At 43.4% G+C, this 129,342-nt stretch overlaps 4 protein-coding genes across 5 annotated transcripts in view; 3 read left to right on the forward strand and 1 right to left on the reverse strand.

The window, feature by feature from the left end:
* LOC137379123 (immunoglobulin lambda-1 light chain-like) overlaps positions 1 to 14,322 on the forward strand; it is a 14,942-nt gene extending 620 nt beyond the window's left edge. The window contains exons 3-6 of the mRNA XM_068049836.1: positions 954 to 1,262; positions 2,963 to 3,073; positions 4,220 to 4,263; positions 12,451 to 14,322. Coding sequence (XP_067905937.1) covers positions 954 to 1,262; positions 2,963 to 3,073; positions 4,220 to 4,263; positions 12,451 to 12,618 — 632 coding nt within the window. The 3' untranslated portion in view covers positions 12,619 to 14,322. The remainder of the gene's footprint in view (positions 1 to 953; positions 1,263 to 2,962; positions 3,074 to 4,219; positions 4,264 to 12,450) is intronic.
* Positions 14,323 to 31,188: 16,866 nt separating this feature from the next.
* LOC137378618 (tapasin-related protein-like) lies at positions 31,189 to 48,292 on the reverse strand. The gene is made up of 8 exons (XM_068048914.1): positions 48,142 to 48,292; positions 47,945 to 48,019; positions 43,069 to 43,212; positions 41,547 to 41,678; positions 41,100 to 41,420; positions 38,405 to 38,737; positions 37,832 to 37,919; positions 31,189 to 32,159 (listed from the first exon to the last, which is right to left on the reverse strand). The coding sequence occupies exons 1-8, from the start codon at positions 48,290 to 48,292 to the stop codon at positions 32,132 to 32,134; spliced, it is 1,272 nt and encodes a 423-aa protein (XP_067905015.1). The 3' UTR covers positions 31,189 to 32,131.
* Positions 48,293 to 58,999: 10,707 nt separating this feature from the next.
* On the forward strand, positions 59,000 to 95,103 carry LOC137379263 (immunoglobulin lambda-1 light chain-like). 2 transcript variants are annotated; one of them, XM_068049980.1, is made up of 7 exons: positions 59,000 to 59,085; positions 59,246 to 59,566; positions 60,568 to 60,879; positions 62,600 to 62,710; positions 64,494 to 64,534; positions 68,943 to 69,056; positions 94,946 to 95,103. In XM_068049980.1, the coding sequence occupies exons 1-7, from the start codon at positions 59,031 to 59,033 to the stop codon at positions 94,970 to 94,972; spliced, it is 981 nt and encodes a 326-aa protein (XP_067906081.1). In that variant the 5' UTR covers positions 59,000 to 59,030; the 3' UTR covers positions 94,973 to 95,103. The 2 variants fall into 2 exon arrangements, with proteins under 2 accessions (XP_067906081.1, XP_067906080.1); XM_068049979.1 differs by lacking the exon at positions 94,946 to 95,103 and adding an exon at positions 69,735 to 70,883.
* A 6,487-nt stretch (positions 95,104 to 101,590) lies between these two features.
* LOC137379264 (immunoglobulin lambda-1 light chain-like) lies at positions 101,591 to 111,759 on the forward strand. Its single transcript, XM_068049981.1, has 5 exons — positions 101,591 to 101,753; positions 101,944 to 102,255; positions 105,840 to 106,148; positions 106,843 to 106,956; positions 111,697 to 111,759. Exons 1-5 carry the CDS (start codon positions 101,708 to 101,710, stop codon positions 111,714 to 111,716), a joined length of 801 nt encoding a protein of 266 aa, XP_067906082.1. The 5' UTR covers positions 101,591 to 101,707; the 3' UTR covers positions 111,717 to 111,759.
* Positions 111,760 to 129,342: the final 17,583 nt, after the last annotated feature.

Raw genomic sequence — 129,342 nt, forward strand, 5'->3', positions numbered from 1 at the left:
ACATTTCTTGACTGTGCTTCGAAGGATTCACATCGCAAATTAAATTCCATTGTTTTAGCATGCATACATTCAAATTGCACCTGTGACGGCTGCAATTATTTTTTGATATGCTTCAGAATATTTCAGCAATATTGATCAAGCCAAGCATTATCTCTTAGTTGCTTGATTCCCAAAATACACAGTAAACGGCATACAGAAAACTATTGAAGTTAAAATTGCAGTATCATTTACGGAGGTGTATATCTCGACAGTGTTAGATACTAGCGCGGATCTGCCGCTCTGAGCACAGATATTGCCCTATTTGAGATTTATTTTGTCTCCGTTACGAGCGACTGACTGTTTCTATCTGGATTCAGATTTCCGTAGCTCTAATTTAATAATCTATATGTCAGGATCTTTGAAAGGGCATATTACTGACAGTTAAATTTCACATTCTGTAGCTTGATCCTCCCGTCCCATTTTTCTTCATGATTTTCACCTGTAAATAAGGTATCATACTGGACCTTGGCACCAGTGTCCCTCTAGTTTGGTAAATTATATTTTCTCATCAGTTCTTATGTTCAACAGAGTTCGCAGCGGTACCGCGAAACAGGGGAGCAACGCAAATTACATCCCGTTCAATTTTCTTTCCCATTTGAATCGAAAATTGGGAGAGCTGTAAAACGGACGACCCACTCGCTATCATCCGTTTTTTTTTGCCCGGCGGTAACATTGCAATTACCGCCGAAATAATGGCGACACTCGTGAAAATCTGTTTGCGATGCAAATACTGACAGCGCAAAGTGTCACATCTCCTCACCGCACCCTCCACCCCCAGCCCCGACTCCCCTCCGCCTACCGACCCACCCGCGACCTCCTCCAGTGTAAAGTTCGAAATGGGCTGAAACAAAACCTCCGGTTGTTCACCTTGATTGATGTCCCATTAACGTTATTTTCCTTCATTTGTTTTTTAGCTCCGCCAACTCCACTGAAAATTAAATCTCAGCAATCTGAGGATTCATCTGTTTCTCTGACTGTTGTGTGCGTGACATCTCCCTTTTATCCAGAGAGTATCAGCTTCACTTGGTATAAGGATGGCAACAAAACTACAACAGGGATAAATAACGTTATTGAACCTAATACCGACGGACTATATGAAGCCTCCAGCCGCTTGCAAGAGACGCAGTTTGTCCCGCCCGGAACTGTTTATACCTGCCTGGTCTCTCACAGTACCCTCCAAATATCAGCCATTGCCACTTACACTGTCACCTATCCCAGCACAGGTGAGATTTCAGATAAAATCGGAGAATCGTACAGCATCGAAAGAGGTCATTTGGCCCAGCGTGTCTGTACGGCGTCTTTGAAAGAGCTGTCCAGTTTAGTCCCTATAACTCTGCAAATTAGACCCCTTCAAGCAACATGTCCAATTGCCTTTTGAAAATTCTTGTATAAATTGCTTCCAACAACCTTTCAGTTAATGTATTCGGCATCTCAACAACCCCCGTGAGAAAAGAATTTGCCTCAAAACCCCTCCAGTCTTTTTGCCAATAGTTTTAAACCTATGATTGCCGGCTATCCACCCATTCCTTCAGAAGAATGTTGCTTCCTCCTTCATTCATTAAAACCCTTCATAATTTTGAATATTTCTCTTCGATGTCCCTTTAATTTTCTCTGTTCCAATGAGAGCAATCCTCGCTTCGCCAATATCTCCACGTAGCTGAAGGTCCTCCTCTCTGTTAAAGCCGGTAAATCTCGTCCTTGACATTCTTTTAAAATGCGGTGCCCAGCATTGTGCACAATAATCTAACTGAGAACTAACCAGAGATGTGCAAAATTTAGCATGGCTTCCATGTTTTTGTATCCAATACCTCTATTCGCAAAACTAATTGTCGCACAAGCTTCCTTAACCCTACTTATTAACTTGCTCTGCCACCTTTAAAGATTTGTAAATATGCACCCCTATCTTCTCCTGATTTAGTATGCCCCTCAAAATAGCACCATTTCCATTATACTACCTCTCCATGTTGTTTCACCCAAAGTGCACACTTCAGACTTATCCACATTGAATTGCACTTACCATTCGTCTGCCCATTTCCTCACTGTATTTTCTCCTATAGTCTGCTACTACCTTCTCACCATTTACTACGTTACCAATTTTGCATCATTAACAATTTTCAAATTGTGCTCCCTATATCAAGTCCAGATCATTTACGCATATCAGGTAAAGTATTAGTCCTGATACTGATCCCTGAGGGAATCCCACTGCATATTTCTCTCCTTTCAAAAAATCCACTCTCTGCCACCTATCACTTAGCAAATTGCATACCCAAGGTACCTCGGTGCATCAAATCCAATATGTCATAGCTCAACATTCTTTTGTTTAATAAAACAGCACTGTTTACTAAATGATTTTAAAAATGCATTTATATAACGATTTTTACGACCACTGGACATCTCAAAATGCTTTACAGCCAATGAAGTACTTCTGAAGTATATTCATGGTTGTAATGTAAAAAACGCGATAGCCAATTTGTACACGGCAAGCTCCCACAAACAGCAATGTGATAATGACCAGATAATTTGTTTTGTGATGTTGATTGTGGGATAAATATTGGCGAGCACACCAAGGATAACTGCCCTGCTCTTCTTTGAAATAGTACCATGAGCGTTTTTATATCCCCTTGAGAAGGCAGATAGGGGCTTGATTTAATATCACATCGATAAATCAGCACCTCCAGCAGTGCAGCACTCCCTCAGTACTACATTGGAGTGTCAGCCTTAATTTTGCTGCTCAAGCCCTAAAGTAGAACTTAAACCCAAACTTTATGACTCAGAGGCAAGAGTGCTACCAATTCATCCATGGCTGATGTCAACTGCAATAACTGACTGAAAAGATTTCGAATTCTCTATCTTTCAGGGTATTGTCATATTGAATTGAACAGCATACAGGTTCGGATTAATTTTTTTAATTTACATCTTTTAGGTGGAGAAAACAACCATTACTTGCTGATTGCTGCATCTGCAGGGGGCGTGGTGGTATTATTGGTGATAGGTCTCATTATTGCCAAGCGATGTGTGGCAAAGAAAAACAATGGTAAGAAATAATTCAGTTTTCTTTTACTAAAGTTAACACAGCTTTCAAAGCGACATTAGTTAGCCTGTCCCACAGGAACACAGGTGATTTCTGAACACAAACGTTTTACTGGGATTTAAAATATATGGGACCCTACACAGGCACTCCAGGGTACCAGTGTAGGGGTGCATTCAAATTTCTGAAGTGGAGTAGAATTTTCGAAGGTCTTCAGTCACTGATAGAGCTTCGGGGTGGATTTCTCTGAGCCCCCTAGTGACTGGAACTGAGGCGGTGGCCATAAGATATCGAAGGAAGTCAGCGGATGGACTGCCCTGCACCTTCCGTCGCCATGTGTTTGTTCTGGGACACGAAAGGCCATCCTACCCAGAGGCTAATTGGGAAGATCCCAATTCAACAAGGTGACTCCCTGCAGTCTTGGGGCGGGGCTCCTCTGTGGGCGAAGTGTGGTCCACAGAGGGCCCCCAGTGGCAAAGGCCACCATGAACAGCCCCTCTCATCCTCAATGCCCTACGTCCTTCCTCCCCCTCGGCAGGGCCTGCCGGACTAGTCCTGCTGACCCCCGCCACTTTTCCGGGCGTGTGGGGCTCCAGCGAACGTCCACTTGTAGTACCAGCAATGCTCATGGCTCCCAGTGGCCACTAATCTGCTAGCCGTTTGATTGGCTGATAGTTCTTTGGGGTGGGATCCCCGTTCTGAAAAGGACCGAAACCACAGCCCAGGCAGTTACTTGCCCGACTGTCATTAAATAGAGACGGAGTTGGGGGTGGGGGGTTCTCCAAAGGTCGAAGGCGAGGTTGCCCTCTTAGGCCCAGCGTCAGGACCCCTGCTCTTTCCACGAAATTCAGCGCTCAGACTTAGTGGGTGCTTTTTTGAAAAATCTCCTTTCATTGCCTGTGATTTAACGCCATTCCGGTAATGAACATAAAAACTTATGTTGTATCCATGCGATTTTTCAATCAGACTCTCACTACTTCACTGGAATTTGAACGATCTTAATCCTATTGTCAAATGTGATCATAAACCAAGCAATTCTGAATAACAAATGTGATATCTAGGTCATATTATAATTTACATTGAATCTACTAGAAGTGTCTTGATAAGCCGAGTAAATATTAAGGTAAAGTCTTAAACTTCATTCATTACCAGGAGTGAAGAACGACGGTGAAAGATCCAGCTCTCCCGAACAGCAGGTAGGTTTTGATAATTCGTGCTAATGTATTTCAAATGTAAATATAAATGTAACAAAGTTGTACTCTATTTAATGCAATAATCTGCGCGTTTAATTCCCTACTGCACAAATTCAGACAAAATAGCACAGGCTGAATTCAGTGCTTATGCAACAGACAATCTTGTATAAGCGCATAACTAGTAAAAGGCTGGTAAAAAGGACGAGTGGGGCCGATTAGGGCCCTAAAAGGGAATTTAAGCATGGAGGCAGAGGGCATCACTGAGGCACAAAATGTGTACTTTGCCTCAGTCTTTACCAAGGAAGAAGATGCTGCCAAAGTCATAGGGAAAGGGAGGTAGTTGAGACACTGGATGGGCTAAAATGGGCAAAGAAGAAGTATTAGATCAATTGGCTGTACTTAAAGTTGATAAGTCACCAGGTCTGGATGAGATGCATCCAATGATATGTAAGGGTAGAAATTGCAGATGCATTGGCTATAATCTTCTAATCCTCCTTAGATATAGGTGTGGTTCCAGGGGACTGGAGAATAGGAAATAGAACAAAGAACAAAGAAAATTACAGCACTGGCAATGCGTTCCAGGCACCCACCACCCTCTGCGTAAAGAACTTTCCACGCACATCCCCCCTAACCTTTTCCCCTCTCACTTTGAACTCGTGGCCCCTAGTATTTAAATCCCCCACTCTGGGAAAAAACTTCTTGCTATCCACCCTGTCTATACCTCTCATGATTTTGTACACCTCAATCAGATCCCCCCTCAACCTCCGTCTTTCTAATGAAAATAATCCTAATCTACTCAACCTCTCTTCATAGCTAGCGCCCTCCATACCAGGCAACATCCTGGTGAACCTTCTCTGCACCCTCTCCAAAGCATCTACATCCTTTTGGTAATGTGGCGACCAGAACTGCACGCAGTATTCCAAATGTGGCCGAACCAAAGTCCTATACAACTGTAACATGACCTGCCAACTCTTGTACTCAATACCCCGTCCGATGAAGGAAAGCATGCCGTATGCCTTCTTGACCACTCTATTGACCTGCGTTGCCACCTTCAGGGAACAATGGACCTGAACACCCAAATCTCTCTGTACATCAAATTTCCCCAGGACTTTTCCATTTATTGTATAGTTCACTCTTGAATTGGATCTTCAAAAATGCATCACCTCGCATTTGCCCGGATTGAACTCCATCTGCCATTTCTCTGCCCAACTCTCCAGTCCATCTATATTCTGCTGTATTCTCTGACAGTCCCCTTCACTATCTGCTACTCCACCAATCTCAGTGTCGTCTGCAAACTTGCTAATCAGACCACCTATACTTTCCTCCAAATCATTAATGTATATCACAAACAATAGTGGTCCCAGCACGGATCCCTGTGGAACAGCACTGGTCACATGTCTCCATTTTGAGAAACTCCTTTCCACTGCTACTCTCTGTCTCCTGTTGCCCAGCCAGTTCTTTATCCATCTAGCTAGTACACCTTGGACGGCATGCGACTTCACTTTCTCCATCAGCCTGCCATGGGGAACCTTATCAAACGCCTTACTGAAGTCCATGTATATGACATCTACAGCCCTTCCCTCATCAATCAACTTTGTCACTTCCTCAAAGAATTCTATTAAGTTGGTAAGACATGACCTTCCCTGCACAACACCATGTTGCCTATCACTGATAAGCCCATGTTCTTCCAAATGGGAATAGATCCTATCCCTCAGTATCTTCTCCAGCAGTTTCCCTACTGGTCTATAATTACCTGGATTATCCCTGCTACCCTTCTTAAACAAGGGGACAACATTAGCAATTCTCCAGTCCTCCGGGACCTCACCCGTGTTTAAGGATGCTGCAAAGATATCTGTTAAGGCCCCAGCTATTTCCTCTCTCGTTTCCCTCAGTAACCTGGGATAGATCCCATCTGGACCTGGGGACTTGTTCACCTTAATGCCTTTTAGAATACCCAACACTTCCTCCCTCCTTATGCCGACTTGACCTAGAGTAATCAAACATCTGTCCCTAACCTCAACATCCGTCATGTCCCTCTCCTCGGTGAATACTGATGCAAAGTACTCGTTTAGAATCTCACCCATTTTCTCTGACTCCACGCATAACTTTCCTCCTTTGTCCTTGAGTGGGCCAATCCTTTCTCTAGTTACCCTCTTGCTCCTTATATATGAATAAAAGGCTTTGGTATTTTCCTTAACCCTGTTTGCGAAAGATATTTCATGACCCCTTTTAGTCCTCTTAATTCCTCGTTTCAGATTGGTCCTACATTCCCGATATTCTTTCAAAGCTTCGTCTTTCTTCAGCCGCCTAGACCTTATGTATGCTTCCTTTTTCCTCTTAGCTAGTCTCACAATTTGATCTGTCATCCATGGTTCCCTAATCTTGCCATTTCTATACCTCATTTTCACAGGAACATGTCTCTCCTGCACGCTAATCAACCTCTCTTTAAAAGCCTCCCACATATCAAATGTGGATTTACCTTCAAACAGCTGCTCCCAATCTACATTCCCCAGCTCCTGCCGAATTTTGGTAGAGTTGGCCTTCCCCCAATTTAGCACTCTTCCTTTAGGACCACTCTCGTCTTTGTCCAAATGTTACACTATTGTTCAAAAATGTATGTCAGGACAAGTCCAGCAACTGCAGGCCAGTCAGTTTAACTTCGGCAGCAGGAATGCTTTTAGAAACGATGATTCAGGACGAAATTAATAGTGACTTAGTCAAGTGTGGTGTAAGTAAGGAAAGTCAGCACGGATTTGTTAAGGGCAAATCGTGTATCACTAACTTGGTTGAGGTTTTTTTTTGATGAGGTAACAGGCAAGGTTGATGAGGGTAATGCAACTGACGTGCTGTACATGGACTTCCAAAAGGCCTTTGATATTGTGCCATATAACAAAGTTAGATCCATGGAATAAACGGGACAGTAGCAACATGGATACGAAAATAGCTGAGTGACAGAAAGCAGAGAACAGCTGTGAACAGTTTCTTTTGGACTGGAGAAAGACTGGATTCCCAAGGGTTGGTGTTGGGACCTCTGCTTTTCTTGACACATATTACAGAGCTAGACTTGGTTGTACAAGGAGCAATTTCAAACTTTTCAGTGACATAAAACTTGGAATGATTGTGAACTGTGAGGGGGATAGTGATAAACTTCAAGAGGACACAGGCAAACTGATGGATTGGGTGGACAAGCGGCAGATAAAATTTAATGAATAAAGTGTGAAGTGATTTGTTTTGGTAGGAAGAACGAGGACAGACAATATAAATTAAATGTTACAATTCTAAAATGGGTGCAGGCTTAGAGGAACCTGGGGGTGCAAGCACAAATCATGGAAGTTGCAGGGCAGGTTGAGAAATAGGTTAATAAAGCATATGAGATCCTGGGCTTCATAAATAGGGGCATAGAGTACAAACACAAGGAAGTTATGATAAACCTGTATAAAACACTGGTGCGGCATCAACTGAAGTATTGTGTCGAGTTCTGGGCACGACACATTCGGAAGGATATGAAGGCATTGGAGATGGTGCAGAAAAAATCACGAGAATGGTTCCAGGGGTGAGGAACTTCGGTTACGTAGATCGGATAGCGAAGCTGGGACTGTTCTCTGGCAGAAGAGAAGACTAAGAGAAATTTGATAGGGGAGTATAAAATCATGAGGCGTCTGGACAGAGTAGGTAAGGCGAAACTGTTCCCGTTGGCTGAGGATCGAGAACCAGAGGACACCGATTTAAGGCGATTGGCAAAAAAAAAAGCAGCAGTGACAGCGAGTGGTTCGGAGTTGGAATGTACTGCCCGGGGGTGTGGTGATGTCAGATTCAGTTAAGGCCTTCATAAGAAAGCTGCATAATTATCTGAAGATAAACAAAGAAGTGCAGGGTTACATGGAAAAGGCAGGGAAGCAGGGATAGGTGAGCTGCCCTTGCAGTGATCCGTCACGGATACGATGGGCTGAATGACCTGCTCTGTGCTGTAGACATTCCATGATTCTATATGGAAACAATCTTGGTCAATGGATCCGAGGCACGTGAATTGTAACTGTCATTAGATGACTTATCATCCACTGTAACGAATAGTAAAAAAAAACTGCTTTAACCTCCTGGTTACAGGGAGGTACCAGAGGATTCTATAGTGGCAAATGTGACACTCTTATTCAAGAAAGGGTGTAAGGACAGTCCTAGCAACTACAGGCCAGTTAATTTAACATCAGTAAGGTTTTAGAAAGAATAATCAACATACATATCAACGGACACTTGGAGAGGTTCGAGTTACTAAAGAATAGTCAGCATGGATTTGTAAAAGGGAGATCATGCTTGACTAATCTAGTTGTATTTTTTGATGAAATAACAGAGAAGGTTGGTGAAGGGAATGCGACGGAAGTACTTGAATAAAGTACTTGATAAAGTACCACATAAAAGGCTGGTAAAGAAAATTGAGGCTCATGGAATAGGAGGTTCAGTGTACAATTGGATAATAGAAGTTAGCTTCAAGACAAAAACAGTGAGTTATAGTACATAGTTGCTTTTTGGACTGGAAGATGGTAGACAGTGATGTTCCCCAAGGTCCTGTGATGGGACCACTGTTTATTGCTATATAGAAATGACTTGGATCTTTACATACTGAGCAGAATCTCAAAATTTCTGATGACACCAAAGTTGGAGAAGCAGCAAACAGTGAGCATGACATGAATCACCTGCAACAGGAGTGGCGCAGTGGTTAGCACCGCAGCCTCACAGCTCCAGCGACCCGGGTTCAATTCTGGGTACTGCCTGTGTGGAGTTTGCAAGTTCTCCCTGTGTCTGCGTGGGTTTCCTCCGGGTGCTCCGGTTTCCTCCCACATGCCAAAGACTAGGCTAATTGGCCTTTATAAATTGCCCCTAGTATAGGTAGGTGGTAGGGAAATATAGGGACAGGTGGGGATGTGGTAGGAATATGGAATTAGTGTCAGATTAGTATAAATGGGTGGTTGATGGTCGGCACAGACTCAGTGGGCCGAAGGGCCTGTTTCAGTGCTGTATCTCTAGACTAGACTAGACTAGACAATTTCAAAATAAGGGAGAAGCCAGGACGTAGATGGGCTAGAGGAGTAGGCAGAAAGGTGACAGATGGAATTTAATACTGACAAGCAAGAGGTGATGCATTTTGGGAGAAGGAGTAGGGAAAGATAATATATGCTTAATAGCACTGTTCTAAAGAGTGTGCAGGAACCGAGGGACTGGGGGTGCATGTGCATGGATCTATGAAGGTGGCAGGACATGTTGAGAAAGTGGTTAGTAAGCATATGGAATTTTGGGAGTTCATAAATGGAGGCATTGAGTACAAAAGCAGGTATATTATGCTGAACCTTTGTTAAGCTCTGGTTAGTCCTCAACTGGAGTATTGCGTCCAGTTCTGATTACCACACTTCAGGAAGGACGTGAGAGTCCTTGAGATGGTGCAGAGGAGATTTACCGGAATGGTTCCAGGGATGGGAGATTTTAATTACAAGGTTAGGTTTGGAAAAACTGTTTTTGTTCCCCTTAAAACAAAAGAGATTGAGGAGAGATTTAATAAAAGTGTACACGATTATAACAGGCCTCAGATTAGTTATAGATGAGCAATTAACGCCATAGCATACAAGGCTACGGGGAAAATGGGATTAGAATGGTTAGGTGCTTGATGGCCTGCACGGACACCATGGGCCGAAGGGCCTGTTTCTGTGCTGTATAACTCTGTGATTCTATGAATCTCTAAAATATTGTTCCTATTACGAATGGTACAAGGACTAGGAGACACACATAGAAAATATTGGGCAAGAGATGCAGTGGGAATGTAAGGAAGCAACTTTTTTTTGAAGCGGGTGCTAAGGACCGGGAACTCGCTGCCCACAAGGGTGGTGGAAGTGGAGACAATCAATGACTTCAAGAGGAAGTTGGATGGCTTGAAGGAAATGGACTTGCAGGGTACGGAGATCGAGCCGGTGAGTTGGACTGATGCATAGCTCCGTGGAGCGCCGGCATGGACTCTATGAACTGAATAGCCTCCTTTTGTGCCGTAAATGATTCAATGACTATGGCTGTCTAATGTCCATTTGCCAAATCTAGTAATTTGACATTTTCAATTCAGTTTTCAAAAATCTGGAAATAAAATATGGTAATAGCCAAAGTGACCATGAATTTGTCGTGTTCCCCTGAAACCCCAATTGGTTCAATAATGTTTGTCATAGAAGGGCATCTGTCATCCTTAACCGCTCTGTCCGTAACTCCAGTCCACATCAACGTGGTTGGCTCTTAACTTTCAACTGAAGTCTCCTGACAAGCCCACCATCACCTTTTAAGGTCAAGCAGGGATAAACAATAAGTACCGGCCTTGCCAGCAATGCCCACAGCTCCAAAATTAATACAAAATCCTGCAGAATGTCACGAGCTGAAGATACAAGTTTTACTATTTATTGTTCACGCGTGTGCACAGACCACGGAAGCGGAACTTCGGATGCATTTGCTGTAATGTGAAAAAAAAATTCGAGGAGACAGGTGACAAGAAATCAGCATTCTTTTCAGTCGCCTCATTGGCATATCAGATTATCATTGGGTGGAATTTGTTTCTTCGCTGCACAGGCTGCGAAACCGAGCAAGCACTGAGAACCTTATGGAAAATTATGTGTTATTGTCCTGCATGTCCCATAGATTGAAATCAATGGACAGAAATGTGTTGGCATTTACTCGAGGTTTTCCCACATATACCGTCTGCTGCATGAAATTATGGATGCCGAGAAGCGAACAAAAGCTCCAACACATCAAGAGAGGCATTCCAACCATAGCTGAATCTTTCAGCAAATCTTTTCCCTTAGATACGTTTGTCATTTGATTTCCATTTGTATCCCGGGTTCTAATTCTTCTCCACATTTAAGTCGTCAAAGTCTACCTTACAGTGAAAGAAAGAGATGGATATTGATATAGATGGAAAATATATAGATATATAATTGCATACATATTGTATAGATGTAGATATATTTTTTGATATTCTGGATGAATTAAAGACTAAACGTAGGATTCTAAGTGTAGTGCAGAGGTGACTGCCAACTTCAAATAATCTCCTGTGTTCCACGTTCTAATAATTGTTTGCAGAATTCTATTCTCTATTTACTTGTTTGAACATTGAAAGTGACCTGACTACAGTTGTCCCAGACTCCCCTCTGTCACCCTGTGCTAATTCAATTCCATCCATTCTATAATTGCAACACAGATTTTCCAATTATGCCCAATTTCATAACATGATCTAAATGGTTTTTCCTATTTTTGCTGCAACAAATGTGTAGCTTCCAGGTTTTTTCAAACAGCGAGTCAGGTCAATGGACTGCAGGGATGAACTTTGCTCTTCCGTTTTTCTTGATATTCTTCACCTCGAAATTTCATGGGATTTCCATAACCTCAGTGGAATATTCGCGGAAATCTCAGAGAACCGACTTAAAGAGCGTTTTCAGCCATTTCCCCCATTTCTCCGGGGTTTCTCGTAATCACGAAGCCAAGTAAGAGACGGGTTGTAGCCGAACAAAGAGAAACGGAATGCCTGTAATTAACAAGTAAAACGGTGAAGCGTAAGAAATGTCTTAATAGTGCTTTTATAGTGCGGTTGCACTTAACATTAATTCTGCCAAGCTTTGGCAATGGTCGTTATGACAGCTGTCGCTCAGTTGGTAGCAACCTGTCATCGAACTCACAAGGTTGTGGGTTCATCATCGCATCCTGGAGAGTTGAGCACACTATGTATGTTGACATTTCGGTGCAGTACTGAGGGAAATCTGCACTGTTGAGGGTGCCGTCTTTCGAATGAGACGTTGGATTGAGGCCTCGGTTTCTTTCTAAGGTGAATCCCGTGACACTATTTGAAGCGGAACAGGGGAATTACCCCTCGTGTCCTAGTCAATATTTATCCTTCAATCAACATCACCAGAACAGATTATCTGCTCACTAACATGCAGTCGGCGGGAGCTTGCTGTGAGAAAATCGGCAGGCACGTTTCCCACAGTACAACAGTTACTGCACTTCAAAAAGTATTTCTTTGGCTGTTAAAATGCTTTGGGGTGTCTTGAGGTCGCAAAAGGCGCTATATAAATGCAAGCTTTTTCATTGTTTTTCTATTTAAATTACAGAGCCTAACTTTACATTGCCGTTAACATATCGAACTGATTATATTCCCAAATATTGATTTTACAGACCAAGCAAAGGACACCTGATAATAAGCTGACTTACGCTGCTGTATCTATGGCAGGGTCAAAGAAAACAGCAAAGCCTAATTATAAGGATAAGAGCACGGAGTATGCTCAGCTACGGATTGAAAAACGAAGAGCAGACGTGATTTACACCGAACCGAAAGTCACGTGATATTTGTGTCCAATGCGGAACCCGTTTTTTATGTGTGTAGATCTAACTGCAGCAACATTATCCGAACAACAACATGAGAAATTAATAACAAGGATTTGAGGGGAAGGGTGAAGATTGCCAGTTTAATAGCAGTCGATAATTAATAACTAGCATCTATTTAGAAGCAGTCGCTCCTGTATGATTGTTTCCTTCACCTCATTCAAGACGTTGTGAATGAAACAGATTGTAGAAATTCACTGACACGATGGTCAAATTATGCTCCAAAAGGTCCCAAACGTCCAAGGCCAGTGAACTGATTCGTCTTCACAGTTGTATTGAGTATTTACTGTCAATGGTGTTTGAATTTTACGCATCTTTTGAAAGGGTTGGGTTTACAGTTGTTTCCCGATTGACAAATAAACCCTAAATCAGAGCACTGTGATCGGTCAGGTACCAATTACCGAGTTATATGAAAATTAACAGAAACGGGGATATAATTTTCCGGGGTATAAATTCGACTTGGACGGTAGTACAAAACGGACGGTAAGGGATAGGTCACAGGTTTTGCGTTCCGTTTGATTTTCTTTTATATTGAACTTTGGCATTAGCGATTGCATTGGGGTGAAACAAAATTAGTAGCAATGAACAATGAATACGCTGTAAAGAAACAGATAATGAAACAACATTTATATTACAATTTCTGCGAATTCAGCTCCTCCGAAACCATTTCATAGTCACTGATGGACTTTTCAAGGGTAGTCACCATTATCAGGGAGGATAATTGGAACAGGCAGCAACAACACAGCATGTTCCCACAAACAATAATTAAAATGGATGATTAGATAACTGTTTCAGTGTTGATGGTTCAGGGATAACTATGGCCAGGACACCAGGAGAAATTTGCTGTTCTTCTGCAAATAGTACCATGGGTTCTTTTACCATGAGTGGCCAGACGGGAATTTGATTTAATGCCTCCTCCCAAAGACGGAACCTCTGACAGTGCAACATCCCACAGTGCTGCATCAACATGTCTGCCTAGATTATTAGCTCAAGTCTTCAAAGCGCTAACCTTATGACTCAGACAGGAGAGTGGTACTGCTGAGCCAAGAGGGCCACTGGTGGAGGAAGTCAAGCCCAGCTACACAAGTGGAAAGTCGTTAATTTATGAACTTACTGTGATCTATAAAACATTATACAATACTGAAAAGATGTATACAGAATTTAAAGTAAATCCACAAAGTAGCACTGGAGAACAAACGATTTTACTTGCTTAATTCTTTTTTTTTCCAGTCGTACTACTTCCTGGATTTGCTCTTCAATTCTGCATTCAACTGAACAGTGCTACTTAATATTCTGCATATAGATTGAAAAGTAAATCCAGGAAGTAGTACCAGAGGGCAAAACATCACAATAGAAGGAAAGCTAGTTCCCTTAAAAACAGGTATTGTAAAGTTGTTTGTTGTTACTCAGAAGTTGCAATAATTCTTCAAAAGAGACTGCAGAATCTAAACTGTTTGGTGCATTGTAAATGTGTCAGGATTCTTGAATGGGGGATTGTGGTATTGGGATGAAGAGCTTCAGTGGGCAATTGTTTTTTTTTTACCAGTCCTTGACTTTTGTTATGTTGTTATCATCCATCTAGCTGTAACCTAATTTCCGTGTATTACCTTTATTCGAGTGTTAATGTCCAGGTTTGAAAAAAAAACAATAACACGATTGAATATGGTTATAGACGGTTGTCTTTCTTATTTTCCTTCCTCTTTCCTTTCCTTCCTTTTGGCCTCCTTGTCTCGAGAAACAATGGGTAAGCGCCTAGAGGTGGCCAGTGGTTTGTGGAGCTGCACCGACAATGGCCAATTCCAGAGTGAAAAACTCTTCCACAGGCGCTGCAGGTAAAGTTGGTTGTCGGGGCTGTTACACAGTTGGCTGTCTCCTTACACTGATGTCTCTTTTCCTGCCAACTGCTGATCTCTTTGACTCGCCTCTATTCAGCTCCGCCTTTATAGCTGTCCACCAGCTCTGGCGATTGCTCGCAACTGGCTCCCACGACTTGTGGTCAATATCACAAGACTTCATTAAAATAAAAGCAAAATACTGCGGATGCTGGAAATCTGAAATAAAAACAAGAAATGTGGCTGGGGGATGGGAACCAAATGAGGAGGTCAGTGGACAGTAAGGAGGTAGTAAGTAAAGCCTGTAAGGAACTAGATAATGAAGTCAGCATGACGAAAGGAAAGAGTCGGCAGGGAGCAGATGATGAAAGCAAAGGGACTGGTGGTCTGAGGTGCATTTGTTTAGATTAGATTTTTTTTAGATTAGAGATACAGCACTGAAACAGGCCCTTCGGCCCACCGAGTCTGTGCCGACCATCAACCACCCATTTATACTAATCCTACAGTAATCCCAAATTCCTAACAAACATCCCCAACTGCCCCTATACTTCCCGACCACCGACCTATACTAGTGAAAATTTATAATGGTCAATTTACCTACCAACCTGCAAGTCTTTTGGCTTGTGGGAGGAAACCGGAGCACCCGGAGAAAATCCACGCAGACACAGGGAGAACTTGCAAACTCCACACAGGCAGTACCCAGAATCGAACCCAGGTTTCTGGAGCTGTGAGGCTGCAGTGCTAACCACTGCGCCACTGTGCCGCCCAAATGCACGAAGTGTAGTAGGTAAAGCAGATTAATTTAGGGCTTGGGTTAGTACCTGGGAGTATGATGTTATTGCTATTACTGAGACTTGGTTAAGGGAAGGGCATGATTGGCAACTAAATATCCCAGGATATCGATGCTTCAGGTGGGATAGAGAGGGAGGTAAAAGGGGTGGAGGAGTTGCATTACTGGTCAAAGAGGATATCACAGCTGTGCTGAAGGAAGGCACTATGGAGGACTCGAGCTGTGAGGCAATATGGGCAGAACTCAGAAATAGGAAGGGTGCGGTAACAATGTTGGGGCTGTACTACAGGCCTCCCAACAGCGAGCGTGAGATAGAGGTACAAATATGTAAACAGACTATGGAAAGATGTAGGAGCAACAGGGTGGTGGTGATAGGAGATTTTAATTTTCCCAACATTGACTGGGATTCACTTAGTGTTAGAGGTCGAGATGGAGCAGAATTTGTATGGAGCATCCAGGAGGGTTTTCTAGAGCAGTATGTAAATAGTCCAACTCGGGAAGGGGCCATACTGGACCTGGTGTTGGGGAATGAGCCCGGCCAGGTGGTTGAAGTTTCAGTAGGGGACGACTTTGGGAATAGTGATCACAATTCCGTAAGTTTTAGAATACTCATGGACAAAGACGAGAGTGGTCCGAAAGGAAGAGTGCTAAATTGGGGGAAGGCCACCTATACCAAAATTCGGCAGGAGCTGGGCAATGTAGATTGGGAGCAGCTATTTGAAGGTAAATCCACATTTGATATGTGGGAGGCTTTTAAAGAGAGGTTGATTAGCGTGCAGGAGAGACATGTTCCTGTGAAAATGAGGGATAGAAATGGCAAGATTAGGGAACCATGGATGACAGGTGAAATTGTGAGACTAGCTAAGAGGAAAAAGGAAGCATACATAATGTTTAGGCGGCTGAAGAAAGACGAAGCTTTGAAAGAATATCGGGAATGTAGGACCAATCTGAAACGAGGAATTAAGAGGACAAAAGGGGTCATGAAATATCTTTCGCAAACAGGGTTAAGGAAAATCCCAAAGCCTTTTATTCATATATAAGGAGCAAGAGGGTAACTAGGGAAAGGATTGGCCCACTGAAGGACAAAGGAGGAAAGTTATGCGTGGAGTCAGAGAAAATGGGTGAGATTCTAAACGTGTACTTTGCATCAGTATTCACCGTGGAGAGGGACATGACGGATGTTGAGGTTAGGGACAGATGTTTGATTACTCTTGGTCAAGTCGGCATAAGGAGGGAGGAAGTGTTCGGTATTCTAAAAGGCATTAAGGTGGACAAGTCCCCAGGTCCGGATGGGATCTCTCCCAGGTTACTGTGGGAAGCGAGAGAGGAAATAGATGGGGCCTTAACAGATATCTTTGCAGCATCCTTAAACACGGGTGAGATCCCGGAGGACTGGAGAATTGCTAATGTTGTCCCCTTGTTTAAGAAGGGTAGCAGGGATAATCCAGGTAATTATAGACCGGTGAGCCTGACGTCAGTGGTAGGGAAGCTGGTGGAGAAGATACTGAGGGATAGGATCTATTCCCATTTGGAAGAAAATGGGCTTATCAGTGATAGGCAACATGGTTTTGTGCAGGGAAGGTCATGTCTTACCAACTTAATAGAATTCTTTGAGGAAGTGACAAAGTTGATTGATGAGGGAAGGGCTGTAGACGTCATATACATGGACTTCAGTAAGGCGTTTGATAAGGTTCCCCATGGTAGGCTGATGGAGAAAGTGAAGTAGCATGGGATCCAGGGTGTGCAAGCTGGATGGATAAAGAACTGGCTGGGCAACAGGAGACAGAGAGTAGCAGTGGAAGGGAGTTTCTCAAAATGGAGACATGTGACCAGTGGTGTTCCACAGGGATCCGTGCTGGGACCACTGTTGTTTGTGATATACATAAATGATTTGGAGGAAAGTATAGGTGGTCTGATTAGCAAGTTTGCAGACGACACTAAGATTGGTGGAGTAGCAGATAGTGAAGGGGACTGTCAGAGAATACAGCAGAATATAGATAGATTGGAGAGTTGGGCAGAGAAATGGCAGATGGAGTTCAATCCGGGCAAATGCGAGGTGATGCATTTTTGAAGATCCAATTCAAGAGTGAACTATACAGTAAATGGAAAAGTCCTGGGGAGAATTGATGTACAGAGAGATTTGGGTGTTCAGGTACATTGTTCCCTGAAGGTGGCAACGCAGGTCAATAGCGTGGTCAAGAAGGCATACGGCATGCTTTCCGTCATCGGACGGGGTATTGAGTACAAGAGTTGGCAGGTCATGTTACAGTTGTATAGGACTTTGGTTCGGCCACATTTGGAATACTGCGTGCAGTTCTGGTCGCCACATTACCAAAAGGATGTAGATGCTTTGGAGAGGGTGCAGAGGAGGTTCACCAGGATGTTGCCTGGTATGGAGGGCGCTAGCTATGAAGAGATGTTGAGTAGATTAGGATTATTTTCATTAGAAAGATGGAGGTTTAGGGGGGATCTGATTGAGGTGTACAAAATCATGAGAGGTATAGACAGGGTGGATAGCAAGATGCTTTTTCCCAGAGTGGAGGATTCAAATACTAGGGGCCACGAGTTCAAAATGAGAGGGGAAAAGTTTAGGGGGGATGTGCGTGGAAAGTTCTTTACGCAGAGGGTGGTGGGTGCCTGGAACGCGTTGCCAGCGGAGGTGGTCGATGCAAACACGATAGCGTCGTTTAAGATGTATCTAGACAGATACATGAATGGGCAGGAAGCAAAGAGATACAGACCCTTAGAAAATAGGCGACATGTTTAGATAGGGGATCTTGATCGGCGCAGGCTTGGAGGGCCGAAGGGCCTGTTCCTGTGCTGTAAGTTTCTTTCTTATTTGTTCTTTGTTCACTCAGCAGGTTTGGCAGCATCTGTGGAAAGAGAAGCAGAGTTAAAGTTTCGGGTCAGTGACCCTTCTTCGTAACTAGCAAATATTAGAAATGTCAAAGGTTATAAGCAAGTGAGGCGGGGATGGGGCAAGAGATAACAAAGGAGAAGGTGTAGATTCGACAAGGCCACATTGCTGACCAAGAGGTCATGGACCAAAGGCAAACAATATGTTAGTGGTGTGTTGAAAGACAAAGCATTCGTACAGATTGGGTGTTAACGAACTGAAGATTGAACAGCAGCAAGTACAAAGATGAAAATAAAAACAGTGGGTAAGCAAACTGAACAAACTACAATGAAGTGAAATAAACAAAAGAAAAAAATTGTAAAAAATAAAAAATAACTAAAAATGAAAATAAAATGGGGGGCCCGTCACGCTCTGAAATTATTGAACTCAATGTTCAGTCCGGCAGGCTGTAGTGTGCCGAATCGGAAAATGAGATGCTGTTCCTCGAGCTTGCGTTGATGTTTAGTGGAACACTGCAGCAATCCCAGGATAGAGATGTGAGCATGAGAGCAGGGGGAATGTTGAAATGGCAAGCAACTGGAAGCTCAGGGTCCTGCTTGCGAACTGAGCGGAGGTGTTCCGCAAAGCAGTCACCCAGTCTGCGTTTGGTCTCCCCATTGCAGAGGAGGCCACATAGTGAGCAGCGAATACAGTATACTACATTGAAAGAAGTACAAATAAATCGCTGCTTCACCTGAAAGGAGTGTTTGGGGCCTGGTATAGTGAGGAGAGAGGAGGTAAATGGGCAGGTATTACACCTCCTGCAATTGCAGGGGAAGGTGCCATGGAACGGGGATGAGGTGGTGGGGGTAATGGCGGAGTGGACCAGGGTGTCGCGGAGGGAATGATCCTCCACCATTTCTGCTGCCTCCAACGTGATGCCACTACCAAACGCATCTTCCCCTCCCTTCCCCTGTCAGCACTCTGAAGGGATCGTTCCCTCCGCGACACCCTGGTCCACTCCTCCATTACCCCCACCAACCCGTCCCCGTCCCATGGCACCTTACCCTGCAATCGCAGGAGGTGTAATACCTGCCCATTTACCTCCTCTCTCCTCACTATCCCAGGCCCCAAACACTCCTTTCAGGTGAAGCAGCGATTTACTTGTACTTCTTTCAATGTAGTATACTGTATTCGCTGCTCACTATGTGGTCTCCTCTACATTGGGGAGACCAAACGCAGACTGGGTGACCACTTTGCGGAACACATCCGCTCAGTTCGCAAGCAGGACCCTGAGCTTCCGGTTGCTTGCCATTTCAATACTTTCCCCTGCTCTCATGCTCACATCTCTCTCCTGGGCTTGCTGCAGTGTTCCAGTGAACATCAATGCAAGCTCGAGAAACAGCATCTCATTTTCCGATTCGGCACACTACAGCCTGCCGGGCTGAACATTGAGTTCAATAACTTCAGAGCGTGACGGGCCCCCCATTTTACTTTTATTTTTAGTTATTTTTTATTTTTTATTATTTACATTTTTTACAATTTTTTTTCTTTTGTTTATTCAATTTCATTGTAGTTTGTTCAGTTTGCTTACCCACTTTTTTCATGTTTGCACTTGCTGCTGTTCAATCTTCAGTTCGTAACACCCTATCTCTCCTAATGCTTTGTCTTTCAACACATCATTACATATTCTTTGACTTTGCTCCATGACCTGTTGGTCAGCTGTGTGGCCTTGTCCAATCTACCCTTCTCCTTTGTTATCTCTCACCCCACTCCCGCCTCACTTGCTTATAACCTTTGACATTTCTAATATTTGCTAGTTCCGAAGAAGGGTCACTGACCCAAAACGTTAACTCTGCTTCTCTTTCCACAGATGCTGCCAGACCTGCTGAGTGGTTCCAGCATTTCTTGTGTAATGGAATACTCCCCACTTGCCTGGATGCGTGCAGCTCCAACAACACTCAATAAGTTCGACACCATCCAGGACAAAGCAGCCCGCTTGATTGACACGCCAACCATTTCCTCCACTACTGACGCACAGTGGCAGCAGTGTGAACCATCTCCAAGATGCACGACAGCAATGCACTAAGCCTCCTGAGATAGTACTTCTAAACCCGCGACCTCTAACAACTAGAAGGACCAGGGCAACAAATGCATGGGAACACCGACCACCTGCAACATCCCCTTCCAGTCACACACCATCCTGACTTGGAACTATATCATCATTTCTTCACTGTCGCTGGGTCAAAATCCTGGAACTTCCTTCCTAACAGCACTGTGTGTGCACCTATCTCACATGGACTGCACCAGTCCAAGAAGGCAATTAGCGATGGGCAATAAATGCTGGCCTAGCCAGCGATGCCCACATCCCATGAATGAACAATAAAACAAAAAAAATCTGTGGAGGGACGAAAACAGGGTGAAGGTGATCTTTCATCAGAACAGCCAAACGTTAAAGATGAAACAGATTCTAACATTTGAATGTAAATCAGTTTGTGAGCAGTGGCAGGTATTTAAGGAGGAGAGAGTGGATTCAGAATAAATAATTTCAGAGGGAAAAAAGGCGGTACTCTCAAATCTAGAACCGCCACCCCTTCTCTCCACCCCTGCTTTCCCGTATGTTAATGAGCAGAGAGGGTAGGATAATATAAAAATGTAAGCTCCTGTCAGTTACAGAGAGCTCAATACTGCAAAAGCCTCGAGGAGGCTAGAAAGTGCAGGGGCGAAATTAAAAAGGAAATTCGGAAAGTAAAGCAGGATCACGAAAAATCATTTGTAAGTAAAATCAAGGATAACCCAAAAATCTTTCATAAATGCATAATGAGCAACAGAATAACTGAAGAAAGACGAGGGCTGATTACAAACCAAAAGAGTAACGTGTGTGGAGGTGGGACTCGTGGGCATGCTTCTTATTGAGTACTGTACGTCAGTTTTTCCGAAAAGTGGGGCAATGCAATCCTTGTATTTAAGGAGGAGAAGTGTGAAATATTCGATGGCCTATTGAATGGTTCAGCATCTCTGAAAGAGGATAAATTACCAGTCCCGAATGAAATGTATCCCAGGTTATCAAGAGGAAAACTAAATTGTCTGAAGACTTGCATCATTGACGCTGGGGACCTCCGGTGGTCTCCGACATAACCATCCACCCAGCACTGCTGGCTGAAAGCTTCAGTCATCTCAATTGCAGCGATGTGCTGGGCTCCTCCATCACTCAGGATAGGAATGCTTTAACAGCCTCTTTCCCACGTTAGTTGTTTAACTGTCCAGTACCATTCAAGAATCGATGTGGAAGGCTTGCAGAGCTTTCTCCAGATCCGTTGGTTGTGAGATCACTTAGCTCTGCCCATCACATGTTAATTTTGCTATTTAGCACGCAAGTAGTTCTATGTTTTAGCTTCACCAGGTTGGCACTTTATTTTAAGGTATAGCTGGTAAAGCTCCTTGCATGCTGTCCTACACACCTCATTAAACCAGGATTGATCCCCAGGCTTGATGCACATGTTAAAGTAAGAGATATGCAAGGCTTTGAGGCTACAGATTGTGATTGAATATAATTTTTCTAGGGCTGATGGTGCATAGATCCTAATGGATGCCCAGTCTTGAACTGCTAGATATGTTTATTTTTATTTTATTTAATTAGAGATACAGCACTGAAACAGGCCCTTCGGCCCACCGAGTCTGTGCCGACCATCAACCACCCATTTATACTAACCCCATATTCCTACCACATCCCCACCTGTCCCTATATTTTCCTACCACCGGCCTATACTGGGGGCAATTTATAATGGCCAATTTACTTATCAACCTGCAAGTCTTTTGGTGGTGGGAGGAAACCGGAGTACTCGGCAAAAACCCACGCAGACACAGGGAGAACTTGCAAACTCCACACAGACAGTACCCAGAATTGAACCTGTGTCGCTGGAGTTGTGAGGTTGCGGTGCTAACCACTGCGCCACTGTGCCGCCCTAGGTAGCACCACACAAAATGTTGGAGAGTATTCTCAGTATAAAGACGGGACTTCATCTGTACAGGCTTTCTGTGCTGGTCATTCCTATCAACACTGTCATGGATAGAAGCATCTGTGACAGGTAGATTGGTGTATGATGAGGCCAAGCAGGTTTCTCCCTTCTGTTGATTCAATCATCACCTGCTGCACGCTCAGTCTCATGATATGTCCTTCAGGAATCAGCCACCTCTGTCAGTAATGGTGCTACTGAGCACACCTGGTGATAGACATTGAAAACCCCCACCCAGAGCAATTTCTATGTCCTTGCTCCCACCAATGCTTCTTCCAAGTTCAAAATGGAGGAACACTGATTTATTAGCTAAGGGAGAGTTTTTTTTAAAGTTCTGTTTTGGGACGTGAACATTGTTTAAAAGACCAGCATTTATTGCCCATTCCTAATTGCCCTGAGAAGATTGTTGTCAGCTTCCTTCGTGAACTTCTGCAGTTCATGTGATGTGGGCACACAAAGAGTGGTGATAAGGATGCATTCCAGGATTTTAACCCAGCAACAACGAAGGAACACTGATATAGTTCCAAGTCAAGATGGTGTCTCACTTGGAGTGGAACTTGCAAATAATGGTTTTTCCGCGTGTCTGTTGTCCTTGTTCTTCTAGGTGATAGAGTTCACGAGTTCGTAAGGTGCTGTCAAAGGAGCCTAGGCGAGTTGCTGCTGTGCATTTTGTAGGTACACTCTGCTGAAATTGTGTGCCAGTGATGGAGTAAGTGAATGTTTAAGGTGGTGGATTGGGTGCTGATCAAGGAGGATTCTTTGTTTTGGATGATGTCGAGCTTCCTGAGTGTTGGTGGAACTGCACTCATCCAGGAAAGTGGAGAGTATTCCCCACACTTCTGACTTGTGCCTTATAGATGTTGGACATGCTTTGTGGAATCTGAAGGTGAATTACTCGCCACAGAATTCTCACCCTTTTATTGATTTCACAGTATTTATATGGCTTCTCCAGTTAAATTTCTAGTGAATGCTAACCACCAGGATGTTGATGGTGGGGGATTCAGTGACGGTAATACCATTGAATATCAAGGGAAGATGGTTAGATTCACATTTGTTGGAGAAGGTCATTGTCTGATACGTATGTGGTGCGAATGTTATATGAAACTTCAGAGCCCAAGCCTGAATATTGTCCAGGTCTTGCTGAATGTGGGCACTGACTGCTTCAGATCTTTAGTTGCAAATGGTACAGAGCATCGTGCAATCATCAGTGAACATCCTCACCTCGGAACTTATATTGGAGGGAAGACTATTGATGAAGAATTTGAAGATGGTTGGGCCTAGGGCCCTAATTTGGAAACTTCTGCTGAGATGTCCCGGGGCTGGTAATTAGCAGGAGGTTTCGTTGCCCGTGTTTGAACTGGCGCCATGAGACTTCAAGCTGCCTGCAGTCAATGTTGAGGACTCCCACTGGACAGTATTCTCAGTATGAAGACGGACTTGGTCTCCACAGGGACTATGTGATGGTCATTCCTAACACCACTGTTATGGATAGATGTATCTGCGACAGGTAGATTGGTGAGGATGAGGCCTAGCAGCTTTCCCCCTTGTGTTGGTTCACTCTTCACCTGCTGCAGGCCCAGTCTCGAGATATGTCCTTCAGCAATCAGCCAGCTCGGTCAGTAATGGTGTTACCAAGCACTCTTGGTGATGGACATTGAAAGCTCCCACCCAGAGCACATTCTGTGCCCTTGTTACCCTCAGTGTTTCTTCCATGTTCAACATGAAGGAGCACTGATTCATTAGTTGAGGGAGGGTGTTTTCTTTTAATTCATTCTTAGAATGTGAACGTTGCTGGCAAGGCCAACACTTATTGCCCATTCCTAATTGCCCTTGAGGCGATCGTGTTCAGCTGCCTTAGTGAACCTCTGCTGTCATGTTGTGCAGGTACACAAAGAGTGAAGTTAGAGAGGGAGTTTCAGGATTTTGACCCAGCAGCAGTGAAGGAGTAGCGATATAATTCCAAATCAGGTTTGTGTATGACTTGGAGGGGAACTTGCAGGTAGCGGTGTTCCCGTGTGTCTGTTGTCCATGTTCTTCGAGGTGATAGAGGTCATGTGTTCGGAAGGTGCTGTCAAAAGAGCCTAGGCGAGTTGCTGCTGTGCATTTTGAAGATGGTATACGCTGCTGACACTGTGTGTGGGTGGTGGAAATAGTGAATGTTTAAAATTCTGGATTGGGCGTCGACGAAGGCGGCTCCTTTCTCTTGGATGGTGTTACAGCCAAGTGAGAAATTTGTTTAGGAGTCTTTTGCTGTCTTCACCTGGTCTTAGTGTAATAGGGTTTAATCTTAAATGCACTGTGCTGTGAGCTCCCTTTTTTGTTCACAGATTCCAATTATAAGGCAAATAAATGAGCACACCAGGTTTTCTCAGGTTTAAAGAAGTAAACCTGAAATGTAGTAATCCTAACATCAACTCTGATAAGGTTCACACCTACGGATATACAACGCACCCACGCTAGCATGCAAATGCAATATATACATGCAGTTAGCAACAGAAAAGAGAATTAAAGAAAAGGTGGAGCAGTTTGAGGCAATATCTTGTTTGGTGCTTCGAGCTCACCGTTTAATCCTTTTGTAAGTAGTCTTGCTTTCATCATGGCCCAGTGTTCTACTTAAATTTTGTTCATGTAGGAGACTTTTCTCTCTTTGAGTTTCACATGTTTTCACAAGATTCAGCTCCGTGGGAAGGAAATGGAGCAGGTAGACAGGAGAAGCGGTAATTCTTGCTTCAGTGCCAGGAGCACATGGCGTTCTGAGTTCAAGTCCTTTGTTGGAAATTCAAATTCACAGACACTCCAGCCAGCTATTCAGGCATGATCCCATATTTCTCACCCTTAAACTGAATGTGAAATTCGATCATGTTATAATCGCTTCTGCCTATAGGATGCTTTACTGTGAGGTCTTTAATTAATCCTTTCTCATTACAAAATACCAGGTCCAAAATAGCCTGGTCCTTGGTAGGTTCTCGAATATGTTTTACGAAGTAACTGTCCCGAATATGAACTCATCCTCCAGGCTACCTTTGCCAATTTAATTTGTCCAATCGATGTGAAGATTGCAATCACCCAAAAGTTTTGCCGTACCTTGCTTGAAATCTCCCAATATTTCTTGATGTATACTATGTCCTACTTTGTAGCTACTGTTAGGGGGCTTATAGACTACTCCCACCAGTGACTTCTTTCCTTTGCTTCTTCTTATCTCCACCCAAACTGATTCTACTCCATGACCTTCTGAACCAAGATCATTTTTCACTGTTGTACTGATAGCATCATTTATTAACAGACCTTTGCCAACTCTTATTTCCTTTCCCCTGTCCTTTCGAAATGTTAAATACCCTTGAATATTCAGGTGCCCTGCTAATATATGAGCCCCAACACCATGAGTTCATATCTTGTGTAGTAACCTTTTATGTAGCACCTTATCAAATGCCTTTTTGAAATCCAAATACATTATGTCTACTAGTTTCCGTTTATCCACCCTGCTTTATACATCCTCAAAGAACTCTAATAAATTTGTCAAACACGACTCAAGGCCCAAACTTAGTCACTTTACAACTATGTCTCTGTAATTGCTATCATATCATACTCAGTTTTTTTTTCCATTCGTGATATCAAATCATCCATGTTGTTATGAATGCTGCGAACATTCAGATAAGGAGCTTTAATTATGTATTCATACCATTTTCCCTACTCTGACCTGATTTGCTGTTGTGTTTGTACATTATGTCCCTTCCTGTCACACTCTGTTTCTCATAACATGTATCATTGCCTTGCACTGTTTCCTTCTCCTTTCTCTTTAACTTTCCAAATCTCCCCTCTAGAGAACCCTCTCCCCCCAACTTATTCCTTTAAAACCCTCTCCCCTGCCCTAGTTATATGGTTCTCCAAGACACTGGTCCCAGCATGGTTCAGGTGAAGACTATCCCAGTGGTACAGCTCCCTCTTTCCCCAGTACCAGTGCTCATGAATCAAAACCAACTTCTCCCACACTAATCTTTGAGCCTAATTGTATTGTGACTTTCTAGATGTTCTGCTACTACCTCTTTAATAATGGATTCTAGCATTTTTCCAATGACAGATGTTAGGCTAACTGGCCTACAGTTTCCAATTTTCTGACTTCCTCCTTTATTGGTCAGAAATGTTACAGTTATTTGCCCGATGCCAATTTGCTCATGGCTCAGGTAGTAACCAAAAGAAACATTTCCTTCGTGATTCTGCTCATAATCCCTCAGCAGAACCTCTTTCTGAGCCCTACCTATGTCACTGGTATCCACGTAGACCACGGCAACTAGATTCTTTCCTTCCCACTCCAAGTTCCTCTCCAGCCCCCAGAAGATGTCCTTAACCCTGGCGCTGGCAGGCAACACAATCTTTGGGACTCATGCTTTCAACTGCAGAGAACCAGAGAACCATATCTATGCCACTAACTATATTGTCCATTACTACAACTACATTCCTTTTAACCCCCCCCCCCCCCCCCCCCCCACTTGAATGGCCCTTGCACCATGATGCTATGGTCAGTTTGCTCATCCTTCCTGCTCTCATCCACACAAGATGCAAGAACATAGAACCTGTTGGACAATTGCTTCTCCAATACTACCTTCTGAATGCCCATCTCTTGTAGTCACATCGTCCTGTACCTGACCACATACCAAATCAGAAGTACCTAGACCAAGGGATGTGTCTGCCTCCTAGAACAAAGTATACCTTTCCCCCTCCCTGATGCATCGCAGCGTCTGAAACTCGGACTCCAGCTCATAAACGCTGAGATGGAGTTCCTCAAGCTGCAGACACTTATTGCAGATATTTTTGTTATATATCACATAGGCGTCCACCAGTTCCCACATACTACAGCTGCAGTACATCACCTGCCCTACTATCTTTACTGTGTTTAAATTAACAAATTAGATTTAGAAGTATCACTCAACAATTATCTGTAGTTATATCAATTGGTTTAAGTAGTTAAACTATACATTTAATGCAATGCTTATATCGCCCCAGTACCCGTTAAACTACTACCATATTTAGGGAGAGAAAAAAATACTGAAAGCTCACCAACCACTCACCTGCCTTCTCACCTAATTAATGCTTCCGGGCTTCAGTTCTCTCGTCTCGCTGCTGGGCTCCAATTCCCTTTATCAACCTACTGCTTTTTTGTAAAAAGTCAGACAGCACCGACCCCCCCCCCCCACCCCCCCCCCCCCCCCCACCACACCGTATTGCCACACTTACGAAAACAGGAAATTCAGGAGTAACGTTTTCAACTAAAACCTTTAACAACATGGAATAGATCATTGAGATAGAAGGTGGAACAAACAACTTTAATCGAATTCAGGGGTTGTCAGAAACTTGGCTAGGTGAGTTAAATGGACTGAAGATTGTTACCTTCTCAAACCTGTTAATAAGTAATAGGGTGGATAACTTGCTTAGTGTACTATGTGTGATGAGATATTGAACCTAATTATAATGGAGTGATAATACTTTGCACCAAGAGCAGAGAGGAAATATTTGTTAATATTCTTTTTTTTTAAAAAAATCATTCATGGGTTGTGGGCATCGCGGGAATGGCTAGAATTTATTGTCCATCCTTAATTGCCCTTGAAAAGCTGCTGATGATCCACCTTCTTGAACCTCTGCAGTTCGTGGGGCGGTGCTACACCAATAGTGTTGTTGGGAAGGGAGTTCCAGGATTTTGACCCAGCGACAGTGAAGGAACTGCAATATAATTCCAAATGCGGATGGTGTGTGGCTTGGAGGGGAACTTGCTGCTGGTGATGGTTGTGATCCCACGCATCTGCTGACCCTGTCCTACTAGGGTATAGAGGTCGAGGGTTTGGAAGGTGCTGTTAAAGGAGCCTTGGTGAGTTGCTGCATTGCATCTTGTCGATAGTACAGACTACTGCTACTGCACATCAGTGATGGAGGGAGTGGATGTTGGTGGTGGTGGATGGGGTGCCAATCAAACGTACTGAATTTTCCTGGATATTGTCGAGCTTCTTGAGTGTTGTTGGAGCTGCACTCATCCAAGCAAGTGGAGAGTATTCCATGATATCCCTCACTTGTGCCTTGTAGATAGTGGACAGGTATTGGGAAGACAGGAGGTGAGTTACTTGCGGCAGAATAACCAGCCTCTGATTTGTTCTTGTAACCACAGTATTTATGTAGCTTGCCCAGTTCAGTTTCTGGTCAACGGTAACACACAGGATGTTGATAGTGGCGGAATTCAGCGATGGTAATGCTATTGAACAGCAAGAGGAGATGATTCGATACTCTCTTGTTTGAGATGGTCATTGCCTCGCAGTTGTGTGGCACGACTGTTACTTGCCACTTATCAGTCCAAACCTGGATGTTGTCTAGGTCTTTCTGCATATGGACATGGAGTGCTTCAGTATCTGAGAAGTCTCTTATAGTCCTGACCATTGTACAATCATCAGTGAACATCTCCACTTCTGACCTTATGATTGAAGGAAGGTAATTGATGAAGCAGCTGAAGAAGGTTGGGCCTAGGACACTAACCCAAGGAACTCCTGCAGCGATGTCCAGAGACCGAGATGATTAAGGTCTACCAGCCACAACCACCTTACTTTGTGCTGGGTGTGACTCCAACCAGTGAAGATCTTGCCCCTTGATTCCCATTGATTCCAGTTTTGCTAGCGCTCCTTGATGCCATACTTGGTCAAATGCTGCGTTGATATCAAAGGCAGTAACTCGCAATTCACCTCTGGAATTCAGCTCCTTTGTCCATGTTTGGACCAAGGTTGTAATGAGCTCACGGGCTGAATGGCACTGGCGGAATCCAAACTGAGCGCCAGTGAGCAAGCTATGGCTGTTCAAATGCTACTTGATAGCACAGTCAATGACCCCTTACATCACTTTACTGAAGATCAAAAATAGACCGATTGGGCAGTAATTGGACGGGTTGAATTTGTTCTGATTTTTGTGCTCAGGACATGCCTGAACAATTTTCCGCATTGCCAGGTAGATGCCAGTGTTGTAGTTGTACTGGAACAGCTTGGTGAGAGGCGTGGCTCATTTTGGAGCACAATGCCAGAATGTTATCAGGGCCCATAGCCTTTGCAGCATCCAGTGCCTTCAGACATTTCTTAGTATCACGTGGAATGAAACGGATTGGCTGAAGACTGGCACCTGTCATGATGGGGACTTCAGGAGGAGGCCGGGATGGATCAACCACTAGGCACTTCTGGTTAAAGTTGGATGCAAATGATTCAGCCTTGTCTTCACAATCCATATAAATAATTTGGATGTGGGAACGAAATGTAATATTTCCAAGTTTGCTGATCACACAAAATGGCATCACTGTGGGTATTCCTCAGGGTACTGTCCTATTTCATCTTCAGCTGTTTCGTCAATGACCCTCCTTCCATCATAAAGTCAGAAGAGATAATAAAAGCAAAATACTGCGGATGCTGGAAATCTGAAATAAAAACAAGAAATGCTGGAACCACTCAGCAGGTCGGCAGCATCTGTGGAAAGAGAAGCAAAGTTAACGTTTCGGGTCAGTCACCCTTCTTCCAAGAAGAAGGGTTCCAAAGAAGGGTCACTGACCCGAAACGTCTCCCCCCGCCATTTCAGCCCACAACAGGAGCCCTGCATCCTCCACAAAATCAAACCGCTCATCTTCACAATTCGTCTGTTTTGTTTATATTTCAACCAAGGTGTTTATTTTAATTTTAGAAATGCAGCACTGAAACAGGCCCTTCGGCCCACTGAGTCTGTGCCGACCAACAACCACCTATTTATACTAACCCTAAAGTAATCCCATATTCCCTACCGCCTACCTACACTAGGGGCAATTTACAATGGCCAATTTACCTATCAACCTGCAAGTCTTTGGCAGTGGGATGAAACTGGAGCACCCGGCGAAAACTCACGCAGTCCAGGGAGAACTTGCAAACTCTGCACAGGCAGTACCCAGAATCGAACCCGGGTCCCAGGAGCCGTGAGGCTGCGGTGCTAACCACTGCGCCACTGTGCTGCCCTTACAATGAAGTCTGGAATCAAACAGCTGCGGCAGAACCCAAACTGAACTTTAGTGAGCTGGTTATTAGTTAGTAATGCTGCTTGATGACACAGTAGATGCTAACTTCCATCACTTTGGGGATGATTGAGATTAAATTGATGGAATGATAATTTGCTGAATTGAATTTGTCCTGGGACAGGCATACCTAGGCAATTTTGTGCAGTGGATGCTAGTGTTGCAGCTATACTGGAATAGATTGGCTAAGGGCACTACTACGTATGGAAGGCAAAATCTTCAGCACCACAGCCAGGATATTGTTGGACCTTTATTCAGTGTGCTCAGCTGATTCTTGATATCACATGGTATTGGCTTAAGACTGATCTGTGATGGTGAGAAATGTGGGGTGGTCACTCCCACCAATCATGTCAGCAACAGATGCATCGGCAACAGCTGCATTGGTGAGGATGAGGACAATAGTTCCCCCCCCCCCCCCCCCCACCTTCATGTTACTTCTCTCACCACATGTCACAGGCCCAGTCTATCAGTTATGTCCTTAAGGACTTGGCCAGAATGGTGATAATCATTAAAAGCTCTCCCCATCCCCACCCAGACGATATTCTGTGCCCTTGCTGCCCTCTGTGTTTCTTGCAAGTGGTGTTCAACATGGAGGTGTACTGATTCATCAGCTGAGGGAGGTCGGTAGGTAGTGATCAACAGAAGCCTTTGCTTGACCTGATGCCATGAGAATTCATGGAGTCTAAAGTCAACGTTGAGGACTCCCACTACCACTCGCTCCCGACTGCATACCACTGTGCCAGCCACAGTGCTGGGTCTGTCCTACCGGTGGGACAGGACATACACAGCGATGGTGATGGAGGAGCCTGGGGACAATAGTTGATGAATCTATGCGTATGACTATTTCTAGCTTTTGCTTGAACGGTCTGTGGGACAGCTATCCCAATGTTGGCACAATTACCAAGAACGTTGTGAGGAGCACATTTCAGGAACGATTCGCCGGATGTTGGAGAAAATCCAGATTGTGCCCAATTGTTGAACAAATTCTCCGGACTCAGACGTTGAGAATCAAACCCTTTATTGCATGATATCATGGGGGAGCACACCTTACCTAAATGCGGTCCAGCGCTACTCCCAAAGAGCTACAGATCGCCGTGGATTTATATAGTATAAAAAAGGTAGAGCTAACAGTTTCACAATTAGATAAGCACCCACAAGACTGCCAACGTAACGGTGCACCATGCAGGGTCCGAGGTCAGCGAAACATCAGTTTCAACAATAACAAGCTAGTTCCTTAATTCAATGCCCACTCCAGACACCATATCTGGCCGTAATGTCTGATTGTGGTTAGCTGCTCTGTCTACAATTTATGACCGTTGGTTGTGGTTAGATTAGCTACAAGCTGTGTCCTGTTTTTCTGCTTCTACAAAGTTACGTAATAATTAGCAAAGCTAAGAAAATTTCTCCAACACCGGGTGTGCTTTTTTTTTGCCGTGTCCAAATCCTTCGATGTTGGCTGTCCAGCCGTTTTTATTCTTATTATACTTTCATGTAGTGATGCAATTGTTTTTGTAACTCTGAAGTTGTACCATCGTTAATAGTCATTATAATAATATCCCATATCAGAATAAACGCAGAGGTGAAAATATTTCGCGAATGGGTGTTACAGATATCACACAAACACTTTGGAGAGATGCAATTAAAGACAAGTTCTCAATTGAAAGGTTTGTATTAGTTTCGCTTCCAAAGCAGCTCTTGTTTTAATGGAGCACACCTAACAGCAGAAGTAACTGGATTGCATCGCCATACAATGCATAATTATTGGCACAAAATGACCTCAGTTTTCTTGCATAACTCCAGAAGCTTTCCTCGATAAAATATATCTATAATCATTCACAAGGCTTGATTGCATTTTGGCCATTTATGGCATTCTCAAACTCATCTTCACTCCACTCTTTAAGAATTTGCAGTTTTGGTCCAACCAGTACAACGCTACACCACAGGTCAGTCCGCATCCCAACAATTAATGCATCTGTGCAACGAAATTGAGATCAATACAATTTTTAACTTTAGCAATCCTTACATTTATTGATTACTTTTACAAGCCGTCACTTTCCACAACCAAGAAGCCGCGGTTATGGCTAGATGATGAAATTGGATGAGTTGCATTTAAAACTGTTCATTTATTTTCCTCCTGTTTGATAAGATATTCCTGTGATTATCAATTGAACCTTATTATGATGCAGCCTTAATCAATTCCAAACTTTCAACACATAATAATTGATCTTTTAGCAATGCACTGTTTTAGCACGAAATTGAATTCTGCCACCTGCGTACCACTATGAATTAGATAGGAAACTAAAAACGAACAGTTTTTAAGCCCCTCTAGAATTACCTATTATACACACAATAATATGTGCAGTTTCATTTATTGAGTTGTATGACGAGTTGTACAAACATTTATGAATTTGTGGTTAAAATACTTTCAAAAACGAATAATATTCAGTTCAGTGAGCGAGAATTTCTTTCTAAAGGCAGCAAAAAGATTGCGAAAGTATTTCCAGAAGCCTTTCACCACTGCGGTTTTCCTCGCGTTCATGTCTGGGTCTGTTGTAATCTAATTGATAGAGATTCATTGCCATGCTTAATCAACAACGTTACTATCATTACATGATGCGAAGAACAAGATAGTAGAAGGAGCATTAGATGGGCCAGTGATTGGTTCCTAAACCACCTTTGCAACGTATCCAGTATCTGGGTGCCTTCGATTAGTTTTCTTTCCGAATGTGTCTAATATAAAACCACCTAGATTTGAATAACATGATGCAAGTTGTTTAGAAATTGGTGGCAGGAAAATTTCGGACTCTATAGGATTTTGTTTGAATAGGCGCATTAGAGTTACTAATCATGAGTGAAGGGTTCGGTTTTGTAACTCCTGAAGTTTTCCAACAATCAATAGACGTCATTGCAATTTAGATCGGCTCTAAAGTAGAGGTACATATAAAATGTCCTGGTTGTTAGTTTTGAAATAGATCGTAAGCATCACGCCACTGTAACGATAGAGTTTGCTGTGTTCGGTGTTTAAGGATTCAAAACGATACTAGAAGAATGTCCCATTTTGGTGTATGCAAATTAGCATATGAGTGAAATGTTAGACCGAGCGAAACGGGTTAAATTACTCATTCAGTCCAATGTATTAATAGGTTCTAAGACATCTTAACTACGAACAAAGTGTCGTTTATACCTAATTTATTAACTGTATTAAATGTACTCAGTAACTTTATGTAAAAATGATCTGAATTCATATACATAGTAGAATGGGGTCACGTTTCACTTCTATCTTCAGACGTTGTCGGTCAGGTAAGGGCCTCATAACGAGGTCAGTGGCCTTGGCACCCTGTTCAGACAACAGAGGCCCAGGCATGTTGAAAAGGACCGACCGCAATGTGCCCGAAGTGCCTCCTGCTTCAGTTGGTAACCCCGTTTAATATGCAAAAGGAGCCGTAGGATCCACATTTTCATTTTAGGTCAGGACTAGTCGAATGCTTTGTTCTGCAAACTCTGACGAGCTCCGCAGGCCAAAGAGCGAGAGAGGCCTAGACACGTTAAGTGTTGAATTTTATGTTTTCGGTCCCTAAGGAGCAGCCGTACGCTGGGAACATGGGCCACGTGGAAACTCCGGGAAGCGTCTCGTGGGACCCGAAAGGTTGAGTGATTCTTGGCTAGCATCTTTATAGATGTGGTCACCCAGCATGTATGCAGGTAGAGAGGGAATGGGTGACCGCCAGGTAGTCCAAGAAGATACAGGCAGGTAGTGCAGACGACCTGTGAGTGCGTCTCACTCTCCAATCAGTATTCAGTTCTGAATACTGAGGAAAGTAATGGTCCACCCGGGGAGTGCAGCCAAAGCCAAGGCCATGGCATCACAGCTGGCTCAGCTGCACAGAGGGGTACAAAGAATACAAGAAGAGTGATAGTGATAGGAGATTTTATACTCCGGTGAACAGTCAGGCATTCCTGTGGCCGCAGATGTGAAACCAGGATGGTATGTTGCCACGCTGGTGCTATTGGGGAGGGTTTAAACTAACTTGGCAGGGGTGGAGGACCAGGCGGAAGTATGAGAGAGGAATACAAATGTGTACAGAATATTTCGAGAGATAGATAACACTAGAGTAGAGAATAGTCTTATTAGGTAGGGTCAGAGTAAGGGAGAAAGTAATGAACTCTAAATCAGGGTTAAAGTACATATTTGTTAATGCAGAGTATTGTTAATAAGATTAGTGAGCTACAGGTGCAGAGTGATATGTGGAAATATGATGATTTGGCTGTAACAGAGATCTGGCTCAAAGAACGGCAGGATTGGGTGTTAAATTTACCAGGATATAAGGTATACAGGAAAGATAGAAAAAGAAGAATAGGAGGAGGAATGATAGTATTGATTAAGGAGAGCATTGCACTGCCGGAGAGGGTTTCCCCGAGGGGTCAAGGATGGAATCTATTTGGCTAGCGCTAAGGAACAAAAAAGGTGCAATTGCATTGCTCGCTGTAGTCTATAGGCCACCAACTAGTGGGAAAGATGTAGAGGAACAAATTTGCAAGGAAATTACAGAGATATACAAGAATTGTTGAGATATAATGGGGGACTTCAATTATCCGAATATAGACTGGGATAGTAGTAGTGTAAAGGGCCGTGAGGGCAAGAGTTCCTAGAGTGTGTTCAGGAAAAAAAATCTACAGCATTATGCTTCCAGTTCAATGAGAGGGAAGGCATTGATCGGTCTTGGGAATGGGGTGAGCCAAGTGGATCAAATATCAATAGAACATTTAAATGACAGTGATCGCTGAATCATAAGGTTTAGGTTGGTTATGGAAAAGGACAAAGAATAATCCAAACTATGAATTATTAACTGGGAAAAGCCATATGTGATTGGTTACACTGGATCTGGGCTGAATAAATTGGAATCAAAGGTTGGATGGAAAAACGGTAGCTAAACAATGGGCTGTCTTCAAATAAGAGATACTTCTGGCACAGATCAGATATATTTCCTCGAAGGGGAAAGGTAGAGCAAAGAAATCCAGAGCCAGGATGACAAAAGAGATAGAGATGAAGATGAAGAAGAAAAACTGTGCTTATGACAGATGTCAGGTATATAATACAATGGAGGACCAGGCTGAAATAAAAGGCTCAGAGGGGAAGTGAAAAGGCAAATAAGAGAAGCAAAGAGACAATATGAAAAGAGACTGAGAGCTAATATAAATGGAAATCCCAACGTTTTATATCGGCATATAAATAGAAAAAAGGGGTGGTAAAAGGTGGAGTAGGGGCGATTAGGGAACCAAGAAGGGGATTTACGCATGGAGGCAAGGAGAATAGCTGAGGTATTAAATGAATACTTTGCATCTGTCTTTACCAAGAAAGAAGATGCTACCCAGGCAACAGTGAAAGAGGAGGTAAATAATACACTAGAATGATTTAAAATTGATAAGGAGGAAGTATTAGGTAGGTGGTCTATACTTACAGTTGATAAAAACTAGGGCCAAATGAGATGCATCCAAGGATACTGTGGAAAGTGAGAGTGGGAAATGTAGAAGTACTGGCCATAATTTTCCAGTCTTCTTTTGACTCGGAGTGGTGCCAGATGACTGCAGAATTACAAATGTTACACCCTTGTTCAAAACAGGATGTCAACATAAGCCCAGCAACTACAGGTCAGTCAGTTTAACTTTGGTGGTGGGGAAAAAGCTGCAAACAATAATTCTGGACCAAATTAACAGTCACATGGACAAATATGGGTTACTAAAGGAAAGCCAACACAGACTCATTAAGGGAAAATCATGTTTAACTAACTTGCTAGAGTTTTTTGAAGAGGTAACAGAAAGGGTTGATGATGGCAATGCTGTTGATGTAGTGTACATTGACTTCCAAAAGGTATTTAATATAGTGCAACACAACAGATTTGTGAGTAAAGTTATAGCTCATGGAATAAACAGGACAGTAAAAACATGGATATGATATTGGCTGAGTGTTAGGAAACAAAGAGTAGTGGTTAATGGATGTTCTTTGAGCTGGTGGAAGGTTTGTAGTGGAGTTCCCCAGTGATCAGTGTTGAACTCTTGCTCTTCCTGATACATTAATGATCCAGACCTTGGTGTGCAGGACATAATTTCACATTTCACACTTGGAACAATTGAGAACTGTGAGGAGGATGGCATAGAACTTCAAAAGGACATAGACAAGTTGGTGGAATGGACAGACAAGTGGCAGACGAAGTTTAATGCGGAGAAATGTGAAGTCATTCATTTTGGTAGCAAGAACATGGGGAGACAATATAACATAAAGGTTACAACTCTAAAGGGGTTGCAGGAGCAGAGGGACCTTGAGGCATATGTGATAAGCCATTGAAATTGGCAGAACAGGTTGTGAGAGTGGTTAATAAAGCATACAGTATCCTGAGCTTTATTAATAAGCGCATAGAGTACAAGAGCAATGAAGTTATATTAAACTTGTATAAAACACTAGTTTGGCCATAGCTGGAGTATTATGTCCAGTTCTGGGTGCCGCACTTTAGGAAGGATGTGAAGGCATTGGACAGAGGACAGAAAAGATTCACAAGAATGCTACCAGGGATGAGAAACTTCAGGTATAAAGACAGATTGGAGAAGTTGGGACTGTTTTCATTGGAGAAGAGAAGGTTGAGAGGAAATCGAGGTGTTCAAAATCATGAGGGGTCTGGACAGAGTGGATAGGGTAAAAGTTTTCCCACTTCTAAAAGGATCAAGAATGAAAGGGCACATATTTAAATTGATTTGCAGAAGAAGCAATGGCGACACGAGGAAAACCTTGTTCATGCAGACAGTGATTAGGATCTAGAATGCACTGCCTGAGAGTGTGGTGGAGGCAGATTCAATTAGAGCATTCAAAAGGGAATTAGGTTGTTATATAAAAGGGGATAATGTGTAGGGTTAACTCGAGAAGGCGGGGGAATGGCATTAGGTGAATTGCTCGTTCAGAGGTCCGGTGAAGACACGATTTGCCGTATGGCATCCTTCTCCGCTGTAACAATTCTGTGATTCCTGACCACACAAAAGGAAAATGATTTGGGCTGCTGCCGCCTCGGAACCTCCACACCGGCCATCGCAAGGGCCTGGCTGGCGAGTGAAGAGGCCGTCATAGCAATGAGCTGAATCGGGAAGTGCGTTAGATGCCTGGTCGCTAAACTGCCCAATATAAATAAAGACAGGGCCATGGCTACGGGTGAACGTGTAACGCGCTATGCCTGTCAGTCGCCTGCCCTAAAGAATGAATCCTCTGTACGGATTCAAGCCATTCGCCCGTGAAGTCTGTGTCAGTGGTTTACACTGTAGCAGATAGATTGGGAGTTATTTCAACCCCTGCCAATGGTGGGAAACGGGCGATACTGGATCCATGGCCCTTTATCAATCAGCCACAATTTTCCATTCGGTGGAGTCATTGGAAAGGAAAATCAGGCGGAGTTTATAATGTGCGGCCAATTCCGTATTGCTCTTTTTTATTAATTTATTCCCGGGATGTAGGTGTCGCTGGCAAGACCAGCATTAATTGCCCATCCGTAATTGTCCTTCAGAAATTACAATGATCTTGACATCTTTTATTCTTTTCAGTTCCTGTTTGCTCTCTGTCCTGTCCTTAAGCTATCGCCCGTCCGTGATAAATTAATGTCTTACCTTTCAAAGCAGTTGTTCAAAAAATGATCCATAATAATTATCGTCAGCAGCAAAAGGACCAATACGCTCAATATAAATCGAGGGAAAACTAGGAAATATGCAAAGAAAAATTAAAATCGGGCGGTTTATATAACGCGCAGCCGAGCTCAAACGCGGGATTTATTCTCGGATGCCAAAAAGAAACTCTACCCCATTGTATTCCTGACCCTACATTCCAACAATGTAGTAGAGAGATTTTGAATTTTCTTTATGAAACAATAAAGATCTTCAGTTCAAAGTGTTAGTGAAATTGCGTTAATAATGTGTCGCAAAACGTTCTTTAGAGAGTGGATATGGCATGTCCTTGATAGGCGCTTTTATTTAGATAATATCGGTATTTTAACCACGTTTAAAAAAATAATGTTGAATAATCAGCTTAACATGGGCTGAGACCAGAAGTATCAGATTGTCTCGTTTTGGCTTGTTGGTTGAGAGGTCCTGATTCCAGATTTACAGACTACATTTTGCTCTGGTGCTAAGCTAACTGGCTTCCCGCCGACGCTACATTTGCTCTGTAAATGCATATTCGTTTACCTCTAACTGTTTGTGAGAAATTCGGCACATTAGAAATCGCAACAGTGAATGTCACGTAAGTTGGAGCCGGTAGGGTGAGATGAGACACTTGACAAGTATAAACAGCCCCGCTCCGGACGGACTGTGTCTCCATTAATAGGCTGGAAACTTCATACAGTCCGTCTATGTTCAAACTTTTGGTTGTCTCTATGTCGATTGTAATCTCAATCCCATCTTTATACCAAGTAAGGTTGAGAGCCTCCGGGTAAAACTCATCCGTTTTGCACACAAGATCCAGAAGAGATGAGTTTAATTCAGGTACTTTGGGGAAAATCCGCAGCGGAGTTGGCGGAACTGTAAGGGGAAAAATATAGGTAAAAATTTGGGTTATTTTGTTCTTGTGTGTACCAATTGTATTCTTTATCAGCTGTACTTAAATAGGATGCAATTAATGTATCTTAGTGTTGAAGGGACATCACGATATTTTATTCATTACATAAAAAAGCAAGCGCAGTTTAACTAGATAACATGAATTGACATAAATGCCTGTTCAAATTTTGCTTGTATGTTAGTATAATTTGACAGTGTCAGCAATGGTTCTGTTATAAATTTCAAAATTAGCATTTTGTTGCTTTTGAAATATTCGTCAAAGTTGCCATACATTTTTCATCTGTATAATCTGAAGAAATAGCACATCTGTTACGATATTAATGGTGAATGTGTTAAAAAAGAAATACTAATTATACTGTTAAAAGCATGTGATAACACTATCCATCTTAATTACAGTATGGTACCATCCATTCAATGTTATCATTTGATATTAAATAATGTGTGAAGTCTGTCACAGCATTAAATAGTAAATATGTTTTAGTATTAAACAGAAAATGTGTTGCAACATAAAACGCTAAATATTTTGTGGTATTAAATAATATGTTAGTCTAAAATGGTAAAAAAAAATACAGGATAATATAAACATTTTAACCATACCAAATAGCAAATTATTGCCGCCTGGAATTGAAGATGTGTGACGTTAAATAGCAAATATGCTTCAAAATAAAATAGCAAATGTAATGCCTTATAAAACTGCATACATTGCAGTATGAAATAGAAAATATATTGCTGTATTAAGTAGAGAATATGTTGTATTATAAAATAACAAACAAGCTACAGTATAAAGTAGCGAATATGATGCATTACTAAATAGTAAATATGTTGCAGCATTAGATAGCTAATTTGTTCCAGTTCGAATTCTCCAATATGTTGCCGCATAAAATAGCCAATCTGTTACAGTATAACATAATAAATATTTAGCAGTATAAAGCATCAAATTTGTTTCTGTATAAAATAGCAAATATGATTGCAATACAAAATACTGAATGTACTGGGTTGCGAAATAGCAAATAAGTTGCTGTATACAATTCTAAATACTTTTAATATAATGAGATAACCCGTACGCGCAGAGGTTTTATCAACAGCTTGGAATTAATGCGCAAAATGACCAGCGCCTTTATTAAATAGCGTATCGCTTTATTCAGCTTGGAAATTGACAACAGAAATCGCTCTTGTGTGGGAACATACTATCCCTGCAAATCCAACATTTACTTACAAATGTTATTGAGCCCAGCCCCAGTGACCTGGGTGACATGTTATTGCGGGACATGTGTGTTTTTTGCGTTCGGCATCGCCAGAGTTGAAGGTGGACTATCCGATTTCACCTGGTTTTATGCTGTTGGCTACAGATTGGGGTTGCCGGGAGGGAAGCATCAGCTCATACAACTTGGAGCACTTGTACGTTTCTAGAGGGTGAATAGTTTTAAATAGACATCCAGCGCAAGTTATATTAAAAATCATCTTGTTCCCTTTATCGTGCCTGATAAAGTTGTTTTTTTCACCGTGAGAATTCACATTGAACAATGAACAACATCGTCATGTTGTAATTTCAGCTTGTATTATGTTAACGGAGAGGAACAGCGGTACAGAATCAATTGAGAAGTACTTTAATCTGCACTTAGTGCATACGAAATATTTTTACACGACCATATCGGGCATTTAAATATTTTGAACTTTAGGGCTCATATTCCAGATGTGTGAAACAAAAATGTTCCTTCTATTTTAACACAAATAATATGCAACGCAACTAAGGATATTTTTTAAAAAACGAATAAGGAATTGTCAGCTGCATGTGGCTAGTCTGGATACTAGCCGGTGCGCTCTTGATGCTTGTAAAACATTCCACAGTTTAATGACATAGGTGTTAAATAAAAACAAGAAATGCTGGATTCACTCAGCAGGTCTGGCAGCATCTGTGGAAAGAAAAGCAGAGTTAACGTTTCGGGTCAGTGACCCTTCTTCGGTGTTAACCTGCTTATTTTAAAATGGAAGGTAGATTTTCAACTTGCCGCACGGGCGTTACACTAATATTCAGGATGATCCACCTGATATCGTCACACATACCGGGCTGTTTCTGCAATGCAGGGGTGATCGCAACAATTTTTACCTAATTTGAAATTAGACGCCAATACATCCCAGGGTCGATTTTCCATTCAATGGAAATAAACATCGAGCGCAGTTTATAAATGGAGAGTGCATTCAATAACGCTGCTGAGCGGAACGTTGAAGATTAGTCCGAGTATATTTTTGACCAAATATTCAGCAGCCATAATTATTTGAAAGTACCCAACATTTGCGGTTGCTTTCTCCACCTATTACCACCTACCGGCGACGCTGATGGTTGAGCCTGTTCCATTTACAATCCTGCTTCGCAGCGTTCTGACTCCGCAGTAATAGACCCCAGAATCCTGCGCACTGATATTCAGGAGATGAAAGGAGGCTCCGCCTTGTTTAAAACGGAGAATTTTTTTCCTGCTGTCGGAAGCTGTTTGCAGAAAGTTACTTTCGCCAAGTTTCCACCAATAAACTTCCACATCTGAGTTATCTTGAAAAATGGGAAATGTGCAATAAAACGTGACGTTTGAACCTACGAGGGCGCTCGTGCTTTCAGGAGCTTGGAAGACTTGGAACTGAGCGTCAATAGCAACTGTCAGAAAACAATGATGTTAATTATATAACTATCTATAAGACACGAAATGTCAATGCAAAGGCAAATTATAGATTCAAAAAGAGAGAGGAGAGGGAAGAAAGGAAAAGAAGCAGCAGAAGATACCTGTGCACATAATCCCCAGGACTCTTATAGACTGAAGCGCATTAGCAATAAACATGTTTAACAAGGGACGTTTACCGCTTGCTGGGAGGAAGTACAAAGCTCTGGCGATAATCTGTGGACTGATGCATCCACCTGAAATGGCAGAGCCAATGAATGAGTTGCTCTTAAATTGTGATTCTGTGCGGGTAATTGAACGCCCAACGTCACTTTGAAGTGCTCAAAACGTTAGTAATGTCCCACAAAATCTAGGTCACAGCCGGATAAACCTGGTAGAAAATATCCACTGGAAATAGGAAGCTTTGAATTAGCTTAGTTACATGACGGTCACTCAACAATGTTTAAAATTATTGATTACATGTGATGAAGAGGTATTCATAGGGTCTGCGCAGTGGCATCTCCAGGACATGTTACGGCACTGGTTTGCAGATATATCTGAGAAAGTAAAACCCAGGAAATGCTAGAAGGTCCAACAGGTCATTCAGCATCTGACGAGAAATGCAATGAGTTGCCTTTAAGGCCATAACCATTCGTCAGAAACGGGAAAAAAAAAAACAAATTTAAATAGCATCGGAACAAAGAGGAGGAAATAAAATCATATCACGGAAACAGGAAGCATAGAGCTGTAATATCCTGGAATAAAATGTAATAGCTGAAGTGATGTTAGTATTGAATTCAATGAGTAGCAAAATCTGGTGAAGTGTGAAACGGGCAGCTGGTTAATGATGGAAATGTACAAAATATTGACGGACCTGGATAGAGATCTATTCACCTTATCAACCGTTTGTCACCGGGTGCTCTCTTTTGTTACCCTCCTGAGGGTGTATAAAGGGAAGCTGATCCCTAATTTTCTCTTTAATACTAGCGCCCACAGACAACATTACTTAGAATCATTCAATCATTGAAGGGTTAAGGCACAGAAAGAGGGCACTTGGCCCATCGTGTCTGTGCCGGCCGAAAAACGATCCATCTATTCTAATCCCACCTTCCAGCATTTGGTCCATAGGCATGTAGATTACGGCACTTGAGGTGCATATCCAGACTTCTTTTGCATGGGTTGAGGGTCTCTGCATCAATTACTCTTTCAGGCAGCGAGTTCTGGACCCCCACCACCCTCTGGGTGAAAATGTTTTTCCTCATCCCTCCTCCAATTTTTCAACCGATTGCTTCAAATCTATGCCCCCTCATCACTGACCTCTCTGCTAATGTGAATAGACCCTTCACCTCCACTTTATCCAATGCAATGTAATGAGGTGACCAGAACGGCACACAGTACTCAAGTTGTGGCCTAACCAATGAGTTATGCAGTGTCAGCAAAACCTCCCTGCTCTTGTATTCTATACCTCGGCTGATAAATGAAAATATTCCATATGCCTCCTTAACCACCTCATCGACCTGTACTGCTACCTTCAGGGATCTGTGAACATTCAGTCCAAGGTCCCTCAGTTCCTCTACACTTCTCACTTTTTTCCCATTAATCGTGTATTTCTTTGCCTTTTTGACCTTCCCAAGTGCGTCACCTCACACTTCTCCGAGTTGAATTCCATTTGCCACTTTTCTGCCCATCTGTCCAGACCATCAATATCTTCCTGCAGCCTACAGCTATCCTTTTTGTTATCTAGAACATGGCTATTCTTTGTTTCGTCTGCAAACTTCTTGATCATGCCCCCTACATTTACATGCAAATCGTTAATATATGCCACAAAAGCAGGGGATCCAGCCCTGAGGCCTGCGGAATGCTGCTGAAAACAGCCCTCCAGTCGCTAAAACAGCCATCAACAATTATGCTTTGTTTCCTGCCACTGAGCCAATTTTGCACCCACCTTGCTGCATTTCCCTGGATCCCATGGGATTTTTTTTCTACCAAACTGCCACATGGGATCTTGTCAAAAGCCTTGCTAAAATCAATGCAGACCACATAAACTGCACTACCGTCGTCTATCTTCCTTGCTACTTTTTCAAAAAAATTCGGTCAAGTTTGGTCAAACAAGAACTTCCCTTGAAAAATCCCTGCTGACTATCCTTGATTAACCTGTGCCTTTCTAAGTGACAGTTTATCCTGTCTCTCAGAATTCTCGATAATTTGCCCACTACTGGGATTAAACTGACTGGCCTGTAATTATTCGGTCTATCCTTCACTCCCTTTTTAAACAGAGGTACAACGTTAGCAGTTGTCCAATTCTCCAGCACCACACCTGTATACAATGAGGACTTTATATTGATGCTCAGACACTGTGCTATTTCCTCTCTTGCTTCTTTTAACAGCCTAGGATATATTTCATCTGGCCCTGGTGATTTATAAACTTTCAAGGATGCTAATCCCATTAATACTTCCTCTCTCCCTATCATTATCACATCCAATACTTCACACACTTCCTCTTTAACTACAATAACTGCATCATCCCCCTCTTTTGTGAAGATAGATGCAAAGCATTCAGTAAGAACCATACCAATATCTTACACCCCTACACATAGGTTACCTTGTTGGTCTTTTATGGGCCCTCCCCTTTCCTTAGTTATCCTCTTGCTCTTAAAGTACTGATCTTTGGGTTCACCTTTATTTTGATTGCCAATATTCTTTCGTGCCCTCTCTTTGCTTTCCTAATTTCCTTTTTGATTTCACCCCTCCACTTTCTATACTCCTCTCGGCTGTCTGTAGTATTGAGTTCTCGGTGTTGGACATAAGCTTTCCTTTTCTGCCTTATCTTACCCTGTAGGCTCCTTGACATCCATGGGGCTCTAGATTTGGCTGCCTCATCGTTTTTCTTTGTGGGAACATGTTTACCCTGAACCACTTGAATCTCCCATTTGAATGCCTCCCACTGTTCTGACACTGATTTCCCTTCAATAGTTGTTTCCAGTCCATTTTCGCTAAACCACTCCTCATTTTAATAAAATTGGCCTTGCCCCAATTGAGAGCTCGAAGGCCTGCTCTGTCTCTGTCCTTTTCCATACCTGTGTTAAAACTGACTGAATTATGATCACTACCACCAAAATGCTCTCCCAGTGCCAGCCCTTCCACCATCTTTATTTCCTAATGCTAAGTCTAAAACTGCGCCCTCTCTTGTTGGAAGTGGGCAAAAAAAGTTCTCCTGAATGCACCTCAAGAATTCTGAACCCTCCACTCCTTTTACACTAAAACTATCCCAGTTAATATTGGGGTAGTTAAAATCCCCTGCTATTACTGCCTGATTGTTCTTGCAATTCTCAGAGATTTGCCGACATATGTGCTCTTCTCTCTCCCTCCGACGGTTTGGGGGCCTTAGTACACTCCCAGCAGTGTGATTGTCCCTTTTTTGATCCATGGCTCAATTCATATGGCCTCATTTGATGAATCTTCCAATATCTCATCCCTCCTCACAGCTGTAATAATTTTCTTGACCAGAATTTCCACTCCCCCTCCTTTCTTAACCCCTCCCTATTGCGTCTGAAAGCCCTTTAAACAAGAATGTTGAGCTGCCATTCCTGTCCCTCCTTAAGCCATGTTTCTGTTATAGCTATGGTATCATACTGCCATCTGTTTATCTGTGCCCTCAGCTCATCTGCTTTATTTGCTATACTCCTGGCATTGAATTAGATACCCTTGAGCACTGCCAAACGTTTTTATTTATTTTTGACCCGCGTTTCCTGTGTCTTCCAGAGTCATCCATTAATTTTCTACCTTCCATTTTCATTTCTGATTTTTTCCCAACTGAGACTACCCTCAGGTGCTCACTCCCTTGTCAAACTAGTTTAACACCCACTCCCCTCAAATAGCACTAGCAAAACGTCCCTCAAGGAACTCAGTCCCAGCTCTGTTCAGATGCAACCTCATCTCCCCCAGTGCCGGTCCAATGTCCCAGGAATCTAAAGCCCTCAATCCTGCACCATCTTTCCATCCACGCATTCATCTGTCTTATCTTTCTATTTACTTATTCACTTTCGTGTTGTACTGGGAGTAATCTGGAAATTACTACTTTTAAAGTCCTGCTTTGTAATTTCTTTTCTAGCTCCCTAAGTTCTGATTGCAAGGCTACATCCCACTTTCTGCCTATGTCATTGGTTCCAATATGGGCCACTACAGCTGGCGATGCATCCTCCCCCTTCAGGACGCTCTGAAGCCGCTCAATGACATCCTTGACACTGGCACCAGGGAGGTATCACACCATCCTAGATTCACATCTGCAGTGACAGAAACGCTACGCTGGTCCCCTGACTATTTAATCACCTGTCGCTATGGTTCTTCCAGTTTTCCTTGTAACCGCCCCCCCCCCCCCCACTCCCCCCGCCCTGTACAGCTGAGCCACACGTGTTGCCATGTCCTTGGCTCTGGCTGCACTCCCCAGGTGAAGGATCACTTTCCTCCATATTCAGAACTGAATACCTGTTGGAGAGTGAGATGCACTCAGGGGTTTCCTGCACTAGCTGCCTGATTATTTTTGAATACCTGCTGGTCACCCATTGCCTTGCTCCCTGCATACTCTTAATGTGTGGGGTGACTGCATCTATAAACGTGCTTTCCATGCAGCTCTCATCCTTATGAATGCAATGCAGCGTCGCCACTTTCCACTCAATTTGCACGTCCTGCACAAATTGTTTTCCAGGATACAGGAAGCATCCTGATACTCCCACATAGCACAGGAGGTGTACACTAGAGGTTGAGGCAACCCTGCCATACTTTTATTTATTGGGTGACTCTCTGCCTCTGCGAAAAAAAAACTTGCCAATAGTACAATACCTTAGAATTATTTGTAAAACCTTACTAGTACTGATATATCCTAGTAAAAATCAATACAGTTCACTAGTTAAAACAAAGTTTAGTCACAAAAAACAGCTGATCACTTGTTCCCTATTATTAAGGTATTTACACACACACCCTAATAGTGGTCCACTAACTCACCTATTTACTGATACTCCCTAACAGCAGTGACTCACCAACCAATCACCTTATAGCGTTCCTGTGATATCACAGCTCGCTTGATTGTCAAACTCTTGCGTGCCTGGACTCCTCTCGGCTGCTCTCCCTACATGCTGCAGGCCGCGATCCTTGGACATTATTTATCGGTTTCCCGTTCCTTGTTCTTCCCGCAGGTCCGCTCCTCTGCCAGAAGCTAAGCGCCGCATTATTATTATAAAAACAAAATACTGCGGATGCTGGAAATCTGAAATAAAAACAAGAAATGCTGGCACCACTCATCAGGTCTGGCAGCATCTGTAGAAAGAGAAGCAGAGTTAACGTTAAGGGTCACTGACCCGAAACGTTAACTCTGCTTCTTTTTCCACAGATGCTGCCAGACCTGATGAGTGGTTCCAGCATTTCTTGTTTTTATTACGCCGCATTATTATTATTCTCCTCAAATAAATTGTGAATGCCTCTGTCCATACTGGGATCTTGTTAAATTAAATGTGCTGTATTAGTGCAAGTTGTTGCCGTGAATGACAAACAAGTATACAGAGTTGTTGCCACAAGGCACAGTGGCGCAATGGTTAGCACTGCTGCCTCACAGCTCCAGCGACAAGTGTTCAGTTCTGGGTACTGCCTGTGTGGAGTTTGTAAGTTCTCTCTGTGTGGGTTTCCGCTGGGTGCTCTGGTTTCCTCCCACAGCCAAAAAATCGCAGGTTGATAGGTAAATTGACAATTGTAAATTATCCCTTGTGTACGTAGATGGTAGGAGAATGGTGGGGATGTGGTAGAAAATATGGGGTTAATATAGGATGAGTATAAATGCGTGGCTGTTGGTCGGCACAGACTCGGTGGGCCGAAGGGCCTGTTTTAGTGCTGTATCTCTAAATAAATGAATAGGCACACACTGCTGCCACTGTGGGTCGGTGGTGCAGGGAGTGAATTTTGCGGATGGGGTGACAATCAAGCGGGCTACTTTGTCCTGGATGGTGTCGAGCTTCTTGGGTGTTGTTGGAGCTGCACCCATCCAGGCAAATAGAGAGTATTCCATCATACTCATGACTTGTGCCTTGTAGATGGTGGACAGGCTTTGGGGAGTCAGGAGCTGAGTTACTCAGCGCAGGATTCCCAGCCCCTGACCTGCTCTTGTAGCCATGGTATTTATAAGGCTGCCCCAGTTAAGTTTCTGGTCAATGGTAACGCCCAGAATGTTGATAATGGGGAACTCAGTGATTGCAATGCCATTGAATGTCAAGGAGAGATGGTTAGATTCTCTCGGGTTTTAGAAGGTCATTGCCTGACAGTTGAGTGCGACGAATGTTACTTGCCACTTGCCAGCCCAAACCTGGATATTATCCAGGTCTTGCTGCATTTCTACATGGACTGCTTCAGTATCTGAGGAGTTGCGAATGGTGCTGAACATTGTGCAATCATCAGCGAACATTCCCACTGCTGTCCTTATGATTGAAGGAAGGTCATTCATGAAGCAGCTGAAGATGCTTGTTGTCTAGGACATTACCTTGAGGAGTTCTGGCATTGATGTCCTGGAGCTGAGATGACTGATTTTCAACAGCCACAACCATCTTCCTTTGCGCTAGGTATGACTCCAGCCAGCAGACAGTTTTCTCCGATTCCCATTGATTCCAGTTTTGCTAGGGTCCCTTGATACTCGGTCAAATGCTGCCTTGATGTCAAGGGCACTCACTCTCACCTCACCTCTTGAGTTCAGCTCTTTAGTCATGTTTGTATCAAGGGTGCAATGAGTCAGCAGCTGAGTGGTCCTGGTGGAATCCAAACCAAACAGGTTCTTGTTAAGCAAGTGCCAGTTGATAGTACCGTCGACGACACCTTCCATCACTTTACTCATGATCGATAGTAGACCGGTGAGGCAGTAATTTGTCAGGTTGGATTTGCCCTCCTTTTTTGTGTACAGGACATTCCTGGGTAATTTTCCACATTATCGCGTAGATGCCGTTGTTGTGGCTGTACTGGAACAGCTTGGAGAGGGGCACGGCAAATTCTGGAGCAAAGGTCTTCAGACCTATTGCCAGAATGTTGTCAGGTCCCATAGCCTTCAGTCGTTTCTGGATGTCACGTGGAGTGAATCGAATTGGCTGAAGACTGCCCTCTGTGATCCAGGGAACTTCGGAAGGACGCCAAGTTGAATCAGCCACTTAGCACCTCTGCCTGAAGATTGCTGCAAATGCTTCAGTCTTATATTTTGCATATCCATGTTGATTGTTATTTATTAATATATTGGCTTCCAGGTGACACTTAATTTTGTATCAGATTGATGTTAAGCTGACTGGCCGATAGCAACCTTTCCCTTTTTTGAATAGGGGTGTAACTTTTGCAATAGTTCACTCCTCTGCCACCTCTGCCATATAAAAGGAGGATTGAATGATTGTAGCTGGAGCCTCCTACATTTCCAACCTTACTTCCGCCAGTAACCTAGGATGTCTCCCATTTGGACTGGGTGATTTTTTTTTTGCCTTGAACAATATCAACAGTTTTAATACCTTTTCGTTATCTATTCTAACCTAGCCAAACTCTTTACCCCTTCCCCTTTGACTGTAACATTGGCAGAGTCCCAGTCTTCAGTGAAGTACTCATTTAGTTCCTGAGCAATACCTCTGTCTCTACAAGAAGATGTAATTTATGGTTCTTAATAGACCTAATTTTTCCTTTGATAGGCGGGCTTATCTTAAAACCAACTAAAGAAAGGGTTCAACAGCAAAAGATTTACATCTGGGTTCTCCAACCTTTTCATATGGAGAGCCCAAGTACAATTTTTGTCTGATATGGCAGGTTGGGGGTGGGTGCCAGTGAGACAACTTGGAAAGATAGAGTCATTAAAATTTATCGTGTTATTAATTAAAACAGCAACAAATGTACATTTTGTGAAAAAAATATTTAAATGAGAAGACTAATTTATTGACTTACTTTCTCGTTACTATGTTAGACACTGATTTCATGAGATACCTGGATTTTTATTTTTCTTGCACAAGTAGTCAATGTTTGCGCGCACACTTGAAGCGATGCAAAGTGTTCTGGATAGACGTCATTTCGTCAGGAGTGTTCTTGATCACTCTCTCTCTCTCTTTGTCCCCCCCCCCTCTCTCTGTTCGCTCAATCTCTCTCTGCTGCCACCACCCCCACCCCGCCCCCGTCTCTCTCTATCTCTCTGACCCCCCTCTCTTTCCCCCTTTCGCTGTCCTCTCTCTCTCCCCCTTTCTATCTCTCTTTCTCGTTGCCCCTCTCTGTTCGCCATGTTCTCGCTCTCTCTGACAGTTGCAGAGAGTGGGAAAGCTCAGCAGATAGTTGATCAGTTTTTTAAAAATCAGCAATCTGTTTTCCAGCTGCGAGGTGCTAGGAGCGAGAGCAGCAGCTTCTGAACTTCGGACAGAATTGGGGTTTCCCGGCGGGCTTTAAAAACGCCGAACTGTCCGAATTTGGGAAACGGCTATTCCCGCTGTCAGCTGTGAAACTGACTTCCGATTTTTTTTTAAACTGACCAACTACCTGGAAGAAGACAATGAAAAATTTCTAATCCCCAGTCTGGGAGCCCTGCGAGGTTGAGGAACGACCCAGGTACAGTCTATATCCGCGGGTTGGATGGAATCCTTTGGCGGGCTGGTGGCTGGCCTGCGGGCCGTATATTGGACAACGCTAATTTACAGCGACGTTCTCTGTCCATGAGTTACATATAATTATATAGAAATTAAGGCACAAAAACAGTTCATATTGTCCAGTGCGTGGATGTAGATCTTTATGCTCTACAGGAGCCTCCTCCCACCGTACTTCACCTCACACCATCAGCATATCCTTCTATTCCTTTCGTCCTAATGTAAATATAATTTCTCCTTAAAATACACAGACAGTGTCGCTTGAACACAATAAATGGCTTTGAAAAATAGGAAAACACAACAATTAATTTTCGCACAGCAAGGACTCACACGCAGCAATGAGATGCATGACCCAAATAATTGGATTTAACTAGTTTATACAGGATTATTTACATAAAAATGACAGTCGCACATTCACGATGTGGAGATACATGGAAGGCTGGGGAGTGAATTATGGTACAGCTAGTAAAACAAGTCCAATATAAGAGATGATATCAGAGAAAGCGGATAACCTTTATTTCAGGTGCTGGGGTGCAAAGCGGGTGATGGCGAATCGATAGTCCGTTGTAGATCTCTTCTCATTTTTTTACCTCCATCGACTTGAATGTAAAGCAAAATCATATTGTTAACGTTAAGTTGTTTGACTAATTTGGTTGAAATATTTTACTGTTGCCAGTTATACCCTGACTGCAGCTTCATTACAGAGCGAGTTTGCGTACCCACCAATGGGAAAGTGTATTGCAAATTGGCACCTGTTAGATGATTTGATTCCAGAGTCAATGAAAGATAGAAATCTGAGACCACCACACAGAACCGGTGCAGTGCAAAAGGAGGCCATTCGACCCATCGTGTCTACCCCGGCTTTCTGGAAAAGCAGTTCATTCAGCTCCATTCCTCTCCCTTCTCCCCGTAACCCTGCACATTCTTCCTTTCACCTGTAGTATGGAAGAAGCAGTTTCTCCACGTTGCTCTAGTTTCTTCTACTCACCCTTTCCCGCCAGTGGGCTCACATCAGCGCCCACGGCAGAAAGGGAGATTGTGAGAACTAGCATCACTAAAACGGAGAGTTGCCCGCGAGACTTTGCTTTTCGCAAATTAGCTGCTGCCTTTCTCTACAATTCAAAGTATTCTATTGATTGGAAAGAGGTTTGGGACGTCATGACGTAGCAGAAGGCACAGCGCTGAAACAAAGTTTCATTTTATTTTCTCATTGTTGTTACATTTAGACTTGACTATTCCAGCACATCCTGGCCTGCTTTTTATTTTCCATCCTGTATAAGCTAATGTTCATCCAATTCTTTGCTGCCCATGTCCCGACTCGCATCAGGTGCCGTTCAAACATCGCACCTGTGCTCACTGACCGATACTGGCTCCTGGTTAAGCAACATCGTAACTTTCAGATTCTACTAACGTTTCAGGTCTCTGTGACCTTTCAGCAGAAATGACAAAAGTAAGAGATGTAATAGGGTTTGAACAAGTGAAAGGAGGAAGGGCGAGGGGGGGTGGTGGTGGTGGTGGTGGTGGGGGGGGGGGGGGGGGGGAGGGGGCGGGTGTGTTGGTGGTTGGGGGGTGGGGGTGGTGGTGCGAGGGTGGAGAAGAATTAAAGGTAAGATCACGCTGGCGGCACTAATCAACCCACAAATGAGCATTTACTCACGCAGATTTGCGCTGCGCCTCTACCAGGCAAGTAGGCTCTGCAGGAGCTGAACTACCTCCGGGAAGGTCGCCCAGAGATGGGAACGCGTGAAGCCACTGACCCGACGCGGCTTTCTGAGAAATACGCCCCGCTCTCCTGGGGAAGATTCTGCTCTAATTCCACCATGGTGAGCGCCTCTTGTTTAATGTCTGAAAGGATGAGACTATATGCATTCGCAGAACTGCTGGCGGGACCAAATCTGCTTTGTCCAAATTCATCCTCAATAGGCCCTAACACAGGTGGAAGACCGGAAGAAATGTTCGCATAGCCTGTGGAGGAGCAGAGCTGACATGTCAGTCTCAGAACAAGGGGTGACAAGCGAATCATGATACAGGTCCTCAATTTCGATGGGGTTCTAATCTCCTTCCACAATTTCGGTGGAATCGTGGTAGACATCCTGGAGAAACAGAATGAATTGTCATTTTCAGGTCTTCGCCACATCACTTAAACATATTGCACGACATTTCCTGGCACACTCTGAATTGCAGGAGGTGCTCCGAAACCAAAAGTAGCAGGAACTATCTAGAGAAGGAATGGTGCACCTACATAATCTAAACCCCGTGGAGGAGATGGTGCAGGTCAGGCCGATGGGAGCAGCGGGGCTAAAACCATTGAAGATGATAATACCTCATACTGAATATTCCTCACATCCCACTTCCTCCTCATTCAAAAAACTGTTCTGGGTTGCAAGCTGCAGATAGTGTAACCATGCATCTCTGAGTTTTCCCTCCCTCCCTACACCACAGTCTTACCTTTGTGACATTTTTCTTTCAGGTGTCCAGGAGGTACAATGCCGTGTTGGAAGACTTAGCAGAGAACAATTATGAAGACACCATACTGTTACTTGATTTCACATTCGCAGTCCCCAGCTTAGATATTGACATTGCACGAGTCCTAGAGGTTAGATTAGAAGTGGAATCTGCACATGGGGAGACACTGGGCACAAGTGGACTGCTGCAAGGGCAGGCAAAAAGGATAGCAGAAGTGCCAGCTCACTGGAGGGTGACGTCACATACAAGACTGGTTACAGAGTAGTAAAATGAACACTTCGATGGGCCAGTCTACAGAAGAAGACTGGTGGGTATACACAACGAATGCTTGGTGCACTGGGATGTACAGTAGAAAGACTGTATTCAATGTCAATCAACATTGAGGAGTCCAGCGCCAACTTGGCGCAGGGCTATGTGCAGAGCTTGGAGCCAATTCTTTCCAGCATAGAAATCGTGACAACTTCATCAGCAAACTTCTGGACTCAACAATAATGCAGCATTTGATGGTCCATGTCTCAGTATTCAATGCAGAATAAGCAGCTTCAACCATAAGTATGAGTGCTGCAGTGGAAGCTCAGACTAAGTCATGCAAATTCAGCTTGCTACCATGCAAGCTCAGACTCAGACTCAGACTCAGATTGCTGCCATCAAAGTTCAAAGGGCCTTGCAGGATATCACAACGGTCCAGCAATCTTTCCTCCAACAGATTACTAGGAATGCTGAGAAGACCCCAGTGGAAAAGCAATGGCTCCAGGGAGCAAGAGTCTGCTGCTCTCTCTCAGGATGACATCATTCGTCCTTCCACTCCACCAGTGCCCTTGTTGTTGCTTGTCTGCCAGCCAGTCCAGGCTGCTGCCAGCCATGCCGATTTTGTACCATCTGAAGAAGCACCTTCAAAGCTCACAGCTGCTCCAGGTCGTCCTCCAAGGCCATCTGCAGTGTCCTGCGTACAAGGTGAAAAGCCTTTCATCAGCCACTGGAAAAGCACTGCTTAGGAGAACTAGCACAGGGAAAGTAACCTGCAACACAAGTAATAAGTGAATGCACCAGAGTGATTAGCATATGTTTCTGAGCAATATTGCATGACATCATCTATAAATTTGGTCGGAAATGTTTATTTTGTGATCGTTTTTATTTTTATGTTGTGGCCAAAAGGATGATGTGACAGTCATTGAGTTATTGAGGGTTTGGAGTGTGGGACTGTGCTGAATGGGGAATTGGGGTTGCAATTACAGGTATCACACAGATATCATAGTTAGCAATATCAGACTTGCTCACGTTAAGGCTGAGCAGAAAGGCGTTGTCTAGGTTGCTTTCCTCCCTTCCTATTTTCATACATTTCCTCCGCCTCCTTTCTCGCGTGATTCTTCTCCTCAACCTCTCATGTGATAGCTGGTGGCAAGATCTGCCAAATGCAGTATGCAGCATACCACCGTGAATCTTGAAGACGGCTTAGCCAAATACTGCAGGACTGCTCTAAAGCTGTCCAGGCAGTGGGATCGTTCTTTCAGTACATCAAAGGTCTACTCTATTAGACTTCTTGCAGCAGCATGGTTCTTTATGTATACATCTTTCTTTTGGGCCTCCTTATCTCGAGAGACAATGGATACGCGCCTGGAGGTGGTCAGTGGTTTGTGAAGCAGCGCCTGGAGTGGCTATAAAGGCCAATTCTGGAGTGACAGGCTCTTCCACAGGTGCTGCAGAGAAATTTGTTTGTTGGGGCTGTTGCACAGTTGGCTCTCCCCTTGCGCCTCTGTCTTTTTTCCTGCCAACTACTAAGTCTCTTCGACTCGCCACAATTTAGCCCTGTCTTTATGGCTGCCCGCCAGCTCTGGCGAATGCTGTATACATGCTGCACATATTAGCATGTATTGTGAACTGGAGTCAGGAGCCATGTCGTCAGCAGATACTTCTTGTCATCCTGTAGCTATGCTTTGATTTCTTCTGATGACTGAAATATAGCTGATACAATAGATTGCCATTGAATGGAGGCATCATTGCTGCTGCTGGAATCCCGGGCATTGACATACATGATGCGCTACTTATGGGCACATACCAGCTGAACACTGAAGGACCGGTATCCCAAATCATTGTGCCTGCAATCACTGGCAGCCTGCACCATGAGGAAGCCCGTAAACCTTGGAAACTCTCGTGCTCACTCTGCCAGCTTGTCTCTGAAATGAAATTAGCTATTTTTTGAATAGAGAACATCAGTAACCTTGCTTATGCAACAATAGTTCGCAAGTGCTGATATTTTACTAGGATCTCCAGCTCCAGCCTGCAAAGAGCCAGATGCACAACAGTTTATTGTCATAGTGAGCCTCACAGCGATTGTCAATGTGGCCCTTGCCCTGCTTTGAGGTTACTGTTGTGGCTACAGCATATTTCAGTGTGGACCTCCTTAAACTTCTCTTGCACTTTTTCTCATTGAGGTTCAGGTTCGATAATTGCTCGCTGAACGCCCTGGGCAGGTATGGCCATCTTTGGAAACCCCTTTTCCCTTCATCACCTCCCCCTCCCTTTTCCAGCAGTCTGTCCTGCATGGTCTCTTCTTATTATTTTTGTCATGCTGTACTGCAAGAAGAAGGCCTACTAGTTCACCCATGCCTGAAAGCAACTGATTTGTGCAAGAGTCCTACAGTCAGTTTACACAAGTACTTTAACAGTTGCAGATACTGTATGTGATATCAGGAAGCGGCTGAAGGAACTGCTGCAAAGACTATGGGTCCTGACAACATCCCAGCAATAGTACTGAAGACTTGAGCTCCAGAACTGGCCATGCCCCCCAGCGAAAATTTTCCAGTACAGCTACAACACTGGCATCAACCAGACAATGTGGAAAATTGTGCAGGAATGTCCTTTCTACAAAAAGCAGGCCAACGCCAATACAATAAATTACTGCCCCATGAACCTGCTCTCGATCATCAGCAATGTCATGAGAGGTGTCATTGACAGTGCAATCAAATGGCATTCACACAGCAATAACTTGCTCACGGATGATCCGTTTGGTTTCCACCAGCGTTACCTGGCTCGTGACCTCATTACAGCCTTGGTCCAAATATGGACAAAAGACTGAACCTCAAGAGTGGAGATGAGTGTGACTGCCTTTGACATTACAGCAGTATTTGACTGAGTGTGACATCAAGGATCCTTTGCAAAATTGAAGTCAATGGGAATCAAGGGGAAACTCTCCACTAGTTGAAGTCATACCGAGCACAAAGGAAGATGGTTGTGGTTGTTGGAGGCCAATTATCTCAGTCCCAGGACATCACTGCAGGAGTTCCTCAGGATAGTGTCCTGGTCCCAACCATCTTCAATTGCTTTATCAATGACCTTCTGTCTATCATAAGGTCAGAACTGGGGATGGTCGCTGATGATTGCCCAATGCTCAGTACCATTCACAACTCTTCAGATACTGAAGCAGTCCGTATCCATATGCAACAAGACCGGGACAACATTGTGACGTAGCCATATAAATACTATGGCTACAAGAGCAGGTCAGAGATTGGGAATTCTGCGGTGAGTAGTTCACCTCGTGACTCCCCAAAGCCTGTCCACCATCTACAAGGCCCAAGCCAGGAGTATGATGGAATACTGTGCAGTTGTCTGGATGTGTGCGGCTCCAACAACATACAGGAAGCTCGACACCATCCAAGAAAAAGCAGTCCACTTGATCAGCACCTATTCACTACCTTAAACATTCACTCCCCGCACCACCAACGCACAGTGGCAGCAGTATTTAACATATACAAGATGCACTGCAGTAACTCACCAAGGCCCCTTCGACATCACCTTCCAAACCAGTGACCTCTAGCACCCAGAAACAGAAGGGCAGCAGTTTCATGGAAACACCACCACCTGCAGGTTCCTCTGCAAGCCACACACCATCCTGACTTGGAGCTATATCTCTGTTCCTTCACTGTCGCTGGGTCAAAATCCTGGGACTCCCTTCTTTACAGCACTGTGGGTATACCTACCCTAAATGGACTGCAGCGGTTCAAGAAGGAAGCTCACCACCACCTTCACAAGGGCAATTAGGGATGGGCAATAAGTGCTGGCCTTGCCAGTGATGCCCACATCACATGAATGAATAATAATAAAAAAAAAGGTTTTGGATTGGGGGAGAGCGAATTTTAGTAAAATAAGGCAGGAACTGGCCAAGTTAGACTGGAAAGAGTTGCTTGTCGGGAAATCGACAGAAGAGCAGTGGGGGTGGGGGTGGGGGGTGGGGGGGGGGCGTGGGGTGGTGGTGGGGGGGACATTCAAAAAGGAAATGGGGAGGGTATAGGCCCAACAGATTCCCTCTCGGGTAATAGGTAGGAGCAACAAGCCCAGACAACCATGGATGACAAGAAACATTCAGGGTACGATGAGAAGGAAAAGAGAGGCTTTTAGCAAATACAAGGAGAGCAAATCAACGGAAGCATTAGTGGAGTACGGAAATTGCAGGATGGAACTTAAGAAAGCAATTAGGAGAGCAAAGAGGGGACATGAGAAAGCTCTGGCTGGTAAAAGTAGGGAAAATCCCAAGATATTCTGTAAGTATATCAATGGGAAGAGGATAACCAGGGAAAGAGTAGGATCCATTAGGGACCAAGCGGTAAATCCGTGGGTGGAGCCAGAGGACATTGGTAGGGTGTTGAATGAATACTTCACATCTGTCTTCACCCAAGAGAATGAGGAAGTTGATATGGAACTCAGAGAGAGAGACTGTGAGGTTCTTGAGCAAATTGTCATAGGGATTGACAAGGTATTGGAGGTTTTGGCAGGCTTAACAGTGGACAATTCTCCAAGTCTGGACGATTTGTGTCCCAGGATGCTGTGGGAGGCGAGGGAGGAGATTGCAGGGGCTCTGACTCAAAGTTTTAATTTCCGTCTGGCCACGGGGGAGGTGCCGGAGGACTGGAGAACAGCTTATGTGGTCCCACTATTTAAGAAAGGTTGTAGAGATAAGCCAGGGAACTATAGACCCGTGAGTCTCACGTCAGTGGTAGGGAAACTATTGGAGAAAATTCTGAAGAAGAAAATCTATCTCCACTTGGAGACACAAAATTTGATTAGGAATAGTCAGCATGGCTTTGTCAGAGGGAGGTCATGCCTAACAAATTTGATTGAATTGTTTGAGTATGTGACCAGGTGTGTAGATGAGGGTAGTGTAGTTGATGTTGTTTACATGGATTTCAGAAAAGCCTTTGACAAGGTCCCACATGGGAGACTTATCAAGAAAGCAAATGCACATGGGATACAGGGTAACTTGATAAGGTGGATTCAAAATAGGCTTAGCTGTAGGAGACAGAGAGTGATGACAGACAGCTGTTTTAGTGACTGGAAGCCAGTGTCCAGTGGCGTACCACAGGGATCTGTGCTGGGTCCCCTATTATTTGTCATTTATATAAACGACATAGATGACTATGTGGAGGGTAGGATCAGTACGTTCGTGGATGATACAAAGATTGGCCGAGTGGTTAACAGTGAGGTTGAGTGTCTTGGGTTACAGGAAGATATAGACGGGATGGTCAAATGGGCAGAAAAGTGCAGATGGAATTTAATCCTGAAATGTGTGAGGTGGTACACTTTGGAAGGAGTAATGTGACACGGAAGTATTCAATGAATGGCCTGACATTGGGAAGTTCCAAGGAACAAAGGGGCCTTGGCGTGTTTGTCCATAGATCTCTGAAGGCAGAAGTGCAAGTTAATAGGGTGGTGAAAAAGGCATATGGGACACTGGCCTTTATCAATCTAGGCATAGATTGCAAAAGCAGGGAAGTCATGTTGGAGTTGTAGAGAACTTTGGTAAGGCCACAGCTGGAGTACTGTGTACAATTCTGGTCGCCACATTATAGGAAGGATGTCATTGCACTGGAGGGGATGCAAAGGCGATTCACCAGGATAGTGCCTGGGATGGAACAGTTAAGTTATGAAGAGAGGTTGGATAGGCTTGGGTTGTTTTTTCTGGAGCAGAGAAGGCTGAGGTGTGACCTGATCGAGGTGTACAAGATTATGAGGGACATGGACAGGGTCGATAGGGAGCAGCCCTTAGTTGAAGGGTCAGTTACTATGGGACACAAGTTTAAGGTGAGGGGCAGGAGGTTTAAGGGGGATTTGAGGAAGAACCTTTTTACCCAGAGGGTGGTGACGGTCTGGAATGCATTGCCTGGGAAGGTGGTGGAGGCGGGTTGCCTCACATCCTTTAAAAATAACCTGGGTGAGCATTTGGCATGTCATAACATTCAAAACTATGGGCCAAGTGCTGGCAAATGGGATTAGGTAGACAGGTCAGGTGTCTTTAATGCATCGGTGCAGACTCGATGGGCCGAAGGGCCTCTTCTCCACTGTATTATTCTGTGGTTCTGTGACATACAACTGTTTCAGCAAAGAGACAACAAAAACATGTTCTGAACCCTTAGACAGGATGTTACGCTTCTTTGAGGCGTATGTCATACTCCGACCCTTCGGCTTTCTTACAATCGACCAGCTCATGGCCTGTGGCTCCGAGTGATCAAGTGGTTCAGAATGTTAGCGACTGTTGTACTTCAGTGCCTCTCTGTTTTGGGGATCAGTTTCACAGGTACCTGTTCGTTCTACAACTTGCCTTTTTATTAAATGTGGCAGTTATTAACTTTACTTTGATATAGCATGTTTCATTTCCCTTTGTACATATTCCCTGATTCCCTTATTCTGGCGCTTTTCCTTCTGTCATACTCTCTCATTATTGTATTTTCCGATAGGCTGCAGCGAAACTTCGGTCAAAGTGACTCAGCTCCCTGAAAGTACAAGCACAAACTCGGGTACAAATGTTTCATTTCATTGCACGCTTCCCTTCTTTCAAGATGGCCCAACTGTGAATGTCTCCTGGTGGAAGCAGGGTGATAATCAATATCTAAGCACAGGACAAGATGGCAGAAAAGTAATTGGCTTCAAGACTAAATTCAGCGGCTTCCTACAAATAATTAATGTGAGTGTACAGGACTCAGGAGTATACTATTGCACTGTCACCCATCGAGGCAAAATCGTTGGAAACGGAACGGGATCCAATTTAGCTGTATGGGGTAAGGATAAAAAAAAGCGAATGAGATCCATGTAACTGTAATATTTCACAACTCGCAAAATTTATTGATTGTACTTCGAAGGATTCAGATCGCAAATTAAATTCTATCCTTTTAATATGAATACATTGAAATTGCACTTGTGACGGCTGCAGTTATTTTCTGATATGCATCACAATATTTCAGCAATATTGACCAAGACAAGGATTATCGCTTAGTTGTTTTATCCCAAAATGCACAGTAAACGTATGCAACAAACTACTGAAGTTATAATTGCAGGATCATTTACGGAGGTGTATATCTCGACAGTATTAGATGCTACCGCGCGAATCTGAAACAGTGAGCATAGATCTTACCCTATTTGAGATTTAGTGTCTTTCTGTTACGAGCGGCTGACTGTTTCTATCGGGATTCAGATTTCTGTAATTATAATTTAGCAATCTATATGGCAGGATCTTTGAACGGTCATATTACCAACAGCTAAAGTTTACACTCGGTAGCTTGAGCATCCCGCCACATTTTTTCTTCATGATTTTGACCTCCTTAAATAAGGTATCATCCTGGAACTTGGTGGCAATTTCCCTCTAGTTTGGTAAATTATATGTTATCATCAGTTTTTATGTTCAACAGGGTGGAATTGTCCGCAGCGGTACCGCGAAACAGGGCGAGCAACGCAAATTACATCCTGCTCAATTTTCTTTCCCATTACAACAGAAAATTGGGCAAGCTATAAACCGGCGACTCACTCGGTATCATCCCATTTCTTTTCTTTTTGCCCCGCGGTAACATTACAATTACCGCCGAAATAAGAGTGAGACTTGTGAAAATCCGTTTACGATATACCTACTGATAGTGCAAAGTGAACATTGATGCAGTGTGAGAAAGTCTGGCCCGTCCCACCCGCGAGCTCCTCCAGTGTATAGTTAGAAATGGGCTCAAACAAAACGTTCGGTTGTTAACCTTGATTGATGTCCCATTAACGATATTTTCCTTCATTTTTTTAGTTCCGCCAACTCCACTGAAAATTAAATCTCAGCAACCTGAGAAGGATTCATCTGTTTCTCTGACTGTTCTGTGTATGACATCTCCCTTTTATCCGGAAAACATCAGTTTCACTTGGTATAAGGATGGCACCAAAACTACAACAGGGATAAATAACGTTATCGAACCCAACACCGACGGACTATATGAAGCCTCCAGCCGTTTGCAAGAGACGCAGTTTGTCCTTCCCGGAACTGTTTATACTTGCCTGGTCTCTCACAGTAGCCTCCAAATTTCAGCCATGGCCACTTACATTGTCACTTATCCCAGCACAGGTAAGATTTCTGATAAAAGCGAAGAATATTACAGCATAGGAAGAGGCCAGTTGGCCCAGCGTGCCTGTGCGGCGTCTTTGAAAGAGCTGTCCAGTTTAGTCCCCATAACTGTGCAAATTAGACCCCTTCAAGCAACATGTCCAATTGCCTTTTGAAAATTCCTGTATAAATTGCTTCCAACAACATTTCAGCTTGTGTATTCTACATCTCAACAACCCCCATGAGAAAAGAATTTCCCTCAAAACTCCTCTAGTTATTTTTTGCCAATAGTTTTAAACCTATGCCTGCTGGCTATCGACCCATTTCTTCAGAGGAAAATTTCTCCCTACTTAATTCATTAAAACCCTTCATAATTTTGAATACGTCTATTTGGTATCTTTTTAATCTCCTCTAGTCTAATGTGAAAATCCCAGGTTCGCCATTCTCTTCACGTAGCTGAAGGCCCTCCTCCCTTCTAAAGCCGGTAAATCTCGTCTGTATTCTCTCCATGATCTTGACAGTCTTCTTAAAACATGGTGCCCAGAACTGTGCACAATAATCTAACTGAGAATTAACCAGAGATTTGTCAAATTTTGCATGGCTTCCCTGTTTTTGTATCCAATGCCACTAGCCACAAAACCAATTATCACACAAGCTTCCTTAACCGGCTTATTAACTTGCTCTGCCACCTTCAAAGATTTGTAAATATGCACCCTCGCTTCTCCTGAATCAGTAGGCCCCTCAAAATAGCACATTCAGATTATACTACCTCTCCATGTTGTTTCATCCAAAGTGGAAACTCACACTTATCCACATTGAATTACATCTACCATTCGTCTGCTTCTCTGACTGTTCTGTGCATGTATTTTCTCCTAATGTCTGCTACTACCCTTCTCACCATTTGCTATGTTACCAATTTTGCATCATTAACAATTTTCAAATTGTACTCCCTATATCAAGTCCAGGTTATTTATGCATATCAGGTAAAGTAGTGGTCCTGATACTGATCCCTGAAGGAATCCCACTGCATATTTCTCTCCTGTCAAAAAATCCACTCTCTGCCACCTATCACTTAGCAAATTGTATACCCAAGGTACCTCGGTGCTATAAATCTTATATGCCATAGCTCAACATTCTTTTGTTTCATAAAACTGTACCTTAATCCAAAAATATTAAATAAAGATTTGCATTTATATAACGATTTTCACGACCACTGGACGTCTCAACAGCCAATGAAGTACTTCTGAAGTATCGTCAATGTTGTAATGTAGTAAACGTGACAGCCAATTTGCACACAGCAAGCTCCCACAAACAGCAATGTGATAATGACCATAGAATATGTTTTGTAATGTTGATTGAGGGATAAATATTGGCTAGCACACCAGGGATTACTCCCCTGCTCGTCTTTGAAATCCTTCCATGGTCTCTTTTGCATCCACTTGAGAAGGCAGGTGGGGCTTTGGTTAAACATCACATCTGTAACACAGCACCTCCAACAGTGCAGCACTCCTTCAGTACTATATTGGAGTGTCAGCTTTAATTTTTGTGTTCAAGCTCTAAAGTAGGACTTGAACCTAGAACCTTGCAACTCAGAGGCAAGGGTGCTACCAACTGAGCCATGGTTGATGCCAACTTCAACACTTGACTAAAAAAAATCGAATTTTCTATCTTTCAGTGCATTTTCTTAATGAATTAAATAACGTACAGATTCGGATTTATATATTTCATTTGCATCTTGTAGGTGATGAGATCACCCGTTATTTGCTGATTTCTGCATCTGCAGGGGGCGGGTTGGTATTATCGATGCTAGCTCTCATCATTGTAAACCGATGTCTCTCAAAGAAAAACAACGGTGAGAAATATATGTTTCTTTTTGTTTTACTAAAGTTAGTACAAGTTTCAAAGAGACAGAGGTGATTACTGAACACCAAAGTTTTCCTGTGATTTACAATATATGGGATCCTACACACTTCAGGGTACCAGTGTAGAGATAGATTAAAAGTTCTGAAATCGAGTGGAATTTTCCAAGGTCTCCAGCCGCCGACAGAGATTCGGGATCGAATTTTATGGGCCTGCTAGTGACTAGAATGGAGGCGGGGGCCATAAAATATCGACGGAAGGCTGTGGGTGGACTGCCCTTAGCTTCCCATTGCCTTTCATGACAGGAAAGGTCTTCCCATCCAGAGGCCAATTGAGGCCATTAAGAGGCCAATTAATAGCCACGTAAGGGCCTCTTCCCTTCGCTGCTGCCATCCTAATAGAGGTGGGGGTGCCTGGAATTGGGGATATTCCAGTAAAACAGGGTGACCTCCCTACAGTCTTTGGTGGGCCTCCTCTGTGGGCAATCTGTGGCCCACAGAGGGTCACCAGCGGCAAAGGCCACCTCTCCATGAATAGCGCCCCCCCCCCCCCCACCCCAACGACCTAGATAGCTCTCCCCCGAGCCAGAATTTGCCGGACAAGCCGGACTAGCGCTGGCGACCTGACCACGCTTTCTGGGGTTCTGGGGTTCCAGTGATCGGCCTCTTGTAGTATCAGCATTGGTCACCGCTCCCAGTAATGATGCTAGTACTATTGATCTGCCGGCCCTCTGATTGACTAATAGTGCTTGGAGGTGGGTTCCTCATCCTGAAAGAGATGGGTTGCACGGCCCAGGCAGTTAGTTGCCTGAGTGTCGTTAAATAGAGATGGGGGGTGGGGGGAGGTGGTCTACAAAGGGCTGAGGCGAGGTTCTTCTCTCCTTTTAGGCCCAGCGTCGGGACCCCTGCGGGCTCGAGGAAATTCTGCCCTCGGACTCAGTGGCTTCTTTATTGCAAAATCTCCTTTCATTGCCTGCGATTTAACGCCATTGGGTCAATGAATGTAACATTTTGGGTCATGTCAGTGCGATGTTTCAATCAGTCTCACACTACCTCAATGGCATCTGAACAATTTTACTTCTATTGTCAGAAGTGATTACAAACCAAGCAATTCTGAACAACAAATGTGATACCTAGGTCATGTTATAATTTACAATGAATCAACCTGGGCTGTAAACTGAGAGAGGGGAATGTGCAACGGGACTCGGGTATCCTCCTACACCAGTCGCTGAAGGTGTAACAGGCGATAAAAAGGGAAAATGGCATGTTGTCCTTCATAGCGAGAGGATTCGAGTACAGAAGCAGGGATGTCTTGCTGCAATTAAACAGGGCCTTGGTGAGGCCACACCTGGAATATTGTGTGCAGTTTTGGTCTCCTTATCTGAGGAAGGATATTCTTGCTATAGAGGGAGTGCAGCGTAGGTTTACCAGACTGCTTCTTGGGACGGCGGGACTGATGTATGAGTTCGTTAGGATTATATTCGCTGCAGTTCAGAAGAGTGAGGTGGGATCTCAAAGAAACCTATAAAATTCTAACAGGACTTAACAAGGTAGATGCAGGAAGGATGTTCCTGATGGTGGGGGAGTACAGAACCAAAGGTCACAATCTAATGATACGGGGTAAACCTTTCAGGACTGAGATGAATGGCGGAACAGGCTCCAAGGGCCGAATGGCCTGCTCCTGCTCCTATTTTCTATGTTTCCATGTTTACCAGAAGTGTCTTTCCAAGCCGAGTAAATGTTTAATCTTAAGTCTTAAACTTCATTCGTCAACAGGAGTGCAGAACGATGGTGCAAGATCCAACTCTCCTGAACAGGTAGGTTTTCATAATTCGTAGTAATGTATTTCAAATGTAAATATATACATAACAGTATTGTAATCTATTTAATGCAATAATTTGTCAAGTTTAATTCCCTGCTGCACAGATTCATACAAAATAGCACAGGCTGAATTCAGCACTTATGCAACAGACAGTCTTCTGCTGCACATAACTAGTAAAAGGGTGGTAAAAGGACGAGTGGGGCCGATTAAGGTCCTAAAAGGGAATTTATTCACGGAGGCAGAGAGCATCGCTGAGGGACTAAATGAGTACTTTGTATCTGTCCTTAACCAGGAATAGGTTGCTCCCAAAGTCATGGTGAAAGAGGAGGTTGTTGAGACACTGGATGGGCTGAAATTGACAAAGAGGAGGTATTAGATAGACTGGCAGTACTTTAAGTTGATAGGTCACCAAGACTGGATGAGATGCATCTAAGGATATTTAGGGACGTAAGAGTGGAAATTCCAGATGAACTGTCCATAATCTTCCAATCCTCCTTGGATACAGATGTGTTGCCAGAGAATTGCAAATGTTACACTATTGTTCAAAACTGTGTGTAAGGGCAAGCCCATTAGCTACAGGCCTGTCAGTTTAACCTCAGTGGTGGGAAAGCTTTCAGAAACAATAACACAGCACACTATCAATAGTCACTTGGTCAAAATTGGATTAAGCAAGTAAAGCCATCACATAATTCTTCAGGGCAAATCATGTATAACTAACTTACCTGATTTTGATGAGGTAACAGAGAGGGTTCATGAGGGTAAAGCAACTGATGTGCTGTGCGTGGACTTTCAAAAGGCTTTTGATCAAGTACCACATAACCCGGCTTGTCAACAAAATTAGAGTCCAGGGAATAAATGGGACAGTAGAAACATGGATACGAAATTCGCTGAGTGACAGAAAGCAGGGAATAGTTGTGAACAGTTGGTTTTTGGACTGGAAGAAGGTATATAGTGGGATTCCCCAGGGGTTGGGACGTCTGTTTTTCTTGATACTACTAATGACATAGACTTGGTTGTACAAGGCACATTTTCAAAAGTTCCGGATGACACAAAACTTGGAAGCATTGTGAACTGTGAGGAGGATAGTGATAAACTTCAAGAGGACATAGGCAAGCTAATGCTTTGGCCAGCAAGTGGCAGATACAATTTAATGCAGAAAAGTATGAAGTGATTCATTTTGGTAGGAAGAACGCAGGAGAGGCAATATAAATTAAATGTTACAATTCTAAAGGGCTGCAGGCTCAGAGGAACCTGGGGGTGCATGCGCACAAATCATTGAAGAGTGCAGGGCAGGTTGAGAAATAGGTTAATAAAGTATATGGATCCTGAGCGTCAGAAAGAGGGGCACAGAGTACAAAACAAGGAAGTTGCGATAAACCTATATAAAATATTGGTTAGGCCTCACCTAGAGTATTGTTTCTAATTCGGGGCACCAGACTTTCGAAAGGATGTGAAGGCATTAGGGAGGGTGCAGAAGGAGAGGGTAGAGGATGGTTTCAGGGATGAGGACATTCAATTACGTGGATTAGTTAGAGAAGCTGGGTCCCTTCTCCTTGGAGAAGAGATTAAGAGGAAATTTGATAGAGTTCAAAATCATGAGGCGCCTGGACAGAGTAGCTAGAGAGAAACTGTGCCCGTTGGCTGAAGGATCCAGAGCCAGATGACACTGTTTTAAGGTGATTGGCACAAAAGCAACAGTGACAGCAGGTAGTTAGGATTTGGAATGTACTGCCTGAGGGTATGGTGGATGCAGATTCAGTCATGGCTTTCAAAAGAGAACTGGATAGTTACTGGAAGAGAAAAAAAGTTCAAGACTACAGGGAAAAGGCAGACGAGCAAGACTAGGTTAGCTGCAGGAAGGATGTGAAGGTCTTTCAGAGGGTGCAGAGGAGATTTACCAGAATAATGCCAGGGATGGGGGATTTTAGTTGCAAGGCTAGGGTGGAAAAGCTGGATTTGTTCCCTTTAGAACAAAGTAGATTGAGGAAATATTTAATAGAGGTGTACAAGGCTATTTCAGGCTTACATATTTCAGACAAGGAAAAAAACTTTTCCCATTAGCAAGTGGTACAAGGACTAGGGGATACAGGTTGAAAGTATTGGGCAGGAGATGCAGGAAGAATATGAGGAAGCAACCTTTTTATGCAGCCGCTGGTAATGACCTGGAACTCGCTGTCCACAAGGGTGGTGTAAGTGGAGACAATCAATGACTTCAAGAGGACGTTGGATGATCACTTGAAGGAAATGGACTTGCAGGGCTATGGGGATCGAGCTGGGGATGGAACTAACTGCATAGCTCCGAGACGGGCAAGCGTGAACTCGATGGACCGAATGGCCTCCTTCTGTGCCGTAAATTATTCTAAGATTCAATGGCTGTCCAAGTCCATTAGCTAACTCTGGACTAAATCCAGTGCACAAGCGTTCAAATCCTGGCATGGTAGTTTGAGATGTTCAAATCAGTTTTCAAAAATCTGTAAGCAAAATATGGTAACAGCCAAAGTAACCATGAAGTTGTCGTGTTTCTCTTAAAACCCGAGCTGGTTTACTGATGTCTGTCAGAGAAGGGCATCTGCCGTCCTTAACCGGTCCGCTCTGTCCGTGACTCCTGTCCACATTAACTTGGTTGATTCTTAACTTTCATCTGAAGTCTCCTGACAAGCCCACCACCACCTTCGAAAGGCAGCCAGGGATAAGCAATAAGTGTTGGCCTTGCCAGCGATGACCACAGCGCCAACATTAATGTAAAATCCTGCAGAATATCACGAGCTGAGATGTAAGTTTTGCTATTTATTGTTCGCGCGCGTCTGCCCAGACCACGGAAGAGGAACTTCGGATGCATTTGCTGCAATGTGAAAAAACACGAGGAGACCGGTGACAAGAAACCTGATTTCCTTTCAGGCGCCTCGTTCTGCCATCATATTATCCAACCGAATTTGGAACAACCCCAACATCTTTGCCTTCACTCCTTGGGAGGAATTTGTTTCTTTGATGCACAGGATGCGAGGCTGAGCAAGCACTGAGAACCTTATCGGAAAATTTTGCGCTATTGTCCTCCATTCCTCGCAAATTTAAATCAATGGACAGAAATGTGTTGGTATTAACTCGAGGCTTTCCGATATATACCGTCTGCTGCATAAAAGTATCGACCCCAGGAAGCGAACAAAAACTCCAACACATCACCAAAGCTGACTCTTTCAGTAACTGCTTTCCCTGAGGTGTGTTCGACATTTGTTTTCCATTTGTGTCACTCGTTCTGATTCTTCTCCACATTTAAATCGTCAAAGTCTACCCTGCACTTAAAGAGAGATGGATATAGATATAGATGGAAAAATATGAATAGTTATATAATTAGATACATATTATATAGATATAGATGCATATGTTGTGACATTCTGGATGAATAAACACTGAACGGCGGATTTTAAGTTTAGTCCAGAAAGTGACTGCCAAGATTCAAATAATTGTTTGTGTTCCACGTTCTATTAATTGCAGAATTCTATTCTCCATTTACTTCCTTGATCATTGAAAGTGCCCTGACTACAGTTGTCCCAGACTCCCCACTGTCACCCTGTGCTATTTCAATCCCATCAATTCGAAAATTGCGACACAGATTTTCCAATTATGCCCAATTTCATAACATGATCTAAATGGTTTTTCCTATTTTTGCTGCAACAAATATGTAGCTTCCAGTATATAAGCCTTGACAGCTGCAGGTTATTTCAAGCAGTGAGTCATGTTAATGGACTACAGGGATGAGCTTTGATCCCTCATATTTGGTAATTTTCTAGACCTGGAAATTGCATGGGGTTTCCATAACTTAATGGAATACTCTCAGAGAACTGGCCAAAAGAGCGTTTTCAGCCATTTCCCCTATTTCTCCGGGGATTCTCGTAATCACGAAGCCAAGTGAGATCAGGAAACGGGTTGTAGCTCTGTGGAGTTCTGAAGACAGATTTTCACGAAAAAGCGTTTGGGCGTTCAGCAATAAACGCACGTGCAGCACACAAACGTCAATCTGGTTGGTAGGATCGCACTTCCCAATGAATGTATTTATATCAATTTCAATGGTGGGAAAATACATCGGGTCCTGTTGCCAGCAGCGCCTTCGCCGGAGTTTCCATTCTGCGCTCAGGGCTGGCGATGCTTAAAGCCCAGTCGCTAAAGACCAGACCCTCTTTTCACTGCCCCACCAACTGTTTATTTTTGTAAATAAGACTCATTCCGCCTGCTGGGCACTGATGGCGCAGGCAGACACAGAGCAGCAGTGACTGATATCGCATCCATTCAGTTAATGGATGGACTATGGAGTTGCATTTTCCGTCCCTACTCGCATCCTTCTGCACACGGAGAGCCCAACCGAATTTATCTGACAACATAACAAGATATATATGTTTGTCCTTCAGTCCATGCAGGGCGCAGCCGATGTGATGGCGCCTTATGCTGAACTCGAGATAACGAATTCCTTGAAAGCTCCAAGACCAAAGCATCAAGAAAGGACAACGCATGCCCAGATAGGGGTGAGTAGCCGAACAAAGAGACACGGAATGCCTGTAATTAACAAGTAAAACGGTGAAGCGTATGAAATACCTTAATAGTGCTGTTGTACTTAACACTAATTCTGCCAGGCTTTGGCAATATTGGTTGTGTCAGCTGTTACTCAGTTGGTAGAACTCTGGCATCAAACTCAGAAGGTTCTGGGATCATCGTCGCACTCTAGAGACTTGAGCATTTAGTGTAGGTTGTCACTTCAGTGCAGTACTGAGGGATATCTGCTCTGTTGGGGGTTTCATCTTTCGAATGGGACGTTGGACTGAGGTTTTGGTTCCTTCTTTTTAAGATGAATCCCGCGACACTATTCGAAGAGGAGCAGTGGAGTTATCCCCAGTTTCCGAGTCAATATTTATCCTTTAATCAACATCACTAAAACAGATTATCTGATCACTAACATATTGCTGTTTGTGGAAGCTTGCTGTGAGCATCTTGGCTGCCGTGCTTCCTACAGTATAACAGGTACTACATTTCAAAAAACAATTCTTTGGCAGCTAAAATCCTTTGGGATGTCTTGAAGTCTCGAAAGGCCCTATATAAATGCAAACTTTTTCTTTTTTTTTTCTATTTGACTTACAGCGCCTAACTTTACATTGCGAACAGTTAACATACCGAACTAATTTTCTTCCCAAATATTGATTTCACAGACCAAGCAAAGGACACCTGATGATAAGCTGACTTACGCTACTGTATATATGTCAGGGTCAAAGAAAACAGCAAAGCCTAATTATAAGGATAAGAGCACGGAGTATGCTCAACTACGGATCGAAAAACAAAGAGCAGACGTTATTTACACCGAACCGAAAGCCACGTGATATTGGTTTCCAAAGCGGAGTCCGTTATATAAGTGTGTAGATTTAACTGCAGGAACATTATCCTAACAACAACATGACAAATAACAACGATTCGAGGGGAAGGGTGAAGATTAAGAGTTTAATAACAGTCGACAATTAATAACTAACATCGATTTGGAAGAAGTCGCTTCTGTATGATTGTCCCCTTCGCCTTACTTAAGAAATTGTGAATGAAATAGATCGTAGAAATTCACCAGCACGATGCCCAAATTCTGCTCCAACAGGTCCCATATGACCGAAGCCAGTGAACTGATCCCTCTTCGTAGTTGTATTTAGTATTTACTGACCATGGTGTTTGAATGCTGCAGCATCTTTCGAAAGGGTTGGATTTACAGCTTTTTTCCCAATCGACAGATTTTAGAGTGGGATTGACTAAAATGAACCACTCGATGCTCAGGTCTGTTCCAGTCGTCAAAAGATTCATTTTACACCGATGGGAAGCATGGCTTCCCATGCGCTTCTCTACTGAACAAAGGAAAATCCACAACAGATATATTTGTTACTCAGCCCATCCCGGCTGCACACAATCCCATTATAACGGTTATTGATTACATTTTACCAGTAAAATTATTAATTATGCATCATGTGGTTGTGGAGATAGCTCATGGTATGCCCCTGATCATCTCAGCTTGTTTACAAAGCCCCCTTATCAACTATCCTTGAGTCTTCACAATGAATCCTTCTATCTCTATCAGGCCTGCATTCCTAGTTGCTTTGTGTAGTCCGCAATTAGACAGAGCAGCACTAATATTGGGGAGGGGGGAGGGGGCGTGCTCCTTGGTCAGGCTAATTGCCTGTGCTAAGCAGAACCATGCTCAATGCTGCAAACTAACTAACTTGTCCCACAAAGCCTTGGGTAAATACTCCATTTTGTAACAATACGTGGCTACACTTTCATCTTGTATATATGTGTATATTTATTTAGCTGCATCGGCCACAATTCCCCCCCCCCCCCCCCCCCCCGACACAGATAAATCCTAAATCAGAGCACTGTGAACGGTCAGTTACCAATAACCGATTTATTGAAAACTAATAGGGATATAATTTTCTGGGGTATAAATTCGACTTGGACGGTAGTGCAAAACGGATGGTAGGGGGGCAGACAATAGGTTCTGCGCTCCGTTTGATTTGATTTTATATTGAAATTTGGCCTTAGGGATTGCACTGGGGTGAAACAAAATGAATAGCAAAGAGCAATGAATATGCTATAGAGAATCAGATAATGTAACAAATTTTATATTACAATTGTTGCGAATCCAACTCCTCCGAAACCTCTTCACGGTTACTGAAGGACTTTTCAAGTGTCGGCACCACTGTGAGGTACGGCAATTGGGACTGACAACAACAACATAGCATGTTCCCACAAATAACAATCAAAAGCGTGATAAGATAACTGTTTCAGTGTTGTTGGTTCAGGGATAACTATTGGCCAGGACACGAGGATAACTTTGCTGTTTATCGGCATATAGTACCATGGGTTATTTTACCATGAGAGGCCAGACGAGAATTTCATTTCTTGCCTCCTCCCAGAGACAGTACCTCTGACAGTGCAACATCCCACAGTGCTGCATCGACATGTGTGCCGAGATTAAGAGCTCAAGTCTACAATGCATTAATCTTTTACCTCAGACAAGAGAATGATACTGCTGAGCAAAGAGAGGCACTGATGGAGGAGGTCAAGGCCTACTACACAAGTAGAAAGACATTGATTTATGAACTTACTGTGATCTATCTTCTTCTTCTTTGGCCTCCTTGTTTCGGGAGACAATGGGTAAGCGCCTGGAGGTGGTCAGGGGTTTGTGAAGCAGCGCCTGGAGTGGCTATAAAGGCCTATTCTAGAGTGGCAGACTCTTCCACGGGTGCTGCAGATAAAATTTATTGACAGGGCTGTTACGCAGTTGGCTCTCTCCTTGCGCGTCTGACTTTTTTCGTGCCAACTGCTAAGTCTCTTCGACTCGCCATGCTTTAACCCCGCCTTTATGGTTGCCTGCCAGCTCTGGCGATCGCTGGCAACTGACTCCCACAACTTATGATCAATGTCACAGGACTTCATGTCGCGTTTGCAGATGTCTTTAAAGCGGAGACATGGACGGCCGGTGGGTCTGATGCCAGCGATGAGCTCGCTGTACATTGTGTCCTTAGGGATCCTGCCATAGTCCATGCGGCTCACATGGCCAAGCCATCTCAGTCGCCACTGGATTAGTAGGGTGTATATGCTGGGGATGTTAGCCGCCTCGAGGACTTAAGTGTTGGAGATATGGTCCTGCCACTTGATGCCAATGATCCTCCGGATGCAGTGAAGATGGAATGAATTGAGACGTCTCTCTTGGCCGATGTACATTGTCCAGGCCCCGCTACCGTAGAGCAAGGTATTAAGGACACAGACTTGCTACACTTGGACTTTTGTGTTCTGTGTCAGTGTGCCATTTTCCCACACTCTCTTGGCCAGTCTGGACATAGCAGTGGAAGCCTTTCCCATGTGCTTGTTGATTTCTGCATCGAGAGGCAGGTTACTGGTGATAGTTGAGCCTAGGTAGGTGAACTCTTGAACCACTTCCAGAGTGTGGTCGCCGATATTTATGGATGGGGCATTTGTGACGTCCTGTCCCATGATGTTCATTTTCTTGAGGCTGATGGTTAGGCCAAATTCGGTGCAGGCGGCCGCAAACCTGTTGATGAGTCTCTGTAGACACTCTTCAGTGTGAGATGTTAATGTGATCTATAAAACATTATAAGTACGGATACGGTGAATGCAGAATTTAAAGTAAATCCAGAAAGTGTTACTGGAGAACAAAGCTATTTTACTTGCTTAAGTCTGTTTTCTCCACTCGTACTACTTCCTGAATTTACTCTTCAATTCTGCATTTCGCTGAACAATGCTATTTAAAATTTTGCCAATACGTGAATTCAGAATTGAAAAGTAAATCCGGGAAATAGTACCACAGACAAAACAAAACAGAAGGAAAAATTGTTCTCTTAAAACAGATATTTTAAAGTGTTCGTTTTTACTCAGAAGTTGCAATAATTCTTCAAAAGGGTCTGCAGAATCTAACTGTTGGGTGCATTGTAAATATGTCGGGATTCTCGAATGGGAGAGTTGTGGTATTGAGATGAAGAGCTTCACTGGGCAATTGGTCTTTGCGAGCCCTTGACGTTTGTTACGTTGTTACCATCCATCCAGCTGTAACCTATTTTCCAGTGTATCACTATAATTCGAGTGCCAATATCCAGGCTTGAATCAATAATAACATGATTGAATGTGGTTATAGACTTGTCTTTCTTATTTTACTCATTTGTATTATATCATGAATCCAATTCTAAGATTTTGTGCTGGTAAAATAAATGTATATCAAATTCCTTCCTGTTACGTCTTCATGTTGCAGTTGTTGTAAGCTTAAAGCTCCAGATTTTTATGAACATAAACAGACAGAAAGTACATTTGTTGAACATAAAAACGTAAGAAATAGGAGGAGAAATATGCCATTTCGCCCCTCGCACCTGCCTTACCACTCGATAAGATCATAGCTGATCCGATTGTAGCCTTGACTCCCTCCTTTCCCCTAACCCTTTATTCACTTGTAAATCAAATATCTGTCAAACTCAGCCTTGAATATAATCAATGACCCAGCCTCCACCGCTTCCTGGTGTAGAGAATTCCAAAGATCAATGACCCTCTGAGAGAGGCAATTCCTCCTCACTTTTGTCTTCAAAGGGAGACACCTTATTTTGAATCTGTGTCCGCCAGTTCTAAATTCCACCATGAGGGGGAACATCCTCTCAGCATCGATCCTGTCAAGCACCCTCAGAATCTTATATGCTTCAATAAGAGTACCACTCTTTCTTCTATACTCTGGTGAGTATAGGCATAACCTGCTCAACCTTTCCTGATATGACAACCCCTTCATCCCAGAAATCAGCCTAATGAACCTTCTCTGAACTGCCTCCTATGCAAGTATATCCCTCCTTAAATAAGCAGACCAAAACTGTCCACAGTACTCCGAGGTGCGATCTCACCAGTGCCCTATAGAGTTGTAGCAAGACTTCCCTACTTTATACTCCAATCCCCTTGCAGTGAAGACCAACACTCCGGTTGCTTTCCTAATTAATGCTGTACCAGCATGTCAGCTTTTTATGATTCATGCATGAGTACTGCGGCATTCTGAAGTCTCTCTCCATTGAAATAATATTTTGTTTTTCTATTCTTCCTGGCAAGTGGACAACCTCACATTTTCCCACGTTATGTTCCATCTGCCATTGTTGCCCAATTACCGAATCTAGATCCCTTTGCAGACACCTTGTGTCCTCACCACAACTTGCTTTTCTACCTATCTTTGGATTTTCAACAGATTTGGCTACAACATTTATATGGATTAGAAATTATTGAAGCCCCAGCTGATCCCTGTGGCACCGTACTGATTACAGTTTACCAGCCTAAAAATAGACCCATTTATCCCAACTCTCTGTTTACTGTTAGTTAGCCAATCCTCTATCCATGCTAATATTATGCCCAACGCCATGTGCTCTTATCTTGACAACCTTTTATGTATCTTATCGAATGTTTTCTGTAAATTCAAATACACTACATCTACTGGTTACCCTTTATTCCATTAGGTAGTCCCGTCAAACAAATGTAAAGTCATTGCATGGCGCAAGTTGTTGTTTGATCAGTTGTGCTTTAAAAAGTGCGCAATATTATGAACATACCAACTAGGAGCATGAGCTCGGTCCCTCGAGTCTGTTCCACCATTCAATAAGATCATGGCTGATCTGATAATAATATTGAAACAATATAAGGGATGATCCAGCGATTGTGCTCACAGATCATGGGAAAGCGCTTGCAGGAAATACTGGTCAGGGAACGCGCGGTACACTCGGAACACAGGGCCTTCCGGGAGCGGAGCAGAGAGGAGCGGACCTGTGGGGAGAGCGTGGATAAATTGAGCTCGAAGATCGAGGCTTTAACTTCCCGGAGGGGGGAAAGCAGTCCAGGCGCGCCGCAGTTGGAAAGAAAGTCCACAGTGGCATTACAGGAAAGTTGCAAGGTGATTGGTTGGTGAGTGATAGCTGTTAGTGCCTGGAAATAGCCTAAAACAATCAGGGGAAAGTATATATTTTTTAAAAACCTGCCATATAATTGATAAGGTTAGTACCACTAAAGAGTGTTTTTTTTAATTAGTGTAATTTATTAAGGACTTTAGATTGTAGTGGGTAGTTTTTGGAGTAGAACAAGGCCACTAGTGTAATTAGTATTTTTTAATTAAGGGAGTAACTAATTAATCTAATGGTAATGGTAACGGTGTGTGGGGGCTGGGTGGGGGAAGACTGGGAGAGCCATAATGGTAGGAGATTCAATTGTAAGGGGAACATACAGGCGTTTCTGTGGCTGCAAACAAGGCTCCAGGATGATATGTTGCCTCCCTGGTGCTAGGGTCAAGGATGTCTTAGAGCGGCTGCAGGACATTCTGAAGGGGGAGCGTGTACAGCCAGTGGTCGTGGTACATGTCGGTACCAATGACATAGGTAGAAAAAGGGATGAGGTCCTGCAAGGTGAATTTAAGGAGTTAGGAGGTAAATTAAAAAGCAGGACATATAAAAAGTTGTAATCTCAGGATTACTTCCTGTGCCACGTGTTAGTGAGCATAGGAACAGGAGAATAGACCAGATGAATGTGTGGCTGGAGAAATGGTGCAGGAGGGAGGGTTTTAGATTCCTGGGACATCGGAACAGGTTCTGGAGAAGGTGAGACCTGTACAAGCGGTATAGGTTACTCCCAGGCAGGAGCGGAACTGATGTCCTTGCAGAGTTGTTTGCTAGTGCTATTGGGGAGGATTTAAACTAAAATGTCAGGGTGATGGGAACCTGAGCGGGGAGACTGAGGAGGAGGAAATGAAAGACAGGAAACAAGAAGGCAAAAGTGGAAGGCATAGATAGAAATCAAGGGCAAAAAACAAATTGGGCTATATGCGAAATAATGCTAAGATGACTAAGAATGTTAAAAAGACAAGCCTAAAGGCATTGTGTCTCAATGTGCGAAGCATTCGCAATAAGGTAGGTAAATTTACCACGCAAATAGATGTAAATGGATACAAAGTTGCAATTACGAAGACATGGCTGCAGGGTGACCAAGGATGGGAACTGAACATTCAAGGGTATTCAATATTTAGGAAGGACAGGCAAAAAGGAAAAGGAGGTGGAGAAGTGTTGTTAGTAAAAGAGGAAATCAATACAACAGTGAGTAAAGATATTAGCTCAGAGAATCCTGATGTGGAATCTGTATGGATGGAGCAAAGAAACACCAAGGGGCAGAAAACGCTGGTGGGGGTTGTATATTGACCTCCAAACAGCAGTGGTCATGTAGAGGATGACATCAAACAGGAAATTAGAGACGCATGCAATAAGGGTTCAACTGTAACTATGGGTGAATTTAATCTACATATAGATTGGGCAAACCAAATTAGGAATAATACTGTAGAGGAGGGATTCCTGGTGTGCACACGTGATGATGTTTTGGAGCAATACGTTGAGGAACCAACTGGAAAACAGGTCATCCTAGACTAGGTATTGTGTAATGATAAAGGATTAGTTTAGGGATTGATTAAGAAGGGGAAAATAGAGCATGAGAGTAAGCTTGCAGAGAACATAAAAACTGACTGTAAAAACTTCTATAGATATGTGAAGAGAAAAAGATTAGTGAAGACAAATGTGGGTCCCTTACAGTCAGAACCGGGGGAATTTATAATGCGGAACAAAGAAATGGCGCACCAATTAAATGCATACTTGGTTCTGTCTTCACAAAGGGGGAGACAAATTACCTCCCAAAAATGTTGGGAATCATAGGATCTAGTGAGAAGGACAAACTGTATGAAATCAGTATTAGGGAAGTGGTGTTAGTGAAATTGATGGGATTGAAGGCCGATATATCCCCAGGTCCTGAAACTCTACATCCCAACGTACTTAGGGAAGTGGCCCTAGAAATAGTAGATGCATTGCTAGTCATTTTTCAAAATTCTATAGACTCTGGGACAGTTCCAACGGATTGGAGGGTAGCTAATGTCACCCCACTATTTAAAAAGGGATGTAGAGAGAAAACAGGGAATTGTAGTCCAGTTAGCCTGACATCAGTAGTGGGGAAAATGCTGGAGCCCATTATAAAAGATCTAATAGCAGAGCACATGGAAAACAATGACAGGATCGGACAAAGTCAACATGGATTTACAAAAGGGAAATCATGCTGGACAAATCTACTGGGATTTTTTTAGGATGTAACCAATAGAATAGATAAGGGAGAACAGTGGATGTGGTGTATGTGGACTTTCAGAAGGCTTTCGATAAGGTCCCACATAAGAGATTAGCGTGCAAAATTAAAGCACATGGGATTGGGGGTAAGGTACTGACATGGATAGAGAATTGGTAGGCAGACAGGAAACAAAGAGTAGGAATAAACGGGTCTTTTTCCAAGTGGCAGGCAGTGACTAATGGGGTATCACAGGGATCAGTGCAAGGACCGCAGCTATTCACAATACATATTAATGATATAGATGAGGGAATTAAATGTAATACATCCACGTTTGCAGATGACACAAAGCTGGCTGGGACTGTGAGCTATGAGGAAGATGCAGAGAAGCTCCAGTGTGATTTGAACAGGATAAGTGAGTGGGCAAATAAAGGGCAGATGCAGTATAATGTGGATAAGTGTGAGGTTATCCACTTTAGTGGCAAAAACAGAAAGGCAGATTATTATCTGAACGGCAATAGAATGGTAAAGGGGGAGGTGCTGCGAGACCTGGGTGTCCTTGTGCACCAGTCGCTGAAAGTAAGCATGTAGGTGCAGCAGGCAGTTAAGAGGCAAATGGTATGTTGGCCTTCATAGCGAGAGGATTCGAGTACAGGAGAAAGGATGTCTTGCTTCAATTATACAAGGCCTTGGAGAGACCACATCTGGAGTATTGTGTGCAGTTTTGGTCTCCTTATCTGAGGAAGGATGTTCTTGCTGTGAAGGGAATGCATCGAAGGTTCACCAGACTGATTCCTGGGATGGCAGGACTGATGTTTGAAGAGATAGTGGGTCGATTAATATTGTATTTGCTAGAGTTTAGAAGGATGAGCGAGGATCTCATAAAAACCTACAAAATTCTAACAGGATTGGACAGAGTAGATGTAGGAAGGATGTTCTCGATAGCAGGGAAGTACAGGACCAGGGGTCACAATCTAAGGATAAGGGGTAAGCCATGTAGGACTGAGATGAGGAGAGATTTATTCACCCAGTGAGTGGTGAACCTATGGAATTCTCTACCACCAGTTGAGGCCAAATCATGAAATATATTCAAGAAACAGTTAGATATAGTTCTTGGAGCTAACGGGGAAAAGGGTTATGGGGAGAGAGCGGAAACAGGGTACTGAGTTTATATGATCAGTCATGATCGTATTGAATGGCGGAGCAGGCTCGAAGGGCCAAAGCGCCTACTCCTGCTCCTATTTTTCTTTGTTTCTATGTGCTTGGTGTTCTGAGCAGTTAAGTTAAAGGTCGGAAGGACAGACATTATCGTCCTCGAATCTTCTGGTCAGTGCTCCCTGTGGGCACACTGCGGCCGGGAGCTCCCAATAGGACAAATGAGCCTTTGCATGCATTTCAGCAGAGAACGCCATGCAGCACCCTAATAATGGTTGCAGATCTTTTCTGCAGAACGTGGATTTGATGAAAGGTGGAATTGCACAGTTTCAAGAGGTTAGATAGATCACTTCTAAAAAGGGGAACATCTGAAAGTTGTTTCCTGACCTTGTGTGGAATTTATAAGGAAATCGAACAAGGGAAACGATTACGAATTAAAAAAAAATCCGATGACTGCCGAGGCTCTTTGTGGAACACGCTAAAAAAAAAAGGCCTATCAGGATGAAAGAAAGAACTTGCATTTATGTAATGCCTTTCAAGGCATCAGGGCCTTCCAACGCGCTTTGCAGGCAATAAAGTACATACGAAGCATCATTGCTGTAGTGTCGGAAACCCGACAACCAATGTTCGCACAGCAAGATCCCACAACCAGCAATGAAATAATGACAAGCTAAACCGTTTTAATGATGTTGACAGAGAAAGAAAGGCTTGCACTTATTTAACTTCCGCGACTTTCAAAAACTCTTCACAGCCAATGAGGTACTTTTGAGTGTAGTCACTGTTGTAACGTAGGAAACGCAGCAGTTAACTTGCGCCCAGCAACTCCCACAAACAGCAATGTGATGTGGTGTTGGCTGAAGTGCCAGGACATTGGTTCTTTAAGTAGTGTCATGGGATAATTTAAAGGGCCCAGTTTTAACTGTGTAAGCGAATGGGTTTTTAGTGTGTTAAAATCAGGCCCTTTAAAATGACCACTTTGGGGGTGGGTGGGATGGCGTTTAGAGCTTGCCCTTCATCGTTCATCTGAAAGACCATATCTTGGAAAATGCAGCACCCATTCAGTAATGCGCTGGAGTGTTAGCCCAAACTATCGGCTCAAATCTGAGGTATAGGAGTTTAATCCATAACCACAGAACCAAAGCGACCATACACAGTTCAATCTCACTACTGCCATTTCTTTATGGGATGTGGGCGTCGCTGGCTAAGACAGCATGTATTGGCTATCCCTAATTGTCATTGAGAAGGTGGTGGTGAGCCGCCTTCTTGAATCGCTGCAGTCCATGTTGGTAGATACACCCACAGTGCTGTTAGGAAGGGGGTTCCAGGAATTTGGCCCAGTGACAATGAAGGAACAACAATATAGTTCCAAGTCAAGATGGTGTATGACTTGGAGGGGAACTTGCAGATAGTGGTGTTCTCGTGCATCTTCTGCCCTTGTCCTTCTCGTTGGTGGATGTTGCGTGTTTAGAATGTGCTGTCAACGGCGCCTTGGTGCATTGCTGCAGTACATCTTGCAGGTGGTACACACTGCTGCCATTGCACATCGGTGGTGGAGGGAATGAATGTTTGTGGATAGAGTGCCAATCAAGCAGGCTGCTTTGTCCTCGATGGTGTCGAGCTTCTTGAGTATTGTTGGAGCTTCACCCATCCAGGCAAATGGAGGGTATCCCTGTATACTCCTGACTTGTGCATTGTAGATGGTGGACGGGTTTTGGGGACTTGGAAGGTGATTTAATTGCCACAGGATTCCCAGCCTCTGACCTGCTCTTGTAGTCATGGTATTTATATGGCTACTCCAGTTCAGTTTCTGGTTAATAGTAACCCCCAGGATGGTGATAGTCGGGGATTCAGCGATCATAATGTCATGGGGAGATGGGGAGATTCTCCCTTGTTTGAGATCGTCATTGCCTGGCACTTGTGTGGCGCGAATGTCACTTGCCACTTACCAACCCAAGCCTGGATATTGTCCAGGGTTTGTTGCATTTCTACAAGGACTGATTCAGTGTCTGAGGAGTCGTGAATGGTGCTGAACATTGTGTGCAATCATCAGCGAACATCCCCACACAGCTGAAGATGGTTGGGCCTCGAACAGTAACTGGAGGAACTCCTGCACTCACGTCCTGCAGCTGATATGATTGACCCCCAACACCCACAACTATTTTCATTTGCGCTTGGTATGACTCCAACCAGTGGAGAGTTTCCCCCTTGATTCCCATTGACTCCAGTTTTGCTAGTGCTCCTTAATGCCATACTCAGCCAAATACTGCCTTGATGCCAAGGGCAGTCAAGCTCACCTCACCGCTTGAGTTCAGCTCTTTTGTCCATGTTTCAACCAAGGCTGTAATGAGGTCCAGAGCTGAGTGGCCCTGGCAGAACCTAAACTGAGCATCACTGAGCAGGTTATTGCGAATCAAATGCCGCTTGATGGCACTGTTGATGACACATTCCATCACTTTACTGATGATCGAGAGCAGACTGATGGGGCGATAATTGCCCAGGTAGAATTTGTCCTGCTGTTTGTGTACAGGACATACCTGGGTAATTTTCCACATTGTCGGGTAGATGACAGTGTTGTAGCTGTGCTAGAAGAGCTTGGCTAGGGGGGCAAGGCAAGTTTTGGAGCACAGGTCTTCAGTACTGTTGCCAAAATGTTGTCATGGTCCACAGCCATTGCAGTATCCAGTGTCTTCAGTCGTATCTTGATATCATGTGGAGTGAATCGAATTGGCTGAAGACTGGCATCTGTGATGCTGAGGACTTCAGGAGGAGTCTGAGATGGATCATCCACTCCGCACTTTTGGCTGAAGATGGTTGCAAATGCTTCAGCCTTATCTCTCTCAACTCCTCCATTTTCACTAAAATATCAGACTGCTTGTCCGACATCTGCTGCCAGATGAGTAGAAATGTCCTTGCTTTAAATATTTGGAGGAGCAAAGCCATTGCCTTCGGTTCCTATTGAAAACTGCATTCACGAGTTGCCAACTCCATCACTCTCCCTGGCAATTCTATGAGGTTGAACCAGACTGATCACAAACTTGGCGTCACGTTGGACCCCGGATGAGCATCTGACCAGATACCTGTGACATCACTAAGAACGCTTATTCCTATAACACTGCCGTCCTTGTCCCTATCTCAGCTCATCTGCTGCTGAAACACTTATCAGTGCCTTTGTTACCTCTAGATCAGTAGTTTGCAAATTTGTTATTCATATACCACTTAGGCAGGGCTAAAGCCCCCACGGACCACCTATTGTTCCTACCCCACCTGCTATTGCTTGCCACTCAAAAAATCTCATCATAATTAAGGGAAGAATGACCCTGCATCTGATGAGACACCAATGAGGTGCTATCTGGTTCCAAGCTGGAGAACTTCAGTCTCATGTCAGGCTTCACGTTCAGCCCGTTCCTCTTCTTTGTTTTCAGCCCCACAAGTTTTGAAAATCTGATATTGCAGTTATATGTTGTAATGGTGACATAAATCTTGCTTATAGAACTGCATAATTGTTGCTTGCACTTAAGATGCGGTGCACACGGAAACCAGTCTTGTTTGTGCGATTTCAAGCGGGTGGCGGGGATGATGTTTCTGGCCTATTCTTTCCTATGGCCTCGGCTGTGGCATTGTTCCTCAGTGATTTGCATTGTGGACTATCCCGCCGACCACCTGGAGGACCCTCATGGACCTCTTTGAGAACCATAGCTCTAGATTTGACAATTACAATGTGTTTCTGGCCAGTCTACCGCATACTACTCTCTGTAAACTTGAGGTCATTCAAAATTCCTCTACCTGTGCCATTACTCATGCCACGTCCATTCATCCTTCACCACTGTGCTTGCTGACCTACATTGCTTCCTGGTTAAGCAATGCCTCAATTTTAAAATTCTAATCCTTATTTTCAAATGGCTCGAAGGCCACGCCCCTCCCTATCTCTGTAATCTCCTCCAGCCCCACAACCCTTCGAGGTACCTGCGCTTATCTAATTCACGCCTCTTGTAGTTTCTCCATCATTGGTGGCCTTTAGCTGCCTAGGCCCGAAGCTCTGGAACTCCCTCCCTAAACCTCTCCGCCTCTCTACTTCTCGTTCCTCGTTTGAGACGCTCCTTAAAATTTATCTCTTCGTTTCTTTTTATCGCCTGCCCTAATTTCACCTGATGTGGCTCAGCGTCAATTTTTGTTTGATATATTTCTTGTGAAGTGCCTTGGAATGTTTTATTACGTTAAAGGCGCTATATAAATAGAGGTTGTCTTTGTTGTTGTCAAAGAGGATTATAGATGTAAAAACGTTCCCGACTTCGTCAAGGGGAGCACAGACCTGCTACATAATTAGCGGGTTGCAGATAGCCCGAATAGAAATGTCACCACTCCGAAGACTCGACATGCAACAGATATTTTTATCTACTTGAGTGAAGGGGTTAAGGAGTGTATGTTTTACTGTCAGTGTTCACGGCTAGATACGACTTAATCTGACCTTTTATCAAAACTGTGATGTGGTTTCTGTTTTACTGAAACCTGTTGCACAACTTCTATGTTGTTTATTGCTGTTTACGTGTAGTTGAGAAAGCGATTCTTAGCACCTCTCAGGCATCAAATACTGAGTTTATTACAACATAATGGAAACAATTCTTGTGGTTATCAACTGAAACTATTATACGCAATCTCTAAATATAAACTTGACAACTGATTTGTGTTCATACATCAGGAGAATGTTAACTCTACCCGACTTCAATTGATTTATTTTAATGGCTGCAACCACGCACATGAACCATTGGGTCTGCTTGGTGGCAGAGCTAGATTCCAAGGAAGGAGAAGGAATACTGAGGATACCTGTGTGGTTATTTAATTGCAGGATTTTCACTAAACTTCTCATACTCTATGAACGTCAATACACACAAGGTAACCTTTATTTTGTGTGATTGTATAAAACAGGTGATATCAAACCGGAGGCCAATTTCTCAGTTCCATGGCAGCAATCGTTCTGTACCGTCACACCTGGAGTAGTTTTAAGCTTGTGCAATAATCCAAAATGAGCGAAATGAAATTAGCCGTTCTCCATCCACCACGCCCATTCCTTTCACGAAGGTAAATCGATCAAGACGTCTAATGAGCGGTCATTTCAATGTGGCTAATTTTACACCATAGCCCAAAGTTAAAACTACCTCCCATAGAAGTGGTGCCCTAAATGGAATGTGAGCTTTGTTCATCTTTACTTTCTCTGCCTCTTGTGGGCCGATTTCCCGTTTGAGGGGGAAAAAGCTGGGAATACTCATCGTCTGCAGAGAGAGGAAAACAAGGTTATGGTTTCAGGTCGTTAACCTTTCAGCAGAACTGGCAAACGTTAGAGATGAAACAAGTTTCAAAATTTGAATGTAAATCAGTTTGAGAGCAGTGGCAGGTATTTGAGGAGGAGACAGTAGATTCAAAATAAATAATTTCAGAGGAAGAAAAAGGCTGATGCTCTCATATCTAGACACCACCTCCACCCCCCACCCCACCCCCCGCCCCCCCCCCCCCCCACTCGCCACCCCCGTTCCCCCCTCCCGTACCCCTCCCAGGATGTCAAAGAGCAGATAGAGGGAAACTCATATCAGTTTACTGAGGGCTCAATACTGTAGGAAGCCTAGAGGAGGCTAGAAAGTGCAGGGAGGAAATTAAAAAGGAAATTAGGAAAGCAAAGAAAGATCATGAAAAATCAATTGCAAGTAAAACCAAGGATAACCCAAAAATCTTTCATGAATACTTAATAATCAACAGGATAACTAAAGAAAGACGAGGGCCAGTTACAGACTAATCGAGTAACTAATGCGTGGAGGTGGGAATCGTGGACATCCTTCTTACTGAATACTTTGCGTCAGGTTTTACAAAAAGTGCGGCAATGTAGTCATTCTGGTTAAAGAGAAGTGTAAAATATTCGATGGTATAAACATAGTGAGAGAGTAAATATTGAGTGGTTCAGCATCTTTGAAAGTGGATAAATTATCAGTCCCGAATGAAATGTATCCCAGGCTATCAAGAGGAAAATCGAATTGTCTGAAGACTTGCATCATTGATGCTGGGGACCTCCGGTGGTGACCGACATAATCTTCCATTCGGCACTGCTGGCTGAAAGCGATTGCAAATGCTTCAGTCGTGTCATTTGCAATGATGTGCTGGGCATGCCCAACATTGAGGGCGGGGTGCTTTTGGAGCCCCTATCTCCCGTTATTTGTTTAACTATCCACCACCATTCACGAGTGGATGTGGAAGGACTGCAGAGCTTTCTCCTGATCCGTTGGTTGTGGATCACTTAGGTACGTCTTCACATGTTGTTTTCGCTATTTAACACGCAGGTAATCCTATGCTGCAGCTTCACCAGGTTGGCATATCATTTTTAGTTATGGCTGGTGAAGCTGCTGGTATGCTCTCCTACACTCCTCATTGAACCATGGTTGATCCCCAGGCTTAATGTTTATGGTGAAGAGAGGGAAATGCCGGGCTTTGAGGTTGCAGATTTTCATTGAATATAATTCTGCAATGGCTGATGGCCTACAATGCATCATGGGTGTCCCGTCATGAACTGCTAGATATGTCCTGTGTCTATCCCATTTAGTACAACGATTAGTAGCACACAGCATGATGGAGAGTATTTTCAGTATGAAGACGGGACTTTATCTCTCCAGAAACTATGTGGTGGTCACTCCTATCAACACTAGCATGGACAGATGCATCTGTGACAAGTAGATTGGTGTGGATGAGGCCAAGTAACTTTCCCCCTTGTGTTGGTTCACTCATCACCTGCTGCAGGCCCAGTCTCGAGTTATGTCCTTCAGGAATCAGCCGCCTCCGTCAGTAAGGGTGCTACTCAGCACTCTTGGTTATGGACATTGAAAGCCCCTGCCCAGAGCGCATTCTGTGCCCTCGCTACCCTCAGTGTTTCTTCCAAGTTCAACATGAAAGAACATTGATTCATTAGCTGAAGGTGGGTGGTATTTCTTTATTCGTTCTTGGGATGTGAACGTTGCTGGCAAGGCCAGTAATTATTGGCCATTACTAATTGCCCTTGATAAGATGGTGGTGAGCTGCATTCGTGAAGCTCTGCAGTCCATGTGGTGTAGGTAGACAAACAGTGCAGTTAGGGAGGGAGTTCCAGGATTTTGACCAAACAACAAAGAAGGAATAGCGATATAGTTCCAAGTCAGGATGGTGTCTGATTTGGATGGCAACTTCAAAGTAGTGGTGTTCCTGTGTATTTGTTGTCCTCGTTCTTCTAGGTGATAGAGGTCATGAGTTCAGAAGGTGCTGTCAAAGGAGCCTAGGCGAGTTGTTGCTGCGCATTTGTAGATGGTACACACTACTGACACTGTGTGCCAGTTGTGGAAGGAGTAAAGGTTTAAGGTGGTGGATTGGCTGTCGATGAAGGAGGCTCATTGTCTTGGATGGTGTCGAGCTTCTTGAGTGTCTTTGGAGCTGCACACATCCAGGCAAGTGGAGAATATTCCATCACACTCCTGACTTGTGCCTTGTCGATGATGGACATGCTTTCTGGAATGAGGAGATGAGTTAAATGCCACAGAATTCCTAGCCTCTGCCGTGTTATTGTTGTCATCGTATTTGAAACGCTTCTCCAGTTAAATTTCTGGTGAATTGTAACCACCAGGACGTTGATGATGGGGGTTTAGTGACGGTAATACCATTGAATGCCAAGGGGCTATGACAGATTCACTCTTGTGGGAGATGGTCAATGCCTGATACATGTGTGGTGTGAATGTTACTTGCCACTTATGAGTTCAAGCCTGAATGTTGTCCAAGTGTTGCTGCATGTGGGCAGGGATTGCTTCAGTAACTTTAATTGCAAATGGTACAGAGCACGGTGTAATCATCCCCTGTTTGCAACTTATATTGGATGGAAGGTTATTGATGAAGCATCTGAAGGGATTGGGCTTAGGGCACTAATTTGAGAACTCCTGCAGGGATGTCCTGCGACTGTAATCAGCAGGAGGTTTCCTTGCCCATGTTTGACCTCGTGCCATAAGACGTCATTCTGGCTGGAGTCAATGTTGAGGACTCCCAATGTCACACTCTCCTGATTGTATACCACTGTGCTGTCACCTCTGGTGCATCTCTCCTGCCAGCAGGACAGGGCATTTCCAGGGATGGCGATGGCGAAGTGTAGGACATTGGCAGTAAAGTATGATTCGGTGAGTCTGACTACATCAGACTGTCACTTGACTCGTTTGTAGGGCAGCTCTCCCAGTTTTGGCACAAGTACACAGCTGTTAGTGTGAAGGATTTTACAGTGTTGACTTGGCAGGGTGTTCCTTTGTCCCTTCCTGTGCCTGTGTCCACGTCGGGTGATCTGTCCAGTTTTGCTTTTATTCAACTTTTCTGTCGCTGTTTAATACAACTGAATGGCTTGCTTGGTCATTTCGAGGGCATTTATGAGTCAACCAGAAAGTTGTGGTGCTGGAGTCACGTCCAGACCAAACCAGATAAAGATCGCAGGTTTCCTCTCCTGTAGGACATTAGTGAACCTGATGGCTTTTTATGGCAATGCAATAATTTCATGATCATTAATAATGCACCGAGCATTTTATTCCAGATTTACCAATAAATTGATTTTAAGTTCCTCCAGCCGCCGTGGTGGAATTTGAACTCATTTCTCCATAGCATTAGGCCTAATTTCTGGATTTCTAATCCAGTAGCATTACTACCATGTTAACGACCCCCAATGCCACTATCTGAATTTCTCCAAAAATGTCTGAACGCATTGGATGCAGCAAAGGATATCGGCTCGGATAACATCTGGACTGTAGTACTGAAGAAATGTGCTCCAGAACGAGTTGCGCACTTAGCAAAGCTCTTCCAGTATGGCTGCAATGCTGCAATCTACCCGACGATGTGGAAAATTTCCCAGGTATGCTTAGTCCGCAAACATCAGGACAAATTCAATATGACCAATTAGAGCCACATCTGTCCACTCTCAATCATCAACAATGTAATGGAAGGTGCCATTCACAGTGTTATCAAGCAGCACTTGCTCAGCAACAGCCTGCTCTACAATGCTTAGTTTGCGTTATGCCAGCCCCAGATAGCTCCAGATCTCATTAAAGCCTTGGTCCAAATATGGAAAAAAGAGCTGAATTCCAGAGGTGAGGTTTGAGTGGCTGCCCTTGTCATCAAGGAATCTTTTGAGCGAATGTAGCATCAAGGATTCTTCACAACTTTGAAGTCAATGAAAATCCTGGTTGCCGTTATTGGAGGCCAATTATGTCAGCCCCAGGACATAGCTGCAGGCGATCCTTACGGTAGTGTCCTACACTTCAGCTACCTATCTGAGAGCAGTAATTGTAATACAAGATAATCACGGTTTAATTTAATAATAATTGTTTAAACGATTAATTTACAGATACACTTTTCTAAGGATAGGACACTGTCCTAGGTCCAATCATATTCAGCTGCTTCTTCAATTACCTTTCCTCCATCATAAGGTCAAAAGTGGGATGTTTTCTGATGATTGCAATGTTCACTGCCATTCGCAACTCCTCAGATACTGAAGCAGTCTGGGGTCACAACAAGACCTGGACAGCACACAGACTTGGGCTGATAAGTGGCAAATAACATCCGGGTCACAAAATACCAGACAACCAACTACTTCAATCAGAGAGAAACTAACCATATCCCTTTGATATTCAATGGCATTACTATCACTGAGATCCCACAATCAACAACCTGAATGTCACCATTAACCATAATATTAGCTGGAGCAGCCAAGTAAATACTGTGGCTACAATGGCAGGTTAGCGGTTGGACCTAGGACACTACCGGGAGGAACTGCTGCAGCAATGCCCTGGGACTGAAAGGACTGGCCTCCAACAACCACAACCATCTTCCTTTGTGCCAGGTATGACTCCAACCAGTGGAGAGTTTCCCCCCTTGATACCTATGAACTTCAATTTTGCAAGGGCTCCTTGATTCCACATTCGGTCAAATGCTGCATTGATGTCAAGGTCAGTCACTCTTACCTCACCTACATTCATACGAACATACGAATTAGGAGCAGATGTCGGCCATTCAACCCCTCATGCATGCTCCACCATTCAATAAGATCATGGCTGTTCTGTTTGTGTTTCGAATTCCACACTCCCATCTACCCCGATAACCTTTGACGACCTTGCCTAACACGAATCTATCTACCTCCGCCTTAAAAATATTCAATGACCCCGCCTCCCCCAACCTTCTGAGGCAGAGAGTTCCAAAACCGCACAACCATTTAAGAGAAAAATAATCTCCTCATTTCTGTCCTAAAAGGGCGGACCCGTAATTTTAAAACAATGCCCCCTAGGACTCACCCACAAAAAGAAACATCCTCTTCACATCCGCCTTGTCAAAACCGTTCAGGAGCGTATATACTTCAAATAAGTCTCCCCACACTCTTCTAAACTCCAATGGAAACAAGCCCAGTCTGTCCAACCTTTTCTCATAAGACAATCTGATCATTCCAGGTATCAATCGACTAAACCTCCTGTGAACCGCCTCCAACACATTTACATCTTTCCTTAAATATGGAGACCAAAACTGCACACAGTATTTGAGATGTGGTCTCACCAATGACATGTATAATTGAAGCAAATAATCCTTTTTTTAAAATTATTTTGAATTCCTCGCATTATAAAGGATTGTTATCCATAAAGCATTCCATTAGCCTTTTTTATTAATTGCCGTACCTGCAGACTAACTTTTTGTGACTCATGCACTGGAGCACCTCGATCCCTCTACACCTCGGAATTCTCCAGTCGTTGCCCATTTAAGTAACGCTCTGTTTTCTTTTCTTCCTCCCAAAGTGAACAACTTCACATTTTCCCACATTATTCTGCATCTACCAGATTTGTGCCCACTCACGCAACCTATCTATATACCTACCTACAACCTCCTTATGTCCTCATTACAACACACTTATCTTTGGGTTTTCTGCAAAATTAGCGACCATGCAATTGCTCCCCTCATCTAAGTCATTGACATAAATTGTAAAAAGTTGAGTGCCCAGCACAGACCCCTGCAGGACTGCGTGGGTTTCCTCCGGGTGCTCCGGTTTCCTCCCACAGCCAAAAGACTTGCAGGTTGATAGGTAAAGTGGCCATTACAAATTGCCCCTAGTATAGGTAGGTGGTAGGGGAATATAGGGACAGGTGAGGATGTGGAAGGAATATGGGATTAGGGTAGGATTTGTATAAATGGGTGGTTAATGGTCGGCACAGACTCGGTGGGCCGAAGGGCCTGTTTCAGTGCTGTATATCTAAATCAAATCAAATCTAAATATACCACAAACAGCATGGGACCCAACATTGAGCCCTGTGGAACGCCACTGGAAACGGCTTTCCATTCACAAAAACATCCATCGACTTCTACCCTTTGTTTCCTGTCACTGAGCCAATTTTGGATCCAACCTGCCACATTCCCCTGCATCCCATGGGCTTTCATTCTACTGACCAGTCTGTCATGCGGGACCTTGTCAAATGCCTTACTAAAATCCATGTAGACCACATCCACTGCACTACCCTCATCAATCCTCTTGTCACTTCCTCAAAGAATTCAATTAAGTTAGTAAGACTTCACCTTCCCTTAACAAATCCACACTGACTATCCCTGATCAGCCCGTGCCTTTACAAGTGGCAATTTATCCTGCCCCTCAGAATTGATTCTAATAATTTACCCACCACAGAGATCAGACTGACCGGCCTATAATTATTTGGCCCATCCCTCGCACCCTTTTTAAACAATGGTATAACGTTCACAGATCTCCAATCCTCTGGCACCTCTCCCGTACCCAGTGAGGATTTGAAGATGATCCTCAGTGCATCTGTTATTTCCTCCCTGGCTTCCTTTAACAACCTGGGATGCAATCCATCCAGCCTTGGTGATTTATCCAATTTCAAGGATGGCAGACCCTCCAGTACTTCCTTTCTCATTATGCAAATCGTATCTAATATTTCACATTCCTCCACTTTTACTAAAATGTCTGCATCATCCTTCTCCTTTGTGAAGATAGAGACAAAAAAACTCATTAAGAACCCTGCCCACATCATCTGCTTCCACGTGTAAGTTCCCTTGTACATCTCTGATAGGCCCTAAACTTTCCTTAGTTATCCTGCTACTCATAATGTACTGATACGACATCTTTGGGTTTTCCTTGATTTTACCAGCCAATATTTTTCATAAGCTCTCTTTGCTTTTCTATTTCCTTTTTATTTCACCCCTGCACTTTCTATACTCCTCCAGGCTTTCTAAAGTATTGATCGTCATAAGCTTTCTTTTTTACTGCTTCACAATACCCTGTAAGCCTCTAGATAACCAGAAGGCTCCAGATTTGACCGTACCACTCTTTATCTTTCTGGGGCATGCCTACACTGTGCCTGTAGAATCTCGCCTCCCACTAGTTGGCAATGATTTTACTTCCAGTAGCTGTATCCAGTCCACATTCGCCAGATTGACTCTCAGTTTTGTAAAATTTGCCTTCCCCCAATATAAAACTTTAACTCCTGTCTTATTTTTGCCCTTTTCCATGATTATACAAAATCTAACTGTATTATGATCGCCATCTCCAAAATGATCACCCATTGCTACTTCATCTACTTGCCCAACTTCATTACCGAAGACTAAGTTTAGAATTGCGCCCCCTCTCGCTGGGCTTGTGACGTGCTGGCTAAAAATGTTCTGTTGAATGCAATTCAAGAATTTTCTGCCCTCTGTGCCCTTCACACTGTTTGTTTCCCAGTTGATATGAGGTTGTTGAATCCAACTATTATTGCCCTACAGTTTGTAAACTCTGCAATTTGCCTACATATGTGTTCCTCTATTTCCCCCTCACTATTTGGGGGTCTATAGTACACTATAGTACTCGCTGCCCCTTTTTTATTTCTGATCTCCACCCATATAGCGTCATTTGATGATTCATTTAGCGTACCACCCCTCTTCACAGCTGTTATTGATTCCTCAACTAATAATGCTACACCCCCTCCTTTTTAACCCCTCTCTATCTCGCCTGAAAACTCTGTTTCCAGGGATGTTGAGCTGTCATTCTTGCCCCCACTTTAAGCCAAGTTTCTGTTATAGCAACAATATCGTGTTGCCATGTGTCGATCTGTGCCTTCACCTCATCAGCTTGATTTACTGTACTCATTGCATTTAAATAAATGCCTTTTAACACTGCCAAATTCCTGTGCTGCACACTTTTTAACATTTGCTTCTTCTGCCTTTCTGACCCACTCGCTAATTTTCTGCCATCCATTCCCTGGCCTGAAATCCTTGTCATCCTACAGCCACCTCCCCGTAATGGCTATCAGATCATATTTATTTACTTCAATGTGAACTATGAGTTTGTCTACTTTGTTAAAAATGCTTCATGCATTCAGATACAGACACATCAGCTTTGTCTTTTTGTTGTTGTTGTAACATCTAGTCTCGACTGTTGGTTTATTCTTAGATTTTTTCGCTCTGTCCCTTCCTGCCATTCTTGACCTTCATTTCCCATATTACCATTTGTTGCCCTGCCGTGACTCTATCCCTTGAATTTCTACATTTACCCAAACTTGTTCTCTCCCCACACTTCCCCTGTTTCGTTTAAAGCCCTCTCTACTGCCCTAGTTGTACGGTTTGCTTGAACACTGGTCCCAGCACAGTTCAGGTGAAGTCTGTCACAACGGTATAACCCCCATTTTCCCCAGTACTGGTGCCAGTGCCTCACGAAGCAAAACCCACTTCTCCCATACCAGTCTTTGAGTCATGTAATAATTTCACTAATCTTATGTGTCCTCTACCAATTGGCACATGGCTCAGGTAATAATCTAAAGATTATTGCTCTTGAGGTTCTGCTCTTCAATTTGGTGGCTAGCTCTTTATACTGTCTAAGAAGAAGCTCTTTTCTCGTCCTACCTATGTCGTTGATACCTACATGGACCAGAACAACTGGATCCTCCTCGTCCCACTCCTAGTTCCTGCCCATCCCTGAGCAGATGTCCCGAACCCTGGCACCAGGCAGATAACACCGCCTTCTGGACTCGTGCTCTCGGCTGCACAGAACAATGCCAATCCCCCTCACTATACTATCCCCTAATTTTTTATTCATGGGATGTGGGCGTCTCTGACTAGGCCAGCATTTATTGTCCATCCCTAATTGTCCTTGAACTGAATTGCTTGCTAGGCCATTTCAGAGGCCACTTATGAGTCAACCACATTGCTGCGGGTCTGGAGTCATATGTAGGCCAGATCAGGTAAGAAAGGCAGATTTCCTTCCCTAAAGGACATTAATGAGCCAGATGTGCTTTTGGAACATTCGACAATTGTTTCATGGTCACCATTAGACCAGCTTCTTAATTACAGATTTATTAATTGAATTCAAATTTCACCATGTGCCATGGTGGGATTCGAACCCATGCCCCCAGGGACCTCTGAATTACTAATCTAGCGACATTACCACTGCGATCCTGTCGCTCCTACTGCGACATTCATTTTTGCTCCCCCTACTTGAATGGCTTCCTGTGCCACAGTTCGTCTGCTCATCCAACTTGCAGACCTCGCTTTCATCCACATAGGTTGAGAGCGCCTCAAACCTGTTTGACAATTGCAAAGTCTGAGGCTCCCCCACTACTGTCTGTCTGGTCCCTTTACCTGCCTCACTCATTGTCACATCCTCACTGCTGACCAAAACAGATAACCATCTTCTGGAACAAAGTGCCCAGGTATTTCTCCCCTCCCTTATGTTGCACAGTGATTGGATTAGAGATACAGCACTGAAACAGGCCCTTCGGCCCACCGAGTCTGTGCTGACCATCAACCCCCCATTTATACTAATCCTACATTCCTACCAAACATCCCCACCTGTCCCTATACTTCCCTACCACCTACCTATACTAGTGACAATTTATAATGGCCAATTTACCTATCAACCTGCAAGTCTTTTGGGTTGTGGGAGGAAACCGGAGCACCCAGAGAAAACCCACGCAGACACAGGGAGAACTTGCAAACTCCACTCAGGCAGTACCCAGAATCGAACCCGGGTCCCTGGAACTGTGAGGCTGCAGTGCTAACCACTGCGCCGCTTGCAGTTCGCCTTCCAGATCAATAATCTTGATCCAGAATTCCTCTAGCTGCTTACACTTTCTGCAGGCGTGGTTGTTCTGGATCACCTTTGGCATCCAAATGTTCCCACATGCCATAGCTTCAACATAAGACCTTTTATGTCATTGCTCTTTATGCTATTAGTTAATTTCCTTCAATTACTTTCTTAATTAACTTTAAATAATTCCTATGTATCGTAGAATTTACTGTGCTTATTAAATGCTGCTACCACCTACAACTAAAGTACACTTTTCTGAACCACAGCTCTGGTCCATGTTTGGACTAAAGCTGCAATGAGGTCAGGAGCTGAGTGGCCCTGGTGGAATCAAAACTGAGCGTCAGTGAGCAGGTTGTTGCTGAGCAAGTGTCACTTGATAGCACAGTCGATGACAGCTTCCATCACTTTGCTGATGATCGAGAAGAGGTTGATGGGACAGATTGGATATCTCCTTTTTTTTGTGGATAAGACATACTTGGGCAATTTTCCACATTGTCGCGTAGATTCCAGTGTTGTAACTGTACTGGAACAGCGTGGCTAGGGGTGCAGCTAGTTCTGGAGCACAGGTTTGCAGGCCTACAGGCCAGAGGTTGTCAGAGTCCAGAGCCTTTGCAGTATCCAGTGCATTCAGCTTTTGGTCCTTATGTTATGACACTTCATGTCATTTTCGGCGCTGAAAAGTGCCCAGTCTACCTCAAATTACCCTGGAAGTTAATGCATCCCAAAAATCTGAGTAATAGGTGAATCTAGCTGTTTCACGTTGCTATTATGCAGTAGTAACATGGGTGGTGTTCGCCACTAACAGGATGCTGCCGTGAAGCCAAAATGATGTCCTGCCTATTACACAAATCAGTAATGTGATATATTAATTTCAATGCCAGTGTGATGCTAGGTATATAGGCCATGCCTCCCATAAAAAACTGGCGGATCTTATCAAACCACATGTGCCTTCCACTGTTCACAATAGGCAAGGTACAGGCTAAATAATTCTCAGTGTGCTAAGAATTATGCTGACAACCAACTTAAGATTGTCAGCAAGGCTCACAGTGTGGCGCATTTGCAGGTACTGGAAGTACATGTATTAATACATGGGGCCCCGTTCTTTGCAGACAGAAAGAACATATACAAACATTGCGCTTGTATCAGCTAAATGAAATAAGTGACAGTCATTCGCTAGTTCATTCCTCAGGGCAATGCCTTGACCAATCAGAGTCAAACTGCCTCGTTTAAATTTTAAACAAAACTTGGCAGTTAACTGTCAGTCACTGTAAGCTGGTGCATTCTTCAGGGCAACGCCTCTATCAATCAGAGTTCACTTGCCAACCAATCAGCACTCTCTCCTCATACCGTATAAAGTCGTTGTTTGCCCTTACATTGGTTATTCTTGTGGATTGTCCTGATGAGTGTAAGATGGAAAGCATCGACAACATGTCTCTATTTTCAGCAATATTCAAGTTCTGTGCTACCAAATGACAATTTGGTTATGTTTGTTTAGTCTGTCTAATCGTTATAATTATCTGTTTCCTTTAGGCATCAAGCTGGAGTTTTAGTATATAGCAGGAAAAGGCCAGGAATTTGATCAGTGCTGCTTCAGCTCATCCACAGCAACTTTACAAGAAGTGCGACTAAAACATTGTTTCAGGGATATTTGGATTAACCTTAAGTACAATAATTATCATGTTACATGAAAAGTGACGGAACCTTCCTGACATACATAAAATGAATAGTGTGTCTCTTCCACCGGGAATTTCCTTGGGAGCACTAATGATTGATCACTGCAACTTCAGTGGAAAATCGCCACGAACCTTAGGGAAACTTCATGATCATGGTTTAAAGGTTCCTGCAATTAAAATTCAGTATCTAGGGGTCTGCAAGTTTTCAGTATCGTTGCCCTTGGAAGAAACAACCGAGCTCTCTTGGAAGTCAAGAAGGCTCCAAGACAAAAGGTCAGATGACCGATGTTTAGCAGCAATTTGACCCTCTATGAAAGACTGGATAATTCAACACACGGACAAGGTACCTACATCTACTCCACAGCATTTCAGATGATTAAACGGGTCGGCTGGCTCACTCATGGGATCTGCAATAATACCGTTGTTGTTAGGAAGAGCCATCCTTCCCATTCAACTCCTGCTGGATCGTTAAGTCAAAATTCTAATTGGCAGAGTCAGGTAAGAGCATAAGAACACAAGAAAATAAGAAATAGGAGCCGGAGTAGGCCATTCAGCCCCTCAAGCCTGCCCCACCATTCAGTAAGATCATGACTGATCAGTCACAGGACTCAACTCCTCTTTGGGGCCTGCTCCGCACATCCCTAGACTCCCCGAGATTTCAAAAATCTATCTACTTCCTCCTTAAATACATTTAGTGACGTAGTATCCACACCTCTCTGAGGTAGAGGATTCCAGAGATTCACCGCCCTCTGAGGGAAGAAATACCTTTGCATCTCAGTTTTAAATATGTGACCCCTTATTCTGTAGCTATGTCCCCTAGTTCGGGATTCCCCCACCAGTGGAAACATATTCTCAACATCTGCCCTGTCAAGCCCCTTAGAATCTGATATGTTTCAATAAGATCACCTCCATTTCATCTAAACTCCAATGAATAAAGGACTAACATGTTTAGCTGTTCTTGATAAGACGGCCACTTCATCCCAGGAATCAGCCTAGTAAACCTTTTCTGAAATGCCTCCAATGCTAGTATATCCTTCCTTAAGCACGGGGACCAAAACTATACGCAGCACTCCAGGTGCAGCCTCACCAACACCAAGCAGCGGGAAGTGAACTACTGTGTTGCTTTTATCCAGTTAGACTTCAGGAGGTGTCAATATATTCTGCTGGTTGACTGAAAGAACCAGGAATCACTGGAAGAGCTCCAGAACCTGTCCACGTCAGTGAAGCTACCCTGTCGGAATGATAGGAGGAGCTAAACCTGAGGAAAGGGACGCTCTGTCGTCCAGAATTCGGAGACAGGTGACACACACACTGCATTGTTACCAAGGAAAAACATTGTGGGATCGTGATGGAGGCAAACATACGTGGAGTACAGAAATAAGTAGTCTAGGGGCGGCACAGTGGCGCAGTGGTTAGCACCGCAGCCTCACAGCTCGAGGGACCCCGGGTTCAATTCTGGGTACTGCCTGTGCTGAGTTTGCAAATTCTCCCTGTGACCGCGTGGGTTTTCTCCAAGTGCTCCGGTTTCCTCCCACAGCCAAAAACTTACAGGTGATAAGTAAATTGTCCATTGTAAATTACCCCTAGTGTAGGTAGGTGGTAGGGTTAGTATAAATGGGTGCTTGTTGGTCGGCACAGACTCGGTGGGCCGAAGGGCCTGTTTCAGTGCTGTATCTCTAAATAACTAATAATAAATAAAAGTACATTCTTGGAGCCGTTAATGATGATATCTGCCGAGCAACCACTTATGATTGATGGTATAAAAACAAGAAATGCTGGAACCATTCAGCAGGTCTAGCAGCCTCTGTGGAAAGAGAAGCAGAGTTAACGTTTCGGGTCAGTGACCCTTCATCGGAAGTTCCGCCTGGCTGAACTTGTTCTCACATTGAACAACTTCTCCTTCAACTCCATGCACTTCCTTCAAGCAAAAGGTGTCGCTATGGGTACCCGCATGGGTCCTAGTTATGCCTGTCTTTTTGTGGGATATGTCGAGCATTCTTTGTTCCAGTCCTACTCAGGCCCCTCCCCCAACTCTTTTTCCGGTACATTGATGACTGTATCGGTGCCGTTTCCTGCTCCCGCCCCGAACTGGAAAACCTTATCAACTTTGCTTCCAATTTCCACCCTTCTCTCACCTTTACATGGTCCATCTCTGACACTTCCCTTCCCTTCCTCGACTTCTCTGTCTCCATCTCTGGGGATAGGTTGTCTACTAATATCCATTATAAGCCCACCGACTCCCACAGCTATCTCGACTACACTTCTTCACACCCTACCTCCTGTAAGGACTCCATTACATTCTCCCAGTTTCTCCGTCTCCGACGCATCTGCTCTGATGATGCTACCTTCCATGACGGTGCTTCTGATATGACCTCCTTTTTCCTCAACCGAGGATTTCCCCCCACTGTGGTTGACAGGGCCCTCAACCGTGTCTGACCCATTCCCTGCACCCTACACTCACCCCTTCCCCTCCCTCCCACAACCATGACAGGGTTCCCCTTGTCCTCACTTTTCACCCCACCAGCCTCCATATCCAAAGGATCATCCTCCGCCATTTCCGCCACCTCCAGCGTGATGCCACTACCAGTTGCATCTTCCCCTCCCTTCCCCTGTCAGCATTCCGAAGGGATCATTCCCTCCGCGACACCCTGGTCCACTCCTCCATTACCCCCACCAACCCATCCCCGTCCCATGGCACCTTCCCCTGCAATCGCAGGAGGTGCAATACCTGCCCATTTACCTCCTCTCTCCTCACTATCCCAGGCCCCAAACACTCCTTTCAGGTGAAGCAGCGATTTACTTGTACTTCTTTCAATGTAGTATACTGTATTCGCTGCTCACAGTGTGGTCTCCTCTACATTGGGGAGGCTAAGCGCAGACTGCGTGACCGCTTTGTGGAACATCTCTGCTCAGTCCGCAAGCAGAACCCCGAGCTTCCCATTGCTTGCCATTTCAACATTCCTCCCCCCCACCCCATCCCCACCCGCTCTCATGCTCACATATCTGTCCTGGGATTGCTGCAGTGTTCCAGCGAACATCAACGCAAGCTCGAGGAACAGCATCTCATTTACCGATTAGGCACACTACAGCCTGCCGGACTGAACATTGCGTTCAATAATTTCAGAGCATGACAGCCCCCCATTTTACTTTCATTTTTAGTTATTTTTTTCTTCCTTTTTTTAACATTCTTTTTTACATTTTTTACAATCTTTTTTTTTTGCATTTATTTCATTTCATCTTTGTTTGTTCAGTTTGCTTACCCACTGTTTTTTTCAGGTTTGCACTTGCTGCTGTTCAATATTCAGTGTATTTACACCTAATCTGTACTAATGCTTTGTCTTTCAACACACCATTAACATATTGTTTGCCTTTGCTCTGCGACCTTTTGGTCAGCTATGTAGCCTGGTCCAATCTAGACCTCCTTTGTTATCTCTTGCCCCACCCCCACCTCACTTGCTTATAACCTGTGACTTTTCTAATATTTGTCAGTTCCGATGAAGGGTCACTGACCTGAAACGTTAACCCTGCTTCTCTTTCCACAGATGCTGCCAGACCTGCTGAGTGCTTCCAGCATTTCTTGCTTTTATTTAACATAACTTTCTTCTTTTTGTAATCTATATCCCTCTTAATGAAGACGAGGAAGCTGTATGCTCTATTAACCACGCTCTCAACCTGTCCTGCCACCTTCAGTGCACCTTATGCACATATAAACTCAGGTCCCTCTGCAGCTGCAACGCTTTTACAATTGCACCCTTTGCTCTATATTGTCTCTCTGTGCTCTTCCTACCAAAATTAATCACTTCACACTTCTTTGCATTAAATGTCATCTGCCACCTCTCTGCTCATTCCACAACACTGTCTCTGTCCTTTTGAAGTTCCACACTATCCTCTTCACAATTCACTAAGTTTCCAATTTTCGATTCATCCACAAATTTTTAAATTGTGCCCTGTGCACGAAGGATTAGGTCATTAATATATAGATGGAACACTGATCCTTGTGGAATTCCATTACAAACCTTCCTCGAGTCTGAAAAACATCCATTGACCAGTATACTTTGTTTTCTGTCAATCAGACAATTTCGCATCCATGTTGCTGCTGTCCCTTTTATTCCATGAGCTATAATTTTGCTCACAAGTCTGTTGTTCGACACTTTATCAAATGTTTTTTAGAAGTCCATGAACACCACATCAACAGCATTACCTTGAACAACCTTCTCTGCTACGTCATCTAAAACGTCCAAAAATTTACTTGAATATGATTTGCCCTTCCGAAATCCATCCTGGCTTTCCTTAATTGACCCGCATTTGTCCAAGTGACAATTAATTTTGTCCCTAATTATCATTTCTAGAAGCTTCCCCACCACTGAGGTTGAACTCACTGGCTTGTAGTTGCTGGACTTATCTTTACTCCCTGGGTAATAATGTTCTGATTGGGCATAGTCAACATGGATTTATGAATGGGAAATCCTGCTTGACGAACTTGTTGGAGTTTTTTGACAATGTAACCAACAGAAATGATAAGGGGGAGTCGGTGGACGTAGTATACTTGGATTTCAGAAGACTTTTGATAAGGAACCCCCACAGTTAGCAAAATTAAAGCACTTGGAACAGGAAGTAATATACTGGCATGGATTAAGGATTGGTTAACAGGCAGAAAACAGAGAGTAGGAATAAACGAGTCATTCTCACATTAGCAGGCTGTGACGAGCAGGTACAGCAAGGATCAGTATTTGGGCCCCAGCTGTTCACAATATATATCAATGAATTGGATGTGGGGACCAAATGTAATATTTCCATGTTCACGTATGACACAAAGTTAGGTGGGAAAGAGTGTTGTGAGGAAGATGCAAAGCGGCTTCAAGGGGGTTGGGACAGACGTAATGAGTGGGCAAGAACGTGGCAAGTGGAATATAATGTGGAAAAATGTGAGGTTATCCAATTTTGTAGAAAGAATAGATGTGCAGAGTATTTCTTAAATGGCAATGGATTTGAAAGTGTGGATGTACAAAGGGACTTGGGTGTGCTAGTCAATAAGTTACTGTAAGCTGATATACAGCTGGAGCAAGCAATTAAGAAGGCTAATGGCATGCTAGCTTTTATCGCAAGAGGAATTGAGTACAGGCATAGTGAGGTTTTACTTCGGTCGTGTAGAACCTTAAGTGGACCGCACATGGAGTGCTGTGTCATAGAGGGAGTGCAACAAGGGTTCACCATACTTGTTCTCGGATGGCAGGACTGTCCTATGAAGAGAGATTGGTAAAACTGGGCCTTTATTCTCTAGAATTTCGAGGAATGAGAGGTGATCTCATTGAAACCTACAAAATACTTAAAGGTATGGACAGGGTCGATGCAGGTAAAATGTTTCCCCTGGTTCAGGAGTCTAGAACCAGGGTACGCAAATTCAAAATAAGGGGGAAGCCACTAAGGACCGACATGAGGAGAAATTTATTTTTTAAATTTTTTTTTTATTTGGAGATACAGCACTGAAACAGGCCCTTCAGCCCACCGAGTCTGTGCCGACCAACAACCACTCATTTATACCAATTCTATATTAATCCCATATTCCCTACTACATCCCCACCATTCTCCTACCAGCTACTTACATTAGGGGCAATTTACAATGGCCAATTTACCTATCAACCTGCAAGTCTTTGGCTGTATTCAGAGAATTGTGAATCTTTGGAATTCTCTACCCCAGAGGGCTGTGGAAGCTCAGTCATTGAGTATGTTTAAAGTAGAGATTGACAGATTTCTAAATACAAATGACATAAAGGGATATGGGGATAGTGTGTGTGTGTGTGTGGGGGGGGGGGGGGGGGGGAGGCATTGAAGTGAATGATCAGCCGTGATCGTATTGAATGGTGGAGCAGGCTTGATGGACTGAATGGCTTACTCTTGCTCCGATGTTCCTAGGTTCCGGGGGCGTCCGATCGTCGCTTTGACTTGGGCCAGCAACAGGCCCCCGGCTGCAACACGGGAGCGTCGTCAATATCAGAGGAAGCCCGAACAGAAATACAAATGGGTCAAAATCAGAGTGGATTGGAGGGATAGGTAGAAGTCCCGCCCTGAAGGAATCTGACCCAAAGCCGAGAATCCATCTTCTTATGACCCTCTTTACTTGGAGATCTGCATTATCACCGCATTCTTGCTGTGAACCCATCCCGCATGGATAATAAAGACCAAAGGAAGAAAATACCGGCCTGGTAGGGACCAAGTCATGTGGACGAGGTTAAGCTCAAAATATATTCTTTCTCAAGCGTTCAGACTCATTCCTGTTGACAATGCGACCCTCCTATCCTATTCCCCATTCCCCCACCCCTTCCTATCTATTACTTCTATATCATACAAACTGCGCCCACCTGGTGATTTCATCAACGTTCTGTGAAACTGTCACTTCCTTGATATAATTGAGATTAATCACATGTATCCCGACCAATCGGGCTTTGGTTTAACTTCAGATGATGTTCACAGTGCGCCTCTTAAACTCGCTTACCTTAAGCAGTTTGAGGCACGTGTTACCACAGCTCACCACATCATAAATTAGACCGGATTGTCTCCAAAACAGCATTTCCAAACTATCAGAGCCGCGGTGGATTGGCAGATCAATAGCCATTGAACAATGTCTATGTGTCAATGCGTGTGGGCCCTGGGGATTATTTACGAAGGTGTTCCCTGCAATTATCGGCGCTGTCTTATTTTTCCTTTTGTTTCTTCCAATCAATCTTCCATTTTTTGGTTTCTATCTATCTATCTATCTATCTATCTATCTATCTATCTATCTATCTATCTATCTATCTATGCGTGTCCACATATATTTTATCTATATTTTGTAACTACATGTTTAATATTTTACAGTTACTTCCGCTACCGTCTCGCAAACTCCTGAAAGTACCAATGTGTTGGCCGGTACAGATGTTACTTTTCATTGCAAGGCGAGCTCTGTTCAGAATAATTTAGACGTGCTTGTTTATTGGTGGAGACTTGGCGACAATGACTTACTACAATCAGTTTCTGACGGCAGAAAACAATTCTTTCCTTTTAAAAACGGAACGGCTTCCTTTCAGATCCTCAATGTCCGGTTCTTCGACTCTGGATGCTATTACTGCGGCGTGGGATACACAAGAAACACGATCGTAAATGGAACCGGATCGAAACTTGTCGTGCTCGGTAAGCGGCCTTGGGGAGAGTTGCGGCTTTTGTCATTATAGAATGGTATATATCGTGTCATACGTTGTTCTGATTATTTAGTGAACTGATCCATAACGTTAATTTATGGAAGAGGAATGGGGAACATTATTTAAAATCAGCCCCCACACCATATCGCGGTCAGCACGCGCACTATGATATTTTATTTTTATTCATATATATTATTTATAAGTTATCTGACGCAAGGCTCCAGGACACTATACAGAAGACGGATCTTATGGCAAAAGAGCGGTATGCAGTAGCAGTAAGGACCTTGAATGGCTGGCAAATGAATAGAGAACAAATTATATTTTACAACCATAACGCCCTTACGTATGCACTCTACAATTCGATTGAGAAAGCGATGAGTGCCATATGCTTGTCCTGTCACCTTCAAAGATTATGGTCACCAGATTAAACAAACTGTTCCGCATGTTAAGTCCTTCGGTGCCCTATCGGTTGAAATTCAATTCATTGATTAGAAGACTGAGTTATTACTGTAAAAGTAATGATACTGAATATTGCGAGATGCAACCCCATGTCCCTGGGAGAGCTTTCTACATACATGGCTAAACGTTTAGCGAACCCGGACAAAACGTTTACAATCTCTAAGTAGTTAAATAAACTCCAGGTAAGCTTACAATTCGGTCGAAGGGACTGTCTTGATCATTTCTGCACACCCGATTTGACACTCGCCTGGAATTATGTTGTATGATTATCGAATCCAACCTATGGAATTTGATGTGCTACTCCCTAAACTGAGGTCAGACCAGGTCAATTGTTGAAAGCAAAATAGTGCGGATGCTGGAAATTTGAAATAAAAACAGAAAGTGCTGGATGTACTCAGCAGGTCTGGCTGCAACTGTGGGGAGAGAATGGTCATCTACCAGAAACGTTAACTCTGTTTATCTCTCCATAGATGCTTCCCGACCTGCTGAGCATTTCCAGCACGATTTGTTTTTATACAGGTCTAATGTTGACCTTGCGATACACCAGGATGGAAGAAGCTGTGACTGGGCATTCAACTAGTTCCCACTTTTAGCTCCACGCATCATCCCCTCAAACTTCAGTTTCTGTTATTCCCTTCGAATTAAATTTCGAACAAGTTGTGCTTTTTCTGCTTTAAAACTTTTGAGGGAACATTATTTTTCTCCACTTACAAGTATCGCGGGCGCAAAGTTTCGCTTCTTTGGGCAGTAATAATTTCCCCCGTTTTCACAAATTTACAAATCCTAGAATCATAGAATGGTTATAGAGTAGAAGGGTACTATTCATCCCTTCGTGTTTGTGCTGGCTCTCTGAAGGAGCAATTCCCCTAGTGTCACACCCCCGTCTCCCCTGAGCACCACCTCCACATCCGTAGCCCTGCACATTCTTATTTTTCAGATAATAATCCAATTCCCTCTTGAATGCCTCGAGTGAACCTGCCTCCACCACATTCTCAGGCAGTGAATTCCAGTGCTTGCTTTTCCTCACGTCGTCATTGTTTCTTTGGTCAATTACATTAAATCGGTACCCTCTGGTTCTCGATCCTTTCACCAATGGAAGCAGTTTCTCCCTATCTATTCTGTCCTGACCCCTCATGATTTTGAATTCTATCAAATCTCTTCTAAACCTTCTCATCTAAGGAAAACAGTCCCAACTTCTCAATCTATCTACGTAACTGAAGTTCCACATCCCTGGAAACATTCTCGTGAATCTTTTCTGCATTCTTCCTAACACCTTCGAATCCTTCCTAAAGTGTGCTGCCCAGAACTGGACGTAATACTCCAGTTTAGGCCACACCAGTGTTTCATAGAAGTTTAAGTTCCTTGCTTTTGTACTCTATGCCCCTATTGAGAAAGCCTAGGTTACTATATCCTTAATTAACTCTCAACCTGTCGTTCTATTTTCAATGACTTATGCATATATACACCCAGGTCCCTCTGCTCCTGCATCCACTTCAGAATTGAACCCTTTGTTTTACAGTGTCTCTATGCATTTCTTCTCCTAAAATGAAACACTTCAATCTTCGCTGCATTAAATTGCATCTGCCACTTGTCCACCCATTCCACCAAACTTTCGATGTTCTTTTGAACTTCTACACTATCTTCCTCAATGTTCATAATGTTTCCAAGTTTTGCACCGTCTGCAAAATTTTGAAATTGTGCTCTGTACACCAAGGTCTAGATCAGGGATCCTAGCACCAACCCCTGGGGAGTTCCACGAAAACCTTCCTCCAACCCATTAACAACTACTCTCTGGTTCCTGTCACTCAGACAGTTTTGCGCCCATGTTGCTACCGTCTCTTTTATTCCATGAGCTATAACTTTGCTCACATGCCTGTTATGCAGCATTTTATTAAATGCCTTTTGGAAGGCCATGCACACCATTAAAACAAATTTGCCCTCAGCAATCCTCTCTGTTACCTCATCAAAAAACTAAAGCAAGTTAATTAAACAGAAATTGCCATTAACAAAACCATGCTTTCCTTCCTTAGTTAAACCATATTTGTCCAAGTGACTGTTAATTTTGTCCCGAATTATTGTTTCTAGAAGCTTTCCCGCCACCAAGGGTAAACTGACTGGCCTGTAGTTATTGGGCTTGTCTTTGCAGCTGTTTTTGAACAAGCGTGTTATATTTGCAATTCTCCAGTCTTCTGGCATTACTCATGACTCTAGGAAGATTGGAAGATTATGGCCAGTGCCTCTGCAATTTCCACTCTCACTTCCCTCAGTATCCTTGGAAGCATCTCATCTGGTCCTGGTTTGTTATCAACTGTAAGTACAGGCAGCCTATCCAATAGGTCCTCCTTATCAATTTGAAATCTTTCAAGCGACTGAACTACTTCTTCTTTCACAATGACCTGCGCAGCATCTTCTTCCTTGGTAAAGACAGATGCAAAGTAATCATTTAATACCTCAGCTATGCCCCCTGCCGCCATGTGTAAATCCCATTTTGGTCCCTCATCGGGCCCACTCCTCCTTTTAGAACCCGTTTGCTATTTGTATGCCTATAGAAGACTTTTGGATTCCCTTCTTATGTTAGCTGCCAGTCTCTTCTCATACCCTGCTTCTCTTATTTGCTTTTTCAATTCCCGTCTGAGCCTTCTATATTCAGCCTGGTTCTCAGTTGTATTATCCTCTTGACATCTGTCATAAGCACAATTTTTCTTCTCCGTGTTAATCCTAACGCGATAGTCTGAATTAATATTACCTGCATAAGTTTTGGTCATTTACTTAAACATGACAATTATAAAACAGAAGGCAATACTGATGCTAGCGTGTGCTAAGCACACCTAAATGCCTAGACGCACTGAATTACTTTTTCCAGATACTGCAAAATGGTGCTTATCTGCACATTAGTCTGGACATTTATAGTGAGATTCTTATTGCGGATTGTTAAGGGAAAAAGTGTGTATCAGAATTGTCGTAACATCTGAAGAACAGATCCTGAAATTCTGTCAATGATTTATTTTTGTGCCTGTGACCAATAATCAAGTGATTCTATTCAGGCAGACAGTGCACCCAACGGGACTAAACTGGCAAAATCTAGACAATCAGTGTGTTCTTTAACATGTTCCACAGCATCCCCAGAACCCGTGAGACTGATCCCCAAAGAGTCCGGAACCAACTCATCTGCTCGAACCCTTGTGTGTGAAACGGCTGAGTTCTATCCGGAGTCTCTCACCTTCACTTGGTATGAAAATGACACCAACATTGTGTCGGAAATCAGCACCATTAAAAAGCTCAATTCGGAGGGAATGTATGAAGCTTCCAGCATCTTGAGAACGACACAGCCAGCCCAGAGCAGGACTGTGTATACGTGCGTGGTGTCTCACCTCACGCTGCAGAGTCCAGCCGTGGCTGTTTACATTGCCTCCAGTTCTAACCCAGGTGAGATACTGATATTTGTCAGCCACTTACTATTATAGATCCGCTTTATTTTCTATCAATCATTTTTGTTTCGGAAATAAAACGAACTTTGCAGGAAGTATATTCACAGATTGATTTAACTTGCGAATCTGAAAAAGAGATAAAGGAAGCAAACATTTCTCATCCTAAGAATAGAGTGTAATCGTTCAAAAGTAAAATGCATTAGACTAATTTTCATCAGACTCAATTGCTCTCCATTTAACACAGAGAAACGGAGTACATAGAATGACTTTTTATTCATTTTTTAAAGATTTAAGGTGCCGGTCCAGATCAGCTTCTGCGTCAGCTATCCCGGTTTCAGTGCGATAGCAGCCGGGAGTGAAGAATGCGGCTGCAATTTGCATCCTATTGCTCTTAGCAGCAAAGTTCATGTTTGTTGTTTCAATGAAAATGCAAAAACGTACATTTTAATCCTGCAATGTAGACGATTTGAGTGCCGTAATCAGCCAAAAGCAAGGATCAATGAAGGTTTATACCATTCACAGTCAGCGTATGGACGCACTGAAGATATAAATCGTGCAATTAACAGATTATTTTCAATAAACTGGTTGCATAACACTGCATTTAATGAGGAGCTGGTCATTTATTATTCCTATTATTAGCCATAATAATCTTGTGATCATGATTTGTAATATCTGTATTGTGATTCTTATAGGCCATGGACATGTGCCCCTTTACCTCCTGATTTCTGGATGTGCAGGAACGTTAGTGATATTTCTAGCCCTCGTTACTTTCATTGGGAAGTGTTGCCAACTCAGTATCCGCAAAGGTAAGGAGTCAGCGTATGTAGCTTCCTTGTGATACATTGCTAATGACCAAACAAACAACATGACGCCAGAGAAAATTTTGGGAATTGAACTGTGTTGAGATGTTAAGCAGCTGTAATTAGTTCCACAATCTGAAACAAATAAATTGTCCAACAGTCAGTCAAATCAACTTCAACATAAGAACATAAGAAACAGGCGCAGGAGTAGACCATTCGGCCCCTCGAACCTGCTCCACCATTCAATATGATCATGCTTCAACTCCATTTTCCCACCCGCTCCCCAAATCCCCTCATTCCCTGCGAGATCAAAAATCTATCCATCTCAGTTTTGAACATACTCATCGATGGAGCATTCACAACCCTCTGGGGTAGGCAATTCCAAACATTGAGAACCCCCTGTCCTCATCTCAGTCCCAAATGATCGACCCCTTATCCAGAGGCTGCACCACCATGTTCCAGATTCCCCAGCCAGGGGAACCAATCTCTCAGTGTCTACCCTGTCAAGCCCCTGCAGAATCGTGTATGTTTCAATGAAATCACTTCTCATTCTTCAGAACTCCAGAGAGTATTGTCCAATTTACTCAGCCTCCCATCATTGCACAATTCTCTCATCTAATGAACCTATCTAATGAACCTTTGTTATACCATTAACAAGGCAAGCATATCCTTCCTTAGATTATGGAGCCCAAAACTACGCTCAGTACTCCAGATTTGATCTCACCAAGCCCTATACTATTGCAGCAAGACTTCTTATTCTTGTACTCCAGTCCCCTTGCAATAAAGGCCAGGATGCAGCTTACCTTACGAATTGCTTGCTGTACCTTCATGCTAACTTTCTGTATTCCTTGTATGAGTACAGCCAAGTCTTTGTGAACATTAACATTTAAAAGTCTCATGCCTTTTAAAAATATTCTACTGTTCTATTCTTACTACTAAAGTGAATAACCTCACATTTACCTGTATTATACTCCACCTGTCACCTTGTTGCCAACTCAGTAAATCTGTCGATATCTCTTTGTAGCCTTTTTGTGCCCTCCTCACAGTCTACATTGCCACCTAACTTGTTAACATCAGCAAACGTAGATATGTTACTTTCCATCTCTTCAGTAAGTCATTAATGCTGATTGTAAATAACTGAGGCCCCAGCACTGATCCTGGCGGCACTCCACAAGTTAAACCCTGCCAACTTGAAAACATCCCGTTTATCCGTACTCTCTGCCTCCTGTCAATTAACTAATCCTCCATCTGTGCTGATATATTATCCCCAACTCCATGAGTCCTTATATTTATCGAATTCGGTTGAAAATGCAACTACAATCCATCTACTGGTTCCCCTTTATCCACCCTACAATGTAAATCCTCAAAAAAGTCTAATGAATTTGTTAAACGCGATCTCCCTTTTGTGAAAACCATATTGAAGTTGTCTGATCATGCTACAACTTTCTAATTGCACTGTTAAAACTTCCTTAATAATAGATTTCAACATTTTCCCGATGGCTGATGTCAGGCTAACTGTCCTGTAGTTCAGTTGTTTTCTCTTCCCTTCCTTTCTTGAATAGCTGCGTTACATTTGCTAATTTTGAATCTGCTGGGACTGTTCTAGAATCGAGGGAATTTCAGAAAATCATAACAGTACATCCACTATCTCGGCACCAACCTCTTTTAGTACCCTTGAATGTAGGCATCCAATCCTGGGGATTTTTTAGCTTTTAGTTTCTTAGGTTTCTCTTTTTTTCCACTGATATTAATTATCATAGGTTTCTCATGCGTATTAGCCCTTTGGTTACCCTCTATTTCTCGTATGTCAATATGCCTCCCACTGTGAAGACAGACACAAAATATTTGTTCAACATCTCTGCCATTTCTTTATTCGCTATGATAACTTTTCCTTTCTCTGCCCCTGAGGGATCAATGCTTCCTTTGGCTACACTCCTTTTATATACATGTCAAAGCTCTTACAGTCTGCTTTTATATTCCTGGCCAGTTCACACTTATGTTGAATTTTCTCCCCTTTTTATTGATTTTTTTGTCGCCCTTTGCTGGTTTCTAAAACACTCCCAAGCCTCAGATGTACTATTATTCTTTGCAACATTATAAGCCTCTTCTTTTAATTCAGTACTATCCTTAATTCACCAAAGAAACCATCAAAAATTTAAGAGGTGTTCATGTGCATTTTGTTGCCATTTTGATGATGTTTTGTAGTTTTGAATCAGTGATCCCCTGTACTATGGGGCGAACACATTTCAGGAACTCTAACATTAGATTTTGTTTTATGAACTGTGATCCTCAATGCGGAATTGGTTGAGACAAAGTTGGATTTCCCTGCATCCCGTGGTTCACTTCTTAATGTATGATCAATATTTGATTTACATTTCATTCGCTGCCTACGAAAATAAAGAAGGCCCAAGCCACTTCAAAGAACAGATGCGGTTCTCTACTACATTTTCAAAAATGTTCAAAGTATAATATTATCAGGAATGTTATAACAAGCGTATTTAAATTATGTGCCATATACAATTATTATGTGCCTGATTTATTGCTAAATGTTTAGGTGCACGAGGAACCACCGGAGAACATCAATAAATTCCCATCAGTCTCAGTACCTGCTTTAAACAGTCCACGTCATGTACAGTACGGGTTAGATGCTGACCGCAGTTCCCTCGACACTATCGCACCAAACACACCGAGAACAGGTGCAACACAGTTTTGTTACAAAATGAATCTCCCTCAACACCGCCCTGTCAAAAACTCCCGGGGCAGCTGCAGTATAGGTTAGATACAGAGTAAAGCTCCCTCTGCACTGACCCATCAAACACTCCGAGGGCAGGTACAGCACGGTTTAGATACAAATGAATCTTCCTCTACACTGCCCTGAAAAACTCCTATGGCAGGTACAGTATGGGTTAGATATAACAAAGCTCCCCCCACACTCTGATGAAACACTTAGGGACAGTAAAGAAGGATTAAGTACAGAGTAAAGTTCCCTCAAGCACTTCTAGAGGAGTTACAGCACTAGATACAAAATGAACTTTCCTCCACCCTGGCCTATTAGTAGATGCAATGCTAGTGTAGACTGATATCCCATTACTCTGTTGCAATAAATTGGGTGAAGCCCCTCCCTATGCTAAATGCCACCATTAGTCCATACTATTTTCTCCCCAGCCTCTCGCTGACTACTCGCTAAATTCGCTGCCGCAGATTGCTAATTCGTCAATGTTGATTTTTAGTTCATTGTACATTTGATGCTGCAAGCCAGAACACGATGAGTTAGATTAATATTGTCGAAGAAGTGCAATCATCTATCAATGCAAGTCACAGAAAAATCGTAGGTCCCATACAACAACAACAACAACTTGTATTCACATCTGGCCCTTTACGTAATAAATCACCCTTCACAGGAGCGTTATCAAACAACATTTGTCACGGAGTCAAATAAGGAGACATTAGGACGCATATCCAAAACTTAGTGAGATAGGTTTTAAGTAACGCATTAAAGGAGGAAAAATAGGTATAGGGTGGAGAGGTTTAGGAAGGGAAATACAAAGCTTATGACCACGTCAACTGAATATCAAGGATACTCAATAGGCCAGAAATGTAGAAGCACAGATATCAGAGTGGTGTAGAGATGGAGCTGGTTGCAGAGATAGACAGAAATGAGGCCATAGAGGGTTTTGAAAACGAGAGTTAGAATTTTTAAATCGAGGCATTGCTTAATCGGAAGCCAATGTCAGAGAGAGAGCACAAGGCTGATAGTTGAATGGGACTTAGTGTGAGTTCGTAGATGGGAAGCAAAGTTTTGGATGGTCTCAGGCTTATGGAGGGTAGAAGTCACTGTGGAATCTACTTATTGTGGTCTCAATATTGATGAAACATTTGTTGGTATGTCATTGAAGCCATGTATGAAGCACACACTGGGCAAAGTCTTTTGCACGTATAACATTTTCGGCCATTGGGACCATTTCTCAGCGCGACTCTGCTCGGGTCTGCGCTGCGTCAGCAGGGAAGAACTTCTGGAAATGGGAATGAGCACATCACCTCCACATTCGCCGTCTAGTTAAGGGCAGCAGGAGGAACAGAGAAATAGCCAAACGAGAGCGCTCGCCAGCATCTCCACAGGGAGAGGTGGGTGCTGCTTGAAGCAAAAGGTGAGCGATTGGGCGCCTCAGAATGGAGGCGCTATCAAAAGGCTGCAGAAGTTTCGAAAGTAAAGAAGTCCCAGAGTTGTTTGCGCCATTAGTGTGGAGAGGGAACCCTCCCACAAGAATGATTTGGGCTGCAGCACTAGCTGTTCCAAACTTGCGGCCCCACAGGCTCAACAAAGTCGGTTCCAAATGATTGCCGGGTACCGGACTCAGCAACGCCAAGTAAACTAAACTGGTGTGGAAAGATACCCCTTAAGTGCGGCCTTAATTTAATTGATTAGATACCTGCTTCCTTGCAGTGGTTGCCGATTCCCAAGGTAACCCGTTGATGGAAAACACGCCTGGAGGCGGAGTTGTTCACTATTTTCTCACCAGCATCACCACCCACCCCTCACGCCCACCCCCCCTCCTCTGCACCCCCATATACACTGCCCCTAAAGCCTTCTCCAAGGGGGCGGGGAGATTTCATCCAATGTGAGCACAATGCGGTTGGTCATTGAATATAGACGAACATGATGCTGCTTTTCAGTTGTGCTTCATGTATAAATCTGCAAGTCAAATCAAAGCAATGAGCTGACTTTAAAACTCTTCGATTTTACAGAGCATGGAAGCGGCTCATGAAAATACATCCCGAGGATGTAAGCGAAGAGAACAAAAGGTGTAAGCAGGTGGAAAAACAAAACAATGAGGAAGGAACTTAGGCTCATCTAACAGAACAAAGAGAGAAACTACCATCATTTAACTGAATCGTTCGGGCCGTATCTATCCGAGTTACGCATGAATAAAAAAATGTCAACTGATAGTTCTGTCAATCTCAAGTTCAAATAGGACCTGATTGAAAACCATAATAGGATCAGACACCAAGGCTCCTATTAGGCGTTCCATCTGAGGCGTCAACCTAGCTTTCACTTTCAGATGCCGATCTCTCTACAGTTTATTTCTCGTTAATTGTAATGTTTCCTTTGTGTTTATATCAACTATATGACGTGTTTTCGTGACGCCCTATCTAAGGCGACAACTACTAAAGTGTATACTGCAAAGAAAACAAGCGTGAAATTCTGATTTTAGAGAAATCCAGTTCATGTTAATGCTGTTCCTTGCTAGTATTATTTAATTTACTCGTCAGTGAGTAAATTCTAGAATCACAGAAGCGTAGAATCGTACAGCACAGAGGTCATTCGAACTACTGAATCAACACAAACTGTTTCAAAGAGAAATCCAGTCACTCTCACTCCACAGCTTATTGTTGTAACACTTTCTCATTCAAGTATTTCACCAATTCCTTATTGAAGTCCGCTATTTTTTTCAGGAACCGATCAGACGGTGTATTCCAAAACCTAAGCACTTGAGGCGCAGAAAATTTCTTCATGTCACCACTGCTGCTTTTGACAGTCACATTAAACCTTTGCCCTCAGCTATCGAACAGTCAGTCATTGGAAACAATTTCACTTTATTTACTTTAACACCTCATTACTTTAAACACGCTCTCAAATTTCTCCTTGGCCTCTCTGCTCTAAGGAGAAAAGAAACAGCTTCGCCAGTCCATCTATGTAACTGTAATTCCTCATGTCTGAAATCAGAATAGCAAACATATTCTGTAACCTCTCTGAAGCCTTCACGTCATTACTAGAGCGTGGTGCGCAGAATTTAACACAATACTGCAGCTCTGGCTGAACTAGTGTTTTATAACTGTTTAAAATATTTATTGTTCGACAAAGGGCGAGCGAACGGCGAGGAGGTGGTCGAGCGGAGGGGCGGAGACAGCCAGCGGGGAGCCGAGAGGCGAGCACGGGGAGGGAGTGGGGGGAAGGAGGGGGGAGTAAACGGCGAGCAGTCGGGCGCAGGAGGGAGCTGCGCGAGGGACCGCGAGCAGTCTGGAGCGACGAATGGAGAAGCAGACATTGAAGACGCAATGGGGTTTGCTGCTCAAAGGCACCGGTGTGCGCCACCTAATGGTGACGTTGTCAGCAAACGCGTCCTTCCAATTTAAGCATGTCAGCCCTGCAGAACGAAAATCATCTATTTATGCCAACCATATTAAACTCATGCCTTCTTCTGATGAAAGGTCACAGACCTGAAACGTTAGCTCTACTTCGCTCTCCACAGATGCTGCCAGACCTGCTGAGTATTTCCAGCACTTTCTGCTGTTATGTAACATTGACATGTCTGATACCCACCATTCCGTTGTCCTTTAACGAGTTTACCAATTTAATGTCAATCTTATGATGTGAGCCGACAATTGATGTGAACTTCGTCCAAGAAAACACCGTCCATGACCCTCACAGAAGGCAGAATGGACAGGCGTTCAGGTTACGTCGACGAAGATCCAGTCTGAACCTGACGGTGAATGAATCGTGTACTGCCCCAATGTATAAAATGATTATACCAGTATATGTAACAAAACTATCAACGACAAGCTAGAATGTTTCATCATGTGTATGATTGCACGTCGTTTTACTGTGAAACACCTGCCTAGAAGTAAATGTTGTGAGCTGTGCAATGCCTTAATATCAGATATAGGAATTGTTTCTAAGTAAAGAGACAACAAAACATCTGGAGACAGATAACCTAACCAAAACTAAGAACTAACAGCAAGAGTAGAGTAGAGCAATGCGCTCGATGTGGTGTTCATAAATATTTAGGAGTTTTTGATAATGTGCTAAATATGAAGCTGTTGACAATGTCAGAGTGTGTGAACTCCTGCTCTTCGAATAGTGTCATGGATTGTTTTACGTACAGCTGAGATGAAATAGAGGGTGTCACTTTAACTCATCTGAAAAACAACACATCTGACACTGCAGCATTCGGAAATCAGATTAGGTTATGTGCTCAAATCTCTGGAATGGGAAATAAACCACAACCTTCTGACTTAGAGGCAACGATGCTACTGCTAAGCCAAGACTAACATCAGGGGAGCAAAGAAATCCAGAAATCCAGATACCTAAATGGTTCAAAGCAGCAGATGGGAAGTTCATCAAAAGAGCAATCAAAGCAATGGGGTCATTGCAGTCGTGGCTTCCAAAGGGGAATGGGATAATTATCCGAAGGGAAAATATTTGCAAAGCTACGGCGAAACAGGGGCCACTGTTCTAGCTGAATTGTTCTTGCAGAGAGATGGCACGGACACAACACGCCGAATGGCCACCTTCTGTGTTGCAACAATTATATTATTTTTCTGTGATTCTATTTCTAGAGGGACAAAAACAAGAAAGTAGTATTGAATTTCTATAGAACCTTGATTAAACCACACTAGAGTACTGTGCCTGGTTATGGTGACCATATAACAAAAAGGATAAAGAACCACTAGATAAAATGCAGAAAAGATTTATAAAGATGATATCAGAATTGAGAACATGCATATACCAGGAGATATTGTGATGCTGCGGCTCTTTGTTCCTGAAAAACTGTAGACTAAGAGATCTGATAGAGGTCTTTAAAATTGTGCAGGGGTTGGATAGGGTGGATATGTACAAAATGATTCCCCTTGTGAATGAGTCCAGAAACGGCAAGACAGCTATAGGGCAGCCACGAAGAGGTCAAATAAATATTTTAGAAATAGTTCCATTTTACAGACAGTAGTTAAATTGTAGATCTTTGCATATAGATTGGCTGACTCAGAGAACCCTGATGTACTTACAGGAAGATGCTATGCATCCATGAGGGTCTATAGTAGGATATGGAGACAATGTGGGAACAGGTAATTTGGAAGAGAGTGGATTCATGTGGCTTATAAACACCAACATAGTCTAGTTTGGCTAAATGACCTTCTTCTGTGCTGTACGTTATATGTTCGCCTATCTATCAATGTTATTTTTGAACAATATTTTTGTTTCCATGGACATTCACTTGCAGTATCCATTAAGATAGCCTGGATATATTTGGTATTTTAATCTCCACACATACTTCCTCTCTGGAAAATCGTTCCCCTTGTTACCACCCCTTTATCACAATTCTGTCAAATGGTTCCCATTAAACATTTCTAAAGTCATAATTTGTAGTTAATACATCATTTGCAAAATTGTTATTATACAATAGCAGGTTTTTGCAAGTTGTGGCATTATATGTCTTGACGTCTACACACCCAAGTCTATGTTATAAATATATATCATGAAAAGCAGTCGTCCTAGTACCGACCCCTGTGGAACCCCACTGTATACCTCTCTCCCATCTGTAAAGCAAGCATTAACCATTACTTTCCGTTTCCTATCACTCAGCCAACTTCATATCCATGCTGCCACTTCCCCTTTTATTCAATCTTGCTAGCACATCTATTATGTGGCACTTTAACAAACGTCTTTTGGAGGTCCATATACACCAGAAGGATGATGAATTACGAGCTTAGGTTGGAAAAACTGGGGTTGTTCTCCTTGGAGCAAAGGAGGTTGAGGGGAGATTTGATAGAGATGTACAAGATTATGACAGCTTTAGATAAGGTAGACAAAGAAAAGCAGTTCCCATTAGTAGATGGTACAAGGACTATTGGATACAGATTTATGGTTTTGTGCAAGAGGTGGGGGATGAGGGTGGATATGTGAGGTAGAACATTTTCACACAACGAGTGGTAATGACCTGGAAATCGCTGCCTATAAGGATGGTGGGAGAAGTGAGATTAATGATTTCAAAAGGAAATTTCATGGGTAATTAAGGGAAATAAACTTCGAGGGCTACGGTGTTAGAGCAGAGGAATGGGAAACTCTGGATTGCTCCAAAGAGAGCCGGGATGATCTCGATAGGTCAAATGGCCTCCTTCTATGCCCTAATGACTCTGAGATCAACCACCTCTGTTACTTCACCAAAAAACTCAATCAATTTAGTTAAACATGATTTGCCTTTAACAAATCTGTGAAATGAGAGCTGTCTGCAGAGACAATGTACAGAGGGTAGGGTTATATCTGCTATAATCTGATTGTTATAAACTAATCAAGAAGGGACAATGCACAGAAGGCGAGGTCATACCTGACCAATCAAAGGGTTAAGATAGACGATGATATAACATGGAAGGAAGAGCTGCGGGGTCTGGGACATTCCCCACCTCCACCCCCATCTTCCTGTTAATGTGGTGGTGGAAGCTCGTGTTTTAAATCAAGCAGGACCGCAGACTGGGACTAACACCAGATCCCAGTCCCTAAGCCCCAATGATTTACAAGCCTCCATCCACGAGTTGGGTATTAAAATTGGGATTTGTCCAGCCGCATTCAGAGGGGGCCATAAATGGTAGGTTCCAGGGCAACTGATTGAGGTGTACAAAATCATGAGAGGTATAGACAGGGTGGATAGCAAGAAGCTTTTTCCCAGAGTGGGGGATTCAATTACAAGGGGACACGAGTTCAAAGTGAAAGAGGAAAAGTTTAGGGGGGATATGCGTGGAAAGTTCTTTACGCAGAGGGTGGTGGGTGCCTGGAACGCGTTGCCAGCGGAGGTGGTAGACGCGGGCACGATAGCATCTTTTAAGATGTATCTAGACAGATACATGAATGGGCAGGAAGTAAAGAGATACGGACCCTTAGAAAATAGGCGACAGGTTTAGATAGAGGATTTGGATCGGCGTAGGCTTGGCGGGCCGAAGGGCCTGTTCCTGTGCTGTAATTTTCTTTGTTATTTTGTTCTTTGAAAGACTCCTCATTCCACACCCGAGGCAAAACGCTGTGGACCGGGCGGCAAAGGAAGCTGCCCTGATCGGGGAGCTTGTATCCGAGTGGGTAACCTCATCCTCCCTCCCTGTCGGTACAGCGGTTACTGCGCCACTCAATTTAACCGACCTCCAGAAATCACACCCACCCTACTCCCAGGTCATAGAGTGGCACCTATAGGGAAAGCCCTTACCAGTCCCTTCGCTTGGGCTGCGCAGCCCAGCTTGCATGATCAGGGCTCTGCTCACCTCCTTATGGCTAAAAACACCCAGGATGAGTGGGTTGTTTGCATTCCCCCTCGCCCCGCCCCCCACCCCCACTCCTCCACCCCCGCTCCATTTGTGATGAGATGATTTACCTCTTCCCTGCTCGTCCCATTGGTGGACACTATTCCACTCAGACTACCTTGGCCAAGCTTTCACAGGTTGGATGGTGGCTCCAACATGGTCTCGTATGTTGAAGGAACATTAACAGATGCTTGCTATGCCTTCATATGAAGCTCCCTCTTCATACTAATCGCGCGTTTTTATGCTCGCAACCACCCCCTGAGGGTCCTTGGACACACATTCTGATTGACGTCATTGGGCCTTTAACCAACTGATAGGTAACGACTCTTATATACTACTAGTCATTGTTCAATTCACTAAATGGATTAAAGCATTTCCATGTCACAGGAATACAGCTCTGACTGCTGCCAAAACCCTATTGAGTAAGGTGTTCTACAGGTGGGGACTGTTCCAACAAGTGGATAGTGATCAGGGTTTGCATTTTACGGGTGAATTTTTCTCCTCTTAAAAACATTGTTCGAGATTAAACATGAATTGAGTATTTCTCATCATCCACAACCATCATGGATTGTGGAAAGTGGTAACAGAACACTGAAAACAATGCCTTCTAAATTTTGTGCAGAACACCCAACTCAATGGCTGAACAGGCTTCAGCTTTGTCTAATGGCTATTAGATCAACTCCACATCGGACCAATGGAATTTCACCATGCCAGGCAATGACCATTAGGCTGATGAGGATTCCAGGGCAACTGGCTTGACAGGCACCATTCCGCTAACCCTACAACCATGCAATCAAAAGTGATTGGACAATTGGTAAGCTTCATAGGTGAGACTAATCGGACTGTGGCTAGGAATTCAGGGTTGTTGAAGAAACAATTTAAGAAGCAATTTGACATAAACGTCCAACCTTTCGAATATCAGATTGGTGACAAGGTAATAATTCAAGATTATAGTCCGAAGGAAAATTCCTTTGAACGACAATGGAAAGGTACATTTAACATTGGGGACAAATTAAATCTGGCTGTTTATTTGATCCACATTCCCCTGAATAAGAACTTGACCTTACCTAAGCTTAAGTGGTACCACATTAATCAGATGAAAACTGTGAGAAATAAATATCACTATTAACGATGACCTTAAAGAGTCGGTACATCAATATGTCTGTAGATTTGGTTATGAAATTCGCACTGTTCCCGAACATCTGACTGACCTATTCCAAAGAATCAATACATCCAACAATCACATTTATGTCCTGAAAAAACAAAATGTGAAGACTAAAAAGGAAATCCCCGAGATAGGGGATGACAGGACATAGGGTTAAACACTGAAATGCCCTGTTGGATCAGAATCATTTCCCATGTCTTGGTAATTGCTCAATTTGTGATAATTCTGATTTTGGTGTGTGCCTTAAGACAACTCAATGGAATGATAAAGAAAATGAGAATTAGACAGGAGACCATGAAAGGATATGTCCTCCTTAAGAGTTAATGTAAGAGATCAATGCCATCCGGCATTTTACCCTCAAGTTGGCAAATGTAGGAACTCAAGGGTTAACCCCTGCCATGTGTTACCTGTTGGATGAATCTATGTAAGTTATGGTCTGATAAACCTGCATGAGGTGCTATGTATTAAATTAGAATGATTTTTAAGTGATGTACAGTAATGTTCAGGAATAGATATACTTTGTGTGTGTATATATATATCTATATATATATATATATATGTATATACTCTTATGGACTTTGCATTTAAAATCAAGTTGTTAAGTGTGCAATGTATATTGGGATACGGTAGTGGGGAGATGGTGGGTGACAGTGTTTATTGTAACAACAATAGTAAAGTAGCGTTGTCATGAGACTGGATGCCAATTCTGTATTTCAACTAAAACAGACCTAGTCACCATAAGGGATACGCTTGTCGGCCTCACGAAGGATGATAATAAAGATATTCAGAAACCATTCAAGACTTGAATTGACATCAAACATTCCCCATTGTGTGACGGGTTCCGGGACAACTTGGTGTGCATCGATTCAACAAGAAATCAAACTACAATCAACAGAACACATCAATAAAAAGATGGTGCCACAGCAGCTCAGAAGGCAAGGACTGAGGACACCCTATATCCTACTGTATAACTACTGCTGTTGATTAAATATTGCTTGTATGTACTTGCTGTACTTAATAAACTATCTTGAGTAAGAAGACAGAGTTTGTACCTTGTGGGTCAAAAGCTAGTCAACATTAAAGGCCGGCTAGACGACCGGAACCCAACGGGACCCGACGACATTTGTCAGGGTCTGGTTGGGTCGCACTTCCGGGTCCGGCATTCGGGCTCGGGTCGGCTCAGGCCGGGTTGTACATGCTCTATCAACACCTCCGGTAAGTGGCTCTAATGTTAATGCACTTTTTGGACTTGAAACTTGGTTTTGTTACAGTTATTTTAAGCTTGTGCAGATAAGCAGCAAAGTCAAAACGGAAGGTAGGTTATCTGATGGTCGGGTCGGGTCAGGTCGGACGCGGAAAAGTGAAAGGACTTGGGCTGGGTCGGGCTTGGGGTCAGATGTGGTTCTGTTGGGCTCAGGTTTCATTTGCAGAACCAAGCCGGCCTTTAGTCAACATCCCACCTAAATACACAAAAATCTTACAGGCTTCCAGAGACAATGCTAAAATAGATATACTGAAGTTCATGGAACTTTCAGCAATGCAACGGAGCAGACTACAGGGAGATGAAGCTGCATGCTGAATGGCTGTATTGCTTCCCTTGGAACCTTAGAAACCGAAGATGCATGTTGTCTTAGTGAAATAGCCACAGGTGAAGGGCAGAGGTGCTGCTGGTCAGTATCATCAAACAGGTCTTGGAACAAATCTGAAGGTGTTGCACTCAGGCTGATGTGATAACAGTCTCTCCAGAGGCTATCACTCAAGACTTGCATAGTAACCACTTGTGGACTGTGTTACAACCAGGTGAGAGAGGTGTCTAGGGGTCTGTTGCGGTCTTCACCTGGTCTTCTTGTAACAGGGATTAATTTTGAAGTTTGTATTTTGTGTTCCCCTTTTTGTGAATCCTTGTTCACCGTTTCCAATTAAGATAAAGAAATGAGCACACCAGGTTTTCTCAGGTTGAAAGAAGAAAAATAAAATGTATTAAACCTTAAACATTATCTCTAATATGGTTAAAGCCAACGGATATATGACGTGCCCACGCCAGCATGCACACATGATATATTCAAGCAAATAGGGAGAGAAAAGAGGAGAGGTGAGGGTAGAGAGGGGTTTGAGGCAATTTCAGAAGAGTTTCTTGATTCTGCGCTTCTAGCTCACTTGATTGTAGGCAGTTTTGTTTTTCGTCGGGGCCTCGCGTTCCTTCTAAACCTTGTTCACGTAGGAGACCTTTCTCTCTTTGAGGTTCATGTGTTTTCACAAGATGCAGTTCCGTGGGAAAGAGATGGAGCAGGGAGATAGGACAGAGGTCTTCTCAGACCAGGAGCCATGAGCTTTCTTCACTCCAGAGAACATGAGTTCAAATCCCTTGTTGGAAGTTCAAATCACAACAGCTAGCTAGTCATGTGACTAAAACTGGTCTAACCACTTCTTCTGTATACTGGGGAAGTTGGTTACTATACAAATGTCTTTCCAGCAGCGGCTTGCAATCTTAAGTTTTAATGTTCATGAGGCGAAATCATGTGTACCTTAGTCTTGGCAGGTAGGGGGCTTGCCTGACAACTGCCACTCACCTTGAAATATCCTGCAATATGTTGCGGATATTTGTCATTGATCTTTTTGAGCAATATTTCTCTTCTTGGAATGAGTTACAATTGGGCCAAACATGCCTGATTAAGGTTTCTATTACATTGATAAACAGTGTGCATCTTATCTTTTTTAAGCTATCCTCGTGCCAGCTGAAGTATTTTTCACATCCCATTAAGAAGTATATTTGGTGCAACATTGCCACCTAGCTGTCACGTAAAAGGATACAATCTTCTTCGTGTTGAGCTTGGAAGCAGGTTACTTGACTTTTGCTAAGGGATTATCCATCAGTAACATAAAAATGAATACGCTTTAAAACAAGTGGAGACAATCTTTATTGTGTTTTAAATCTGTTCATTTAATAAAGGATAAAGAGCATGAGCTGCAGTGAGGCGATATAAAACCTAACATTGGCAATTGCGGCAGAACCACAAGTAGTCTTTATGTGGCTTTTGAGTCCGACACTAGCCATCTTCGATTTTAACCCATCCATGCTACAGCAGATTCGCGTATTGAATTCATGTAAATAAAAGTCACAAATAATAAAGAACTTCAAGGACAAATACCGGGCTCCCTGAAATTCGGAAAGTTGCCGGGAAATCCGACCCTGTGAGTAAGTTAGTTCAGGTACTCGAGAGGGATTTCATGAGTAACCCGAAGAAGGATAGCACTAAAGCAACAGCAGTTTATGGGTTGGTTGCTGATGCAAAAGCAGTCACCAAAAAAAAACACCAAAAGATTGAATGCAGTAAATTAAGGGAACAGTTGAAAACAGTACAAGGTAAAACTAATGATCTGTTAAGACTATTGAGCCTAGCAAATAAAAGCGGATAGGTTGTGTGGAAACCCTAATTAAGAAAGCGAAAGAAGCGAGAATCTTGAAACACAAAGCATTGCAGTAAATTGGAAGAAGTTGTGTCGGAGAAGAATGAGGAATTGAATCTTACACAGCAAACAAAGGCTGTGATGCAGTTTCAGGTATAGTGAAGAACCTTCAGGTTTGTATGCCTAATGTAATAAAAGAATTAAGGAAAGAGAAAAATTAAAAGCCGATGGTGGTATTGTCCAGAAATAGGAGCGTCAATACAAGCGTGACAAGTAGATTGTTTACATTTGATGGGCATTGGGTTAAGTAGCAAACATCGGAGATTGATAGCCGAAATGAGAGAATAGAATAAGTAGCATAGGACAGAACAAGAAGGGAAAAGGTCTCTTTTCTATTGGGTCAGGCTAGAGGATTACTCTTTTTTCCAATCTGCTCTCTCACTCGTGCACCAGCTGCCTTGTTGAGTGCCCATGCTTTGGCTGGCTCAACACTTTTCTGAACTGTAATCCTTTGTATGTCATAATTCATATTCCCGGCCAGAATGTATTTTTTTTGTACTCAGTTATAGGCAACGGGTTTATGCGTAATCTACAAGGCATAATAATTATTTGAAACCTTCCGGTTATTTGTAGCCGTGTGCTGGCTTGCTTTATATTAATTTTTTAAATGACATGTATGCTATTTTATCAGATATTGTCTTGTTTACTCATTGGATGTGAATAGTGTCATTGATACTAATTGATGTGACTTTATACTGAGTGTCTAATCAAATTATTAAATTATCAATACCGGTTTTCTGGGATGACAACCACAGCCAGTTAAATTGTATCAACACTCATTGAACGCCCGACATTTTTTTAATCGTTCACGGATGTGAAAGTCGCTCGAAAGTCCATCATTAATTGCCCATTCCTAATTACCCTTGAGAAGATGGTTGCAAGCGGCCTTCTTGAACTGCTGAAGTACATGTGCCATAGCTACGTTAAGGAGTGAGTTCCAGAAGTTTGACCCAGCGGCAGTGTAGAAACAGCGATATTGTTCCAAGGCAGGATGGTTCTCACGCTTCTGCTGCCCTTGTTCTTCCAGGAAATAAAGATTGCGAGCATAGAAGATGTTGTAGAAGAAGGAATGACGAGTTACTGCAGTGCGTCTTGTAGATGGTACACACTGCTGCCACTGTGGCTCGATGGTGCGGGGTGGCGGGGTGGGGTGGGGGGGGGGGGGGGGGTGGGGGGTGGGGGGGTGGTGGGGGGCGGGGGCGAGCGGGGCCAATGAATGTTTAAGGTGGTGGAAGTCGTGACGATCAAGCAGGCAGCTTTATTCTGGGTGCTGTTGACCTTCTTGTGTGTTGTTGGAGCAGCGCTCTTCCATGCAACTGAAGAGTATTTCATCACACACCTAACTTGCGCCTTGCACATTCTGGACAGGCTCTGGCGAGTCAGCAAGTGAGTTACTCACCACAGAATTACCAGCATCTGACCTGCTGTTATAGTCACAGTATCTTTATGGCTGGTTTTATTCAGTTTCTGGCCAATAGTAACGCTCAGCATGTTAGAGTCATAGAGTTGTGTAGCGCAGAAACAGGCCCTTCAGCCCTTAGTGTCTGCGCTGGCCATCAAGCACCTATCTATTCTAATCCAATTTCCCAGCACTTGGCCCGTAGCCTTGTATTCTATGGCGTTTCGAGGGCTCATCTAAATTCTTCTTGTTGATGGTGGGGGAATTCAGCAATGGTGATGCCATTGAATGTCAATGTGGTAAGATTCTCTCTTCTTGGAGATTGTCATTGCCTGGAACTTGCATGGCAAGAATGTTACTTGCCATTTTTGAGCACAAGCTTGAATAACGTCCAGGTCTTGCTGCATGTGGATACGGACTGCTACAGTATCTGAGAAGTTGTGAATGGTACTGAACACGGTGCAATCATCAGTGAACATTCCCACTTCTGACCTTATGTTGGAGGGAAGGACATGGATGAAACAGCTAAAGATGGTTGGGCCTAGGACACTGCCCTGAGAATCTCCTACAGTGATGGTTTGAGCTAAGATGATTGGCCGCCAACAACCACAACCACAACCACAACCATCGTTTATTTTGTGCCAGATATGACTTCGACCAGTGGGCGTACTTCTCCAGATTCCCATTGACTTAAATTTTGCTCAGGTTCCTAGATGCCACACTCTGCCAAATGCTACACTGATGTTAAGTTTCGTCACACTCCGTCTGGAATTCAGTTCGTTTGTCTAGGTTTGGACCAAGGCTATGATGAGGTATGGCACCAAGTGGCCCTGCCAGAACCCAACTCAGCATTAGTGAGCAGGCTTTTGCTGAATAATTGCCGCTTGATAGCACTGTTGATGACACCTTCCAGAACTTCGCTGATGATTGAGAGTAGACTGATGGGGTAACAATTGGCCGGATTGCATTTGTCCTTTTTTTTTAGTACAGGACATACGTGGGCAACTTTACAGATTGTCGGGTAGATGCCAATGTCGTAGCTGTATTGGAACGGCTTGGCTAGGTGCACGTCCAGTTCTGGAGAACAGTCTTCAGTATCACAACTGGGATGTTGCCATGGCCCATAGCTTTTACTGTATTCAGTGCATTCGGCCATTTCATGATATACACTGGGCGGAATGAATTGATTGAAGACTGTATCTATGATACTGGTACCTCATCCAGCCTGTGCTCCCGGCTGAAGATGGTTGCAAATACCTTTTACCTTTTGCACTGACGTGCTGGGCTCCCCCATCATTCAGGATGGGGATGTTTGTGGAGAATCCTCCTCTGATTGGTTGTTTATCTATCAACCACCATTCACCACTGGATATAATAAGACAGCTGCAGAGCTTTGATCTGAACCACTGGTTGCGGAATGGCTTAGCTCTGTCTATCGCATGCTGCTTCGGCTGTTTAGCATACACGCAGTCCTGCCATATAGTTTCACCTGGTTGTCACCTCATCTTTGGTATGCCTGGTGCTATTCCTGATATGCTCTCCTGAACTCCTTATTCAATCAGGATTGGTCCTCTGGCTTGATGGTAATGATGGAGTGAGGAATATGCTGGACAGATAAAAAAAATTGTTGTTGAGTACAATACTGCTGCAGCCAATGGCCCACAGCGCATCATGGATGCCTAGTTTTGAGCTGCTACATCGGTTCTGAATCTACTCCACGTAGCATGGTGGTAGCGCCAGACAATTCGATGTAAGCATCCTCAGTGTGAAGAGGCGAGTTCGTCTCCACAAGGACGATGTGGTGTTCACTTCTACCAATGTTGTCATGGAATTTTCAACCAGTAGATTGGCAAGGACAAGATCAAGTAGGTGTTTCCCTCACTACCTGCTGCAGGCCTAGTCTCGCAGATATTTCTTGAGTCATTAGTGGTTCTCCCGAGCCACTCTTGGTGATGGACGTTACATCCCCTGCCACAGCACACATGGTCTCTTTGCTATCATTAGTGCTTCTTCAAACACCGACGAGTACTGATTCATCAGCTGAGGGAGAACAGCAATTGGTAATCAGCAGGAGGTTTCCTGGCCCATGTTTGACCTGATGCCATGAGACATGATCGGAGGCTGGAGTTAATATGGAGGGGCAACAAGACATACCAAGGCATGGTAATGGAGGATCCTGGGTTACTGGTTGCAATGTATGATTCAGTGAGTATTACAATATCAGAAGGTTGCTTGATTAGTCTGCGTGGCAGCTCTCCCAATTTTGGCACACATCCCCAGATTTTAAGGAGTAGGACTTTGCAGGGTCGAGTCGACAGACTGCCTTTTTTGTTTCCACTGTCTAGGTTGATGCTGGGTGGTCCATCAGGTTTTGTGACTTGCTAGCAGACAACCACATTGCTGTGTATCTGAAGTTACATGTAGGTAGTTCTCCTTCCCTTAAGGGAATCGCTGAACCATTAGGGCTGGGGTGGTGGGATTATGACAATCCAGTAGTTTCATGATCATCACTACAAAGACTTGCTTTTTATGCCAGTTTTACAGATTAACATCACTGATGCGATTTGAGCTCATGCCTCCGGAGCATTAGTCTGGGCACATGGATTACTAGTTCAATAACATTACCACTATGCTACCCTTCTTTCTATGTGGCATATGAGATCATGTAACAATGGATATTTTCAGTTCATCCTCCATCACATGGAAGCTTACTTTGAGCGGTGTCTGAATAAATACGAAGTGACAGTTAAATATTACCTGTAATAAAAGTAACCAGATAATCATAATAGCTATTCAGAATATAAATATATTTGGCATATAAAAAACCTAGTTAAAATAGAAGACATTAAATTATGTCTTTGGGGAATTATTTAACTTAATATTGGACTCCCAATTCTAGCGAGTTTTAAAGTGGTCCTGCTTTATACTTATCTGTTTTGTTTGCATAAGACACGGCTCGGCAACATTATGTTTCATTTTAAATTAAATAAACAAATAATGTTCAGTGTTCCCCTATAGAAACATGCTGCGTGCGTTTACAGGAATATGAAGAGCAGTGATAATTGTAATCCATCAACTAATGATTTATGTTTGTTTCAATAGATTTACATTCGCTAAGGATACAACCTCTTCGATTTTGGAAACCCTCTCCTGTACCTCTGGTGCTGTCGTTAAATGTAATAAAGTTAGAAATTAGGAAATCTTTTGTACCTTTACTAGCAACTGCAGTTGGTTCTGTCTTCCAGATTACAGACTATTTTACTTACCACGAGCAGTGATTAACCCTTGAGTTCAATTCTTCACATTCATTAAGAATCCAGGTTCAAATCTTCAACTCTATTTGCAATGTATTTAAGCTGAATTACTGAGCGTAAAATTGAGATTGTTTTGATGAAATAAGAATGATTAAGCCAATGAAGGGAAGCGAGAAAGAATGGGCCTGTTCATGCGTTTGGACCCAGAAACTGATATTGCAAAAGATATCTGGAACTGCTTTGATGAAATGTCAAGAAGCCGGTTGAAATTATAGAATTTACATGTTGGGGCTGAAGATTTCTTGTAGTGAAGATACAACTTACACATCATGTTTGCAACAGAACGGCCCAATAAGATGCTCGTGCTAACCTATGTTTTTCTGCATGTGTACTTGTTCTATTCTTACACGGATCTGGGGGTCGTTGGCTAGGCCAGCATTTATTGCACATCCCCTAATTCCCTTGAGAAGGTTGTTGTGATCTGCCTTCTTGAACTACTGCAGTCCATGTGGTGTAGGTCACCAGCACCACCAGAAGGGCGTTCCAGGATTTTGACCCAGCAACGGTAAAGGAATGGTGATAGAGTTCCAAGTCAGGATGGTGTGTGGCTTGGATGGGTGGTGTTCCCATGCATCTGCTGCCCTTGTTCTTCTAGGTGGTCGAGGTCACCAGTTTGAAAGGTGCTGTCGGAGGAGCCTTGTGAGTAGCTGCAGTGTGTCTCGTAGATTGCACACACAGCTGCCATTGTGCAGCGGTGGTGGAAGTGCTGAATGTTGAAGGTAGTGAATGGGATATCAATCAAGCGGGCTGCTTTGTCCTGAATGGTGTCGATCTTCTTGAGTGTTCTTGGAGCTACACTCATCCAGGCAAGTGGAGAGTATTCCATCATACTCCTGACTTGTGCCTTGTAGATGGTAGACAGACATTGAGCAGTCAGAAGGTGATTTACCTGCCGCAGAATTCCCAGCCTCTGACCTGCTGTTGTAGCCACAGTACTTATACGGCTGGCCCATTTCAGTTTCTGGTCAATGGTAATCCCCAGGATATTGGTAGTGCGGAATTCAGCAATGGTAAAAGCACTGATTGTCAAGAGGAGATGGTTGGATTTATCTTGTTTGTGATGGTCACTGCCTGGTACTTGTGTGGCGCAAATGTAACTTGTCACTTATCACCCCACACCTGAATGTTGTCCAGGTCTTGCTGCATATGGACACGGACTGTTTCGGTATTATAACATTTATAAGTAGTAAGAGGATCTGGAAGTAAGTGAAATAAATGAAGAATATCATGGAAACTGTGTCAGAGATAGTTGTGTGTAGGATCTTATAGCGAAGGTATTTTCCTGAGTACCAAGTAGGGGAATGCAGGATAGTGTATGTTGCGATAGGTTAACAGTTTGATATGGTTAAAGGATATCATGGGATAGTTAGCATTGGAATGTGTAATACGGAAAGTGGACGAATTGGAAATTACCTCTTTGCTAATAGTTTAGTAACAGACTTAGCAAGTCTGGACAATGTATCAAAAAGAGAATTTTATCAGGGCTGTCAGAGACATCGACAACTGTGCACGTGAAAACGTCCTTCTGCTATGAACCTCGACACGTGTAAGGCTCCTTGGAATAGGGATCTCAACCCTTAGGTTCCTCCCATATCTATAGTTAGTTTAGAAATGTATTTGTTATAATTCATTAGCTCCAGTTATTTGTTGGATGTCTTTCCGTGTCTAGACCAGAATTTTCCATGTCTCATTTCGCTCTAGATTCTAAGTTCTACCATCTTTCGCTGTGTCAGCACTTATCACCAGTTCATAGATCCATCCACCTTCCTGTGAATTCACCACGCTAACCTTCACTATTCTTTATTCGTTCATGTTGTAGTAAGTGAGTGCTAACTGCTTCTTCTCTAATCTACAGCTGCAGGCTTACAGCACTCTTGACATCCTGTATCTATTCCCCCCAATTGCAATATATATTGTTCCCTGGCATCTTCCCCACTATAACCATATGGCTATTGTATCCTACAGTTACTATAGAGGGCTACAGTAAAGGAGAAATGATGGAGACCACAGACATGCATTGGGTGTGATTCAACAGTTATCGGGTGAGAAATAACGAGGATGCCATTAACAATAAAAAGAACAGTATTATGGTGGTAGGGAAATATAGGGACAGGTGGGGATGTGGTAGGAATATGGAATTAGTGTAGGATTAGTATAAATGGGTGGTTGATGGTCGGCAGAGACTCGGTGGGCCGAAAGGCCTGTTTCAGTGCTGTATCTCTAAAATTAAAAACTAAAAGAAAACAAATTAAGACTGAAATGAATAAAGACTCACCAGCCACTCACAAATTTCCTTGTGCTGTCTTCATTTTATTTAATAGGCAGTTAACTGAAGTGTTTTACTCAACTTCCACTATCAATATACCTCAGATTTTAATCTGCTGAAAAATTCACAACGCATTCGCGATCTCTTGTTAATTAATTTTAACTTTATCCCCGATATTTGATTAATTATTTGTTGATTATAATTATGAGAAATTTCCAAATTGACTTCGCTTTTATGCTAAATAATTGATCTAGTTTTTAGTTTAGTTTTAAGATACAGCACTGAAACAGGCCCTTCGGCCCACCGAGTCTGTGCCGACCATCAACCACCCATTTATACTAATCCTATATTAATTCCATATTCCTGCTACATCCCCACCTGTCCCTATATATTTCCCTACCACCTACCTTTACTAGGAGCAATTTATAATGGACAATTTACCTATCAAACTGCAAGTCTTAGGCATGTGGGAGGAAACCGGAGCACCCGGAAGAAACCCAAGCAGACACAGGGAGAACTTGCAAACTCCACACAGGCCGGATTTGTGAGGCTGCGGTGCTAACCACTGCCGCACTGTGCCGCCCGAGTCCTACTTTATTAAGTTAAACTAAAAGCATACCAGTATTCTCACCCCATGTGACTCCTTGTCTTGTGACATCACTTCATGACATGCCCCTACCCCTCGGCATTTCTCCTTTCCAGCCTCGCTCTCTCTGAC

Source organism: Heterodontus francisci, chromosome 17 (genome assembly GCF_036365525.1).
Source record: "Heterodontus francisci isolate sHetFra1 chromosome 17, sHetFra1.hap1, whole genome shotgun sequence".
Lineage (NCBI taxonomy): Eukaryota > Metazoa > Chordata > Chondrichthyes > Heterodontiformes > Heterodontidae > Heterodontus > Heterodontus francisci.

Excerpts from the sequence above, each read along its gene's own strand:
- LOC137379263 (XM_068049979.1), top strand. The coding sequence starts at position 59,031 with ATGTTAGCGACTGTTGTACTTCAGTGCCTCTCTGTTTTGGGGATCAGT. Across the intron at positions 60,880-62,599 it reads TGTCACTTATCCCAGCACAG|GTGATGAGATCACCCGTTAT; the intron begins GTAAGATTTCTG and ends TGCATCTTGTAG. Across the intron at positions 62,711-64,493 it reads TCTCTCAAAGAAAAACAACG|GAGTGCAGAACGATGGTGCA; the intron begins GTGAGAAATATA and ends ATTCGTCAACAG.
- LOC137378618 (XM_068048914.1), bottom strand. The coding sequence starts at position 48,292 with ATGAGTAAAGTGATGGAAGGTGTCGTCGACGGTACTATCAACTGGCAC. Across the intron at positions 48,020-48,141 it reads TAAAGAGCTGAACTCAAGAG|CGCAAAGGAAGATGGTTGTG; the intron begins GTGAGGTGAGAG and ends AGTCATACCTAG. Across the intron at positions 41,421-41,546 it reads CCTGGGGATTATGTGCACAG|TTGCTATTGACGCTCAGTTC; the intron begins GTATCTTCTGCT and ends GTTTTCTGACAG.
- LOC137379264 (XM_068049981.1), top strand. The coding sequence starts at position 101,708 with ATGTCTATGTGTCAATGCGTGTGGGCCCTGGGGATTATTTACGAAG. Across the intron at positions 101,754-101,943 it reads CCTGGGGATTATTTACGAAG|TTACTTCCGCTACCGTCTCG; the intron begins GTGTTCCCTGCA and ends AATATTTTACAG. Across the intron at positions 106,149-106,842 it reads TGCCTCCAGTTCTAACCCAG|GCCATGGACATGTGCCCCTT; the intron begins GTGAGATACTGA and ends TGATTCTTATAG.